The following is a 112928-nucleotide window of genomic DNA, read 5'->3' on the forward strand; positions in this document are numbered from 1 at the left end:
GTCTTTTGCAAAAGATGTGGTCAGCTGAAACAGGTCTAGGAACAAAACAACTCACCAGTTCACAGCTCCACTTTGAGAAACCACTCTTCTTTCTCTTGTCTTTGCTTTCCAAAAGGTAGACCCTGCACCTGTTTTCCTGTACCCATGAATACTACTGAACAGAGTGTATTTTTATTGCCCTGGGCATTTGAAATAAGGCTTTCAAGGTACTTTTGTGCTTAAAACATATGGCTTGGTCCAAGCTTGTTGGTAACAAGCCCTGGGAAGCTAGAAGCAGCCATTTCAGGCTGTTGATGAGTTCTACACCTACTATATTGCTGCAGGTAGAAAAGCAATAGTTTTTCCAGTGTACCTTCCTCATAAACACAAAAGGGTGCAGAAAAAAAAAAAAGCCTACAGATAACAGATTCTCTTGACTCACTGACCTTTTAGATTAACATTGCCATTAAGGAGACTCCAGTAATCCCAGACTAACAAAAATACATTTTGTTTTTAGGTAATGCTTTTGTGAACCACAACTTTAAGTCAACCAGCTGTTCCTCTCAACAAGAGTATCCCCTGTTAATTCTTTCACTTTGCATGATGAGTCAGAGAAAGCTAATTCCCAAGTCCTCTCTTCGGTCTCCTGTCCCTCATCCCAAGTTGAACTTCCCGTCCTCAGACCCACCTGTGAAGAAAGAAGACCTACACCTTTCCAAAGACTCCTTGGAATCTGACTCAGAAAGCCTCGCTCAAGAGATGCACTCCCTTTCTGAACGGGAGTACCAAGTCCGGGACAACGACATGGAGCCTGACAGTTTAGAGGGAAGCCCTGGACCGGACAGCCTGAGTGAGACCCAGGAGGAAGCAAGCAGAAGAGCAGCCGAGGCGGCCGGGGAGGAGGACGGCCGTGCCTGGGACAGTGTTGTGAAGGACAGGTAATGAACTGGCTCGTGCAGGGTGGTACATCCGTACTGGGACCATTGCAGCTGAGAGAGAGGTGGCAGCCTGTGGTAGGCAGGTCTCCAGTGGCAAAGGACAGCTTGTTGCCTTTTTTGTTGTTGTTGTTGCTTTCTTTACATTTTTTAAAAAATGCAATGGTTATCATCAAGGGCCTTTGCATCGCCTATACTCCTTATATCCGTATTTCAAGGTCCCTCCTCTGCCATGACCTCACCTTGGAGAAGGTCCAGAACGCGTGTGTGTGTGCAGTCTGGTGGCCTTGATTTGGTCCAGGCACTACTGTTTGGTGATGATTTGGAATAAGTCACCCATCTCAGGATGCTCCCTCTGTCACATGTCTCACGGCCTAGCTGAGGATGTCAATAACGTACAAATAATGAGAGACTCCTGTCTGGCCCCTTGTGTCAGAACTAGTAGAAGTCTACCTCCCCGGCCTTGTGTGATCAAAGAGGCTGGTGTTGTGGCATACTGGGTAAGCTACCACCTGCAACACTGTGTCCTGTACGAGTGCTGGTTCGAGTCCCAGCTGTTCCACTTCCGATCCAGCTCCCTAATGCACCTGGGAAGCCAGCAGAAGATGCCCCAAGTGCTTAGGGCCCTGCCACCCACTTGGGAGACCCAGATGGAGTTCTGGGCTCTTGGCTTTGACCTGGCCCAGACCCAGCCATTGTTGCCACTTGGGAAGTAAACCAGGTGGAAGACCTCTCTGTCTCTCCCTCTCTCTCTCTGCTTTTCAAATAAATAAGTCAATTTTTTTTTTGGACAGGCAGAGTGGACAGTGAGAGAGAGAGACAGAGAGAAAGGTCTTCCTTTGCCGTTGGTTCACCCTCCAATGGCCGCTGCGGCTGGCGCATCTCGCTGATCTGAAGCCAGGAGCCAGGTGCTTCTCCTGGTCTCCCATGGGGTGCAGGGACCCAAGGACTTGGGCCATCCTCCACTGCCTTCCCGGGCCATAGCAGAGAGCTGGCCTGGAAGAGGGGCAACCGGGACAGGATCGGTGCCCCGACTGGGACTAGAACCCGGTGTGCCGGCGCCGCTAGGTGGAGGATTAGCCTGTTGAGCCACGGCGCCAGCCATAAGTCAATCTTTTTTAAAAAGGTTTAATCTAACAATCAGTGTGTATGGTAACTTTGAGTGGCCAAGAAATGTCAGGAAATATAAAATAATGTGGTAATATCACTGAATTTTTATGCTCAAATTTAAATTAATTTATTTTTAAATTGTATTTAAGTTTCATATATTTCATATATACATATTTACGAGCATAGTGGGACTTCCCCTCCCTCCCACCCACATTCCAGCCCTTCCTTCCTCCCTCTCGGATTCCCAGTCTTAATTTTTGCAATGATCTATTATCAGTATACTTAGTGACATATAGCTCACCCTACTCTAAGTAAAGGGGTTCAGTAAGTAGTATGAAGAAAAAGAAAACAAAACAAAATAAAACAAAGCTAAGCAAAAGATGAATCCTCAGTGGAAGAGACAAGAGCAATAAACAGTCATCCATTCTCAAAATGTCTATTTTGCTCCAATACATTACATTTCAGGTATTCTATTAGTTGCATCGGATCAGGGAAAATATGTGATATGTGTCCTTTTGGGACTGACTTATTTCACTAAGTATAACAGTTTACCGTTGTGATCATCTTGTTACAAAAGACAGGATTTCATTTTTTTTTCACAGTTGAGTAGTACTCCATAGTGTATATATACCATAATTTCTTTATCCAGTCATCAATTGATGGACATCTGGGTTGATTCCATATCTTAGCTATTGTGAATTATGCTACAATGAACATGGGGGTACAGATAACTGTTTCATATGCTGATTTCTTTTGGTTTGGGTAAATTCCCAAGAGTGGGATGGCTAGGTGATATCCCTGTCTTGATGAAGCGCTATATGATGCAATGCAGTACAGAGGTTAAAAGCTATTGATTAGAAGGGGGCTTTCAATGCAGTGGGAAGCAGACTGCTTGGGTTAAATACTAGTTCTACCATTTACCTTGTCCAAACCTAACTAATGTCTCTGTGCCTCAGTTTCCACATCAGTAAAAATGAGACCCTAATAATAATAATAATAATATTAATGGTACCTCATGGTGTTATTGTGAGGCTAAAATAATACATGTTTTAACAGCAACTAGCACAGACCGAGTTTGGAGTCTGATTACAGGGACCTGGAAGACTTGCCCATGGTACTGGAAGATGAATTTACAGATCATTGAGTGTAACCACTCATCCCACAGAGCTCAGCTGACTTGTCCCAGTGTGTGGCCCCCGCGAAGGCCATAAGTGAGAACCTGAGGTGGCGCCCGGTCCTTCGTCTTTTTCTTCCTTCCTTCTGCTCCTTCTTTCTTTCTTGAATCAAATCAAACTCCTGTGTGTCTTCAGGGGCCTGATCAGTGAGGTCACCGGGGTGGTGGGTGCAAGAGCACGCAGGTGGGTTTGAGAGAGCCAGACACCTTCGCCTGGACTGGGTGAGTCAGCCAGGAGGAGAGAAAACAGGCGCAGGGAGAGCAGTGAGATGAGGCGGAGCTTAGCGAAGGCTGTTCTGCAAGCTCGTGCCTTTTGAGTTACGGTGTCATCACGCAGTGGGCAAAGCCACCCCAATGCGGTAATGCCAATGACAAATGCTGGTGATGATATCAGTTCAAAGGTCAGTCTGTGGTTTCATGTAATTCTTTAATCAGCCCTGCAGGCAAGGCGCTGTTGTCTCCATTTTCAGATAAGGAAAATGAGGCTAACCAAGATGAATGTGGTCACCATGCTCTGAAGGGACATTGTTGTTTCAGTATTCTTTAATCATGAAAAAATTTTAACCTATGAAAAAGTACAGTGGAAAGGATGGTAGGGCTCTTATTGCCATATTTGTTGCAGGTATATTTTTTAAACTTATAACATATTACAGAAAAAGTTCCCTTTATTTATTTATTTATTTTTATTTTTATTTTTTGACAGGCAGAGTGGACAGTGAGAGAGAGAGATAGAGAGATAGAGAGAAAGGTCTTCCTTTGCCGTTGGTTCACCCTCCAATGGCCGCCGTGGTAGGCGCGCTGCTGCCGGCGCACTGCGCTGATCCGATGGCAGGAGCCAGGTGCTTCTCCTGGTCTCCCATGGGGTGCAGGGCCCAAGCACTTGGGCCATCCTCCACTGCACTTCCTGGCCACAGCAGAGAGCTGGCCTGGAAGAGGGGCAACAGGGACAGGATCGGTGCCCCGACCGGGACTAGAACCCGGTGTGCCGGCGCCGCAAGGTGGAGGATTAGCCTATTGAGCCGCGGCGCCGGCCTATTTATTATTTTTTTTGACAGGCGGAGTGGATAGTGAGAGAGAGAGACAGAGAGAAAGGTCTTCCTTTGCCGTTGGTTCACCCTCCAATGGCCGCTGCGGCCAGCGCATCTCGCTGATCTGAAGCCAGGAGCCAGGTGCTTCTCCTGGTCTCCCATGTGGGTGCAGGGCCCAAGGACTTGGGCCATCCTCCACTGCCTTCCCGGGCCATAGCAGATAGCTGGCCTGGAAGAAGGGCAACCGGGACAGAATCCGGCGCCCCAACCGGGACTAGAACCTGGTGTGCCGGCGCTGCAAGGCGGAGGATTAGCCTAGTAAGCCACGGCGCCGGCCCCTTTATTTATTTGAAAGTCAGAGTTACACAGAAGGAGAGGCAGAAAGAGACAGAGAGGTCTTCCCTTCCACCGCTAGTTCTCCTCCCAGATGGCCACAATGGCCAGAGCTGTGCCTATCTGAAGCCAGGAGCCAGGAGCCTCTTCCGGGTCTCCCACATGGGTGCAGTGGCCCAAAATCTTGGGCCATTTTCTACTACTTTCCCAAGCCATAGCACTCATGTGGATGTGCCTCTCCTTACCAATCTTTTGTTCATTTCTGTAGTGGGTAATCTGTAAGTAGTGAGTATGAGCGTGTGTGTATAGATTCATTAATTATACAACCACTAATATGTGTAGGAGAACCCTGCTTTGTTCAGGTAGAGGATTTTTTTTTTTTTTTGACATTTTACTACTATATTTTTAAATTAAGACAGATGGTCTTAGTTCATTCATTTTTAAAAATGTTATTGATTTGAGAGTGAGAGCGACAGCAAGAGAGAGGAGAGAGAGAGAAGCAGAGAAGGAGAGAGAGCGCTTCCATCTGCTGATTTAGTCCTATAAATCCCCTCTGCAGTCTGAGAGCCGAGAACGAATCCAGGTCTCCCTCGTGGTTGCCAGGAACCCAATGACTTGAGCCATCACTGCTGCCTCCCAGGGTCTGCATTAGCAGGAAGCTGGAGTCAGGAGCCGGAGCTGGGTATTGAACCCGGGTGCTCTGATATCAGACATGGACGACTTAGCTGCCAGGGCAAACGTGTGGCCCCATTTTTAATTACTGTGTAAGTTCCGTTATATGTACAGTTTATCCACTTTCCTATTGATAGCATTTAGGTTGTTTGCAGTTTTTGTTACTCAGCAGGTGCTCAGTGCACATCCTGTGTGTCCCTCCAGGCATGTGCCAAAGTTTCTGTAGGACACATGTATTCACAGGTGAATGTCTTCAACTTTGCCCACCTCGCCTGCAAGTTCCCAATCCGCACAATCCCCCAGTCTCTTTAATTTTTGACATTCTGACAGGTTATAAAATCCTATCACTTTATAAATTTGCTTTTCTCTGATGACTTGTGAGCTTGAGTATCTTTGCTTAAAAGATCTATATATTTGAAAGGCAGAGCAACATTGAGAGAGCGAGAGATACAGAGAAATCTTCTGTCCACTGATTCACTCCCCAAGTGGCTGCAATAGCCAGGGCTGAGCCAGGGCAAATCCAGGAGCCAGGAACTCTCTCCTGGCCTCCCACATGGGCGGCAGGGATCCAAGTACCTGGGCCAGCTTCCGCTGGGCAGGAAGCTGGATTGGAAGCAGAGCAGCCAGGACTTGAACTGGTGTTCTGATACGGGATGCAGACGTTGTAAGCAGTGGCTTAATCCACTGCTCTAGAGCACTGGTTCCTTTAATATAATTTTGCATGTTTTTAGCCAGAGATCAAGTCAGATATACTCTTTGGTATCTGGTCATTTTCATTTAATAAAATATCATCAGTATCTTGGGTATCTTTCTTTATTTGTATTTATAGATGTACCTCATGCTGCATAATAGTCCATGATACATTTATTCATTTGCTAGCAGATGGACATTGGGATGTCCCAATTGTGTTTTTTTTTTTAAGATTTATTTATTTATTTGAAAGGCAGAGTTACAGAGAGAGAGAGAGAGGTCTTCCACACACTGGTTCACTACAGCAATGACTGGAGCTGCACCTATCCGCAGCCAGGAGTCAGGAGCTTCTTTCTGGTCTCCTACACAATTGCAGGGGCCCAAGGACTTGCGCCATCTTCTACTGCTTTCCCAGGCCATAGCAGAGAGCTGGATCGGAAGTAGAGCAGCCGGGACTTGAACCTGTGCCCATATGGGATACCAGCACTGCAGGCGGCGGCTTTACCCACTATGCCACAGTGCCACCTTCCCGATTTGTGGTTTTTTTGTAACACTTTAATTGAAATTTTTTATCTATATAGTTTATATATGTATGTGTGTGTAGTATATATACATATATATGTATATATATATATGTAGGTACTAAAATTTTGTGAAAAAATAAAGTATGAACTTATTTTGGTGCAAAGACAATATTTGGTGCAAATTTTTTCATAATATATGGAAAATGTTTACTATGGAAAAAACTATACATTGATTTCAAAACTTATTTTACACCCAAATAAACTCATATTTTTAATTCCATTTTTCCACAAGCTTATTGAATTTCTCTTGTATGTGAAAGAATTGACAGAGCTTGGTGGCAGATCAGATATGAGAAGTAAAGGGAGAAGAAAAGCCACAGGTTGCTTTAAGGATTTCATCACAGTAGCTGGAAATTTTAGAATGCTTATGGTGGGCTAGACATTTTGCCTGTACTATCATTTAATCCTTATGACGTCTCAGGTAGGCAGTTATTGTGACGATCCCATTTTAAGGGTGCGAATGAAGTAGAGGGTTTATGTTCCACCCATTCCCTGTGTCTAGTGAGCGGTGTTGCGAAAGCTCAGGTGTCTGAATTGCTGCTGTCACCATGTTTTTATCCTGGCTCTCCTCTGAACGCTGTGTAGTCTCCTGGGCAGTCAGTGGCAGTAGTTCTTATTTACAGAAATGGCGGCATTGGAAGGAGAGACCTCTAGCAATAGCAGGGTGTTCTCGAGGTGAAGAATTTAAGGCAGGGATCCACTAGGTGGCCTCATTTCTTCCTTTTGTCCAGCACTGAGGGACCTGACTTTAACCCCTGCTCCTCACCAAAGGACAACTTAAATACTGTTTAATATATTTCAAAGTAAACAGTGATGCCCACACAAATCAAAATGGGAGTTTTGAAGAACTAAGGCTGTTGTCTTCCGATGCAGAGGCCCTTCAGTATTGCTGTCTCCCCCGGGTGGATTCGCCTTGGAAGCATTTAATGACTGCCAACCCCGGGATTAGAGTGGGTGACAACCCCATTTAATTGTTTGGCTGCACAGTGCATTGATCAACCAGAGGCCCACTTCCCTGCTACAAAAGAAAACAGGACTGAAGCCTTTAGCCAAAGAATGCCTCAAGAATATGATTTGGGTGAGTGTGTAGTTCCTGATTTCTCTGCCCTGCCTCACTTGAGTCTCGGAAACCTTTCCCGGGTGCATTAGTGCTTGGATCTGAGTATCTCAGGAGGCACGAAATTTACAGATGAATTGATCTCAGCTTCTCAATACGACATTCAAGTAGGCTTTCAATTCTGCAAGGTAGAAAGCATTCTGGGAATTGTAGTTCAAAATAATTAGTCAAAGCCTTGCCTTAAAACCAAGGAGAAATCTCTTTCTTCTTGCTTTTATAAGCAATAATTGTGAAAGCTGCCCGGCAGATCACTTAGCCCTACTCGTGTGTTTTGATGTTACTAGAACCTCCTCAAAGCAATTACTCCCTTGTATCTACCAAAGTCAAGCCATGGTTCAATGTTTATGGATTAGAGAAAACCTTTTACTTAATAGAAATTGGAGCCGTATTGACTGTAGTGAATGAGTCGTGAGTGGAGAGAGGAGCTTCATGTGATAATCCTTAAACCCCACTCCAGAACAAGCCTTGTGACACTCGGTGCGCACAAAGAGATCAATGTAATTCCTAGAGCATCAGAAATAACCTCTTCAGTCCTGGAGCCTTCTGCAACCTTGCATATTAAGGAAGAAAAAGCAGCAACAGAATACTTCATACATGTGTTTAATAAGGTCTTCTTTAGCAGAATACTTACATAATTAACTACAATTTCCTTATAAGAGCCTCTTAGATGGGTATGATTTTCCCAGTTTTGCAGAGAAGGGACCAAGGCTGTGAAGTCTGTGGAGGTGTACAGACTCACTGAGTGGCACAACCAGAAATTTACCTGAACTCTCCCAACTCAAAAGCATGAGCTGGGGCCTGCGCCGTGGTGCAGTGGGTTAAAGCCCCGGCCTGCAGCGCCGGCATCCCATATGGGCACCGGTTCGCGTACCGGCTGCTCTTCTTCTGATGCAGCTCTCTGCTATGGCCTGGGAAAGCAGTAGAAGATGGCCCAAATCCTTGCACCCCTGCACCTGCGTGGGAGACCTGGAAGAAACTCATGGCTCCTGGCTTTGGATCAGCTCAGCTCTGGCTGTTGCAGTCATTTGGGGAGTGAACCAGTGGAGTGGAAGACCTCTCTCTCTGGCTCTACCTCTCTCTGTAACTCGGTCTTTCAAATAAATAAAATAATTCTTAAAAATAATAAAAAAAAAAGCATGAGTCCCTAGGGCCGGCATTGTGGCACAGCAGGGTGAGCTGCCACCTGAAATGCTGGCGCCCATGTTGGAGTGCCAGTTTGAGTCCCAGCTGCACCATTTCTGATCCAACAGGTGATGGCCCAAGCACATGGGTCCCTGCAACCCACATGGTAGATACAGATGGAGTTTGTGGCTCTTGGCTTTGACCTGGCCCATCCCTGGCTGTTGTAGGCATTTAGGGGAGTGAACCATGGAATGAAAGAGCTCTCTCTCTCTCCTTCTTTCTCTCTTTCTCTCTCTCTCTATCTCAGTCTTTCTCTGTCACCCTGCCTTTTGAATGAATGAATGAATAAATAAATGAACTTTTTTTTATAAAGCCTGAGCCTCTAGTAATAAATATCAAGATAGGTCATCAAAGACTGATCTGATGAAAGATCCCAGTTCATTGTGTAGTGAAAGGTAAGATACCACAGTTTCAATATGGAGGGGCCGGCACTGTGGCGTAGTGGGTAAAGCTGCTGCCTGCAGCGTCAGCATCCCCTATGGGCACAGGTTTGAGTTCCAAATGCTCCACTTTCTTTCTTTTTTTTTTTTTATTTTTTGACAGGCAGAGTGGACAGTGAGAGAGAGAGAGAGACAGAGAGAAAGGTCTTCCTTTGCCGTTGGTTCACCCCCCAATGGCCGCTGCAGCCGGCACACCATGCTGATCCGAAGCCAGGAGCCAGGTGCTTCTCCTGGTCTCCCATGCGGGTGCAGGGCCCAAGGACTTGGGCCATCCTCCACTACACTCCCGGGCCACAGCAGAGAGCTGCAAGAGGAGCGACTGGGACAGAATCCGGCGCCCCGACTGGGACTAGAACCGGTGTGTCGGCGCCACAGGCGGAGGATTAGCCTAGTGAGCTGCGGCGCCAGCCCAAATGCTCCACTTTCTATCCAGCTCTCTGCTGTGGCCTGGGAAAGCAGTAGAAAATGGCCCAAGTCCTTGGGTCCCTGCACCCGCATAGGAGACTCGGAAAAAGCTCATGGCTCCCGGCCTAAGATGGGCACAACTCTGGCCATTGCAGCCATCTGGGGAGTGAACCAGCAGACGGAAGACCTCTCTCTCTCTCTCTCTCTCTCTCTCTGCCTCTGCCTCTGCCTCTGCCTCTCTGTAACTCTGCCTTTCAAATAAATAAATAAATCTTTTTAAAAATATGGAGTAAACCGAAGCTAGAGTAAATATGCATATAAAATTATAAGTTTTAGGAAAATCATAAAAATTTGAAAGACTGCCGTATCCTTGGATTTCACTTCGGGCGGTGAGGTCATAATAAGCCTCATTCTTCAGCACCGCTCCTGGGAAACAGGTGCTTTCCTTTCTTATCACCTGGAAACACAGCCTCCACAAAGCAGTAAGCAGCTGCGTTAGAAAGTAATGGGAGGGAGATGGGAACAATGAGGGATTAACAGTTCAGTTGAATATTCAGAATTATCCGGAAGTTAAAAAGGAACTCAGTAATAGCACTCTGCATTTGCATTTTTTATTGTTGTGATTTATCATGTTTCCCTCCAATGCTTTCATGGGTTGTTTCTGATTGATACAACGCTCAGGTGAGTGGTGGCTTCCAGGGCCTGAAGGATGTTTCACAGACCCTAAACAGAGACATCCTGAGCAGAGACAGACTCAGGGAGGCCAAGGCTCAGGATTTTCATGTCCCCCCAGATTTCCAAGTCTGTTCTTATAGAATACATTGGAAATATTTAAGCTGAGGTTAGGCTACAGTCTCTTAAAGGTATAGTAGCAATGTTTTCGCATTGGTGGGGAGAGTAAACAAGGCTTATAAGGCTGGTTCTAATACTCTGAGATTATTGAGAACATTGTAAGAGCTTCCAGGGTCAACGTTTGCTCCTGTTGCTTTCTAGAACGTCATCCTTGTTGCTACATGTTGTCTTGGAGTAGATCGGTTTTCACTGTGAGTCCACTGGTTGGCCAGTCTCCTCAAATACGTCCCACTACATCCGCGTTCCAGGGGGTTTCCACACAGCCTTTGGGAAATCCTTAGGAGCGTGTTCTTTCTGCTAGATCAGAGAAGTGACTTTGAGCCGTCTCTAGGTTATTAGTCATTTTGTTTTGTGTTCCTTCATCTCCTTACAAACTGTGCTTTAGTTAAACCCCGACGCGCTCGTCAGAGCAGGCATGGTGCCACTGTAACAGATGAGCAGCCGTGGGAGTCAGGTGTGCGTGGGCATGAGTCGCGTCTATTAGGGCCAAAGTCCCCGCCAGAAATGCTAAAGCCCCCGGAGACAGTCACTCCTTCCTTTCCAGTTTAGTTCAAGAGCTGGGATGTGTTGTCCTGTTAAAATAAGTAAATACACAGCCAGTTCGAAACGTCACAAAGAGTAATCTAAGGGTACATCACCTACAATCCCGTGAGTCTGTCAAGAGGATCAAGGGGCTGGTAACAAAGTTGCTAAAGGGAAGGTCTAGTTCATGGACTGCACATTCTTGTTTATTTCCACTTTCTGACAAGTTTGGAAATATAAACAATTTTGATTAGTATAGTTTTTTACTGGATTGAATTCAAATTAAATAATTTTCCCAGCACTTGCTTACCCTGCTGGCTTTTGCATCAGAGGCCCCCAGTCCAACTAAGAAAACAACAGATTGTTAGAGCGGTGGGCATTGCTAACGGTCATCCTGTTGGCCTGTTGCACAAAGGAAGACCTCAAGGCCCAGAGAGGGGAAGAGACTCATCCACTTCTTGTGCCTGGTCAGTGGCAACCTGGACTACACCCCAGGGTCCAGGGCCTGGACTTTGCTTCCCCCAGGGTCTCACAGCTGTCTTGTGATTCAAATGCTCCTAATCTGGTATTTAAAATGTAAGAAACTCTATCTAAGGAAAGCATAATCCCCTGGAGATCGTATACATCGACATCCCTTCCTGCCTGTCAGCCGCGGTTTTGGGGAATGAAGAGAACACACAAGCCTTTCATGGCAAATGTCTGGCATTAGCATTGTAAACTCACTGAACGAAGGGAATTATGTTTCCAAACACTGTGTCAGACAGCATCTCCCTTGTGAAGGCACCGCCTCGGTTTCACATCACATAGTCTTAATAGAAGTGAGGTACTAGAATTTTACATTGCAATTACTCACATGTCCTCTTTAGATAATTTGTTTTCGTTTAGCTCAGAGATTGTCCTTGAATCAAGACTGGTAATAATAAGGATCGGAGACAGCTATGTGGGTGTTTTGCAGCCTCAAATCTGTTTTAAAGAAAAAAAAGAGGGGGGGGGGACTTTGGAATCATCCAAAGTATATAATTGCTGTAAATAAAATTCACTGGGTAGCTATTCAGCCCCTTCTCTTTATTGTTTCTGTCAGTCTTTGGCCTTCAGTTTGTAGACCATCCTTTTTCTATTAAAATGTTAAATTTCTTCAGCAGAGTGGCTATCTGCATTAAATGAAGTTTTCTGGGTTTCAAATAACCTCCAGAGAACATTTCAGTATACTTGTGGAACCATTTTATGTAATACTTGCAAGAGTGAATTTTTAATCTTTTGGATGTATTTCATTTTATTTACTTAAAAGCCATTGATAAGAAGATTAAGATGAGCATAGAATTCAGAAATCCTTGGAAACCATTGTCAGCTTTATAGTTCTTTAAAGAAGCATTAAAAACTTTACACTTAAACAAAAATTGAATTTGCTGCTCATATGCATAAAAGATTTAATGGCATATAAATTGGGAATAATTGTTCTGTTTAAAAGGATTAAATTAAACCTAAATCAATAATGACATGTGCAGTTTCAATTTAACTGCCTACTTAAAATAAAGTGGCAAATAAATAACAGCTAAATGATTAATAGCAATGCTTTTATTCACCTCCTCAACAGGCAAAATGGCCAGTTATTGCATATTTTATTGTGAGTGCACAGGATGTTAATTGTACTAGAAACATGCTCTAATTTTAGTAATTTTTTGATTGAATACAGTACTGAATGTGAGGCTCATCATTACATGGAGATTTGATTTTATTTTGTTTGAAGTTATCACAGTAAGTACTCAAATAGGTTCCATTAAAGCCAGCAAATATCATGGCCTATGCATGTGAGACAACTCCCACCCCTCCCCTCAGCGCTTGGGTCTCTAACCTAGGATCTGAAGAGGAGCCCCCAGCATCTGTTGTCTGAATGGCAACAAAAGAGTTGTGTGCTCATTGTCTGTGTAACCTTTCTATCCAACAGGGAGGGGAAGAGGTGCATGTTGTGTGCACAGATGATTACTTATGAAAGGACACTTCAGGCTCATTTTGTCCCGGTGTGTTGACCTGGACCATAAAACACAATGGAGCTTCTTAGCACACAAGCCCAGAACAATGGGATTCTCTAATATCATGTTCTGTCCTAACCGTTAGGTTTGTTTCTGTGAAGTGTTCCAGCTTTCCACGCTCATGATTTTGCAAAGCACAACCTCCCATTTGTTTCATCATAGGTTCTTGCATCGAGCAAGGGGATGACAGGCGTGGCAGGTATAAATGGTACAGTTTCGTGAAAGCTCTTAGGAGAGCCACAGTTTCAGACTCTACCCTCCTCTGGATGCATTCTGGGAGTTTCTCTCCAAACAGTTGGTTCAAAAACATGTTTCCCAGCCTCAACAACTTGTTTTTTCTGGTTTGTTTCTGGCTTGCCCAGGTTACATTTAAACATCAATCTTTGCTATAGTATATGATATTTCTTCTAAGAGTGGAAATTTGTCACAGTTAGAAAATACCGCTTTTTTATAGGTCTAAAATGATTTCATTCTCCCAGTTTTATCTCCCTCATTATCTTTCAGCAGATGTTAAAAATAAGTTTATCATGTGGAAGCACTGACATTTCTTAATCCTGTTTCCTAAGTTGTTGTTCAGACGTAATCCACAGTGTTAATTCTTCACTACCACTTATTGCATCCCAAGATAATGTTGTACCCTGGAAACATTTTTCCAAACTTAAGCCCTGGAGAGAGAAGAATCACTTTGAGAGCCATCAGCAGGAAGTACGGTGCACAACAACACTGTTATGTCACGGGGACCACACATAACCCTCAGCAAGCCAAGACCAGCCTCCCTAGCTAGCCCTCACCGAACCCTTACTCTTTTCCAGAAGCACAGTTCTGTGCGTTTGTATATACTAATTTGCTTAATCCTCTCAACACTAAGAGGAAGGTACTGCTATCACCCCTGTTTTACTTGTAGGGAGGCTGATGCACAGAAGGTAAACTGTTTGCCTATGTTCACATAGGAATGGCTGGTATCAGGAACCAAATCCAGAAACATGGTGACCAGCTGGAGTGCACCAGTTCTCTTAGTGTCACAGCAGATGATGAAATCAGGGAATCCACTCCCCTCTGTCATTGAAGATCACTGATAAAAAAGTAATCCTGGGCATTGCTCAGTTAGTGATTCTTTTATGAGTCTATCACAGGCTTAGAGAAAAGTGGAGTTGGAGTGGACTTTGACATATCATCTAACAACTGAATCTAGACATAAGAGGGTAACATATTTCCAGTGATAGGCAAGGTTGGGTCCTCCTTTCTGAGTACCCATAGCATCCTATATTTCTTTATTTCTTTATGCACCTAATTAATCAGTACAGTTGGTACCTAAAGCCTATCCTCCCCACTAGAGGGCAAGATCTATCAGTCTGCTTCTGTTTTGCTCCGTGCTGTGTCCTCTGTGCCTGATAGTCTGCCTGTACCCAGGTGGGTACTCAGTACATCATATGCTGACTGACTGACAGATCAGTAACTCACATAAGGCAGAGTCTGCAACACACTTGCTTGATTACCACCTGTCAGAGTGACACAATACAACTCACTGGATGGGAGTCAGGTTCCAGCGCTGACTGCCAGGGCCTCTCTTCTGGTTCCTGCACTTCTAAGCTCTGTGACCTTGGGAGACTGACTTAAGCCCCGTAACCCTCAGCTCTCTCGAGCACTAAATGAGAATAATAATAGTCCTTCCCTCAGAGTTACTGTAAGGATCAAACTGAAGAGTCACTGCAAGCATCCCTTGGATCAGCATACAATAAATAATGCACACAAGATCCCTGGTGTTGTCACCTAACAAAGGTGGCCAGCCCGCTCCACACAACACAAAGTAGAGGACCACCTTTCTTTCCAAAAAAGATTTTATTGCTTCTGTTCATAATCTCTCCCAGAAACTCACCACTTCTACTATCCAGAAATATCCATTACAACCCTTTGCTCTCTGATTAAACTCTCGGCCCAGACGCCTTCACGGAGTTTACAAAGTCCTTCAGGATCTGACCTCTGCTTAACCTTGACCTCTACCCCTCAGGTTTCCCCTGTTTTATCCATACAAAGCTGATCTTTGGAGGGACCATATTCCCTCCACCCTGTTCCTCTTTACATGCCATCCTGCCAGCCTGGGATGCACCTCCTGCCCGTTTTGGCCTTAGGTCTCAACTGTGCCATCAGTTCTACCAGAAGCCTTTCTCCCATCTACCAGGACAAGATTGGATGTCCCACACAAGTCCTGATAGCTCGTGCTTGTTGGCTCATCACTCCAAACTGTTCACAGCTTGCAGCTTGCACCCTTGTCTGTACCCCTAGTAGGCTGCCAATCCAATGTTGTACCATTTGCTACTATGACCCCTAAGCTTAGTAAATGCTCAGTAATTACTTTATTAATTAGTGAAAAGTGAAAGTTAAATTCAGTTTTTGCAACAGCATAGCATGGGTGTGGGAAAACATGCTTTCTTCATTAAACACACACACACACACACAAAGCATTCATTTACATGAAGATAGTTCGTGAGCTTTCTCTTCCTACTAAACAATCACACTCAAACCTTAGGTTTAACTTAGTACAGGATAAGCCCTAAATTCATTCACTAATTCGGTTCAATGCAAAAAGCTTCTGTGTGTTTAGATCCTAATTTAAATCTAAAGCTATCTATGTGTTGACTAAAGTCAACAGTTGTTAATCTATAAACATTTTCCTTTTTTAAGATTTATTTTTATTTATTTGGAAAGCAGAGTTACAGAGAAAGGAAAGAGAGATCTTCCATCTGCTGGTTTATACCCCAACATGGCCCCAGTGGCCAGGCAGATCTAGGCAAGGCTGAAGCCAGGAACCTAGAATTCCATCCAGGTCTCTCACCTGATTGCAGGGGCCCAAGGACTTGGGCCATATTCTGCTGCTTTTCCAGGTGCATTAGCAGGGAGCTGGATCAGAAGTGAAGCAACCAGGTCTCAAACCAGCACACAGATGGGGTGGCTGGCTTAACCTGCTACACCACAATGCTGGCCCATAGATGCATTTTTTTTTCACTTGTGCATCCACAGTACAGTGTTCTAGGGCAGACGTGGGGAGCTTATGAAGGCAGAACCCAGGAGCTTGTAAAGGCAAGGAGACAAATTTACCATTGTGAGAAGCCCAGTGAGCACAGTGATAGAGCATTTGTGCAGCCCTGTGAAATAAACACAATATATATGAGTGATCCCTATTTATAGATGTGAGACACTGTCTTGGAGGTGACACAATTTGCAATGGACACATAACTGGGAGAGAGAGACCCCGGATATGGGCCCAGGTCTGTCTGGTTCACATCTAGATTATGCCCTGCTGGACCACATCATGTCTTGTGTACGTGCCAGTGACTTCAGAGCCAAGTGAAAGGCCAGGCAGAGAGGGCCTGTGTGCTCCTAAGACGGGACAGTCCCCAGGTGAATGCTCATCAGGTCCCAGGGCCAGGTCGCCCTGCAGGGCTCAGGGCGTGGCGAGACCCGTATCCTGACAAGTGCGATCTGTGCCCATCTGGGCACTGCGCTGGAGGAGACTAGAGCTTGTCCTGTGTTGGCAAAGGAAGAGCAGCCTGTTTTCAAGAAGTTTCTTCTCTTAATATGTGAACTAAAAAATTCAAAATGACAATTTAGCAAGGCATGGGAGTTTTGGCTTTTTGCTCTGGTTTTTTGCTTTCCATCAAATCAAAGAAATCTAGGTCCACATTAAGAAGAGTAAATTAGCATTAAGGGGACCATTAGTTTGTTTACCCAGCATAAAATTATGTTCTCTGTAAACGGGAATATCAAATAGCATAAAAAGCCCAGGTGATTTACATTTTCTTTTTGATTAGAGGATTGCATCCACTGTACTCAAGGAAGGAAAATCTCTCCCATTTAGCTTTTGAAGATCAAAGGGGCCATTAAATATGCCATATTACTGGCATTTTTTTTTCTTTTTTGGTTAAGACTAGGGGGTGCTTTACAAATTGAGATTGTCATGAGGAAAGGGAGGACTTCATTTGGGGTCAGGTGCACTGACTGTGGACTCTTCACTCGCCCAAGGAGGACCACATGCTTGACTTTCTATTCAAATAGGGCTGCCCTACACTGTGAGCACACCCTGACCTGTCTGCTGGGCTCTCATGCAAATGCCATGAACCTTTCAGGGAGACACAGTCTGATTCTGAGGCTTGGGGAGGTTTCTTAGTTCCCTTGATAAAATAACAACAACAAAATGCCCTGAAAAGCAAAGTCACTGAAAAGAAAAATGATCTTCTGTGGGTATTTCATCAGGGTAAAATCTGGCTTTGCTTCCCACAGGGGCAGGCAGAGGCAAATGTTATCTAGGTGACCATCTGAGTTTCTCCTCCCAAATATATAGCCAGATGTGGATATCACCAGCTAGAATGACGATTTTATCTTCGCCATCTAAATACTGAGTCGTTGTTGCTGTGCCCAGCACCCTTTGAGCTACGGTGGTTCATGATTTAACCTAGTGGCCTTCATTTTCTCGGTCGTTCTGACATTTAGCATTGAACTATCTTCTAATTTTATTTTGGATTTCAATGAACTTGGATAATTAAGACCTTTTTGCCCTTATGTGTGTGGGGGGTGGGGGAAGGGATCTAATCTGCGCTGAGCTATGTCTAACATGCAGATAGTGAAAGTATAGAAGGAAGAAAGGTGGAGATTGATTTAGAATAAAATGATCAAGGGACTGTAACTAGTGAACTTGTTTTGATTGAGGACTTGCCATTTCTTTTCTGCTTTGGGCAGCCAACAACCAATGAAAGATAAATATTCAGACCTCCAATATGACCCAAACTGGAATAAGAAACAGGAAAGGCAGCTGTCAGCTTTGGAAGGGCTGTCGGAGTCTGGAGAGAGCTCTCTGGAAAACCTGCCTCTGGATCCACTTCAGCCTTCCCAGGAGACATCGGCAGAGCTCTCAGCGGGGAAAGACGGCCAGCAGAGTCCACAGAGTGCAGCCTCCTTACTTGGGAGTGAATTTTTAAGCACACCCTATGAGCACAGCACTCTTAGCAGTGAGCCGTTTTCCGAGCTGAGCGACAGCGACCTGGAGGAGGAGTCCAGCAACCTCTCGCAGTACGTGAAGAGTTCAAGTTCACATAATGAAGTTTTCCTGTCGGAATCCCGCGGCCGTCGGCGAAAGAAGCCCAAACAATATTTTGTAGAGAAAAATAAGCTGACCTTGGGATTGCCCAGTCCTAAAACAGCCTCTTATCTTCAACTTCACAATAAAAGAAGGGGGGAAACTCACCTGCAGCAGGTAAGTAGAGGGTTCCTAACTATCTCTTCCGAAACACTAAATGGGAACTTGCTTTTGTTTTGAGATGACTGGATAGCTCTTCCTTTGGGGCAATGGTGTCACTGTAACTACCTGGCATTGTGGAAAAGATGCTTCCATCCTAGGCCCTGTGTGCTGCCCCTTCTTGTAGAATGAGAATTGTTCCTCAGATCCTTAACAGCAATAATAAAAGCCATCGATGGTTTGCAGTGCTGTGGCTGCTAATCCAATTATTGTATCCGAAATATCTCTATTAGAAGAATTAGAGAATTTTTAAACATTGTGTATCCCGATAGATTTAGGATCGAGTATTTGATTCCCTACGATGACTGCCTTTGTTTCCACCGTAGCATGGTTTTTCAAGACTATTAAGTGCCCCAACACAAGGGAGGTGATGTGACGGACTCACATCAATAGCTACAGCTCCCGTGCAGAAGTGGTTCTTCACTCAGATTCTGTATTTATATAGGGTGATCGTGGCAGTGGGGGTGCGGGAGGGGACAGGGTACAGCATGATCTTTTTAAAAATTATTCAAATGATTCTATTACCTTTGCCACAGTCATTGATAATCACTACATCATACTTTGTGGACCTGCTTAAATGATATGATACTGCTAAACCTTGGTCTCTCCATCTATAAAACTAGGGACAGGTGTTGTGGCAGAGCAGAGAAGCCTGCATCCCATGTCACAGTGCCTGGTTAGGTCCTGGCTACCACACTTCCAATCCAGCTGCTTGCTAATGAACACCCTGGGAGGCAGCAGATGACAACTCCAGGACTTGCGTCCTGCCACCTACATGGGAGACCTGGACTGAGTTCCTGGCTTTGGCCTGGCCCAACCCCAGCTAGCTCCAACTATTACAGGCAATTGCAGGAGTGAACCAGCAGATGGAAAATATCTTTTATTCGTTCTCTCTCTCTCTCTCTCTCTTTCATATTGCCTTTCAAAATAAATCAATAAACCTTAAAAAAATTAGAAAATATTAAATGCCCTCTCTTCTTCATCTGGTTGTTTTGAGTGTAAATTCAATGCCAAATGATTGATCCCACACTGTTGGAGGCAGCGAATTTGGTTCTGTTCCATGGGAGCACATAAAGACCTTATCAGCCCACCTCCTGGGGGATGCTTCCATGGACCAGACAGGAGAGGCTGGATCAGCAGAATCCACCACCCTCTTTAGAGAATGGCTTGAAATTCATGACCTACTAACATGGGACCCTTTCCAGACATGAAGGAGAGATTGTTAAATTTAATGTGGATGCCCTCAACTCTGCTCTAGATCCTAGCTGGAATTATTTAAAGTACTCCAACCTGTTCTGGCCTCTAAGCATTTCCTGATGGACAATATGGCTGAAATGATGTACACTCATGGATTCTTTGATTCAGACTTTCTTTATCATGTTATTGGATTGTGTGACACCTTTGCCATTGTAACATTAAAATAAAGGAATGGATGTCATTGATTTAGCTGAATATCAAAAAAAATTCTTAAGCAGCTTTCAACATAATTTACTCAATTTTAGTTTCAAGGTTGTCTTATAAAAGCCATGTAAAATTTTTAATTGTTCATTTAAAAATATAAATTCATCTGTCCAATATCTGTGAAAAATATTCACAGCTAGTAATTTCTCCCAGACCAGGACAATAGTTTTTCATTACTTTAAAAAATGTTCTTGGGGCCAGTATTGTGGAAAAGTGGGTTAAGCCACAACTTGCAAAACCAGCATCCCATATGGGCACCAGTTAGAGTCCTGGTTGCTCCATTTCTGATCAGGCTCCCTGCTAATGCACCTGGGAAAGCAGTGGAAAATGACTTAAGTCCTTGAGCCCTGAACCCACGTGAGAGACCCAGATGGAATTCTGGGCCCCTAGGTTTGGCTTGGCCCAGCCTGGGCCATTGCAGGCATTTGGGAGGTGAATCAGCAAATGGAAGAATTCTTCCCTGTCTCTTCCTCTCATTCTGTCCCTCTGCCTTTCAAATAAATAAATAAATCTGCTTTAAAAATGGCCGCTGCTCCCATGTGGGAGACCCGGAAGAAGCTCCTGGCTCCTGGCTTCAGATCAGCGTAGCTCTGGCCATTGTGGCCATCTGGAGGGTGAACCAGCAGATGGAAGACCTGTCTGTCTGTCTGAATCTACCTCTCTGTAACTCTTTCAAATAAATAAAATAAATCTTTTTTTAAAAAATTCTCAAAAGAAGCTAATCTAAAAGGAGAAGCAGATCATGAGACCAGAAGAAAGAGTTATATTTTCAATAGTAAGAGGGAAAAATATTTATTATAAACTCTTTAGTTGCTGATTTCTTGATTGCTGATTTTGTCAATAGTTACAAGTTAACTTTAAAAATTTTGGGGTAAGCTAATTGTCAGTGATTCCGTAGCCTGATTTTCTTTGTGTTACACCACAGAGAAAACTAAATCATTTTAGCCTTGCTCAGTCCTTAAACTCTTGAATAGTCTTTGACATTTTCTACCACTTTCTCCAGGTTCAAATGACTAATGGTTTACTGCTAATAATTTTCGAAGTTATTTATTTAGCATTTGTCTAGCATATATTTCCTTACTCTTATTCCTAGTTAAAGTTTTTTTAAATTTTTTTAAAAATTCATTTATTCAAGAGGCAGAGAGAGTTTCCATCCACTACTTCAATCCCCAAATGCTGGTGACAGTTGGGACTAGGCCAGGGCTGAGCTGGAACTGAAACCAGACACTAGGAACTCAATCCAGGTGTCCCATGTGAGAAGCAGAAACCCCATCACTTGGGTCATCACTGTCTCCCAGGATCCATACTAGCAGGAAGCTGGAAACAGGAGCCAGAGCTAAGACTTGAACCCAAGCACTCTGATGTCATAACCACCAGGCCAAACAGCTGCTCCATCATTTTTTTGTTTTAAGGATAGAAATGAATTTGACCTAACAGTAACATAATGGTATGTGTAACTTGTTTTATATAATTATAGCCAATAATATAAAGTGATGTATTTCTTTTGAATTACTACTTATAAATGCATGCAGGTCTTTCTGCAGATAGAGAGAAATATGTTCCCCATGGGCGGGAACTGTAGTTTGTATTTACTTTTAATCTTCACAGTAAGTAGCTTAACATACTGGAAGGGCTCAGAGAATATATGGAGACTAAAAAATATATCTCTTCCTTTCCCCCAAACTGTACTGGCTTTAGTATGACTTCTAGTGTATGTAGGGGAAAATGGTGTTTCTGGAGCACTGGTTCAGTCACCTACAAAGCTTATAAAACAGTGTCTCTTGCTGCACCAGACCAGCTTAAATCTCTAAGTTAAGAACCTGAGATTCAGTTTTGCTTTTTCTTTAATGCGCTTAGGGTAATTCTAGCCTGAAGCCAGGTTTGAGAACTGTTGTTCCAAATTAGAGGAGTGGTTCTCAGTCTTGGCTTCACATTGGAATCACTGGGGAATTTGAAAAATACCGATACCTTGACTGAACTACTGAAATTCTTTTTTTTTTTTAATCATTTTTTTTATTTTTATTTTTTTTATTTTTGACAGGCAGAGTGGACAGTGAGAGAGAGAGAGACAGAGAGAAAGGTCTTCCTTTGCCGTTGGTTCACCCTCCAATGGCCGCCGCGGTAGCACGCTGCAGCCGGCGCACCGCGCTGTTCCGATGGCAGGAGCCAGGTGCTTCTCCTGGTCTCCCATGGGGTGCAGAGCCCAAACACTTGGGCCATCCTCCACTGCACTCCCTGGCCACAGCAGAGAGCTGGCCTGGAAGAGGGGCAACTGGGACAGGATCGGTGCCCCGACCGGGACTAGAACCCGGTGTGCCGGCGCCGCTAGGTGGAGGATTAGCCTGTTGAGCCACGGCGCTGGCCTGAAATTCTGATTTCCAGGCTGCGCGATCAGCATGGGGAGTAGTACGCACTCCCCAGGTGGTTTTAATAATGTTAGCCAAGGTTGAGAATCCCTGATTTAGAGCGGTGGTTTCCAAACTTTAGTGTGCATCAGGATCTTCTGGAAACTGTTCAAACAGATTGCTGGGCCTGCTGCCCCAAATTCCCTGAGTGTACGGGGTGGGGGTGGGGGTAGGGTTGGAGGACCAAGAATCTGAATTTTCTACATGGTTCCAGGTGATGCCGCTGCTGCTACAGGTCCTATGCGTTGAGACTCACTTAGGCCTTGCTTCTCAAACTTTGAAGTGCTTATGAACCTGCTCAGTATCTCATTGAAGTACAGATTCTGGTCCCGTAGGCCAGTGGGGAGACACAAGCTCTCAGATGCAAGGCTGCTGCTCTACAGATCACACTGTGACAGCAAGGGCGCGAGTCAGGAGCCTGCAGGTGTTACCAGAGAGCTAACAGTCTAAGTCGGTGGAAGGCAGTACCGAGAGAGCATTTATCTTTTCTACCACCGATAGGCTCATTCAGTTGATTTGTGGTAGGCGGTGAGAAGGTAGGAGCAGCAGATTTGGAGGTTATTGTTTTAAATTAAGCAGCATCCACCTGGAAGCTTTTTACATTGGATATCAGTTTTCCTGGGAATTCTTGAGAGAGATGACAAATGTCTTCCAAGGAGGACTATTGCAAGGCTAAATGGCACTTATTGTTGATTGAATGCACGAATGTTGATTATCATTCCACAGCCAGAAAATTCAGGTTTAAGTACATCCTTTTGTTGCAAACACCCATGCCTGGATGAATCAGACAGGGCCTGAGGGTAGTGCACTGTATTTGGGAAGATTTTTCAAAGTTAGTCTAAGTTTGCAGCATCCCAATAAATATGTCAGTAGATTTTCTTCAAAAGGAAGGTTGAAGAGTTGATTATTAAGTTTGAATGAAGAATAGGAAAGAATAATAAAGAAAATTCTGGAAACAAAAGAGTAATGAAAGGATCTAGCCCTACTAGATAATATGACTTCAATGATTAAATAATGGAGTGATATTTAATGCCTATGCGACAGAAAAATGGAATATACAGAATAAAAAGCCCAAACATGAAACCAAATTACACATGGGAATATATTATATAATGATATGATTTGAAAAAGGCAGCATCTGAAATCAGAGAGAAAATGATGGCTGGTCAACAAAACAGCTGGGCAGCCCTCAGGAAAATAGTAAAACTAGATCCATCTCTCATGGATACAACAAGATAAATTTCAAGAGGATCAAAGATTTAATTTTTAAAAATACTGGGAAAAATAAGAAATTCACCCACAATCCTGAAATATTTCAGAATTCAGAATATATAAATGATTAATTGGAGACTGGGTGTTCAGCATAGTGGTTAAGAAGCCTGCATCCCTCATCAGAGTGACCACATTCAGTTTCCATTTCTGACTCCTGACTGCAGCTCCATGCCAATGTAGACCCTGGAAGGTAGTGACTCAAGAAATTGGGTTCCTGTCACCCATGTGGGAGACTTGATTTGTGTTCCTGACTCCTGGCCCTGACCATGGCCCAGCTGCAGCTGTTGTGAGCATTTGGGGAGTGAACCAGTGGATGGGATAACTGTCTCTCTCTCTCTCTCTCTCTCTCTCTCTCTCTCTCTCTGTGTGTGTATGTGTGTGTACCTGTCAAATATAATTTAAAATAATTTTTTAAATATTTATTTATTTGAAAGGCAGAGTTACAGAGAGGGAGAGTATTTATTTATTTGAAAGGCAGAGCAATGGAGAGGGAGACACAGAGAGAGACAGAGATCTTCCATCCACTGGTTTACTCTCCATGTGGCCACAATGGCCAGGGCTGGGCCATGGCAAAACAAAGAGTCTAGATCTCCATCCAGTTTCCCATGTGGTGGCAGGGACCTAAGCACTTGAGCCATCATCCACTGCCTTCCCAGGTACATTAACAGGGAGCTTAATCTGAAGTGGAGCAGTCAGAACTCAAATCAGTGCTGTGATATGGGTTGCAGCTTAACCTACTGTACTACAATGCCACTACCTGCCCTCCCCAAAGTTTTTCCTAAAATATTGATAAGTTTGATTTTATAAATATCAAAAACTTCTTAATAAACAAGCAAAGCTAAAATCTAAAGAACAATTGGGGAAAATATTTCTAATTCATATCACAGGCAAAACATTACTATGTGCAATATACAAAGAATGCCTAGAAATCAGTGAGAAAAAGACCAAGATCCTAATAGAAAAATGCACAAAATATATGAATAGATAATTCATAGAAGAATTGATACATATGGCTGCTGACCACATGAGAAGATACTCAGCATAAGAGAAATGCAGATTCATACTATGTTGATATTCTATTTTTCATCTGTAATTGAATCATCAAAATTCCAAAAGCTTGATGATCCTGTGGGCAAAAAATAGTAAGTCAAGCTGGCAAGAAAATAAATGGGTATAGCCAGTATGGAGGATAGGTTGTTAGTATCTGTTCAAAATGCAAATTCCCTCCTTGAGAAAGAGACATAGTGACTAAGAGGGTAGACTTGGAGCCAGGTTGGTTGACACTTCGATCTATCAACTACGGTTTGTCTGACTCTGCACAGGTTACTAAACCTTTCCATCCCTCAGTTTCCTTGTATTTATCTTTTTTTTTTTTCTTTTTGACAGGCAGAGTGGACAGTGAGAGAGAGAGAGACAGGGAGAAAGGTCTTCCTTTGCCGTTGGTTCACCCCCCAATGGCAGCTGCGGCTGGCGCACCACGCTGATCCGAAGCCAGGAGCCAGGTGCTTCTCCTGGTCTCCCATGGGGTGCAGGGCCCAAGCACTTGGGCCATCCTCCACTGCACTCCCGGGCCATAGCAGAGAGCTGGCCTGGAAGAGGGGCAACCAGGACAGAATCCGGCGCCCCGGCCGGGACTAGAACCCGGTGTGCCGGCGCTGCTGGCGGAGGATTAGCCTATTGAGCTGCGGCACCGGCCCATCCCTCAGTTTCCTTAAAATGAAAATGACAATAGAATTTTACTCATAAAATTATGAAAAAGATTGAATAAATGGGTTAATATATGAGAGTGCTTATACTAACACCTGATTCATAGCAAGCACCACACAAATATTCACGATTACTATTTTTATTTGACCCCAATGCATTCCATTCCTAGAAACTTTTCCTGGATGTATGTGTGCAGTTTTCCATATTTGTGATAGTAATATTTGGAGTCCCCCAAATGTCTGTCATTTGGGGGATGAATAAGTTATGGTATATCCATACAGTAGAGTATACTGCAGCTGTTAAACAAGCGAAGATGTTCTCCAAGAACACTACGGATGGCTTACCAGCATCTATTATTAGGCAAAAACTTCTAGGTAGCAGTACATGCAGTATTTAAATAGTGGGAAGGGTGACAGACACCTAGCCTTGTGGTCAAGACACCTACATCCCATATTGAGTACCTGGCTTCAATTCCTGGCTCCAGCTTCTGACTCCAGCTTCCTGTCAAGGCAGACCCTAAGAGGCAATGGTGATGATGGCTCAAGTAATTGGATTCCTGCCAGCCTTGTGGGAGACCTGGATTGAGTTGCTGGCTCCCTACTTTGGCCCAGCCTGCTCTGACCATTGCAGACTTTTAGGGAGTGAACCTACAGATAGGATCTGTACCTTTGTGTCTGTCTCTCTCTGCCTCTCAAATAAATTTTTAAAAATGTAAGTGGAGAGGAAGAAAAATATGTATCAATGTGGAAGACCACATAGGTGGTTAATTGTAAGAGGAAGAGGGGGAATGGGTAGGAACACAACTTTTCATTTTGCACTTTTTAAATTATTTTAATAATAATTCTTATTTTAAAACATTTTTCATATGTTCATTTGAAACTTGTAAAGGTAAGAGAGATGGGCAGGGAAGAAGATAGAGACAGAGACAGAGTCAGACACATAAGAGATCTCCCATCCTCTGGTTCCTTCCCGAAATGCCTGCAATAGCCAGGGATCGGCCAGTCCAGAACCAGGAGCTGAGAACTCAGTTCAGGGCTCCCATGTGGGTTGAAGGGACCCAACAACTTGAGGCGTCATTGCTGCCTCCCAGTGTGTGTAGCAGCAGGAAACTGTGATGGAGAGTAAAACTGAGACTCAAATCCAGACACGCCACATGGGATGAAGATGTCCCAGGCAGTGAGTGGCCTAACTACCTCACCAAACACCTGACCCATAGCTCTTATTTCTGAACCATACCTATATGTTGCCTTCTTAAAATGTAGATTGAAAGCTAGCAGCAAAACCAGGGAGGAGACAATATACATAGTGTAGTTACCTGTATAAGTTCATATCCCTTGATTGACAGAGTAGCCTAAATTGTACTTTTTGCTTGTAAATAGTGGCTCAGAGTAGAACCACTGATTTTTAAAAAATATTTATTTATTTATTTATTTGAGAGGTAAAGTTACAGACAGTGAGAGAAAGAGACAGAGAGGGAGGTCTTCCATCCGCTGGTTCACTCCTCAAATGGCCACAACAGTTGCAGCTGTGCTGATCCGAAGCCAGGAGCCAGGAGCTTCTTCGGGGTCTCCCACGTGGGTGCAGGGGCTCAAGGACTTGGGCCATCTTCTACTGCTTTCCCAGGCCATAGCGGAGAGCTGGATCAGAAGTGGAGCAGCCAGGACTAGAACCGGCGCCCAGAACCACTGATTTTTAAATTCAGATTTTCCTTTTAGCCATGTTTCACAGATCTTTTGATCGGCCATTCGAATGCGCTTTGAATATGTAAGCTCTTAATCACATGATGTGAGAAGCAAGGAACTGATGTGAAAACCAGCACACACTAGAGGGCACCTGAGTATCACGGCCCAACAGTAACTTTGCTGGCAATGAACACCATGCTTTTATTCATCATTTGTTCCGGAGCCAAGAAGTATTTCTCTGCAACTCATTAGAGCTTGGGTCAATTTCTGATCTACCGTGAAAGGAAATTGTGTTTTGAAAAATGAACTTTCTATCTCGATTCTAATATGACTTTGAAGACAGATGAAGGTGAAATTTACAATGGTTTCAGAAAGGAGCTATAAGTGCTTTATGCATGTTATTTGGCTCTCTCCTTGTAATTTCTTGGAAAGATTTTTACAAATGTGAATGTAGAGGGTTGTTCAATTGCGTGCAGTCATCAAGACAATAAGAAGCCACAAACGGAGTGCACTATCCACTCTACAGATTGGCCCACCTCTGGAACTCTTTCTCAGATAGCACATGCTAGGTTCTCTTCTTCTCAGTGCTAGGCTCTGGACATCTAGTGCCCCTGTCTTTCAGGAGTTCACATGTCAGTCCTATGACAAGGACAAGAAACATGCAACAAAATATTTTCAGTACTGACCAGCACCTTAAAGGAGAGAGAATAAGCTTTATTTAATAAAGTAGTGAGGAGTAAAGGACCTCAAAAAGTTTGTGAAAAATGGAATTAACTGGTGTCCTGGTGTGTTGGGTTAAGCTGCCACTTGCAAGATTCTGGCATCATGTGTCATAGTACCATTTTGAGTCCCAGCTGCCCCACTTTCAATCCAGCTTCTTGTTAATGTGCCTGGGAAGGCAGCAGATGATGGTCTAAGCCCTTGGGCCCCTGACACCCATTTGGGAGACTAGCATGGAGTTCTGGGATTCTGCCTCAACCTGTATGAGCTATTCTTCAGGACAGGGAACTTGGAATTGACATTGGATCATAAACAGCGTTCAGTTCTTGAAGTACAGTTGATCCTAACAGAATGCTGCTACTGTGGCTCCCTGTCATCTTCAAAGCAGAATTCAAAGTCTCAGAGTAGCATGAGAGGCCCTCGGTGATCTGGACCCTTCCTGCCTTCAGCCGTATTCCTCACCACTCCCACTGGCATCCGGAGCCCCAGCCCCAGCCCCAGCCTCGGAGCAGTTCCTAGGTCCAGCATCTCCTCTGGGCCTCTCTGTTCAAGCTCGTGACCCACTGGCCCCTGGCTCATCTATTCAGAAAAACCTGACCCTCTTTTTGAGACCGAGGTTATTCTCTGAATATGCTTTCTCCCACTCTCTCCTCATCCTAGAACCCAGAAGGCCACATAACACTATTTTGCTCCTGTGTCTCTGTTTTTTTTTTTTTTTAACTTGTAAGATCCTTAAGGTTATGAGCTGAAAATGTAATTTTAAAGTTTCTTTGTTCTAAAATTGCATGGTTTTTAAAATGACACCCCCCCTCAACTAACGTGAACTACTGTGCTGTTGACTTAAATACTGGAATTCACAATCAAAACATCTGGTTTAAGCCCCATTGTTATCGCAGCCATTTCCAACCTTGGGCTTCTAAATGTTTGCCTTCCACCACGGAACCAGGATTACTGGGATAATCAAATGACACAGCGTATGCACAAGCTCTTTAGAGTCATAAATCCCCATATAAAAGTGTTGTATTTATTTTGTTATATGTATCGCTGGATGTGTGGTTTGAATTTACCATCTCCTACTGGATAAGATTACCATATAAGTGATCTATTGCTCTTCTTTTCCTTTGTTTTGAATTTAGTTACACTTTTGGTTGTCTAAAAGAAGACCTTTATTGAAATTATGTTTTAACAATTACCCCATTTGATTCGAAACAATTTTTATATAGAATTCTTCCTGTCTGGTGGTGCTTTTGAGTCTCCACCTCTCCCATTATCCTTGTAAAAATTACTCTTCTATGGATAAAAACTCTGTAGATGTTCATTGATTGATGGATTTTCTTCTTTTTGCCCTGTGCTAGCACCACAAGAGCACTTACTTACGACAGCATAATTTCAATTGAATGTGATGGCTTTTTCAATCCGAGACATTTCTGAAGCCACCTTTCTTGTGTGTGCTGCTCAGCACTCCGTAGTTAACTACCCATTTGTGTGATCCATAGAGTGACACTTCATTAACCCGACATTACTGTGGAGGGACCCACAGAAAGAAAACTTGCCACATCACCAAAGCATCCCCTTTCAGACTCCACAGATCTCATGTAATTAATCGTTTCTAAGGCTAGTTTCCAAAAACGAACCACGCAAACGGAGTCATCCTGTGCTGCCTTATGCAGGGCCCGTGGCACTGTTCTGTAGTGGTCAGAAGCTGGGGTCACGGTGAATAGTTCTCTGCCCGTTTGTCAGAGGACCCACACAGGGTCGGCAGTCATTTTACGCTGCTGTTGATGTGTCTGTTCTTGTAGAGCCTGCAGCCTAGTGGGAAGCAGACGCCCAAGCAAAAACTGCTATACAAAAACCCAAAATCTGAAGTGTCCAATGTCCAAAACTTTTTGTGATGCCAATGTGATGCCATGGGAAGATTCCACACCTGACTTCATGTGACAAGTCAAGACACAGGCACACTAACAATATTGTTTTAAAATTTCTCTGGGGCTATGTGTTTACCATGTGTATGAAAAAATGAATTCCATGTTTAGACTTAGGTCCCTTCCCTAACATATCTCATCGTGTGTATGCAAGTATTCAAAAATTGGGAAAATCCAAAATCTGGAACACTTCTGTTCCCAAGTGGATCAGATATGGTGTATGCAGCCTGGACTAGAAACATGTAAGATCAGAAAGGAACCCAGAATAAAATGTGCTGGAGTCTATCTGGGGAAACCAGAGAGGGCTTCACAGATGAGGTAAAATCATGAAATTATTTAAAAAAAGGTTGAGGAGCCGGCGTTGTGTAGCCAGTTAAGCCGCCAGCTGCAATGCCAGCATCCCATGTGGGCACGGTTCATGTCCCAGCTGCTCCACTTCCTATCCAGTTCACTGCTAATGCACCTGGGAAAGCAGTGGAAGATGGCCTAAGTGCCAAGGGGCCAAGCACCCACATGGGAGACCTGGAAGAAGCTCCTGGCTCCAGGCTTTGGCCTCGCCCCACCCTGGCCATTGCTGCCATTTGGGGACTGAACCAGTAGATAGAAGATCTCTCTCTCTTTCTCACTCCCTCTCTCTATGTCTGTAACTCTGCCTTTCAAATACATAAATCTTTCTTTAAAAAAAAAAAAGTAGAAGTTGACAGTGAGGTAGCAGTAAAGGTATTGTGTGCAAAGGGGACATGTGCAATGGCTTAGTACCCTGAAAGAACATTGTTTATGTAGAAAGTTGCCCACACAGTGGGAACCTCTAACTACTAAGTAGGAACTGCTAGTTGACCAATTAAATCAAATAAATTAGTTAAAGCAGACATGGAAAATGATATCTACATCCACTATTTGGTTTTCACTTAAAACATAGAATATATATTGATTCACTGATTTTTTTACCGAAGATCCAAGGCCTTTTCTGATACTGTGGATTGTATCATTCAGAGTTTTACATTGTTCTTGCATCAGTTTGAGGACACCTGTGATTGCCAGTTTTAAATTTTGTAAAATTTATTTCATTTTGAAAAGCATAATTACAGAGAGAGAGGTAGAGACAAAGAACTCTTCCATCTGCTGGGTCACTTTCCAAATGACAGCAAGAGCCAGGGCTGGGCCAGCCCAAAGCCAGGAACCCGGAGCTCCACCTGGGTCTTCCACAGAAGTGGGAGTGGACGGGCTCAGGCACTTGAACTGTCTTCCAGTCTTTCCCAGGTGCTTTTGCAGGGAACTGGAGTAGCAGGGAGCTGTACTGGAAGCAGAGCAGCTGCAACTGAAACCGACACGCCCATATAGGATGCTGGTGTTGCAATCATTGGCGTAAGTTGCTGCACCGCAAGGCTGGCTCCCGGTTTTCATTTCTGCCTTTCAAACAGATAGATAAAATCTATTTTTAAAAATCTCTGTTGTGGTGCCGGCGTCATGGCATAGCTGGTAAAGCTGTCACCTGCAGTGCCAGCATCCCATATTGGCACTGGTTTGAGTCCCGGCTACTCCATTCCTGATCCAGCTCTCTGCTGTGGCCTGGGAAAGCAGTGGAAGATGGCCCAAGTCCTTGGGCCCCTGCACCCACATGGGAGACCTGGAAGAAGGTCCAGGCTCCTGGCTTCAGGTTGGCACAGCTGCAGCTGTTGTGGCCATTTGGGGAGTGAACCAGCAGATGGAAGACATCTCTCTCTCTCTCTCTCTCTTTGCCTCTCCTTCTCTCTCTGTGTAACTCTGACTGTCAAATAAATAAATAAATCTTAAAAAAAAATTTTGTTAGAACAATCAGAGGTCACACATATTCCTAGTTTTTTTCTTTTTTTTAAAGAAAGTTCAAATTGCTGGGTAGTTTATCTTCCTCTAGGTTTCACAGAGTATTCCTAAAGATCTCTTGTGTATTCTAATTTTGAAAGACAGAGACAGAGAAAGAAAGAGAGAGCGAGAGAAAGATTGTCTCCTATCTGCTGGTTGATTCCTCAGATGCCCACAGTAGCTGGGACTGGACCAGTTTGAAGCCAGAAACCAAGAACTCAATCCAGATCTCCCCTGTGGGCGACAAGAACCCAACTACCCAAGCCATCACCTGCTGCCTCCCAGCGTGCACATTGGCAGGAAACTGTAATCAGCAGAGCCAGGACTTGGACTCCGGCTCCATGATGTGCGACCTGGGTGTCTTAAAGCACATCTTAACTGCAAGGCCAAATGCCCACTCTTCTGGTCTGTGTCCTTGAGAATATCCAATTACTTCATTAAGTCACCATTTCTTTATTAGGTGCTTAGAATGTATCAGGCATTGTCACAGGTGCCTGGGACATATCACTAAAGAAGACAGATTGAAAATCCCAGTGCTCATGAGGCTAACCTCTGTTAGGAGGAGACACTCAACAGACAAAACAGAGAAAGGGGTGCATGAGTAAATGGCAAGTGCTGGATGCTCATAGAGGAATTAAGGGGAGAAAACGAAGCAGAGAAGAGCTGGTAGGGACCACCAAGGTGCGTTTTAAACAGGTTGCGAGGTGAGAGAACGCCATGAAAATACATGGGGAAAGAGGATTCCTGGGAGAGGAGCTGCCAACGGCAAAGCTCAGTGACTGCAAGGCCAAGGGGACTGGGCCGAGTGAGCCTGGGGAGGAACGGGAGGTGAAGTCCAAGTGCCCACCTTATTCTATTAGCAGGTGGCTGCCTGGATTTACTAGAAACCACAAAGCTAACCCGATAAGCAAGTACATTATACAGTTCTCCCTGGTATCCATAGGGAATTGGTTCCAGAAACCCCTCAGGTACCAGAATCCCTGGGTGCTCATGCCCCTTCTGTCAGTGTCACGGTGTTTGTGTTTAACCTGTTCTCCTCCTCCCACTCACTTGAAGTCATCTCTGGATGACCTAGGATAGCTAATCCAGTGCAAATGCTATGTAAATGGTTGTTATAGTCTATCGTTTAGGGAATAATGGCAATACATTACAGTACAGATGCAATGTGGGTTTTTTTTTTTTCATCTTTGTTTTCATTGTTATTTGAAAGGCATAAAGAGAGAGAAAAAGAGACAGAACAAGATCTTCTATCCGCTGGCCCACTCCTCCAAATGCCCACAAAAGCCGGGGGTGGACCAGACTAAAGCCAGGATCCTAGAACTTCATCCACGTCTCCTAAATGTGGCAGGGACCCAAGTACTTGATCCAGATTCAGAGATAATGATAATGGCACATCAGCAGAACTGAAGATACCATAAGAGGAGGGTGAGAAGCCCCTTCATAAAGCTTTGGAGATTAAGGGCAGTGGGAAAGTTCTGAAAGGTTTTTAAGTAGGTGACTATTAGTTTGGGGGCTTATTTTATTTGTACTTTGTTTATTTGAGAGGCAGAGAAAAATGAGAGAAAGAGAGAGAAGAAGACACAGAGAGGGACATAGAGCTCCCATCTGTTGGTTCACTCCCCAAATGCCTATGATGACTGAGGCTTGGCTAGGACTGGAGCCAGAACTACGAACTCAGTTCAGGTCGTCCATGTGTGTGGCAGGGAACCAATTACTTGAGCCATTACCTGCTGCCTCCCAACTGCTACCTCTCATCAGTAGAAAACTGGGGTCAGGGACCAGAGCCAATTATGGAAACCAGGCACGCCCCTGTGGGACACAGGTGTCTTAACTGCTGTGCTAAAGGCTTGTGCTTCCAGTCTGGGGTTTTTAAATCTGCAGTGTAATAATAATATTCAAAGGTTTCAGTGTCATATGAGTACATGCTGACTACATTATGAGGGGTTCCATAGGAATGGAGAAAGTAGCCAACCGCAGAGCCAAACCATTTCATGTGTTTTGTCTCTAAACAGCTGAATAATACAGACCCTTGGACAATTGAAGCAGCTGTGCTGTGCCACTGCGGCAGCCTCGCGATGGCAGACCATTTGTGTTGCAAGGCTTCAGCCTCTGTGGGCCTCGTGTGAATACAGGCAGCAGTGGTGCTGGCATGAGCAGGCATAAACCAACACACCACAAAAACAGTATTAGAAATGGGACAGAAATAAATACTCCACGTCATGCATTAGCCAATAATAAAGAAGCACTCCCTGATTCTCGTGATTATGCCTGGAAGGAGGAATTAAATAACAGAAAGGCTGGAATGGTGGTTAGCAAATACAACCTTAAAAAAAAAACAGGCCCTTTGGCTCATTTCATTTGGAATGTGTGTGAGTTATCAGGACAATACCATCAGGGAATGAGAGTAAGAATCTAATAAATCAACATCTAAACATTAGGTCAGTAGTAAAAACAAAATATAAAGGGAAAAGCAGCAAAACCTCCAGTGTTTGTAGAACTTACTGGCAATATGTTTATCCAAGTACGTGTCAATGTGTGTCTATGCAGATGCGCTAATTCTTACCTGGCTGTCAGTGAGGCATCAACTTTTTTTTTTTTTTTGTGACACTGTCTGATTCTCTAAGAACCTGATGAGTTTCTTTGAGAGAGAAGTAGCAGCCCAATCTAGCTCAGCTGTACTCAATCTGAGTTGCTTTCCTACCTACAAACCCTCACTTCAAAGCAAGGAACATAATGTACAATTTTTTAATGGCTCTAGACCCAGGCACTCAGACTCTCTGCTCTGCGCCTTACCTCAGTGTAAACACCTAATCAAGATTGCCTTCGCTTCAACAATAGCAGCCAAATGCAATTCGAGAACCATAAGCCTTTGAAGTCTTCCCTGCAAAGGCCGGTTTTCTAGTCTGGGATAATGACGGGCCATGATTGCTTGTCTTTGTTGTATCTTTTCAGTAGAGAAGCAATTATAGGCCCCAATTTAACAGAATAGACATTACACAGCTTATGATGCTCAAAATGCAATTTCATTTGATCATTTTCTCGATTTGATTGGTATTAATAGAATGGCTCACAAAAAAAAAAAAAAAAATAGCTGGCAGAGGTTGTGTCCCATTCCACTTTCAAAGAGATAATGTAGAAGTATGCTTTACTTGCCCGGAGACTCTCACCGGGGTGATGCAGCCACCCCGTTCCACCAAAATAGCCTGTGGGTGGAAATATTGTACATTCTACATTCTCCGGGAAAGGAGGCATGAGACACTGTATTGTTAATTTGTAAACTTTTTACCTGGGCTGTATAGGAGAGTGTATCACTGTCATGGTATAAACTAGCTGAGCCGAGGTGTTTATTTCCTTCATTTCCTAGGTGTTTATCAAAGTCAGAGAATCCTCATGCCAGTGGCAGGTGTATGAAAGAGCTCAGCTTCACTGTCCCCCAGCCTCTGGACAACAGTGCCTCCACCACCTCGCCTCTCGGCGGCTTACGGGAGGATTATTTCCTTGCCTGCTTAGCCATCTTGGCTGTTTCACTCTCTTGATCTTCATGTCTTCCTCCAGGACAGAGTGTTTTGCTTTGAATGAGTTTGTGTTTAACATTATGGTAATTAGAGATCTATACCTTTTGCAACCACGGAGGCAGACGTCGTCAAACATGACACTTCGGTGGTGGCCTTGTGTTTCTGGAAGCAGAGAGGGACTGAGCCGTGATGGGGATGTGAGAGATGGTCCCGACCTTGGGCAGCAGTGCTGAGAGATGGCGATGTGAGAGATGGTTCCCGACCTTGGGCAGCAGTGCTGAGAGATGGCGGTGTGAGAGATGGTTCCCGACCTTGGGCAGCAGTGCTGAGAGATGGGGGTGTGAGAGATGGTTCCCGACCTTGGGCAGCAGTGCTGAGAGATGGGGGTGTGAGAGATGGTCCCGACCTTGGGCAGCAGTGCTGAGAGATGGCGATGTGAGAGATGGTCCCGACCTTGGGCAGCAGTGCTGAGAGATGGCGGTGTGAGAGATGGTCCCGACCTTGGGCAGCAGTGCTGAGAGATGGCGGTGTGAGAGATGGTCCCGACCTTGGGCAGCAGTGCTGAGAGATGGCGGTGTGAGAGATGGTCCCGACCTTGGGCAGCAGTGCTGAGAGATGGCGGTGTGAGAGATGGTCCCGACCTTGGGCAGCAGTGCTGAGAGATGGCGATGTGAGAGATGGTCCCGACCTTGGGCAGCAGTGCTGAGAGATGGCGATGTGAGAGATGGTCCCGACCTTGGGCAGCAGTGCTGAGAGATGGCGATGTGAGAGATGGCTCCCGACCTTGGGCAGCAGTGCTGAGAGATGGCGATGTGAGAGATGGTTCCCGACCTTGGGCAGCAGTGCTGAGAGTCTCAGCTTTCCTTACAGCACAGGTTCAGCTGTGTAAGGGCGTGAGGTTTTCCCATTTGCAGAGTGGGTGAGTCGCTCGAAGCTTGGTGATTACTGCCATCAATAATCAAAAGGATTCCAGAATCCCACAGGACAGTTTCGTTCCTTGTTTTAGGAGTGAAAATTCAGGCAAAAAGTTTATTTTCTTTTTTTTTTTTTTCCGATTTTCAGGTCAACTTTGAGGTGTTTAGAAGTCCACAGCATCTGTTCAGCTTGTTGACATGCACTGTGTGTGAGTGTGTGTGCGTGTGTGTGTGTTTGTACAGTAATCATGATCCCTACTTCAAGAGTAGAGGTAGTTAGTTCAGGTAGGCATAATGTTCCACCCAAAATAAACGAATGTCTCATTTGTGCTACGGAAGTCTCGCTGAGTGTCAAAGAATGAAATTAACCTCATTGACAAACATTTATTTGTCACTTAGTATTTTTTAATTAGAGGCAGAGAGACAGAGAAAGGTAGAGACAGATGGACGGAGAGAACTCCCCAAATGCCCACTAACAGCAAAGGCTCGGCTGAAGTCAGGAGCTGGGACGCAATCCAGGTCTCCCATAGGGGTGGCAGGGACCCCATTACTTGGGCCATCTCCACTGCCTTCCAGGGTGTGCATAAGGAAGAAGCTGGAATTGGGAGCCTGGACCAAGCACTGAACCTAGACGCTCTGATGTGGGGTGCTCACGTCCTAACTGGCATCTTAACCACTATGCTAAATACCTGCCCCATCCCTTCACGTTGAACACATATTTTTATCTCTTTCTGAAGTGAATATTAGTCCTCAGAGGTACGAAGCAAAAGTAGGCAGCAGAGGGAGAATGTGAACGCAATCATGACAGAGTCCAGACCCTGCGTTCTTTCTAGTCTTACACCCCACCCCTCGTCATACTGCACAGCCCACAGTAGAAAATCCTGAATCTAAATTTTAAACTAATTACATCAGTTCAGAAAGGGAGAGACATGACAGCATTCACAGGTGGTGAACCAGAGCGTGGAATGGTGAAGGAACACTGAGATGGCTCCTCTAAATCAGAGACGGCTTGGGAAAGACACCTCTGCCCGTGCAGCGCTGCGGTCAGAACGCAGAACTGACCTAATCTGTGATTGCAGAGGGCAGAGCAACAGAAAAGCAGAAAGGCGAATTCCTGTTGTGTAAGGAAGAGCCGTCTGGCATTGCGCTCCCATTGGCCTGATCACAAGTTACCCGCAGCATCTAGCTCCAACTACTGTTTTAAGTCTGGGTCCCTTGAGGGTGTATCAAGCATTTAAATGAAGTAGTCGTTTAACCTCCAAGCACCAGTTCTCCCTACACCTGCAAGAGAAAACATTGTTTATTCTCATCTTTTTGAGGGCCAGATCTGGGCCCTGAGAGCTGAAGACATGAGTCCTTGGGATGAAATACAAACAAAGCCCCGCCCTGCAGGACCTCTGTCTGGAATGCACAGACTTAACGCCCCATGGCTGTCAGACAAGAATGGATCCAGTTAACATGCTCTATGTGTTTTCCCCTCTTAGGTCTCCCACCCGGCCAGGGGAACGGACAAAACGCCTGTTCAAAACACCAAGGAGATTGAGCATGCTGCCATCGATCCCGAAGACAAATGGCATCAAAGAGCACAACAGCTAAAGGTCACCCGCTAAATTGCATTTTAAGTGTGTTGCAAGCAATACTGCTGAATATAAGTAATGTCCGTGACTGAGTTACTTAAGGGTTTATTTTTATGCCTAAGAACAGTTACCCAGCTTCCTGTGGCTAAGACTGGCCTCTGCCCAGAGGAGCCATTGCTTGCTTGGCCAGCCAACCCTGCCTGTTTTTCCGAAGGCCCTGTTTCCTAGAAGAATAGCATCATATCACACTTCAGACACACAAGTAACGTGGCTCACATGAGAGGAGAGTGCAGGAAGAGTCCCAGTTCCAGGATTGTCCAAATGTCCCAAGTCTGTTTCCTTTGTGGGTTGCCAGTTGTGTTATTATCCCAAGGAGACAGGGACATGACCCCAAAAAGTAGATGGGATACCCAGGGCCTCACTGAACCATCACTTGCAGGGTGTAAAAGATTACCAGTGGTCATTGGCATGATCACATTCGTTTGGGCCATAGGTTTACTACTTTGAAATCATAAATGTGATTTTAGGGAAGATTTTTTGGAAATTGTTCCTACTATTTTTCTTTTAAAAAAAAAAAAAAAGGAAAAAAGTGCTAGCAGCTGCTTTCTCCTTGAACCAGTGTGTGGAGTTCTGTAGAATCGCTCCTGGGCCTGGTTTTATCTGTGCTTGAGAAGGGATGCCCCTGTGACATCACTGAGTCTGGAGCCTGTTGACATCATCCGTTAAAGCCATGTGCAGAGGTAAACGTGTTAATAAAAGCCGTACAGTTCAGCCCCACCTAAGTGGGACAGCCCGGCTCTCGTGCTCGGTGGTGGCCTCCAGGCCACCCTCAGCATTGCCAAAAAGGGGAGGTGGTGAGGAGAAAGGAAGGAGTAAAAGCAGTCATTCAGCCAAAGCTTCCTGAAGGCTGATGCCAGAGAGGCCACCCCCAGAAACTGAGAGGAGGAGGACATCTCATGGCAGGGGGTATGGAGGACTGGATGTACTAGCAGAGAGAACCCCGGGGGCTCAGCCAACAGGATCCAGAGGACAAAGAAAACACTCTACAACCTGTTGTGCATTGTGGGCTGTGACTTTAATTTCTGGGCCTTGACCTGCCTTGTACTTGTTACCAGACTCAACCTCTTCTAAGTCGTAAGGTGGTCGTCCTCATCCTCTTCCTCTTCCTCCTCCTCCTCCTCTCCTCTCTTTATTCATTTGAAAGACAAGGCTACGAGGGAGAGACAGAGAGAGAGAGGTCTTCCATCTGCTTGTTCACTCCCCAAATGGCCACAGCAGCTGGAGCTAAGCCAATCCAAAGCCCGGAGCCGGGAGCTTCTTCCAGGTCTCCCAAGTGGGTGCAGGGGCCCAAGGATTTGAGCCATCCTTTGCTGCTTTCCCAGGCACATTAGCAGGGAGCTGGATCAGAAGTGGAGCAGCTGGGACTCCATCCGGCACCCATGTGGGATGCCGGCACTGCAGGCTGAGGCTTTAACCTGTTGCACCATAGATCCAGCCCCGGGTTCTCCCTTATTAAATGAAGAGCTGGCCTAAATGAACTTGCAGATCCATCCTGACTGTAAAGTACCATGATTCTATGATCACTTATTTCTAGTTATTTGGGTTATTATAGAAAGCACCTTTGAAGCATTGCTGCAACCAGTTGCTTTCATAATTGTCACTAAGGAAAATCATAGGTTGTCCAGCCAATGATAAAATAATCAGGGTAGGGGCTGGTGCTGTGGCACAGCAGGTTAATGCCTGAAGCGCTGGCATCCCATATGGGAGCCGGTTCTAGTCCCAGCTGCTCCACTTCTGATCCAGCTCTCTGCTATGGCCAGCTCTGCTATGGCCCGAGAAAGTAGTAGAAGATGCCCCAAGTCCTTGGGTCCCTGCACCCACGTGGGAGACCCGGAGGAAGCTCCTGGCTCCTGGCTTGGGATCAGTGCAGCTCCAGCCTTTGCAGCCATCTGGGGAGTGAACCATCAGATGGAAGACCTCTCTGTAACTCTGTCTTTCAAATAAATAAAATAAACCTTGAAAAAAATAATAATCAGGGCCGGCGCTGTGGCTCACTAGGATAATCCTCCGCCTGCGGCACTGGCACCCTGGGTTCTAGTACCGGTTAGAGCCCCGGATTCTGTCCCAGTTGCTCCTCTTCCAGTCCAGCTCTCTGCTATGGCCCGGGAAGACAATGGAGGATGGCCCAAGTGCTTGGGCCCTGCACCTGCATGGGAGACCAGGAAGAATCATCTGGCTCCTGGCTTTGGATCAGCGCAGCGCGCAGGCCGTAGCAGCCATTTTGGGGGTGTGAACCAATGGAAGGAAGGCCTTTCTCTCTGTCTCTCTCTCTCACTGTCTAACTCTGCCTGTCAAAAAAAAAAAATAATAATAATAATAATAATAATCAGGGTGAAATCACAGTGCTTGATTTATGCTGTTCCCTTAGAGGCAGTAAAAACTTCACACGGCCACAGATCAGGAGAAAGCCAATAGAGTGCTTTTTAGGTCTGTGTGTCCCGAGCACTCTGATTAGTGTGTTTATCACCCACTCCTGAGTGAAGCCAAAGTGGAAGAAGACTTGTAAAGATTGTGAGACCTGCAGTGACCAACGCACAGTGGCCAAGGCGGGGTCCCCTCTTTGTCTTCAGGCAGGATGTGTTCACAGCCCACATCCTAACGCTGGCTAAGCCCTGGGCCAACTGCAGGCTGTATTTCTTCTTCCACTTGCAGTAACCATAGTTGATGCTTTGTATTTGATCCCCCTCCCCCTCAAGTGTCACCTCCTGCAAGATTTCTTAGCCTTTCCCAATCCTTTTCTACACTCCTCTTTCAGCTGCTACTGTGTCTGGCATACCCCACCCACCCTGCCCTGTCTCAGTAGCTGCTGCCTGTGTTTCTTTTAAATCATCTACCCTAGAAGATTCTTAAAGGTTGGGATGGTATCTTTTTCCTACATCCCCTACCACAGTGCTTTGTCCACAGCTGGTGCTCAATGAATATTTACTCCAGGCAGGCATTTGGCACAGCAGGTGTGGCACCATTGGGGATGTCTGCATCCCTTCTTGGAGCGCCTAGTTCAAGACCTGGCTCCTCCACTTCCCATCCAGCTTCCTGCTAATGTGCACCCTGGGAAGTAGCAGATGATAGTCCAAGGGCTTGGGCCCCCGCCACCCATGTGGGAGACGTATATTGAGATCCAGACTCTCGGTTTTAGCCTGACCTAACCCTGACTGTTGCAGGCATTTGGGGAGCTAAGCAGCAGATGGAAGATCTCTCATCTCTCTGCTTTCAAAGAAAATGAAAATAATTTTTTAAAAATTTAGTAAATATATATCTACCCATTGACTAAAGAAACATTTGAAGGTCATTTAGTGCATGTCGAAGTGAAAGTGGACTGCATTTTCTTTTTTTAAATTTATTTTTATTTTTTATTTGACAGGTAGAGTTATAGACAGTGAGAGAGAGAGAGACAGAGAGAAAGGACTTCCTTCCGTTGGTTCACTCCCCAAATGGCCGCACAGCCGGTGCTGTGCCGATCTGAAGCCAGGAACCAGGTGCTTCTTCCCGGTCTCCCATGCGGGTGCAGGGACCCAAGCACTTGGGCCATCCTCCACTGCCTTCCCAGGCCACAGCAGAGAGCTGGCCTGAAAGAGGAGCAACCAGGACAGAATCGGTGCCCATATGGGATGCCGGCGCCACAGGCGGAGGATTAACCAAGTAAGCCATGCCCCCGGCTCCCCTCATTTTCTTGCAAGATGACTTTGAAAGAATGTACAGCTCCCTCAGCAAACCTATAATGACAAAAAGAGCTCCCTGATAGGAAATACCTTTAGTGAGATAAGAATAATCCACACAACAAGTGTTTATCGAGTACCTGCTAGATTCCAGGCACTGCATGGGAGGAGTCTGGCCTGAATGATGAACCAAAAAAAAAAAAAAAAAACAAAAGACCAGCCATCACAATAAAGATCTCTTCAGTAAAATAAATAAAACTCAAGGGAAAATAATTTTAAAGAACAAAAATGGTCCCTCCTCTCTAGGAGTTCAGAATTACTGCTGTATGGTCGCTAGGATGTGATGATAGGGAAGCCTCCACAAAACACAGTGGGACTAGAGGAGCACCCAGTACTGCCCTAGGAAGGCAGAGAACCCTGCCTGGGAGTGACGTCTTCAGAGCCAGCCCTGGAAGGCTGAATCGAAGGAGCCAAGCAGACAAAGGGGGCAGAAGCATGGCGAGAGGGTGAGGGAGTGGAGTAGGAGGAGGGGGCTGTACAGGATAGGTAGGAGCCAGAGTGTGGAAGGTTTTCTGTGCCAGGAAAAATATTCCAAATTCTGTCCTGTGGACAGGAGGGAGCCGCTGGCAGATTGTGAGCAGATTAGTGACATCATCAGGATTGCACATTAGAAAAATCCCTCTGCCCATGGCCCAAGGAGTAAGTCGGAAAGGAAGAAGACCGGAGGGACAGCAGAACCAGTATGGAGACACTTGTGATTTCTACAAGAGGGAGAGGGAGGAGTGGAATGGTGGCAGCACTGCTCCTGTCTGTCATGCACCCCACATGCCCAACTTTTTGGTCTGCTGGGTTTATCTTACTCCACCAACTGGGTGAAATCTGCAGGTCAGGACAGCAGCTGATGTCGCTCAGCCCTTGCACAGAGATGAATAGGCAGTGGCACAGCAGACCACTAAGAGGTTGGTGGTGGCCTGAGCAGAGCCATTCTAGAGGAGGGTGACAATGGATGCTCTCCCCCTACCCCTGCAGGGTGAGGAGGCCACAGTGAGGGATGGGCAGTGGGGCCCCGTGCAGCCCACATACTATCAAAATGCTTGGCAGGGAGTTGAGATACAGGTAGTGTTTAACCAGAAAATGGGACCAAGGGATGGTTTCTTTCATGTTTCCATAGGAAAGGCAAAAACAATTGCATGCTATATGGAATGAGAAACTAGACACAGGGCAAGGAAAGAAAAAGGTTTGGAAAGCAGACATGCTTTATTTCACAATAGGCATTTCCATGAACTTTCTAAAAAAAAACCCCTGGTATGCATGGATTTTGAGTTTTTGCACCAAAATAAACCTGTCTTTTAATTCCAGTTTCCCATGAACTTTTTGCAGTACCTTCCTAGGCCTAAGACGATCTAAGCCCGTGTATTTCCACCATATGAACTGCAAATAAGTCATCATCCCATCCTGTTTAAGAATCTTAGACATGCCTAAGACCTCTATGTCAGGACAATGAATCCCTTCTCATTTAATCTTTCCACCTAGGTCTCACTGTCCAGAATCCTTTTATGCTACCTCGTGAATTCCATAGGTTTTCCAAATCACATTTGAGTTGTGTGCCCAGACAGGACTCAGAGTGAGGGGGCAGCTCCCACTGGCAGGAGGAGCTTCCCAGGCGTCGTAGCCTGTGTGGGCCACTGCAACAAAGCAGTGCAGACAGGGTGGCTTATCAGGGACAGACCCTTTAGTCTTTTACTGTTCTAGAGGCTGGGAAGCCCAAGGTCAGGGGGCTTAGTGCCTGGGGAGAGCCTGCTTCCTGGTTCATAGATGGCACCTTTTCACTGCACCTTCCCAAGGTAGGAAGGAGGGAGGAAGTTCCCCTGGACGTGTTGTCTAAGGACGCCAACCCCAGGCCGGAAGGCTTTGCCCCATGGCCTGATCACCTCCCCTGAGGCCCCCACATTTTAACATCTTCACCTTGGAGTTAGGATTTAATACATCAACGAGAGGGCAGGATACAGTCAAACCATTGTACCCAGCAAGGCATATGTTGTCCATGGAAAAAAAAAAATGTGAAGTTCCCCAATGAAGTAAGGCTCCAAAAGGATGAAGTAAAATATTTCCTTTCCTTCCATTATAAAATAACTCTTGACTTTCCAGGAAAGGAAAAGCTAACAATAGTATGGAAGGGATGTGAGAGGGGCCGGAGCTATGGTGTAGTAGGCTAAGCCTCTGCCTGTGGCACCAACATCCCATATGGGCACCAGTTGGAGTCCTGGCTGCTCCTCTTCTGATCCAGCTCTCTGCTAATGGCCTGGGAAATCAGTGGAGGCTGGCCCAAGTGCTTGGGACCCTGAACCTGTGCAGGAGAACCCGGAAGAAGCTCTGGCTCCTGGCTTCAGATCGGCTCAGCTCCAGCTGTTGCGGCCATTTGGGGAGTGAACCAGCAGATGGAAGGTTTCTCTCTCTGTTTCTCCCCCTCTCTGTCTGTAACTCTACCTCTCTAATAAATAAAATCTTAAAATTAAAGAAAGGATGCATTAAAAAAGAAAATAAAGGGATGTGAGGCCAACTTTTACAAATTAACGCCCACGTCCTGACAATCACTTCCTAAGTAATCTTCCAAAGTACTATTAATTTGGTTTTGCCTCCAGCCCTACTAATAAATCCATGCTTCTTATATTCATCTGAACACAGAGTTCTTTCTTAGCACAGTGACATTTAGGACCAATTAATGTCGGTGCCCAAAATTTTCTTAATACTATCAGATGGCATCTGTAACCCAAACTCAAAGGACTTGTGCTTTATTGTTAATAAACAGGCAGAAAACCAGAGCACATCAGAAACGTCTCTATGCCACAGCTTATCAGGCGCAACTCTTGGGCCTCCAGGGTTGAGACAGGGTAGCTGAAAGCAAAGCGGCTTTTGTGTTAAGGCGGAGCTTTTCGGTTGAAATCAGAACAATCGTTCTCCCTCCTGCTTATGGGATGTAAACAGGAAAGCCATGAAAGGGAAGCAGCCAGCGACTGCCCTTCCCGGGGTTGGGGACACACTCCCCTTCATGCCACAGTGTGAATGAACATTGGTATCTAAGCATGAGGCATTAGGCCTGCGCTCACGCTCCATGTGTGACGTGAAAACCCGCTGCCATTAAGCAGTTACTCTGAGTGTAGTAGGGACCGATTGTGAGTGTTGGTAACAAAAGAACCCCAGTGAGAGCAGGATGAAATAGAGGATTTCAGTGCTGAAGGAGTTTAAATAGCCTGAGAATGGCTTTGTATATTAACTTCTGGGAACTCTGGGGTCTCGCCACCTGAAGAGTGACACCTGATGCCTCCATTGTAGAGTAATGCATCTCAAGTAAACCACAGATCTCAAGGAGGTGGCCTGGAAGGCGAGAGAAATCACATCAAGCTCCTAACTGTCTTCCTTTCTGGGGCCTGAAATGTCATCTCTGGGCACTTAACACCTTGCGTGAATAGCGGATTTAACACTTGAGACAATCGAAGTTTCATAAAGTGATGAGTCCTTGGCCTTGTTGACAAAGCGCCCCCGTGAGGAGTGACAATGGTGAGCTGAGTTGTCAGCAGCAAAGGCAACAACCTGATTAAAGTCAGTGGTAGCCCGGGATTTCAAGTCTGGTACCTGAGAAATCCCTCCTAGATGTTGTCTTTTTTTGGCGGGAATGAGGAGCAATCATTGGGCAAAGTACAGTCAGATGAAGGAAGACAGTTCCTGGTTGTTGATTTCTCTGGTGAGTCAAAGGCTGGACTGATATTGAGAAAAAGGACACGGTCATCACCAGTTAATATTTAGCAAGTGTGGTGAAGGGTTGGCTTTTTGGACCTCCGTGAACAGCAGTGATAGCCGTGAACAGAGCTGTCCGTTGTATTGCACAAAACACCTATAGAATTGTAAAGGAGCCGTTTTCTTCTGCGTCCACTGCAAGGAAGGATGCTCTTGTAGATTTACAGAGCCTTCTTAGCTCCGCCCCCCACCCTCACGCAGCTGAGTATATCGCAAGGGAGAAAGGAAGCTTCTCCTTATTATTTATTTTTTGGAGTACTGCAAGGAAAAATTTTAAGTTTAGAAGAGCTCATCAGAGCCTGGGAAATCCTCTAGAAATCTCCAGTTTTGAGAAGAGCATGCTATAAATCCCAAATTAGAAGCGTTTTTATTGAAAAATATGTAATAAGAAGCACTGCATGTTTCTATTTTAAAATTAATACTTTCCACTCTATCATTATAATGTCATTTCATTAGACATAGAACGACACTTAATAATATACAGGAATAAGCTGACTCTTAGCGACTGTATCAGAAAAGTGAAATAAAAGCCGAACTACCCCAATAGTGTGATTCTTCAGAACACACTAAAGCGAATGATTTGAGCAGGGGCTTGATTTTTTTTTTCACTTTACAATGTTTCTTCTCCAGTAACACCTAACCATAGCTTTTCAAAATTAACGCTGCACAGATACATTCCATACAGAGAGGTTTTTTTAAGCTATGTGTGTGTTTGTTCAGAAAGGGAGAAGTAAGTTGCAGTTGTGTAACACACGGATGCCTGTGGCCGTCTGGCTGCTCTCAGTAAGCATTTAATCACGCTTTGCAAAGGCCTCTTCACTCTGTGAGCTTCCCTCAAAATAAGGAGCGCTTCATTCCTTGGAAAATATTTCTGAATGGCTGTGGCACAATATAATTACGTAGTGTATCTATTCTACCAGGAGTACATTTTGTTGTTAGGAGACTCTGGAAAGCATGAAGACTGCTCTGAAATTGTCTTTCCCCAGATGTTGATTGCCTAAGGACAGGCTACATTAAGGAGTGGAAGGCAGACGAACCCTGCGGTTTCGCACAGGTCCTCTCACGGCTCAGCCTCCTTTACAAACCCCTGAATACAATGTCATTCGTTTCCTCTGGTAGAGAGGGCATTTCTGCCTTCTGACCCGCATGGGTGAAGTCTCATCATCGAACTGCAGTTCACGTTAAACTTGTACTTGGTTGGCAAAGCCAGTCGTCGATGTTTGCTGGCTAAGATTTTGTTGCAGTGCTCACTCAGCTAAAATAAGCTTGCCTATGGTGATGTAGATTTGCACCTTCTTTCCATACATGTCTTAGAGGTAAGGCCCCTGTTCCCTTTCTACACCTATCCTGCCCAATTGGTAACACTTCCCTTTACAAGATTTTAAGCCAGAGATTTATCCTTTTTTTTTTTTTAAGATTTATTTATTTGAAAGACAGAGTTACAGAGAGAGAGAGAAAGTGGGAGACAGAGAAAGAGATCTTCCATCTGCCAGTTCACTCCCCAAATGGCCACAATGGCTGGACCTGGACCTATGCAAAGCCAAGAGCCAGGGGCTTCTTCTGGGTCTCTTGGGGGGGGGGGGGCGCAAGCACTTGGGCCATCTTCTACTGCTTTTCCCAGGCCATTCATAGGGAGCTGGATCAGAAGTAGAGCAGCCAGGACTCAAACTGACGCCCAAATGGGATACCAGTTTTGCAGGCATTGGCTTTACTCACTATGCCACAGCATCAGCCCCAGGACTTATCCTTGGTATGAACCCATTCTAAGTGCTCCATGTCTCTCTGGCACATTGTCTAAAATTTCCAGGAGGAACCTCTTAGCTATTCAGTCTTCAATTGCTTGAAATTAGGAAATGACCCCTCTGTGGCCTTTGTCTACTGGATATCACTCAGCCCCAAACTCCATGGTCAACCTTTCTTGAAGTCTCAACCCCCAGTTTGAAAAACACTAACTTAAAACTTATGAAGAGTGTCAGCCATATCATTGTATACTAACCCAAAATATAATTTTAGAATTACCAGGAGCACTGTTCTGAATATGAGAGTACAAAGTCAAGCAATGTGCCACAAGGTCAGTCTTCTGAAACAGTGAGCAACCAGCAACCTTCTAGAAGACCAGCCAAAGCCAAGATTGGAAAACAGCTTGGCCACCAGAATGGCCTGAAGTCTTTCATGACCGAAGAAGTCACCATCAGTCAAGGAAACGAGAATAACACCTCCAGACAGCAGCAGAACCAAAATCAGCCTATTGATGCTTTCATAAGCCACCCATCAGTTGTGCTTGTGAACACCTCCAATGATAATTTACAAGGTTCAAGTGCACTTAGGAGACAGAATCCCAAAGTAACCTCCACCGCATCTGCCCCAGCCAAACAGGCTTTTGCCAAGGTGTTGTCTAAGAACTCTACTAGCTATCCCCCAGTGCTGACTGTGAGTAAAGGAAGCCGCAGAGACCAAAAAGAGAAAAGACTGTCACATCAGCAGCCACATCTCAGCACCCTTTCTAATATGGACTTGAACAACCTTGATGAATTTTCCAAGACACAAGTGCACCTCACCCAGAGAGGCCCTCAGTTTGTTTATAACATAAATGATCATGGATCGACCAAAAACAACAAGCAACCCAAACAGCCATATACGGAGACAAGATATAGGAACTTGGAAATATTATGGTAAGAATTCTCTTTTTTCAAATGGTTTTTAGAGAAGTGGGAGGCTGCTGGAGTAACCTGGAGAGGGAGAAGGGCAGATGAGTCCCTGGAGATAGTTGAAAGAGGTAATCCACTTAACAACTTCCTTGGCTCCAGTTCCTGCAAAAGATAGTCCACTTTTGATGCATTTTCTTTCTACTTTTTTGCCTTTCTCTACTTTTTCCACTGTAGTTAGACTAGAAATTAAGAGGGAATGAGGAAAGACATAGGGGCCCAATCTAAAAAAAATTCAGTATGTTTTTAAAGTTGTTTCTTATGTTTTTTGAGGAAACCTATCCTAAGAAAATAATCTAAAATGTAGGAAAATATGATGCACCCAAATATCATTATTCATAGAAATGACCTAAAAAGCCAGCCATAGGGAAATGTTTAGATAAGTTATATTTAATATCATGTGAACACTAAAATTATTACTATGAGGAAATCCTTTTTTTTTTAAAGATTTATTTATTTTACTTGAAAGGCAGAGTTACAGAGAGGCAGAGGCAGAGAGAGAGAAATCTTCTACCTGCTGGTTCACTCCCCAAATGGCAGCAATGGCCTGAGCTGAGCCAATTCAAAGCCAGGAGCCAGGAGCTTCTTCCAGGTCTCCCACGCCAGGGTAGGGGCCCATGGACTTAGGTCATCTTCCACTGCTTTTCCAGTTGCATTAGCAGGGAGCTGGATCAGAAGTGGAAGAGCCAGGACTTGAACCAGTGCCCAAAAGGGATATGGGCACTTCAGGTGGTGGCTTTACCTGCTATGCCACAACACCAGTGCAGATTACACTTTCTTTTACAAAAAAAAGTTTGTTTATTCTCATCTACTTGAAAGAGAGAGAGAGGTCTTCCATCCTCTGGTTCACTCCCCAGATACCCACTACTACAAAGACTGGCCCAGGCCATGAAGTCAGGAGCCCAGAACTCCATATGGTCCCATATGGGTTTTAATGGGGCCCAAGAACCTGGGCCATTCTCTGCTGCTTTCCCAGGTGCATTAACAGGGAGCTGGATCAGAAGTGGAGCAGCCAGGACTCAAACTGGCACCCATATGGGGATGCCGGTGCAACAGGTCATGGCTTTAACCACAGCTCTGGCCCCCAAACATATTTTGTATACACCTGACATATGCTGACTATAATGCTAAAATACTACAGGAAACACCAAAGAAGTATGGTTCATGGGGCTCCCTGAAGGAACTTTCTTACATTCAAAGTAGGGGGAAAATTTTACACATAAGGGTACTTCAAAAAATTCATGGAAAATGGACTTAGGCCTAAGTTTAATTTCATGCAAAACCTTTTTGAAATTTTATATACAAAGGGTCTTCAAAAGGGTCATGGAAGACATAATATTATGAGAAATGCGTGCATGGATTTCAAAATTTTTGCAGCAACATAACCTTATCCTTTAATTCCATTTTCCATGAATGTTTTGCAGTACTTTGCTGTGAATTGATCAGAAGACATTTAAGTGCTACACATGTTGGCATGGAGGGTTCAGAGTTAGCTTCCTGGAAAAGATAGTGAAAAACTGTAGGCACCATGTCTTTTTTTCCCACTCTAGAGGGGTTGATTCTAACATGTTTACCATTAAAATCATGTTTAATTTCTGTTGTATAAGGAAATAGGGAATTACTTCCTATTCCTGTTTGTCTTTGCAAAGAATTTTCTCATAAATTGGTATTTAACTTTGTCAAATTTTTGTCCATTCTTTAATGAGATAAAATACATTAATAGATTTTTTTAATGTTATACTCTCCTTTCATTCCTAGGTTAGCACAACTCGTCATAGTATTCTTCTGCTAAATTGCTTGAGTGGATTTTGTAGCATTTTATTTTGTATTTAATGTTCACATGCATGAAATGAAATTGGCTTATCATTTGCCTGTCTGCCACTGTCTTTGTCCGGATATGGTATCGAGATCATACCAGCCTTCTAAAATGAGTTGAGGACTTTCTCTCCTCTTGCGTCCTCTGGAACACTTTATTTACCATTGGAATTAGTTTGCTATTTAAAGACTTGATAGAGGCCGGCGCCGTGGCTCAACAGGCTAATCCTCTGCCTTGCGGCGCCGGCACACCGGGTTCTAGTCCCGGTCGGGGCACCGATCCTGTCCCGGTTGCCCCTCTTCCAGGCCAGCTCTCTGCTGTGGCCAGGGAGTGCAGTGGAGGATGGCCCAAGTGCTTGGGCTCTGCACCCCATGGGAGACCAGGATAAGCACCTGGCTCCTGCCATCGGAACAGCGCGGTGCGCCGGCCGCAGCGCGCTACCGCGGCGGCCATTGGAGGGTAAACCAACGGCAAAAGGAAGACCTTTCTCTCTGTCTCTCTCTCACTGTCCACTCTGCCTGTCAAAAATAAAAAAAAAAAAAAGACTTGATAGAATTTTCCTGTAAAGCTGTTTTGGCCGTGTATGTTTTATTTATTTTTTAAAGAATTATTTATTTATTTGAAAGAAAGAGTTACAGAGAGTATAGAAGAGAAAGTCAGAGACAGAGATCTTCCATCTGCTGGTTCACTCCTCAGATAACCACAACTGACTAGATCAGGCTGAAGCCAGAAGCTTCTTCCGGATCTTGGGTGGCAGGGACCCAAGCACTTGGGCCATCTTCCACTGCTTTCCCAGGTGCATTAGCAAGGAGCTAGATGGGAAGTGGAGCAGCCAGGACTTGAACCAGCACCCATATGGGATGCCAGCACTACAGGAGGCAGATTTACTTGCTGTGCCACAGCTCTGGTCCCCCATTTATGTTTTTTGTTGGACTTTGTTTTTGTTGGGAGATCTTTTTTTAAACTCCTGATTCATTTACTATAATGATTATAAATCTTTACAATCTTTCTACTTCCTCCTTAGTCAATTTGATAAATTAATCTTTTTTCTAAAGAAGATTTCCATTTTTGATCAGTTTAGACTGTACTATCATAAAACTTTTTATAGTATTTACCTAAATTGCACATTATTTAATTTCTACTATATCTGTCATCATGTTCTTCCTTTCATTTCTAATATTTTTGTCCTTTTTTATTTTATAAAATATTTATTAATTCATTTGTTTGAGAGGCAGAAAGAGAGAAAGATGGACAGATAGAGCTCTCATCCATTGGTTCACTGCTCACATGCCCACAGTGACCACAGTTGGGCCAAGGCAGAAGCCCAGAGTGGGGAACTCAATCCGGGTCTCCCATGCAGGCGGCAGGACCCGATTACTTGAGCCTTCCCGCTGCCTCCTATCAGGAAGCACTCTGATGTGAGACATCAGCATCCTAGCAGGCATCTTAACCAAATGTCCATCCCTTCTTTCTTATTTTTTAAATGAATCTCTCAACAATCTCTCATTCCCTCTGCCTGTCGAATACGATTTTTTAAAACTTTTTTTATATTTGTATCATATATTTCTCCCCCCACAGAAACCTTTTATTTAAGGACTACAAACTTTCATAAGTACAACTTTAGGAGCATGGTGATTCTTCCCACTATACAGTGGGAAGATTTTTTTTAATGCTAAGATTGGCGCAGCAGGTTAACGCCTTGGCCTGAAGCACCTGCACCCCGTATGGGTGCCGGTTCAAGTCCCGGCTGCTCCACTTCCAATCCAGCTCTCTGCTATGGCCTGGGAAAGCAGTAGAAGATGGCCCAAGTGCTTGGGTTCCTGCACCCATGTGGGAGACCCAGAAGAAGCTCCTGGCTCCTGGCTTTGGATCGGCGCAGCTCTGGCCGTTGCAGTCAATTGGGGAGTGAACCATCGGATGGAAGACCTCTCTCTCTCTCTCTCTCTCTCTCTCTGCCTCTCCTCTCTCTGTGTAACTCTGTCTTTCAAATAAATAAATAAATCTTTAAAAAAAATTGACTGTCAGCAACTGCTTTTCACTTCTTAAAAATCTTCTCCTATGGCACTTTCCACAATCTTAGTTATACTTACTTACTGCTGTGTTTTTGCTGCAATAATCTTAGATGTTTCTGGTGACTGCCCCTTAGAGTAGGTGAAAATTTGGCTTCCCTGTATCACCATACTTCCCCTCACCTATCCTCCAAAATGAGCTATGACACAATTTGGAGTGAAGCAAATATTCAGGTTTTTTTTTTTATTCCAGCACATTTATAATTCACATACTATTATTATGTTCCATTTTATTTTTTTCTTTTTCTAAAAATATTTATCTTATTTATTTGAAAGGTAGAGTAATAGAGAGAGAGGGAAAGACAAAGACAGAGATCTTCCATCTGCTGGTTCACTCCCCAAATGGCCACAGCAGCGGGAGCTGGGCCAGTTCCAAGCCAGGAGCCAGGAGCTTCAGGGTTTCCCACATGGGTGCAGGAACCCAAGCACTTGGGCCATCTTCTACTGCTTTCCCAGGCCATAGCAGAGAGCTGGATTGGAAGTGGAGCAGCTGGGATTCCGACCAGCACCCATATGGGATGCCAGTGCTGCAGACAGTGGCTTTACCAGCTATGCCATAGAGCCAGCCCCAACTTTTATTTTATCTAAAACTTGGGAATTATCTTGACCTTTTTCTTTTACCTATGTCTCTGTGTGGCCAGTGGGTCCCGCCCTTTCAGCACTGGCTCAGTACACGCCTACCCGGGGGCTAGTGTCAGGCTTGGTTCATCACAGGGGCTTCCTTCGCTCTTCTCGCTCTCTCACCCTCCTGTCCTTTCCACCCCCGTCTCTCTCTCTCTCTCTCTCTCTCTCTCTCTCTCTCTCTCTCTCTCTCTCTCTCTCTCTCTCTTTCTCTCTCTGGCATCACCTGCTGAGGAGGTGATGTTTTCAGACCTTGCATGGCTGGAATTCCCTTACTCTGCTCTCAGCCCTGATGAGAGAACGTGGCAGAGGTTTCGAGAATTCTGGATTGGAAACCATTTTCCCTCGGAACTGTCTTCCTGCTCCCGGTGTTGGTCATTTATACCTAACTTGTTATTTTTTTTTGCCTATGGAAGCTATAAGATTGTCTGCTTTTTTAAAGATTTTATTTATTTACTTATTTATTTGAGAGGTAGAGTTACAGACAGAAGGAGAGACAGAGAGAAAGGTCTTCTATCCACTGGTTACTCCCCAAGTGGCCACAATAGTCAGAGCTGGGCTGATCCAAAGCCAGGAGCCAGGAGCCTGGAGCTTCTTCCAGGTCTTCCATATGGGTACAAGGGCCCAAGAACTTCAGCCTTCTTCCACTGTTTTCTCGGGCCGTAACAGAGAGCCAGATTGGAAGAGAGGCAGCAGGGACAAAAACCAGGGCCCATATGGGATGCTAGCACCCCAATTGGTGGCTTAGCCTCCTACACCAGGGCACCAGCCCCTAGGGTATTTTCTTTTTCTCCAATGAAGTGAAATTTCCTAATACTACTCATTTGCCTTGCTTTTGGTCTGTTTTCATAGATTGTGCTGGAAACTTGTGGCCTTCAGTTCTGGGAAAAATCTGGAATCCTGAGCACTTTCTGTTTGCTCTTTCTAGAAACATCTGTTGTCAGATATCTCCTTCCAGGATTGCTCTTTACAATTTTCTCTTTCTCTTCCTTTTCATTCTTTGTAATTTTGCTGCACTTTTTTGAAGGGTTTGTTGGTTGTGGCTTCCAGCATTTCTATTGCTCTCTCGCTCGCTCACTCGCTCACTCTCTAATTTCCAAGAGTGTTTTCTCCTTCTGTGATTGTTTTCTGCTTGCTCCTTTTATTAGCTCCTCATCTTTTAAGCTCCCAGATGCAGCCTTATATCTTCTCAGCATCTTACACCTCTCAACAAGGCAAACGGGGAGTCCAGCCTTTGGGGCAGAATCGCTCGGTGTTTCTAATTCCACACTTAGTTTCTCTTTCCTCCATGTTTTTCTTGGCAATGCCTACTTTTCACCTGTTTTGCTACCTTCCACGTTAGGACTCATCTCGGGTGTCGGCTGGTGGTGATGAAGTGTGAGGGGGTAACAGGCTTCCTAGGAGCCCTGAGGGCCAGGGCAGGTGACTTGGAGCTGGTGTAGAATATTCTGTGTGGGCTGCATGATGGGAAGCATGCTGTCCGCATTAGGTCTTTTGTCCTGGTTGGTCAGATGCATTATCCATGTCTGACACAGGCAAGAGACTTCCAGCCAGTTCTCATGACAGTGACCCTCACGTGGACCTCCCCCACCCCCACCCCGGCTTACGGCTTAGGAGCCTTTTAAGGATTCCAGGGTGTGAGCAGTGTGGCTTCCCACGCTTCCCTGGCACTAACCAGGAGACCTGCTTTCCCGAGTCCACCGACAGTCGCCATTCAGGCATTCGTTTCCAGCTCCCAGAAGTTTTGCTCCTTCAGAAATTTCTTTATATATAATTTTCATTGGATTTGGGAGTTAAATTGTGTGTGTATGTGGTGTGTGTGTATAGGGTTTTTTTCCCCCTACTATCTTCTCATCTTGAAAATATTCAGAGGCTGGGGGCCGGCACCATGGCTTACTTGGTTAATCCTCCGCCTGTGGCGCCGTCGCCCATGTGGGATGCCGGTTCTGTCCCGGTTGCTCCTCTTCCAGTCCAGCTCTCTGCTGTGGCCCAGGAGGGCAGTGGAGGATGGCCCAAGTGCTTGGGCCCTTGCACCTGCATGGGAGACCGGGAAGAAGCACCTGGCTCCTGACTTTGGATCGGCGCAGTGCACCGACCCTAGCGGCCATTTGAGGGGTGAACCAACGGAAGGAAGATCTTTCTCTCTGTATCTCTCTCTCTTTCTCTCTCTCACTGTCTAACTCTGCCTGTCAAATGAAAAAAAATATTCAGGGGCTGGCGCTGTGTTGTAGCGGGAAAAGCCACTGCCTGCAGTGCCAGCATCCCATATGGGCATGCGTTCCAATCCCAGCTGTTCCTCTTCCGATCCAGCTCTCTGCCATGATCTGGGAAAGCAGTAGGAGATCAGCCAAGTACCTGGGCCCCTGCACCCATGAAGGAGACCTGGAAAAAGCTCCTGGCTCCTGGCTTCCAATCTGCCCAGCTCTGGCCTTTGCGGGCATCTGGGGAGTGAACCAGTGGATAGAAGACCTATCTCTGTCTCTTTCTCTCTCTCTGTAACTCTACCTCTCAAATAAATAAATAAATCTTAAAAAAAAAAAAAAGAAAGAAAATGTTCACACTTAGTAGAAGCTTGGGAGAAAAAAAATCTATAATGAATACCTTTAGACTTTGTATCTTTTAAACTTTATTATTTTACACCTTTTACTTTTGTGCTTTTTTTTTCTTTTTTTTTTAAAGATTTATTTATTTGAAAGACAGTTACAGAGAGAGGTAGAGATAGAGAGAGAGGTCTTTCATCTGCTGGTTCACTCCCCAGATGGCCACAATGGCCAGAGCTGTGCCAATCCAAAGCCAGGAACCAGGTGCTTCTTCTGAGTCTCCCACGCAGGTACAGGAGCCCAAGAACTTAGGCCATCTTCCACTGCTTTCTCAGGCCATAGCAGAGAGCTGGATCGGAAGTGGAGCAGCCAGGATTAGAACCGGCACCCATATGGGATGCCAGCGCTTCAGGCCAGGGTGTTAACCTGCTGTGCCACAGCGCCAGCCCCATCTCTGTGCTTCTAAGAAATTTCCTCAGATAAGTTTCCCAGTTCAGTAACTCTCTTTGGCTGTGTCCTTTGTGCTGTTTAATGTATCCGTTGAGTTTTAAATTTCAGCAGTGGTGTTTTTATGTCTCGGATTCCTATTTGATTGCAATTTAAAGCTCTGTGTTCTGAGGAGGGCCATTTGGTGCAGTGGTTAAGACACTGCTTGGGCCTCCTGCATCCCATACCAGAGTTCCTGGTTTCAGCCTTGTTTCCACTCCCCATCCCAGCTTCCTGCTGATGCACATCCTGGGAGGCAGCAGGTGCTGCTCGGGTACCATGTGAGAGAGCCAGGTTAGGTTCCAGGCTCCTGCTTTCATACTGGTCCAGCACCAGCTGCTGTGGGCATTTGAGGGGTGAATCAGTGTTAGAGACCCATCCTATTGTAGCCAACTGAGGAGTGAACCAGCAGATGGAAGATCTCTGTCTCCCCTTCTCTCTCTCTCCTTCTCTCTCTCTCCCCTTCTCTCTCTCTCCTTCTCTCTCTCTCCCCCTCTCTCTGTCTCCCCTTCTCTCTCCCCTTTCTCTCTCTCTAGCTCCTTCTCTCTCTTTCTCCCTCTCTCTGTCTCCCCTTCTCTCACTCCCTCTCTTCATTTCAAGTGAAACAAATAAATAAATATTAAGAAAACTTCTGTATTCTTTTTTACAATGTAATTTTTCAAAATATGTCTCAGGATTTTGGTTTCTCCTTTCAAATCTTTAATCATTTTAACACTTTTTATAAATGCTACCTAATATTCTGTTACTGGAAGTTACAAGTCTACTACTGCTGTTTGCGCGCATGTGCGTGTATGTTTGCTGGCTCTTGCGATTAGTAGATTATCTCTGCTCTTGTGCTGGGGTGCTGGACTGTGAACTTATGTTCAGCCACCTAGTCTGTAGAAACCTAGGCAAGGTTGGGAGGGGTTGTGTCCCTCCAGAAAACTTGTATTTGCTTCTGACAGATACTCTGTAAGTATCCCTCATTCAAGATCATTTTTATTTTCATTTCTTCATGTTGGATTTCCGTGATTATGTGGGTAAGGTAAATATGCACCCCAAATATTCCTTCATAGAAATTCACAGCTTTTTTTCTTTTCAATGAAGACTCCAGACCAAGACAATTAGTCTTGCTTCATTATTGCTTGTTGGATGGCAAACACATTTTTACATAATCCACCATTTTATTGAGGGTATAGCCCTTTAAATGTTATATTCTGTTTTTAAAAAATGTTTGTTTATTTGTTTATTTTGAAAGTCAGAGTTATATAGAAAGCAGGAGAGAGAGAGAGAGAGAAAGAGGTCTTCCATCTGCTGGGTCACTCCCCAGATGGCTACAATAACCAGCCTTAGGCCAGGCTAAAGTCAGGAGCCAGGATCTTCACCCAGGTCTCCCATGTGGGTAGCAGGGGCCCAAGGACTTGGCCATTGTCTGCTGCTTTTCCCAGGCCATCAGCAGGGAGCTGGACTGGAAGAAGAGCTTCCAGGGCAGGAATTGGTGCCCACATGGGATGCCAGCATTGCAGGCAACGACTTTACCCACTACGCCGTGAAGCCAGCCCCTAAAGGTTATAGTCTTTCTGCAGTAATATCAGTTCTGATCCTCTGTCTTACTGGGGCCAAGATCGCAGATGTCTTGTACCAGTGTTAGCTGTTAAAATTCAACTCACAGGCCAGCATTGTGGTGCAGCACGTTCAGCCACCACTTGTGATGCCGGCATCCCTTATCAGAGTACCAGTTTGGGTCCTGGCTGCTCTGTTCCAATCCAGCTCCCTGCTAGCACACCTGGAAAAACACCAAATGATGGCCCAAGTCCTTGGGCCCCTGCCACCCACATGGGAGACCCAGATGGAATTCCAGGCTGTTGGCTTCAGCCTGGCCCAACCTTGACCATTTGGGGAGTGAACCAACGGATAGAAGATATCTCTCTGTGTGTCCCTCCATCCCCTGTCCCTCTGTCATTCTGTTTTTCAAATAAACAAATCATTTTTAAAAACCACAGTCGTGGCCGGTGCTGTGGCCTAGAAGGTAAAGCTGCCGCCTGTAGTGCCAGCATCCCATTTGGATGCCGGTTCGAGTCCTGGCTGCTCCACTTCCAATCCAGCTCTCTGCCATGATCTGGGAAAGCAGCAGAAGATGGCCCAAGGTCTTGGGCCCCTACACCCATGTGGGAGACCTGGAAGAAGCTCCTGACTCCTGGGCTTCGGATTGGCACAGCTCTGGCTGTTGAGGCCATTTAAGGAGTGAACCAGTGGATGGAAGATCTCTCTCTCTCTCAATCTCTCTTTCTCTCTCTCTCTTTCTCTCTGCCTCTGCCTCTCTGTAACTCTGCCTTTCAAGTAAATAAATTAATATTTAAAAAATGCAATTTGAATCTCCCACAGAGGAGGCAATCTGATTTAGTTCTTGGACCTCCTTTTTTTGTTTGTTTGTTTTGGTACTTAGGATTCCCTGCCTCTCATACAAATTTAATCATGTATTCAAAGAATATTTGTTTATTTAATCCATCAATTTTAAGTGTTTTGTAATAAGAAAATCTTTGATTTTTTCAAAATGGTGTTTGGTCTGAATGCACTAAATGAAATTTCTAATTTAGTACTAGAATATCCTAAGGAAAAAAAAAAGTTTTTTTTTAAAGATGTATTTATTTAAAAGTCAGAGTTAGAGAGAGAAACAAAGAGATATCTTCCATCCACTGGTTCACTCCCCAAGTGGCTATAACACCCAGGGCTGAGCCAGGCAGAAGTCAGGAGTCAGGACTCCCACATGGGTGCAGGGGCCCAAGCAATCTTCCACTGCTTTCCCAGGCCATAGCAGAGAGCTGGATTGGAAGAGGAACAGCTGGGACAGGAACCAGTGCCAATATGGGATGCTGGTGTGGCTGCTGGAAGTTTTCCCCGCTATACCACAACAGCAGCCCCCAAAGAGGAAGATTTCAAGATAAGAAATCAACGTATCCCTTAAAAGACCGAGCTAAAGATCATTGATTTGGGGGATGATAAATACATGAAATTAGGGATTCATAAAGACTTTTCTACCAGAAGTCAAATGAAGGCAGGTTTTTTTTTTTTTTTAAGATTTATTTATTTACTTGAAAGTCAGAGTTACACAGAGAGAGAAGGAGAGGCAGAGAGAGAGAGAGAGAGAGAGAGAGAGGTCTTCCATCCGATGGTTCACTCTCTAGTTGGCCACAATGGCCGGAGCTATGCTGATTCAAAGCCAGGAACCAGGAGCTTCTTCCAGGTCTCCCATGCAGGTGCAGGGGCCCAAGGACTTGGGCCATCTTCCACTGCTTATCCAGGCCATAGCAGAGAGCTGGATTGGAAGTGGAGCAGCTGGGACTCGAACCAATGCCCATATGGGATGCCGGCACTGCAGACGGCTGCTTTACCCATTATGCCATGGTGCCGGCCCCGAAGGCAGGTTTTATTAACAGGTTTGTGGCTTTTTTTTTCTCCCTAAGGAAGTTCAGTTCCTCCTCTGACGGCCAACCTGTGAGAGCTTCTCCAGAATCCCAGCTCACGCACATAATGGAGCAGCATCAGCAAGCCCTGGTGCAGCTGACGGAGGTGCAGCCCCGCAACGGCGCCTTCCCCGGCACCACACTGCCCCCGATCTTGTCGAGGGTGGAGAGTGAATCCCAGCTCAGTGCAGAGAGAGGCCAGAGACAGCAAATGAAAATCAACCGTAGCAATTCTGAAGGCTACCTCTTCCAGCTGGAGAAGGAGAAAAGGCACAGGAAGAGAAGCAGCCTTAAGGTGAGGCAAGCACCCATTTCCATCACGCAGGGATGGGCCTTGACTTTCATGCCCTCCAGGTACAGCCCTCTGGTGGGCGAGGTCACGAGGCAGCTGCCGCCAGGACTGGATGGCCCAGGCCCTAAGGAGCCCCTGCTGCTCCCTGCAGTTTCTCTCCCCTGTCCCTCCGGAATGCCCACCTCCCCCTGCTTTCCAATCTTCCCTGGAAAGCGTCCACGCCCCTCCTGGCCCCTCCAGCTGCACTGAGTCTCCCCATGGACGCCCCTGTAACAGTAAAGAGCCGGTCGGGGCGAGTGAGCCAGGGAGCCTTGTTGCCTCTGGATTTTCCCCCGCCACCCAGCCTGGGCTCCTCAACTCCTGAGAGCCCCTCAGCCTCCGCGGTGCTGTCCCAGCCAGTGACGGAGCCTGCCTGCGGAAGCTGGCCAACCTTCACTGAGCTCTCTGTCTGCAGCAAGATTCACCAGCACCTGGGAGCACGTCAGTCCTTCCCCACAGGGACTGGCTTAGTAAGTGAAATCGGGGGCCCACAGTAGAATACTTTCAGGAAGCGATGAGGGCGCACAGGAAGGAGGCGCTTTATGTCCCGTGCATTTCTTCATGAGACGTAAAACCCGGCAGGAAAGGCCACTTCCCTCTAGGGTCAGACAGTCACAGGGCCGCAGGGATGGCCGGGTTGGAGACACCAGGCCTGTGGTGAGGCGGGTTCCCTGGGAACAGCCTCTGAGCTGCAGGTGTGAGTGCAGGAAGCACCCTTGGGACACTCCCTTGGGAAATGCCCTGTTCATGGGGAGTGGGGAGGCACAGCAGGGCAGAGGGACAGCAGGAACTGTGATACAGATGGGACAGAAGCCTCAACCAAGGCTTTGAGAGCTCTGAGGCCAGTACCCCTTCCAAGACAAGGGACCTGGATTTCTGATGCCCCACGACAGCCAGTCACTGGGATAGTGATTGCCCCTGGGGAGTGGCTGTGACTTTGGGTATAGCAGCTGCATCTGGCAGAGGGAGGTTCTAGGGAGGATTCAACCAGGAGCCATCAGCAGCTGGGGGAATGAGTGCCTCCGTCCAGAGAAACATCTGAAAGTCAGCATGGGAGGAGGTAAGCAGGTGGTCCCTTATTCAAAGTATAATGGTTGGATTCCTACTAGGAACCTGCTAGGTGTGGGACAGAAAGATGAATGAGCCAGGACCCCTCCCCGGAAGAACCTTAGGGCTACAGGGCTCTAGGGAGGACAGACGTGGAAATGGCTTCAGTATGATGTTGGGAGCAAAGCAACCATCCTCGTGTATGTGCAGGAGTGCAGAGGACACGCTTCCCAACCTGAGAGCCAAGCAGAGCGGCGGGAGACAACAGGGGCTGCGTCTTAAAGAGCTGGCAAAGGAAGGAACGTTGCAAGAGTGCTTCAGGCAGGGGGGCCGGCAGGAGCAGAGGTGCCGCCCCGCGGCAGCATGATGCACGCCAGGGCCGGGCGAACACTCCTGTCACTGCCACTGTAACCAGGGGGCACCGGCGTGGGGAGCAGCGGGTGAAGATTAGTGGGGGCCGAGTTTTAGAAGATCTTGCTTCTCATTCAGAGACAAAGGACTTTTGACTCTATAGGCCAGAGGACGACCGCTATGGCTTGGGCCCCAAAGTTCATGTGTTGAAATGTAATCTTCAGGTTCACGTTTGGATGGTATTTGGAGGCAGGGCCTTTGGGAGGTCGTCAGGGTTCCATGAGTTCATGAGGATGGAGCTCCTGCGATGGGGTCAGTGGATTATAAAGAGAAGAGACCTCAGCACCCCCACTTGCTCTTTCGCCATGTGATGACACAGCAGGAAGGCCCGGGGCGTGGCCAGCAGAACTGGGAGCTACATAAACCTCTATTCCTTATAAGGTGTCCAGACTTGGGTGTTCTGTGTGGCAATGCAGAATGGACTAAAAGAGAGGTCGCTGAAGAATTTTAAGCACGCTCACGTCTGCGTTTTAGACCTCTCTGGCTGCAGTGGACAGAGCAGGTGCAGGACATTCCGGGAAGTTACAGAGTTGCTAATAATTCAGTGGACCCTCCCGTGGGGCCCTCAGAGAAAAGGAAGTGGGCAGCATTGAGGAGGACGGGGAAGCTGGGCTAGGGCGGCCAGCGGTCATCTCACAGAGGAGGGAAGTCGGCTTGGGGCGGGGGTGAGCCCAAGCCCGCTCCTGCAGCTCCCATCTCAGGGCCCCTTGTGTGCCCCAGGTCTTCAGCTCGCTCACAGCCCTGCAGTCCTCACTCCGGCCCTCTCATGGACCTCAACCTGAGGGCTCTTTGAACTCCTTGTCCTAGCGCCATCCCTCCTATCTTCCATCCTGCTGAGGTGGGGGTAGGGGTCCCTGATCCCTGTACAGGCCCTGGAGACCACCGACTTGTGGCTGGGAAAAACCCCAGTTCCCCTGGAAATAAGGAAAAAGCATGTTTTGGGATCACAGGTAACTAGTTTTCCCACTGGAGCAGCATGGGAGTAGTCCCAGTCAGCAGCATGTGGTGGAGCTTAATCAGCCATTCCTAAGCTTGGAGCTCTGGCGTCTAAAATCCGTGTACTTGGGAAAGCGCCTCATTCACCCCTTTTTCCTCATGTGCACCATCAGAAGGGTTCTTTCTGCTGGAGATCTGGCGTGGTGTTCAATGAAATCATGTATCGCCTCAGCTTATTCCCTAGCAAAGATCCTACAGCTACAAATGTTCAGTTCCTTTTCCTCCCTCGGGTCTCTGTAATTTGCATTCACTTTTACTGGGGTCGGGGCGGGGGTGGGGTGGGGGGGATAGAGGAAGACCTCCCGGTGACCATACATCAGAAATCTAAGGGCCTAAGAGGGCAGGGGGGTTTCCAGTTGATGCCTCCCAAGCCCTGCTTCCCACTGGGACAAGCCCTCACTTCCTGCTTTGTCTCACACCGCCATTTCTCAGTCCCGCCCCTTCACCTGCGGCTGGCAAATCCACAGAAGCACTCTTTGTCCTTCGAGTTATTGCAGAGGCCGAAACGACTCAGAACTGAGCTATTTGTGTAGGGCAGCGGGTAGCCGGGGCGCCAGACAGAGGAAAGCATTATCCAGGTCATGCCCGTGGTTTCCAAGGGAAGCGCCCCGGATCACGTTAAACACGTGAGGATGTGGTAAAGCTAATAGGCCCCAGAACCCTCCCCTCCTCTCCTGGCAGTTGTGTCCTGATGGATCTGTGAACACCAGGCATCGTCCGTGCCGTGAGGTCCAGACATCACACAGTAAGAGATTAACACAGTGCACACGACGCCGAACAATGTAAGTGTGCACTTGTGGCGTCACACCCTGCAGAACGCCTGCCTTGGGAGCCCCCAACGGCTGGCTGTGCCGAGCCGAAGGAATTAGCTCACGGGCCTTGTCCCAGGCACTCTGGGTGCTGATGCTTGACTGCATCTAATAAGAGGTTTACTTGGATTAAGTTTAGCAACCACAGAGCAAATTTCCTTTGCTTGCTGCTCCCCAGTATTTGGGGCACTGTTTTGGTTTTTCTCGTTTCGGTTTTGTTTTTGTCCCTTTTCTCAGTGACTTTCTCACAGCTTACACAGCCGAGGAATTTTGTGGAGAATAGCTCTGCAGTGTCCACCCCAGCAGGGCACAACATGTCAGAGCTGAAATGAGCCCTCCACAGGACAGCCCGTGTCAGATTCAGTTCAGGCACCCTCTGTCGTAAGTCGACAATCAAAGTTACCCTTGTGACTTGAGAAGAACTGGGGTTCCGTACTGCTAGAAACCTCCCATCAGGAAAGTCCTGTGCCGTTGTCTGCCAAGGCAGCCGGCCATGAACACCAGGCCCCAGGGGCCGCTCTGCACTCAACAGTCTCACACGGTGCCAGCCCAGTGGGTCTTGTGCAAAGACCGATCTCGAATCCCATCGGGGATTTGTCTAAAGGATGCCCGTATTTTCCAGCCTGTTCCCTCTGTGTTTGGAGCCTCGACGGGACTATGCCTGTGGATTTAATGCGGCTTTGTCTTTTTGGAAGCATGCTTCTGTGACCTGTAGTCTTGGGAAAGTCAAGGAGAAGTAAAGCAAATCAAATTGTGGGGATTATTTCATTATATAAAAGACTTTTGTGGAGACAGAAAGTGGATTAGTGTTGTCTAGGGCTGGAGGCGGAGGGGGCTTAGGGAATGACCCCTAATGGGAACAGCGTCTCTTTTTAGGGAGACGAAAATGTTCTGAATTGGATTGTGGTAACGTTTAGACAGCTCAGTGAATACACTAACGACCACTGAATCGTCCATCCTAAACACGTGAGTTCTGCAGTGTGTGAATCATATCTCAATAAAGCTGTTAAACAGACTTTTGATGCAGCAAGATCAAACAAAACTGCAGCGCTGCGAACCAATCAAGATTACTTGCGCCAAAGTTAAGTAAATCCAGGATTTTCACTGCCAGTCACCCAGAACAAACTCCGTTAGGAGCCCTCCCTATCCCTGGAGCAATGTCCCTTTGCTCTAAGCACTTCATCTTGTAAAGGGATCAGCATCATTGGGAGGTGGCCCCTTTGGGCCACCTCTCTCCCTTCATATCCACAGGTAATGCCAGATGCTTGGCCCTGTTTTTCTGACAGCCAAGGCACTGTGTCTGCAGAGCAGTGAGCAATTACTCATGCCTCACAATGAGTCTTTTGTGAGTCAGTGGAATGATTATAAGTTAAGCTGCTTCGGACTAAGGATGTGATTTCTGGGCACTGATCATTTCTTTCTCATCATCTTTGGACAAATTGGATTTATGACTTGGTTACGAGCAGGGGTTTCTTCCCTTTTCATTATTGGTTTACTTTGGCAAGTGGATGATAATTTAGTGACTGCAAAACAATGGTATAGCCGGCATATGTGAGAAAAAGAACAAATCTGTGATCTCTGTGAGTTATCTTAGTTTACTCACCTATTAAACATTAGTAAGGGTTTCAACACGTGATTATACCTAGTATGAGAAAGGTTTGGAGAGAAAGGAATCTTCCTGCTTCTTCCTACTCCGTTGCTAATGGATAGTGTTCATTGATGGCATTAGACATACTCATTTGTCCAACTCTATTAATTCATCTCAAAGAAATAATCCAAGTAGGCCACAAAGAAGGCTCATCCATGGGCATCTTACATGTACAACATTTAGAGGAATAAACAGTTCAAGCCTAACTAGACAATAAAATGTTACTCTTTTGAAAAACATTTAGTGATAAGGAAATACTGTAATGCTACAGTGCTTAGAGAATAAAATGATTTGTAGTGTACAGATAATTTTATAAAAGGATGAAGATAGATAAAATGGACAGGAAACAACTACAGTGGTTTGCTAAGTGATACCTTCTGTTTTTTAAAAGAAATGTATTTTTATTTTTTAATTTTTATTTGTTTATCTGAGGGACAAAGAGATAGATGATAGACACATACATACATACATACCTGCCTTCGTACCTACTTACACAGGGCTTGTAGCCACTGATTCACTATCCATATGCCCTCAACAGCCTGAAGTCAGGAGCCAGGAACTCAATCAGGTATCCCATGTGGGTAACAAGAACTCAGTTAATTGAGCCATTACCCCTGGGTCTTCATAAGCAGGAAGTTGGAGTCAGCAGCCAGAGGTGGGTATTGAACCCAGGCACTCTGAAATGAGATTCACATGTCCTAATTAGCATCTTATCCACTAAGCCACAAACCCACCTCTGAGATTTATGTTTTTTAAGAGATCTTCAATAGGCAACATGAGGGTACTTAAAAATGTTCTTGGAAAGTGGAATTAAATGACAGTTTATTTTGGTTCAAAAAAATTTAAATCCACAGTGTTTTTATAACAGTCATTTTCCATGAAGTTTTTGAAGACACACATACATACATACACCCCATATTTCTTCTATCTACTTTGTTAAGTTTCATAATTTTATTCTAGAGGCTTCCTTAAGAAAGAATCTGGGGTCGGGCATTTGGTAGAGTGGTCTGGTTTAAGACATCCCACACGTGAGTGCCTGCAATTAAGTCCCGCCTCCATTTCTGATCCAACTTCCTGCCACTGCACAGTGGCATGGGTGTGCAGTGATGATGAACCAAGTACTTGGGTCCCTGCCACCCATGTGGGAGACCTCTATGGAGTTCTCAGCTCCTGGCTTCAGCCTGGCCCAGACCTGGCTGTTACACCCACTGGGGAGTGAATCAGCAACTGGAAGACCTCTGTCTCTCTCTCTCTCTCTGTCACTCTGCCTTTCAAAAAATTTTCTTAAAAGAATAATAAAGCACAGAAGAGGATTGCCTAGGTTATACAAGGCGCTTGAGCAGCTACAGATTGTGGTGTCCAAGGGATGTTTTGAAACCAATCCCCAGTAGGTTCCAGGGGATAACTGAATCAGCTTGTGAGCCTGTACGGTGTGAGGTGGTGATGAGAAGCTAATTGGAGTGACCTTTGGAGAGCCAGTAGACCACCGTGAGCAGGACACATCCTTGTAATGGTTGATTCATTGTGTTCATATTAGTTCAATCCTAAGATTGGGGAGTTTTTTGCAATTATAGCTAATATGATGAAATATTCTCTTTCATCCCAACTATCTCTACCAAATTCTATTTTTAAAAAAGACTCATTAGATATACATCTTATGACATAACAATTAACAGAAGCTTTCAAAATTTATAAAAAATGCTACACCTTGTCATTAACATATAGAAAGGGAGCAGTACCTACAGTGAACACGAAAGCACTGCCCTCTCAATAGGACTATCTTTTTCTCTACCATCAGCACAAACGTAGATGTAACCTAAAATAATATCATCATCCAAACCATCTCTTTGCTACCCCTTACCAAAAGAGAAACTAATTAACAAAGAGGAAAGGATTTGGTGTCCCCACTAGGGGCAGTAGCAAGTCTGAACCTCACCCTTTTTTGAGATTTATTTGTTTACCTCTTTGAAAGAGTGACAGAGAGAGGTCTTCCATCTGCTGGTTCACTCCTCAAATGGTCATAATAGGGGCCAGCGCTGTGGCACAGCGGGTTAATGTCTTGGCCTGAAGCACCAGCATACCATATGGGTGCCAGTTCGAGATCCGGCTGCTCCACTTCCAATCCAGCTCTCTGCTATGGCCTGGGAAAGCAGTAGTAGATGGTCCAAGTCCTTGGGCCCCTGCACCCACATGGGAGACCTGGAAGAAGCTCCTGGCTCCTGGCTTTGGATAGGTGCAGCTCTGGCTGTTGCGGCCAGTTGAGGGGTAAACCATAGATCGGATGGATCTCTGTCTGCCTCTTCTCTCTCTGTGTAACTCTGACTTTCAAATAAATAAATAAATCTTTTTAAAAAAAATGGCCATAATAGTCGGGGCTGGGCCAGGCCAAAACCAGGATCTAGGAACACCATGCTGGTCTCCCACATGGGGCGGCAGGGACTTAAGCGCTTGAGTCATCATCTGCTGCTTCCTGGGCTCATTAGCAGGGAGCTGGATTGGAAGTGGAACAACCCTGATTCCAACCAGCACTGCAGTGTGGGATGTGGGAGTCCTAAGTGTGTACTTAACCTGCTGCACCACAGCACTCACCCCTGAACTTCACATTTAATGTTGAAAGCTGTGGTGTGTGGAATATTTATTCTATCCTGTGGCCAGATCATTAGAATCTTTCCTGTCTACTATTGTGCTCAAGTGTCATAAAACAATAGTTAAATTGCCTTGCTCTATTGCTCTGTCATTTTAAGTGTGTAATACTAGTGAGAATTATCGTATAAAATTATGTGTGTCCTTCAAAATATCCAAAATCAGACTGGAGGGACAAAATAAGACAGTGTCATGAGTGGACTATAGTTGTTTGTTACTAAAACTTAGCTCTTTGTTTAAGATTTGTTCACTTGAAAGGCAGTGTTACAGAGAGAGAGGGGGAGAGACACAGAAAGAGCTCTTCCACCCACTGGAAGAGCTCCCCAAACTCTACAAGTTCACTCCCCCAAACGACTGCAAGGGCTGCTGCTGGGCCATGCTGAAGCCAGGAGCCTGGAACTCCATCCGGGTCTCCCACATGGGTGGTAGGGGCTCAAGTACTTGGGCCATCTTCCACTGCTTTTCCAGGCACATTAGCAGGGAGCTATAGAACAGCGGGGACTCAAACAGGCTCTCATATGGGATACAGGCACCACAGGCAGTGGTCTAATCCACCGTACCACAATGTAGGCCCCTCACTTTTTTTTTTCTTTTCAATAATCAATAGCAAAATTTCGAAGTTGTTACCTTCTTTGCTTTTCTTCTGTGGAGCTTCTAATGGACCATACTATCTCACCACTAGGCAGGTGCTCTCTCTTTCTGATGCATTGAGGATGCCTCTTCCAGGGAAGTCACTTGGTTTGGTGAGCTGCACTGGACTGAACATAACATCACAACAGCAGAGACATGCATGTGTTATGTAAAAAACATGGATAACTAAAGAGCCCATTAATGGCATGAAATTCTTTATAATTTTCATAATTTTAATTTTCTTTATTGCAGCAGTGGAAAAATCAAAACATGCTAGCTAACCAGCTACAAATTACTAAGGAGAGGACTACCAGTGACTACCATTAAAATGGAGGAATGTTCAGGGCATGCACCATTCTCCGACAGTCCTTATAGGCTTTGCCTTCTCATTTACCTTCCTCCCTTATTTGTCTATGACAACTTGGGGGAACAGGCAGGTCCTTACAAGACACTGCTTCTACCGGTTGTATTTGTAGAGTTCCAAGCTGAAAGGTTGTCAGAGCAGCAACCTGAATCTTGGAGGCCTCAGACCTGACTTTGAGTCCATCAGAGACAAAGTGAGTGCAAGGTGCAAACAGTACGTTCAGGCTTGACTCTACCTACCTATCTTTTAAGCAAAACTGAATAAAGGTGCCCCCGGGAATCAAGTCCTACTGCAGATGTCTTGCTGTGAATAGAGACCCTTCTAAAATAGCATTGGCAATAGGGACACAGCCACCCCTGCACCCCTCTTACCATAAAATGAAAATACTTAACCATGTTGTGCTAAGTGTCTGCCTTTCACACGAAAAAGCTGGACACGTGCACATGGACCGAGATATGCAAGCTGTGTGGTTGCCTTTTCTGATAGAGTCGTCTTGGTAATTCCCAAGAGGGGCTACAGAGAAGACACCTAGCCCAAGAGTTTCCCAATCCCTGCAAAGTGCAGCTACTTTATCCTGTTTCCTCTCGTGAAAGAAGATCTTCATTTAATGTGTTTTAATTGCAGTTGCACTCAAAGCATAAAAAGAGAATATAGTTCAAAGTTGGAAGCAAAAAATGAAAATAAATTGGGGAAATGCAACAAGGAAGGGGCTGAATGTGATTCAGCCACTGCCAAGGGAACACTGGGGCGCTACTGCAGGGGTCTTCCTGAGAGAGGCCGCCATGAGCAAGGACATCCACAGAACCAGTTCACTACTGCCACCCCACACAGGATAATCTCCTTCCTCTAGTGCGGCTGATACACGGTGCCCACTTAGTATCACTCCCACTAGCGTTACCTGAAAGTGCAGGGAGAGCTAGCAGGACCTGCACTGCCTCATCATTTTGTTTCTCTGAACAGATGCAAAAATTCACGCAGCAAAAGGAATATGCAAAGCAAGTGAAGGAGTACAACATGAAGACACTGTCCCTTTTGTCAAAACCACAGACAGCAAAAGCGGAAAGCAAACCTGCCATCCCTCGTCAGAAGGTAAGACGTTCTCACTAAGGCATTTACTTCTTCAGTCAGAACGAAAAGGAACATTTTGTTAACTCTTAAAGAATATTCTTCATCTCTTTGGAAGGTATTTTAACTACTGTCCTTCCTATAGCTACCCAGTACACAGACACACAGACACACACACTACTATAAAGTTAACTTGTTCCCCCTGATGTTCATCTCCACCTCTGCCAAGAATAGTTTGCTTGCCACACATAAAAATCAAACAAGAAAACAACTTCTGAGAAGAAACTAGCAATCTTGATTCACTATTGATTTCTTTCTCTATCAGTAAATAAGTTTCAAGGAAATTAGCGTCTTCTGGCTATTTGTATGTCAAAGAACAATGCTTCATTGTTTCTCGAAAACTCATCCCCCTTCGCCTTTCTGTGAGGTTCTTTTATTGGAGAAAACGGATTTCGTAAAATACAGAATGTTCTCCCTGCCCGTGTCTCCCAGTCAGAAGTGGTGATGTGAATGAATTACGTACCGTGGAGACACGGGGTTTTGCAGTGCAAGTCTACACTCGATCGATCTGTCCAATCGCAGTGCGGACAAAGGACCCCTTGCATGAGAGACAAGTGATGGCCTGGTGCCTTTAGGAATTTGTACTTCATATTCTCTTTCACTGAGCCTGATGTTTTCTATTTATTGCATTTCTTCCTCAGGCCCGGAAGACCTCAGCCCCTTCCGCTGAGCTTCCATGATGCCACTTTTTTCTTTTCCCTCCAATCCCCATTCGTTTTTCATGAAGAGTTCCAAAGAAACAGAACTGCAATTAGAAATTCCTCTAGAATCTACCTACTGAGAAGTCTGGATATTTTTCTATGTTTCAGACTTTTTTTTCCCTTTCCAGGACTGAAATATATCTTCCATTTCTATTTCACTTATCAATAGGTTCCAATTAAAATATATAACTGATGGAAAGACAGATTTAGAAATTCTGTTTGGTGAGTTCTGATTGCTATTGTAATGCAGCTTAGAATTGACACGTCTGGGGGAAAAGGCTGCCATATTTTCAGCGTCTGGATTTCCAGAGATATACTAAAGAAAGAAAAAATGCCAGCCTCAAACCACTACTGGAGTTGTAAGAACTAAGCAACAAGAACAGCTGCTGTAGCATTGGAGGTTCAGTTTTACATCAACTTCAGTGTTGTCTTTGGTCTCAAGCTATCCTCTTTGGATAGAAAGATCTGTTCACATCTCCTTAATAGAAGTTTGCTTTTAATGAAGCTTCTAGAAATCAAATAGGTCAAACACAAGAGAAATCTATTTCCAGGCACTTGAAGGAAACTCAGTATTATGAAGAAAGCATCCAAAGGACATAACTGTATTATATCATTCTTTGACTTTTTTTTATCCACAACATCTTGTTTTGCAGTTGATCTGTTCCATTTAAACTGTGCATTGTTACATTGTCTGCTTTTTCCATGCGATCTCCATTTCCACCCAGTAAGTTATTGCAGTAGCCACCATTCATGCCATAAATGTATAAAGATTTCCTAATTTAAGGAAGCTAGGACTCATTTCCCATTCCAAATAAAATTTTATCTTGTAACACATTTAGGCTTTGGAATATGCTAAGACCATCCCAAAACCCAAGCCATCAAATCTGACCGATCGAGCCTCAAAGGAGAAAAAAAAACCCAGCTACGCTGGAAAAGAAGAAAGTTTACCTGAAATCTCCCTGCTGGAAATGCTGCAGAACAGGCACGAAAGAGAGAAGCAGGCCGTGGCTGCCTTCAAAGTCCTGCACATCGTGTAGCCCCCGACACCTGGCAGGAGACCAGGCGTGGAGAAGCCCTACCACCTGTCTGCCTTGAACACGGAAGCCTGTCATTATCGCTCTAACTGCAGCCTGTATTTGCTTCATGCAGGATTTAAAATATGGGGCCCAGTCACATTATGGTGCCATATTTTACATCCTAGTGAGAAATTTCTTTTTAAATGATTGTCGAATCACTTAGAATTTGGACTAAAAGCTAGAGAATAAAGCCTTTGGTTTTGTAGTATATCTTTTGATTTCTTAATTTATCTTCTGATTTCTTAATTAATCTCTACCCTTTCTTAGCATAATGAAAATCTTGAAGTTACCCAGAAATAAATGTCTCCACGTGTGTTTCTCCCTTATCATCCTGGTTTGGGGGAGGGGAGATATAAACACTTCAGTTTTTCCACGAACTCAGTTGGGCTCACGACAGAACATTTTGAGATAACATTTCAAAAATATTACTAAAATGTTCAAGGTTAGCAAAGAGCTTATAAATAAAATTGAAAAAAAAAAAAGGTACATCTAGGTGGGCCTTCTCAAATACAACAGACCCAATGATGTTCTAACAGAGCATCAAGACATTATTAGAAATATTCCAACAAACCCAGAAATGGCCAACCCAGGCAATTCTAAGAGATGCCCTTTATCAAAGCTTCTAACTTCAGGCATAGAAATTTGTTGGGCATTTTTTTCATCACAAACATCTTAAAATATTGGTAAATGTGCATTTTCACACATGCAAAAATAACATTAGATAAGACAAAAGCATTCTATAGTGTGCTACTGGACTTAGAAATTAATAAATGTTTTTAATTTCTTATATTTTAAAGCATTGTAAAAATTCCCATCCTTAAAATAATTCCTGGAGAGGAGGATGCTGTAGTGCAGCAGGCCCAGTGGCTGCTGGACACCTGCATCCCCCATCCGCGTGCCACTCCCAGGACCTCTGCTTTCATCTCAACTTCAGGGTACTGCATCCTGGGAGGGAGCTTGTGACGCCCAAGTGTTTGGGCCCCACCACCCCCATGGGAGACCTGAATAGAGTTCTGAGCTCCTGGATTCACCCTGGCCCAGCCCTGGATGTTGTAGGCATTTGGGGAGTGAACCAGCAGATGAAAGATACCTCTCTGTAGCTCTGCCTTGCAAGTAGGTGAAAATAAACAAACATTTTTTAAAAGTACTGGAGTGTTTAGTATTTTACTTCCTGATATTAATTGGACTTTTCATTCTTAGGTGGGCATATCCAGAAATTGATCTTTTTTTTTTTTTTAGATTTATTCATTTATTTGCACTCACTGCAGAGTTACAGAGAGGCAGAGGCAGGAGAGAGGTCTTCCATCCACTGGTTCACTCCGCAGATGGCCGCAACGGCCGAAGCTGTACTGATCCAAAGCCAGGAACCAGGAGCTTCTTCCAGGTCTCCTACATGGGTGGGTGCAAGGGCCCTAAGACTTGGGCCATCTTCCACTGCTATCCCGAGCTATAGCAGAGAGCTGGATCAGAAGTGGAGCAGCCGGGACTAGAACTGGTGTCCATGTGGAATGCTGGCACTGCAGGCAGCGGCTTTACCCACTACGCCATAGCACCAGCCCCTGGAAATTGATCATTTTAACACCAACTTTGGGCAAACCTCTTTACCTCTACATGTGGCACAAGGACTAGCCGTGGAGATTTACTCCTGTGTTGTATGCATTTTATTCATACCATGAGGTATATACACATCGGCCTATACATAATTGTCTCAAAACTGGAAGCAGCTAGATTGAGAGCCTGGGAAAATTACAAGTATCTGAAGATAAGTAGAATGTTTTAGTAGTGTTTTGAAAATAATACCATATATGAGGAGTTAATTTAGGACACTTCACAGCCTAAACTGCTCCTAAAATGTACTTCTAAAGAAGGGGCCCCTTTAGAGTACATAGTGAAATTGTTTCTAGAAACCTGAGCTACAATGACAAACTTGTATTAATTTTTTTCCTAAATAGCCTTAAATGTGAACTCCCTCTGGAAGAGAAAAGAAAGCTTATAGAGACATTCTCACATCTTCATATTTAAAGGATGTGGCAAAACTTTTAAATCTTCCATTTCTAATAGAGAACTTAGAGCTTTGGAGAGAGTTGACCTTGTTCACCTGCCAATTTTTCGAAAGCGGAAATGGAGATGAAGGCAGAGTGAGTGATGCAAAAGTCCATGGGTCCTACTGAGAGCAACAGAAGCCCAGCCAGCTCTCAGTCTCTACCGTTCAACACCAAAGACAGTATGGTTTGATGATGTGTCTCTTGTCTGTCTGTGTGGGCAAAGAGCGTATTAGCTGCTATGAATTTCAACTTGGGGCCTGAATTTCCATTGAGTTCAATTTTTAGAAATATGCACTACCAGGGCCAGTGCTGTGGCGCAGCGGGTTAAAGCCCTGGCCTAAAGCGCCAGCATCCCATATGGGTGCTGGTTCTAGTCCTGGCTGCTCCTCTTCCAATCCAGCTCTCTGCTATGGCCTGGGATACCAGTAGAAGATGGCTCAAATCCTAGGGCCCGTGCACCCATGTGGGAGACCAGGAAGAAGCTCCTGGCTCCTGGCTTTGGATCAGCGGTTGTGGCCATGTGGGGAGTGAACCAGCAGATGGAAGACCTCTCTCTCTGTCTCTCCCTCTCTCTGTAACTCTGTCTTTCAAATAAATAAAAATATTTTTTAAAAAAAGAAATATGCATTACATACACCTGATAATTTTCAACACACACGATTTGGCAGCCTCCTTACCATACAGAGGAAGTTGTAATAAACATACAAAGCAACTCAACCTAGATCCAGACCAATACAAGAGGTGTAATTTCACATTTTTTCCCCAGGACATTGTCAGAATCTTCCCATAGCCTTTTCTGTTATCCTAAGCATTGCTAAACCCTTCAAACACTTTCACACATACTGTCCAGCACCCACACTCAGCTCAAGCAGGTGAAGTGATTTCAGTTCATGTCAAACAACTTGCCACAGAATCATTACCCTCAGAGAAAAGACTTTACCATCCAGTGCATAGGACACTAAAACATCAGTATTCTTTTATGTTGCCCATTGGCTTAAACAAAAAACTGTTTGCTAAAAGTTGGAATCGAAATCATGAATGGATCAAAGGGGCCCTTAGTGTGTCCCCAAGTCATACAGCAGAGTGCCACTCACTAAGCTACAGTGACACTAGGACAGGGGAACGATTCTGCAGAAACGGTGAATGACAAACACTTTTTTTGCCCCTCCTTTAAAGTACATTGTATCAGGGCCAGGGGTGTGGCATAGCAGGTAAAATTGCCACCTACAGTGCCGGCATCCCATATGAACACCAGTTCAAGTCCCACTGCTCCGCTTCCGATCCAGCTCTCTGTTATGGCCTGGGAAAGCAGTGGAAAATGGCCGAAGTCCTTTGGCCTCCATACCCGCATGGGAGACCCAGAAGAAGCTCCCGGCTCCTGGCTTCAGATTGACACAGCTCCGGCCATTCTGGCCATCTGGGGAGTGAACCAGCGGATGGATGACCTCTCTCTCTGCATCTGCCTCTGCCTCTCTGTAACTCTGCTTTTTAAATAAATGTTTGGGAAAAAATAAAGTACATTGTATTGATAACAGCAATATTGATCTTTTATAAACCAAAATGGATCAGTGATCCATAGCATTTCTGTTTCAGATATGCAAAAAGGAAAAAACAATGTACCTACTATTCAACAACGAACTTCAAACTTGAATGATTTAATAGTAGAGGGCCTGTATTTGACCAGATGTTATATATGTCATTGAAAGCAATAGTGTATTTCTGCCTAATCTCTATGGACTGATGCAAATAAAGGCCTTTAAATCATGTATTCTCTTTCATTACAGCCTCCTTTTTATGGTGTTTTTCCATCTTGAGTTTCCAACAAGAGCATCCTCTTAGAGAGAGCTTTTTTTTTTTACAAGTAGCTAAATTTAATGACAGCTGTCTTCTTGATATTGTTTTGTATAGTAAGGAGTCTCCTGGGAGTTATCCAGAAACCAAGTCAAGGAAAGACAATATTGAAGGACAAAATAAAAGGTAAGCCTAGAAAAAGGCACTGATGCCTAATGGTTCCAATTGGGGCCTTATTATTGGTTAATGAATCATTGTCGAAACATCACAGCAAGCATGAGCGTGCACAGTCTAGTCTATAGTGAGAAAATGACTCTTCATCCCAACAGTTATTAACAGGGAGTTGTTTGAAAACACGTCCAGTAATTATAACAACACTGGAGCTAATTGAGAACTTTGAGTTGATAGCAAATGGCCTACAATAGCAGGCTAGATCAACTCAAGGGGATTCATTTTAAATTACTTATAGAAAAATCGCAGAAAATGAACTGAATTTGGGTGATAGTCTGTAGATATCAGGATAAGTTTAGCTAATTATCTCCCAAGATGTGCTTAACAGTATTAAAAGTAGAATTTGAAAGCATAAAGTTCTTAAAAACAAATAAGGTTTGTCCTCGTAAATGGTTTTTAAGATTACTTTTTCCTCACTCAACAGAAATTCATGTTCAACAAAAGTAATGCCTGTAATATTTATAGTTTTGTTTATAATATCAATAAGATAGAAATAACACAAATGTCCATCAACAAAATAATACAAAAGCCCAAGTGAGTCAGGTTATTACTCCATGATGGAATGGTTATTCAGTTAGTACAACTCTGCTTGTGTTGTCATCATTTTTTTTAGCAACACCTGGAATGTTGCATATACATTCCCTATGTGTTTGTGTGTTTGTCTAGATTTTCTGTTTTATTCCACTGGTTTTTCTATTTGTGAACAAATACAGTATGGGGCCTTACAATATTACTTAAGAACTGGGTTCAATTATTAAATGTTCTTTTAAAAAAAGATTACCTTTTCCTATTAGAATTTCTTGATTAATACATATTTCATCCACCTCTCAAGTATTCATAGGATGAGTATAGGACTTTTCTCTGATGCTATGTTTTTTTTTTTTCCTAATTTATGTTTCCTAAGGGTAAAAACAGACAAAAAGATATGCAAAGACCCCTTTTGCTTCTTTTGTTTTTCTTCTAGTAGGAAAAGTATTTAAAACTATAGCCCAAAGTAAGGAGTTTGAATTACTGTGGGTTTTATCTATTTATGTTGTTCTCTTCCTCTGTATCAATAATTATAAGAAGTTGTCTATATTGTCAGACAAAATTATATTATTTCTATACTATCAGTGTAAAATATGCCTTCTAATAGAATTGCACTTAGTCACATATTCCACTTTTTAAAATATGTTGAAGTAGGGTCTCAGAGTAGCAGGAAAGCCTGACATTCAGAACTATCCGCTCACCTTGCTGCCTCCAGCCTGAGTACAGTGTTGGTTTCTGCTCACCCTCTGGCTTCAGGAAACAGATCACACCTGCTTCTCACAGAAGGACGGTGAAAGTTTAAGATGCCCCACCTTCCTAAGCAAACATCTAGCTGATAGAAAGCAAAAAATTTTGGATGGCAGATTTTCCATTCATTTATTCATCTCCCTAAATTCCTTCCCAGTCCGAAACATTCCCATTTTTCATGTTTGATTATTTAATTTGGACTCCATAAAATAACTGGAAAGTGGGGACTTTCCCAAAACATCACAAAAACAACATATAGAAAGAATGCAATATTGTAAGATGCAAAGTAAGTAAGTTTTCCAGCCCTCTCTACCCCCCAATACAGGGACTCTTAGGAAAATATAAGGAGAGGAAAAAACAATTTGGTTTTCTCCCTTGTTACCTCTCCATTGCCTTTTCATTCCCCCTTGCAAACCTGGGTAATAGAAGTAATTAATTTTCAATAAGCTGAATAAATGGTCTTCCGCTGTTAAATAGCTCTAACAGGTTGAGAGGATCGCAACGGTGTGAGCGTTCCAGGCAAATGTGCTCAATGAAGCTTTGGAAATTTCTGATAAGGTTTCATAAATACCTTTTATTGAATTGGCAGCTCGTCTAGACCAGCTTCGATGCTGGGATTGGTCCCCTGATTTCTCAGGGTACCCTCTGTTGCTAGGGCTCCAAGCTTTTGCAAGAGTAATTGAAGTAGTAGGGACTCCCTAGGGTACCAATGTGATAGCAGGGGAAATAACTATTAGAAATTTGAGATCCAGAAAGTATAATCTTTCAGGAAACTGCCCTCACACGGGAAGGAAGTCGAGAACGCATGGAAGGAAACCAGTGGAGGTCTCTAGCTAAATGGTTTGGCCCCACATGTACTCTTTCCTCAGTGGCAAATACATCTCCTGAGTTAATATTATACGTTCAATTTTTTCACCATCCATACAACTATCAAAATCAGTAACATGAAGCCAGACTGGCCCTCCCTCATATCCCTACTCTGTCACCTGGCAGGGAGGTCTTTTCCCATTTTTTCCTTGTTCCCTTACAATGGTGACACTTTGAAATAGTGCTGATGAGGTCCCTAAATTTGTTGTCTCTACTTAAAATTGATAATCTCCTATGATACAAATCTCAAGCACCTATTTTTTTTAATGAAAGCTTTAGATGAATATCAAAGAACTATTTAGCCATGTCTAATATTTTAATTAGATTATATTCTCAATTTAACCCATTAAACCTCCTTTGATGATCCCCATATTTAGTGTTTAGCCTCAGATGCATGAGGTAATGAATACTGGACCTTTTGATTTAATGAGAATTTCGGCTCTTGCAGCCTACACCCCTTTGTATACCTTTTATTTTGCTGGCTATAGAATTCAGTTAATTGAAGGAGTCTCTTACCATCACACATTAAGGAGTATAAATTAGCATCCCTATTTGGATTGGAAAAAGCAAGCGGACAGTTTTGCTTTGATGTGAGGCTTGAGCTAAAGGAGCCAGCAGCCCTCTGAAAATGAGCTGATGGCCTTGTTATCAGGACAAAATGCAGATGCGTCCATGTCGCAAAACACTTAATGTCTTAATTGATCACCTTCCAATTCTCTCTGTCCTGCATGTATCATCTATTGTAGGAGCTGTGTGTGTGTGCACGCACGCGCGTGTGCCTATCTCTAGCTTGCTTTCCTCTGTTTATCTTTTCTGTTTCTCCCATTTCCTCCATCAGTTAGGAAACTAGATTTTAAATTTATGTGAGACCAAGGAAATGAAATAAGATAAATCCCCAACCTTGAAATGTCTAAGAACACCCTGTAAAACTACTCAAGACCTTCCAGAGACAAAGGTCATTAGGGACTAGCTGTAATTCCCAATGCTGTCAACCCAGTAAATCCCAAGCTGTTGGCACTGCGTTGCTTCATGAGGCGGGAAGAACCCTTGGGTGCTTCCTTCCTTCGCTCGTCACAGAGGGTGGAACTAGTGAGAACACACAGTAAAAACCAATGTAGATCTCTGTGTTAAACCACTTGGGTCCCATAGCTACTCTCTCACCAGTGCCAAATGCATCTCCCAGATGAATCTTACACTAGCTTTTGCCATCCAAATGACAACTGTCAGAATCTGTCTTGAAGCCTGGCTGGCCCTGCCTGGCCTCCACCCTGCTACCTGACAGCAAGACCTTTCCCCGCGGTCCCTGTGTGTCATCTGTTCTATTGATAATGCAATTCTCCTGTGCCTCAACAAATTCAGCTACAGAAAAGAAAGATCAAGGTGAAAGATCAGCATTAAATCACATTAAATTCAAATTACAGGACTCCTGGACAAATAGGGTAGATGAACACATCTATTTCACTCCTATAACAAGACCCACAGAAATCACAATTATGCGTTTTTAAAAGGCATAAACATGTAAGGGAGAATAGGAGAAATGACAATTGTAACAAAATTTTGAAAACTGGAAAGCAGATAAATGAATGGCTTAAAAAAAATTGAAAGACTCCAAAAGTACCAAATTCACCAAGAGGAAAGCCAAGAATCTATCCGACTTACTCTATAAGATACCAAAAGTGCTCAGGAATTGATGGTATCAGTTACCTCTGGAAGTAGGGTGAATGGGAATGAGACAACTGGATGGAAGTCAGTTTAAGAACAGGTAGACCTGCAGGTCCGCCCCCCAGTTTCCAGGCAGCCAAGCTCTGCCCTTCCACTGCCTCAGTAGAGAGGATGGAATGGTGTCAGCTAGTGAGGGCTAACTGGCTGAGTCACAGGGACTTTAAATGTGTATTTAAAATATGGAGACCTCGGAGCCTCTTCCGTCTGGCTCCTAAAATCAGGAGTTTGGAAAAATCTTCTCTGGGGCATCTAACCAGCCTAATGAAAACACCTAAAAATCCTGACCTCCAAGGCCATTCAACTAAATAACTCAACCATGTTGTCCCACAGTACAGCTCACAACCAACGAGCTCTGCTCACGTGCCCTGAGTTCCCTATTGGCTTATTTAGTTTTTCATGCTTACAAATAAGTAGGCAACCAAGGATCTCCAAAAATCTAAGAGCTTTACACAGGATACCTTAAAAAAGAAGAAAGGGGATAGGAAAGAAATGAAACCTTTGGAATTAGAAATATAGTAGCAGAAATTAAAAATCAAAAGTAAAGTTAGATATTAACATCAAAGCATTTTCCTAGAAGTCAGAGTAAAAAGATAAAGGAACAGAAAATAGGAGAAAAAAGATAAGAAATTTACAGGATAAATGTAGGAGATAAGAATCCAAATAATATAAAGTTGCATTAAGAACAAACGTGAAAAAGGACTGAAGTTAAAGAATTTTATGCAGGCCATCCATAACTGAACAAAATGAATTTTCAGACTAAAAGAGCCTTTTGAATCACCAAAAAAAAAAAAAAAAAAAAGCAAGAAAAGCAAGGCACATAATTGTAAAATTTCAGTAAACTGGCTACAAACAGAATCATACCAGCTTTCAAAAAAGTAAAGTAAATAAATCAGTAAACATAAAGAATCAAGAATTAAAGTAACTTCAGACTTCAAAGTGGTAGCTTCAAGATGAAAAACTGATATATTCAAAAAAATTCAAAAATTATTTCTGTATTTAACCAAAATACTATTAAAGCATGAGACCAAACTAAAGATGATTTTAGACAAGGATGATCTCAAATACATATATCTCAGGAAACTATAGTAGAATGTGTGCCACTAAAATGTGGGAGTAAACCAAGAAGGAAGATACGGGAAACAAGAGGCTACCGTTGTGGCACTACAGGTTAAGCCACTGCCTGTGATGCTGGCGTCCCCTATGATTGCTGCTCCACTTCCAATCCAGCTCCCTGCTAAAGTACCTGAGAAAGCATCAGAACATGGACCAAGTGCTTGGGCCAATGCCACTCATTTGGGACACCCAAATGGAGCTCCAGGCTCCTGGCTTTGGCCTATCTCAGCTCCAGCAACTGCAGCCATTTGGGAAGTGAACCAGGGGGTGGAAGAGCTCCCTCCCTCTCTCTCTCTCTCTCTCTCTCTGTGTGTGTGTATGTGTGTGTGTATCTCCCTCTTTCTTTGTAACTCGGCCTTTCCAATCCTGTTGGTTATAGAAATATCTTCATAAACATCCCAGCAAGTGGTTATTCAACCCCTGGCTCAAATGAAGACAGGGTTAAGGGACTCTGTACCTCCCAGGAAAGCCCATTTGAATTTCAGATGGCTCTTAATCAGAAGTTTTCTCAAAAGTGGATCTAAGACTTTACTAGACGGACTGGCATTGTGGCACAGCGGGTTAAAATTTCATTTGTAACACTGTCATTCTATATCAGTGCTGGTTCAAGTCCCAGCTACTCCATATCCTCTATTAAAAAAAAAATTATTTATTTGAAAGAGTTACACAGAGAGAGGAGAGGCAGAGAGAGAGAGAGAGAGAGGGATCTTCCATCCAATGGTTTACTCCCCAATTGGCCACAATGGCCAGCCGATCCGAAGCCAGGAGCCTGGACCTTCTCCTGGGTCTCCCATGCGGGTGCAGGGGCCCAAGCACTTGGGCCATCTTCCACTGCCTTCCGAGGCCACAGCAGAAAGCTGGATCAGAAGAGGAGCAGCCGGGTCTCAAACCTGCACCCATATGGGATGCTGGTGCTTCAGGCCAGGGTGTTAACCTGCTGTGCCACAGTGCCAGCCCCCCAACTACTCCATATCTAATCCAGCTTCCTGCTAAAAGGCCTGGGAAGGGAGGCTTGGACCCCTGTTATTTATGTGGAAGACCAGGATGGAGACACTGGCTATGAAGATCTTCTCCTCCACATGTCACAATGACAATAGCCCCGCCATTAATTATTCATAACAATATGATCATTAAAATGGGCTTCTAGTCTGGGTTCTGCCATTGTTTTTGGCAAGGTACTTATTATGTCTGGCCATTATTTCTTTAATTTACACAATGAAGACCTTAGATTTTGTTAAATGTCTCTTCTGACACTGACAATTTTTCCTGACTGTTCTTTGTCCTTAAATTCATGGAACATCACTTTGCTCTCATTTACTTTCTAGAATTAGGTGTCAAAACTTTAAGGAATAAAAAATCCATTTCACTCTTAATTCTTCTAATTGCTACAGCTGTATTAAATTAGTGTATATGAGCTGAAGTCTTAGTGAGATGATAATTTTAATAATTTCAAACTTATAGTTCCTTTTAATTAAAATTTTAAAAAGATAGAATACCCTTATCTAATAAAAAGGACCATTCAGGATATCTGACCCAACCTCCCAATAATGGAGATTTCTCTAATAGAGAACCCTTTATATTTTATCTTCTAGCCTGTGCTTTAACTTTTCTTTAATAATAAAAAAAAAGACTATTTATTTGAAAGGCAGAGTTTCAGAGGGAGAGACAGAGAAGTGGTACAGCTGGGACTGAATCAGTGCCCATTTGGGCTGCTGGTGTTTCAGGTGGCAGCTTAACCTGCTGTGCCACACCACCAGTCCCTGCTTTAACTTCTCTACTGAAAAAGGGCTTAGTGCTTTGTATGTAGACTTAGCCTGTTCACAGTGTCTGGTCTATTAGAGGCACTCAAGTGTCCATAATCTCCTTCCCTAGACCCAGTCACTGGTTCTGGTTCTGACACCTTTAGCATACAGCATAGGTCTCCTTATACTAGGCAGCCCTGCAACCATACAAACCCAATTACCACAGCTAACTTCCTCACCCATTACCGCCCCCCAACTTTCCTCCTCCAAGTTCAAAAGCTCACACTCCCCAATTTGTTGTTTTGCATCCCCTTTGCTATCCAGGTTCCTGCATGCTGGATGAATGTTAAGTTTGTCATTTTCAAAATGTGATGTCAAGAACCTAACCTATACAATATTCCAATTAGCTTATCTTTTTGCACATATACTGAGCCAAATTTAGGAAAACCAGGGAGCCAAACTGCAACTGAACATGTATATTGCAGCATTCTCAGCTCAGAAAGCATGTGGCAAACTTGGTGCCCTCCCGTTTGCACCTTCCTGTCAAATACGTTGCTGAGAGCCAGTGCTCTGTCTTTTGAAGTGGTGTCAGGGATTCCAGTTAGAGCTTTCTTCGTGCCACTATTAGCTAATACTCAGTTGGGTGGTGTATTTTCAATTTCTTATCTTCTGTGTCACGTGAGCAGAAATATTATCATGTCTTTCTGAGAAACTATGAGGCATTCCATCAGAAACAAAGCATTAGGACAAATGTGGAACAAGTTGTTGATTCCACTGGAATTAGATGTGGGATCACTTGCTCATCTTGGCTATTTTAAAATTTTTATCCCTAAATAAGTAAATCTTTTAAAGTAAATAAATAAAAGGAGACAGCACTGTGTCATAGTGGGTACAGCTGCCACCTGTGGTGCCAGCATCCCATCAAACCATATGCCCACTAGTTCAAGTCCCAGCTGCTCCTCTTCTGATCCAGCTCCCTGCTAATGGCCTGGGAAAGCAATGGAAGATGGCTCAAGTGCTGGGGCCCCTGCACCTGTGTGCAAGGCCCAGAAGAAGCTCCTGGGTCCTGACTTCAGATTGGCCCAGCTCCAGCATTTGTGGCCATTTGGGGAATGAACCAGCAGGTGGAAGATTCTCTCTCTCTCTCTCTCTCTCTCTCTCTCTAACTCCACCTTTCAAATAAATAAATAAATCTTAAAAAAAAAGTTTTATCCCTTCACAATCAGACCTATGTGTGCCTTTAATATATCATAATGGACACAGTTTGATCAAGTCTTTACCACAAAGAGAAAGTAAGTTGAAGCAAAAGCCTGAGTAATTCAGAAAATAACATCTTTTCAGCCTATGGAAGCCATGGTCAGTATTGAAGTCCAAAACCAAAAACTGCCATCATGCTGCATTAAATTGAGACCAAATTGTGTCTATTCACTACCTTTATATTTAATTCCCTGTATTAAAAAAAAAAAAAAGCAGCAGCAAGGTAAACCCTGCTGTTGGATTGTTTGCCACCAATGTCAGGTAGTTTTTCGACCAGAAAACTGTGCCACAGTCAGTGTGGCTGGTACACAGTTCTGAGCTCTTCCCTCCTCACTGAGTCCAGCCGGGAATGGCCACAAAGGGAGGACCAGGATGAGAGGGGATGAGCACCTTCCCATGTTTAATGCTCATCAAGCTTAGGTCCAGGCACAGCTGTGTATATGCCAACAGTGTTTCCCCCATTCACCTGCTTTTTCATGACAAAAGGATATGGAATGCACCTAATCTGCTCCTCTTAGACCCGGAGTAAGCCCTGGCGTCTTGTGAAGGCAGGGGAAGACAGAAATGCCTGGTGCTTTGGGGTTTGTGTTCACACACATACACACACACACTCTCTCTCTCTCTTGCCCAGATACACAACATTTCTACTCATTTTAAGATTTTTCCCCAAATCCCGCTTAATAGTTGTTTTATTTTTGTTTTTCTTCCTGGCACCAGAAGAACTTGAGGTTTCCTGCTTAGCTCCCTGATCTCGTATCATAATATCCACCTTCCCTTTCAGGTTACCAGTAACATTCTCATCCACAAATCATGTTTTCTGGTTTTTGCAACCAAGTCTTTTAAGCATTTGCCATAAACTCCTGCCTCTTAATGGCCCTGCCATTATTGGATCAGAGAGGTGGGAGAGAGATCTCAGCTAAGATTTGCTGTCTGTAGCCACATCTGCACAACAGAATGGAATAGACTCATGTTCTTAAAGTGATGGAGACAAAAGGCCAACTGATGCATTGCTACCAGAAAAAAAAATAATAAAACTGCATGGGAAAAGAAGTAAACAGGGAGTTAGAAGGAATATTCAATCCTCCTTGGGCTGTTAGCAAAGCTTGAATCCACAGGTAAATCCTTCAGTCTTGCCCAGCCTCAATTTTCTCATCCACGAAAAGGAAAAATTATCCATGTCGATTGTGACTCACAAGCTCATTGGGCAGTTTGGAAAACCCAAAACAATGTACATTGCTTATGCTTTAGAAAACCAGTGGTTTTGTCTCCTACACGATGCAGCCTGGGTAAAGCTGACACTTTACTCTGCCTCTGGTAATCTTTCCCCAACAAGCCTATTGTAAAAACAAAACAAACAAAAAAAAATATTTAATTTAAAAAGCCGACTGGATGCTCACAGAATCCTGGAATTTAGACCTAGAAGGATCTTTAGAATTTATCCCCTTATTGGAGAAATGAGGAACTAAAAACACTGCTTATAACCCAAGCTCACACCAGTGTAATTATTCTAATGATTAGCACTCAGGGGTCGGGACTCCGCCCCGCATACTCTTGCCAGCCTTCCTGGGCTCACTCATCTAAATACACCACCGGAAATGGAAGGAAGACGGGGAGCTGAGGTCGCCTCTGGCATGATTGCTGTATGTGATAAGTGTCCGGGGTATACAGTGTCGCCACACACTTCGTTAAGGTAATTGCAAGCTGCAAATATCAAGAGATCTCTGTCCCTTCACCATGTCAGGGCCACACACACACACACACAATGTCGGTGACCTTTTCCAAGACCACAATTCTAATGATTAAAACCACAAAAACCGGAGTCGGGGAACGGGATCTGTTAGCGAAAGGTCCCTAGTAAGTTCATTTCCTACGGGGCATAGGACACCGCCTAGGGCGGAGGGGAGGAGACGGGCTCGGAGGAGTCTGCGGTGACAAGCAATTCCCGGAAACGTGCGTTCGTCCCCAGTTTTGCCCGGCAAGCCCTTTATTACCTAAAGAGACTGCAAACCCAGCAGGAGACCTCTTAAGGAAGAAGGAGGGCGGTAATGCGGCAGCCGGTCAGACCCCCGCCCCACCTATCAGATAGTCGCAAACAGGGGCACGCGCGCAACCCCTAGCCTTTAGGGCTGTTCGGAGCGTTCTCCTTTGCAACTTAACCTGGCTGAAACGTCGCATTCCCTGCGATGCACTGAGAACACCCGGAGGAGCACTCGCTGTTAAAAATCTCAGTAGCCGGCGGGACACGGAAGAGTTGCGGGATGCGAGCGCGACAAGTTCGGGAAGCAGAAATGGCCATCTGCGGGTTTCGCTGCCCGAGCCCGCCGCCCAGCTCGCGCGCCGCTCAGTACGCGGGAGGCAGGGAGGGCGTCGAGGGCGGCGGTGCGCGAGGCCCCCCAGCAAACTCAGCAAAGTGCCCGGGGTGCAGATCCGCTAGCGGCTGGGTGGGAAGAGGCTGGGGCCGGGGGAATGGAAGCGCCGCCCGGAGAAGGAGGGAGTTCTCTTAGTCGTTGAATTAGGCTGGGGGCGTGGGGTGCAGGGCCCCGGACGTTCGAAGCATCACGCCGTGGCTCTGCTGTGATCCGCGCAGAGCGCAAGGCCCCAGACACCCGGCCGCGTAGCTGCAGCCCCTCCGACTCCCCACGCGAGGGCAGAGGGTCCGAGTGGAGAGCCCGCGGGACCCGGGGAACAGAGCCGAGGGCAGGCGCAGGCGGCTGAGAGGCGAGGGAGGCGGGGGTCTGCGGTTGTGGCGGAGGAAAACGTCCCCCACAGGAGGAGAGAGCGGGGCCCTCGAGCCCAGGCTCCAGTTTGGGCCGCGGCACGAGGAGGATCCGCGGTGCGCAGAAGGAGCGCACGCACGCGCGACTCGCCGGTCGGGGATAGGGCGGGCCGCGCGCACTGGAGGCCCGGCCGGTGGGTTTGCGTCTTGCAGGAGCCGACTCCGAGCCCCGCCGCGAGCCGCAGTCCGAGTCTGGCCGCGTAGGGGAGCACTGCGCCGGGGCCCCGCGGTCTCCTCCCCCGCCTCCCCGTCCCAGCCCGGCGGCTCACAGCACGTGCGGCCCGGAGCTGAGCTCCCCTTCGTCCCCAATGTCCACCTCGTCCTCTGGCTCGGTCAGCACGAAGGGGCCGGCGGGCAGGCTCAGCCGGGCCTCGGCGGCGGCGGCGGCGGCGGCGGCGGCGGCCTCAGAGCCGCGAGGGCTGCCCTGCGGGCTCTCCGGTCCGTCCGGGGCTTTGGGTTCGTCTTGACTTTTCCTCAGCTGTTTTTTATGCTTCATCCGCCGGTTCTGGAACCACGTTTTCACCTGATTGCGAGCAGATAAAAATCAGAAAGCATGTCATTCCTCGGGATCCAGAGTTACCAAGATCCGAGTGACTGCTGGGTTTAGGGAAAGGCACCGCAACGCACCGACGAATTATCCTAGAGCTGTGGCTGCCTTGGGTGAAGCCACACCCGTACCCCTCTAAATAGCCGCCTTAGGCCCGATAGAGAAGGAAAACACCCCAAGGCTTCCGGGAGTACTTATCCCAAAACAAGGGTGGGGACCGGAATGGAGTGGTTGTCTAAGTCCTAAAAGTGTCACTCGTTAGAATCGCTGATAGCAAGTGCTGGCTGGAGTCCCCCTCACGCTCAATTTAGGCTCCTCTGATTGACGCATCCAAACATCTGGCCCGGCACGGGAGGGTGAGAACGGAACTCGCTGGCTCTCGTGGAGAAAATCGGACCCAGCCCGGCAGGGCTAAGGACTTCACAGCGAGTTGCGTTGTGGCGGACAGAGAACAGAAGAGACGGCGGCAGAAGGAGGAATTGCGCGACTGCAGGTGCAGCGGCCGGGAGAGAACAGGGGAACAGGCAGGGGACTCCGATTAATGCGGGCGTTGAGGAGCGGGGTGGTGCCTATGAAGATGCGGTTGTGAGAGGGATGGAAATCAAGAGGGAACGGTCCTCGGGTGCGCTTCTCTCGGGAAACGGACGCTCTAACCATCTTTCTACCTCTTCCCGGGCTCCAAGAGAGACTTGGAAACCAAGGTGTTCAAACCGGAGGCGGTCGCCGGAACCGCCAAGGAGCCTTGGCTTCCTCCCATCCAGAGCCCCCGGGGTTGTCTGCCCTGAGGTTGGGGTACCAGCACTTTACTGAAGGGTCTAGCGAAAGCTTAGAACAAGGGACCTGCGGGAGGAGGTCATTCCCATTCCTCAGTGCGTGCCGAAGGGGACGGAGGAGTGGAGCAGAGGCCGGCGCCTCGCTCTCCTCCTGCCCACCTGCGTCTCGGACAGGCTGAGGGCCGTGGCTAGCTCCACCCGCTCTGGCGTGGACAGGTAGCGCTGGATCTCGAACCTCTTCTCCAGGCCCGAGAGCTGCGAGTCAGAGAAAACCGTGCGAGCTTTTCGGCGGCGGCAGTGCTTCCCCGGCAGGTCCGCGTGCTGCGCGTGCGGGAACAGCGCGGGCACCGGCACCCCTGCGGAGAGAAGAGCGGTGGGTGTGCAGGGCCGGCGTCGCCAGGGAGCAACCTGCGCCCCGCTCAGCCCACAACCCCTGGGCCCTGCTCCTGCCTTGTGCCTCTTGCCCCCACCAGCCTCCGGCTCATCCCAAAGCTTCTGGGAGCCCTTCTCCCAGGAATCCCGGACCAGGGGTAAGGGTGGGAGAAAGCCAAGAGGATTGCGCTTGGAGATCGTTAACTGGAGGGCCATCTAGAAATACGAAAATAAAAATAAACGTAAGTAAAATCAAAAGGAAATTGAAAAGTAGATCCGGAGGCTTTTACAAAAAGATTTCTTGGAGCGACTTCCATAGGGTCTGCCAGCACCAAGTCGGCTGTTGGCACCTGGTGAAGTTTTCTTGGAAATGTCAGATGGTCCAGGAGCCTTCCCCATGTCCTCCCAGGCCCCTGACCACAATCAGAGCCCTTCTGGGGCTTGTAGGAGACTGGAAATGATCTTACCTCCCAGACACACTGAAAACACCCTTCCTTTTCCCAAGCCTCCCACATGGGCCCGCAGCCAAAGGGAACAGAGCAAAACTCTGTTATCCAGAGAGGCTCAGGGAGAGAACCGGGCTGGGGAGGCTGTTCTCTCTCCCACGTTCACTTGTCAGTTTCCAGGGTCCATCGGGAGACCCACTCTTTCCTCTGGTCCTCATTCTGTTTTCTCACTCCTTCCTTCCCTCCGACTCCAAGAAGAGCAAGAGACAGGTTGAAGCGCCTTTCCCTGGAGAGTCTGCTTGTTTTTCCTGGCCCTGGAAAAGCTTTACTCAGTATCTGAGAGGCCCCAGGCAGACAGAAGCTGCCACAGACTTCAGTATTGGCCAATCCCATAGGAAAAAAAAAAATCAAGCAGTCCCCCCATCCCAGGTTTTGACCACTGTTCTGTGGGAGGTCAGGTGGTGGATCCAATGCCTGGCTGCGACCTCCATGCCAGTGCCCCAGAGTCCTGGTGTTACCACTCCACAAACACTTTTACCTTTTCTTCCGAATTCTAGTGCCCACACTTCACCAACTGCCTCCTGTCTTCCCCCAACACCTGCCCAAACCATAGTTGTTTTCATTGCTGTTCTTAACACGGGGATTCAGTGTATTACTCTAATCTGACCTGAATGACAATGCTGGAGAAGAAAGCATGGATGTGGCCTCTAGGAGAGAGGATGGAAATGGCATTTTCCGCATCTCCCTGGCCCCACCAGACTTCACAAGATCCTGCCCCTCACCGGGCTGCAGAAATCAAAACACTTTAGCATCTTTCTCCAGCAACTCCAGCAACTGGGGCAGAGAAAGGTGGCCCAGCCCGAGAGTGTCAGTTAAATGCCAGGAGTGTGGGTGTGAAGATGGTTAAAGGGCTGCCTCCATTGCATCCCTCCCTTTATCTTACCCTTTCTCCCCTTATTCAGGACAACCCAAAGCGTTTGTCCTCCAAGCATCACAAACTCTCCTTCACTTCTATGCCCTCCATAGGATCTACCAACATTCAGCAAATGGGAGAAGACAGCTGCCCAGTAGCAGAAATTTCATCTTCAAAGCTGGAAAGTTGAGTCTCCCTCTGAGAAGGGAGAGGGACCAAAGTAGGCCAGAAAATTGCTCATCAGTAGAACTGAGCATCGTCCACCAAGTGTATTAACAAACCCATTCATCCCCAGCTGTCTCCGGGCCCTGTTTGTCTCCTCTGTTATTAAAAATATGGAATGAGCACGAATTATCTCCATGGGCTGACATCCCTCAAGGGAGCTCCATGGGCTCTAAGCCCCATCCCCAGCCTTCCTCTGTCACTTGGGAAGCAGGCTGCCCTGCCAGCCTAAGCCAGCTCTGGCATTTTCTTGGCTCTTACATAGGCTTAGGCTCTGTGATCGAAGACCTGATAGAAAACTTACTCTCTCGCTCCCCGAATCTTGAGGACCCTGTTAACTTACCCGAGGTGGTCAGGAAATAGGGGTGGTGGTGGTCTCCCTTATGCAGGGGGTGATGGGCATGAGGAGCCAGGAGGGTAGGTGTGGGCATGAGGGGGTAGCCATAGTCTAGCAGAGGCACCCGGGAGGCCAGAGAACTGGCGAAATGGTCGGGGGCCACCTCCCTCAGCGGCTTGGGCTTGTGCAGCAGGATGTCCTCGATGAAGAAGGATGTGGGCCTCTGAGAAGACGCAGGGTGGAGAGGAGAGGTGAAGTTGAGGTTCATCTCTGAGCCGAGCTCAGGACGAGGGCTGCGGACGAAATGTGGAAGCAGGCAGTGCTCAGCAAGAGGACAGCCACTCTCCGAGGCCCGAGGCTCGGATCTCCGCTGATCCCTCCTCGGCCTGGGCTACCCTGGGCGCTGCAGAAGCGAGAAGACAAGCTCCTGGGTAGGTTGGGTTTATGTGTTGGAGAATTGGCAGCTTGGAGAGGGGAGTCGGGAGAGCCAATGGCGAGGCTGCCAGAGGCAGAAGGGAGGGTGCGGCGGGCTCGGGGCGGGGCGGGGCGCTGTCCGCGGTGCTGAATGCTCCTGGCCAAGCCTGGGGAGAGCCGAGCCGACTGGATTCTTGTTCCGGCCAGGTTACCCGACTGCAAATTCTGCCCCGCCACAGCAAGAGCTACTTTGTTCCCAGTCATTTTTAAAGAAAGATAAAAGGAAAAAGTCTCTGCTGCCCGGCAAACTCCTCTTCAGAGAGAAGGCATTAAAAGGGCCCCCAAAGCGCAGGGGATAAGGCATTTATTTAGATTTGGGCCAGTGTTTTAAGAGTTTCACTCATTGATGGCAGAGGGAAAGGAGGAGAAGTGAGGAGAAAGAGCACCCACTACTTTTAAGTTGCTGGACTCAGTTGAAGTCGATAACTGAGGGATGCCCAGAAGGGTAAATAAAGAAAATCATAATGACGATCTGGTGTTACCTCACTTAGAGGAAATGGGTGGGATGGGATTGTATCTATCTACATTACTCAAGTGGTTTGATCTATGTGTCAGCGTGTCCAGAGCTATCTCTTACTTCTCTCCCCTGAATCCTCTCAAACTTCCATCTCGTTTCACTCACACAGCTTGCATCTCTGCTATATTTCTCCTTTCAATCCTAGCCTCCCAAAATAACTGTACTATGTTTTTGTCTCTGGTTCCTTTTCCCAAGCTCTTTCCTTTCATTTTCCTTCCCTCCCAATCTTTTGTTTTTCTGTTTGTCTTTTTTCTAATACGTCATATTTATTTCCCTGGAGTCAATTTGTTAAAATTAAGGTGATCATCCACAACACAGCAGGGTAATTTCGGCTCGCATCTCCGAAAATTGCTCTAATTATTGATGTTAAACTCAGGGAAATTAAAAGAAGCCACTTCTCTTCCATCTCCCCATTTTTAAGCTCTAATTTGCTGAAATCTAGTCATCATCACAATTCCAATCACTACTGCTAATAGTAAAAGTGTTTTAATAGAGACTGAGTCCGCACAACCCATGCTATTAGATAATTAGGGGAGGTGTTAGAAAGCCAAGTGCTAATCCTTGGGTGTGCGGGTAGAATTTCCATCTGATCTAGCAGGTAGAACAAATTAATTACCAGAATCAATTAGGCTGCAAACTGCGGTGGTCCAGGAAGTGGAAGCGTCCTATTCCATACGGATGAACTGGTAACTGGTACATGGGTGAGGAGAAAAAAGGGGAAGGATGAGGTCTGGGGGCTTTAAAATAAGATCTTGGCAAGTAAGCATGTTAATGAACACTTTGTCCTGGAGTCTGAAGTGTGTGTGTGTGTGTGTGTGTTTAATGGTAAGAACCGAAGACCCAGGAGCAGATGGTGACAGAGGGGAGATAACAGACTTTCCAGAAGTCATTCTCTATCCCTTACCCCAGCAGAGTCATCGCAGGGCTAATGAAGATGGAGGAGACTGGGTGAAGAGGTGCTGGGGTGAGGGGGCCACCCCTTCCCAATGTCAGTTTATTTCCTATTCAGTGAGTGGAAAGCCCCTAATACCCTCAAGGCTTCGTGGCTATTGAGGGCTGGATGAGTGTACACCCAGGTTTAGGCCACCCAGAGAGACAGATTTGCACCCAGCCTTGGGGGCGGGATTTCAGCTTTATTCTGGGGCGGGGACTAACTTCTGCCACAGAAGTGAAGAGATTAATGAATGTCTCTTTAAGAGCTGGGACAGTGAAAACCTCCTCGGGTGGCCTTTGAGCCTGGGCACTGCATACCCTCCCCCCAGAACTTAGCCTTACACATCTCCCAAAGCTCTGGAGGCGTGGCGAGAGGGAAGGGGAAGGGGAGCTGGCCTCCTCCATTCTCATTCTGCGCCCCCCCCCGTGGCGCAGGCTCTCTCCCCCGGCCCTGGTCCCCGGCGGAGAAACACGGGCGGGCGGCCCTCACGAGCCCCTTTTCACTTGCGCCGCTCGTGCTAGCCTTTCTGGGAGCCACGCGAGCTCGGGAGTCCGGCTGCCCAATCTTGGCTAGGCCCTAGTGGGAACCTACAGAGCGAGAGGCGGAGAGGGGAAACTGCACCGACCCAGGAAGGGGCGATTTCTTCCCCTGCCCCTTTCCCCTTTGCGCGACGCTGGCGAACAAAGCTCCGTGGCTGTGAACAAACCCAGCCGCCGGGACCAAAGCGGGTCCCGGGGAGCTCGGCGCCGGCGGGAGGAGGCATCGCCCTTGTGTGTGAGGGCGACCCCGGGCGCGCTGTGCACTCGGGTTTCGGACCTCAAGCTCCCTTTAGAGCGACGTCCCGGGCCCTCGGGGAAAATCGTGAGGCTGGGAAAGCCGGCGTGTTTTCCGGGCTCCCGGGCAGAGCCGTGCGGGGAACGCTAGGATTTCCAGAACCAGTTTTCTGCTCCCCGCCTGTCCGGGCCTACCCTTCTCCCGCGGTGCAGGGAAGGGAGCCCCAAGTGTCCTGGCCCCTCCCGAGATGCAGTCCTGGAGGGTCTTGCGGTTGGTAGAAGCGTCCCAAAGCCAGCAGTCGCCTTTCCTCACCGCCCGGTCCCCGGACAGGCCCCATGCAGCCCAGATGTGTTTGTGGCGGGGGTGGGGGATGTAACTGTTCATTTTTGTACCTCTCGCAAAGACTGTGACACGGGAAGGGCGTGAAGAACTTTTTTTTTTCTCATTTAAAAGCGAAGATGTTTCATTGCCCGATTTCTCTCTCTCAAGTCCAGACCAACGCTGACTGATACAAATATAATGGGAACTATATAGGTAATTTAAAATTTTCTGTTGGTCAAATTTAAAAGTAGGAAGATCAAGGTGAAAGATTAATGTATTTAATGTAAACCTAGTGTCAATACTAGCACTACTCAACATTAATCCAAAGAAAGCATTATTAGAGTTTCTGCATTCACACTAAGTCTTCAAAATCCAGGGTGCTTTTTAGTTACTGCACATGTCAGTTCAGACCTGCATGTTTCAGGTGACCGTGGGCACATCTGGCTAGTGGCTATTGTATTGCATGGCGTATGTGTAATTGCTATAGTCCCAATTGCTCCTCTCCAACACAGATAGATACACAGGGGAAATGGAAAACAGTTACTGAAACCAGCCTAGCACAATCTCAACACTTGCCCTTCACCCACCCAATATCCAATTATTCCCAGCATTCATTGAGCATCTACTATACACCAGATTCCTTGCCTCACACCTTCCTGAGTTTCCCCCAAACCTTAGGAGATTAAATGCGCTCACATGACATGACATATAATTTTGACTCTCATTTAACTAAAATCCATCACCCAGGGCCAGCAGGCTGTAGCTGTCTGCAAAGCTGACAAATAAAGCCAGATCCTGCACACTGTCCAGAGTAAAATAAAAAATAAACATCAAATGAATTACCTCCCTAGTCCACCCAAAAGACCAGATAGCACTCGTGCTTGTGTTTTCAACTGAAGAATTATTAATTTGAAGAGAAAAAAGATGTGCTTTTCAAGCAGCTAATAATTAAACAGTCCCTCTCTCTTTCATGTCAGCCTCAGCAAAAACTGTCATCTGAGCTGGGACTTGGTTTCCCAAAATAGAAAATAGAAAACCCTATTGATGATCAAAGGGAGAGACTAGTTCCATTAGCCAAGTTCCCTATACCGTAGCCTTCAAAATAAAGAGAGAAATGTATTTTAGAAGGATCTGAGTAACACACTTTACTCATAACATTTTGTATTATATTGCTTGTTGTCTGTTTCAACTTACCTTCTATCTGAGTACTTTATTTTAAGCACTACCAAAGTGGATGACATGCCTACAAAAAGAACAAGAGTTGTTGGCTGCTTCCAGCAAATGCATCTTCAGAAATAATGCTTTTGCACTGAAAATGGGCATGTGAACCCACAGGAGAATGCATTCAAGGATGCAATATTCAAATCACAGTGTTCCTAATGTAAAGAGGACCAAATCTCTCCAATTTTCTCATTCAGAACTAGGTCAGCCTGTAGGGTCAAAAACTATCATTTCAATTCACTCTTGAAGTTGTCTATGCTGCCTTTAGCATCTCAATTCAAAATATGCTTCATAAAGTGATGGAGAGACAGAAAGACCTAAAATAGGGAATTAGAGATTTGAAAAATAAGAGATCCTCTGCCATTTCTTAATCCTGTGAATGATATGTAGAGAGATGAGGATGATATTTAAGCAGTCTCTTATTTGTATTCCACCATTTTCCCCATCCAATCCCACAAGCATATACAAATATATTGCTAGAGAAAAAGCCAATAAGCTTATGAAATAACTGCTAAATATCCTTTTCCTTCCTTCTAAACCATCCAAATTCTATGATTAGATTTAAAATGTAGCACCCACAGCAAACTTCAAATAATAATACCAAATTAGTATGCATAGCTTTGAAAGGGCTACCACTGTTACACGTTGTGAGATTCTGGTGATGGAACCTGTAAGATCATTTCAATTTCTGCTAAGGTACATAGATAAACTTGTAAACATTTTTCAAAAAGACTTTGTGTATGGAGCTAAATATTTGGTATATTTTTGTTAAATGCTGAATTGTTTATATTTTGTTTGAAGATATTGTTCATGAAGCCAAATTGATGTGTATTATTCTTCCTTTTTCTTTTTTTAAAGATGTATTTTATTTATTTGAAAGACAGAGTTACAGAGAAAGGTTTCCATCCACTGGTTCACTCCCCAGATGGCTGCAACGGCTGGAGCTGTGCCAATCTAAGCCAGGAGCCAGGAGCTTTTTCTGGGTCTCCCACATGGGTGCAGGGGCCCAAGGACTTGGGCCATCTTCTACTGCTTCCCCAGGCCATAGCAGAGAGCTGGATTGGAAGAGGAGCAGCCGGGACTAGAATTGGCGCCTATATGGGATGCCAGCGCTTCAGGCCAGGGTGTTAACCCACTGGGCCATAGAACTGGCCCCTATTCTTCCTTTTTTAAAAGATTTATTTATTTATTTATTTGAAAGGCAGAATTACAAAGAGGCAGAGGCAGAGAGAGAGAGAGAAATCTTTCATCCACTGATTCACTCCCTAAATGGCTGCAACAGCAGGAGCTGGGCGGATCCGAAACCAGAAGCTAGGAGCTTCTTCTGGGTCTCCCACGTGGGTGCAGGGCCCATCTTCTGCTGCTGTTCCAGGCACTTATCAGAGAACTGGATTGGAAGTAGAGCATCCAGGACTTGAACCAGCAACCATATGGGATGCCAGTGCTGCAGTTGGCAGCTTTGCCTACTATGCCACAGCACTGTCCCCTGATTTGTATTCTTATAATACCCACTGATAATGTAATCAGTCTAATAGACAAAAGCAGGAAGGTACAAATATTGTCACAGTAAAAGGATAATATTGAATTTGTCTTACAACAACGGAGATGATAAACCCTATTAAAAGTAGACAGAAAAAATACTGGGAAAATATTCTTAAATAAAGTTAAAATAGGAAAGACCTCTTTGTATATAGCATAAAAATTTAGAAGCCATGAAAAAAACAAATATCTTAATTTTTGAACATTCTGTATCATAGTTATCAAATTATGAGCATTCTCTATGCCAATTATCAAATTATGAACAAAAAGCAAAACTGGGAGAAAGTATTTGCAACTTATCATGGACATAAGGTAACTTATTATATGTAAAAAGTTTCTAAAAATCAACAAGACAAAAGATGAAGAACACAACTTAAAAATGGACAAAGGGTAGGAAGAAATAGTCCACCAAAAAAGGAATAAGTGAGTCTGAGACATTTGAAATATAGACTAAGACTAGCATCTTTCATCCATCAAATTAAAAACAAAATCTAATGATTGACTCCTGGTAAATCTGTGGGAAAATCACTGTCATTCGTGATGCAAAGAGTATACATTTGGCTTTTAAGAAGAGCAATTGATATCAATCCAATTATAAATGCACATTGAAATTTGTTGAACAAGTATGATTTCTACATCCTGGTTAAATTATACAAACTCCTAAAAGAGGGAGTTCTAAGTTATATTGTTAAGTTAAAAGGGTAAAGTTCCAAAGACCAACATTTGTTTTAGAGAAGGAAAGCAACAGAAAACCATTTGATTAGGTATATGATGCTTGCCTCTGTCAAGTTACACAATAAACTCACAATGTCACTTGCTTGTAGATAGTCAGGTGCTGGAGACTTACAAAAAGGAGAATTTTTCGCCTGTATATCCTCTTGTGCTTTTTGAGTTGAATCAATAAATGTAATATTTATTCAACATAAACAGTATTAAGATTTCAAAAATTAAATAAAGGAAAAATGCCTTTTTCTACTTCAACAAAAACTGTCCAAATCAAAATTCAATACAGTTTTGTAAAGGTTTATTTATGTATTTGAGAGGCAGAGTTACACAGAGAGAGGGAGAGCAGAGAGAGAAGTCTTCCATCCACTGGTTCACTCTCCAGATGGCCGCAGTGGCTGGAGCTGAGCCGATCCAAAGCCAAGAGCCAGGAGCTTCTTCTGGGTCGTCCACAGGGGAACAAGGGCCCAGCATTTGGGCCATCCTCCACTGCTTTCCCAGGCAACAGCAGAGAACTGGATTGGAAGTAGAGCAGCCAGGACTCAAACTGGTACCCATATGGGATGCCAGCACTGCAAGTGGCAGCTCTACCTGCTATGCCACAGCACCGGCCTCAGAATATATATATTTTTTAATTTTCTTAATTTACGTGACAGATAGAGTTAGACAGTGAGAGAGAGAGAGACAGAGAGAAAGGTTTTCCTTCCATTGGTTCACCCTCCAAATGGCCACTACGGCCAGCGTGCTGCACCGATCCAAAGCCAGGAGCCAGGTGCTTCCTCCTGGTCTCCCACGTGGGTGCAGGGGCCCAAGCACTTGGTCCATCCTCCACTGCCTTCCCAGGCCACAGCAGAGAGCTGGACTGGAAGAGGAGCAACCAGGACTAGAACCCGGCGCCCATATGGGATGCCAGCGCCGCAAAGTGGAGGATTAACCAAGTGAGCCACGGCGCCGGCCCCAAGAATACATTTTTAAATTGAGCTTTGAGAAACTAAGACCCCAGAGTGCCAAGTTGAGGCCGTGTTTTAGTACAGTTTTGCAAAGGTTCCCCACAATTCGCCAGCCAAAACACTAACATAGTGGTGCCACCACATCCCAAGTATTTACTCACCTTCAGCCATTCAGGAGGGATCTGGCATCCAGCACTAAATTACTCTTTAACCAGGAACTGTCAAATGATATTACAATTAGTCATAGAAGTATTTGTGGGTCAATTTTGAGAGAGTGCAATATTGTACATTGGAAAATATTAGAGTCATAATAGAAATTAAATCCTTGGCCTAAAAATAGAAACAAAATATATACTTGTAAGAAAAGGTCTACAGGGCCGGCACTGTGGCATAGTGGGTGAAGCCGCAACCTGCAGTGCCAGCATCCCATATGGACGCCAGTTTGAGTCCCGGCTGCTCTACTTCTGATCCAACTCTCTGCTATGGCCTGGGAAAGCAGTGGAAGATGGCTCATGTTCTAGAGTCCCTGCACCCACGTGGGAGACTGGGACGAAGTTTCTGGCTCCTGGCTTCGGATAGGTGCAACTCCAGCTGTTGCAGCCAACTGGGGAGTGAACCAGTGGATGGAAGACCTCTCTCTCTCTCTCTCTCTCTCTGCCTGTGCCTCTCTATAACTCTGCCTTTCAAACAAACGAATAAATCTGAAAGAAAGAAAGAGAGAAAGGAAGGAAGGAAGAAAGAAAGAAGAAAAGAAAGAAAGAAAGAAAGAAAGAAAGAAAGGAAGGAAGGAAGGAAGGAAGGAAGGAAGGAAGGAAGGAAGGAAGGAAGGAAGGAAGGAAGGAAGGAAGAGTCTGCAAAAGCATACTCACCTTTTTGCAAAGGTAAGAAGGCACATGTTCAATGAGTGTATAAATCACAGAGCTCTTGGGTTCAATCTCTGAATACTATTTCCTACAGGAATCACAAAGACAACTCAGGCCTCATCCCCTTAATGATGAAATTCTTTTACTAATTAAGGAACATGCAGAGTAAAGCCCTTTGTTTTTGTATGCTTCTTTGTTCATATTGCTTTATTTTGGTTTCATGTCTTCAGAAGTGTGTGTATGTGCTCATACCTGAGATAGATGTGAGGCTTGTAGTAGTGTTACTTATTGAGCATGGCTATGGGCCAGGCATTGAGAAAAATACATACATATAATAAATATGTACATACTTACATACAATACTTCAGTTACTCCTCAAAACTATCCTATGAGGTAGGTAATATTATCACCTCTATTTTACACATGAGGACAATAATAGGGCTTAAGCAACTTATTTCCTTACCTGTAAAAGGAAAAAAGGAGAGTTGTGATATTTAAACAAACAGGTACAAGTGCAAGAAATATACCTCAAAGAATTATCACTGTAATAGTAAAAAAGGCATTCTTTATATATAAAAAAAGATGAATTTATTTATTTGAAAGGCAGACTTACAGAGAGAGAGAGGAAGAAACAGAAAGAGATCTCCTATCCACTGATTCACTCCCCAGATGGCCACAATGGCCAGGGCTGGACCAGGCAGAAGTCAGGAGCTTGGAACTCCATCTGGGTCTCCCACGTGGGTGGCTGGGGCCATCGTCTGCTGATTTCCCAGGTGCATTAGCAGGGAGCTGGATCAGGAGCAGAGCAGAAAGGACTCGGACCAAGATCATACAGGATGGCAGCTTCACAAGCACTGGCTCAACAGTGCCACAGGGCTGGTCCCTAAAAGCATTCTTTAAAGACTCATCTTCAGATGATTAATACACACTATCCCTCCTTCCTGGCTGGAGGAGGAGTGTTAACTTTTTTTAAGATTTATTTTTTGGGCCGGTGCTGCGGCTCAATAGGCTAATCCTCCGCCTGCGTCGATGGCACCCCGGGGGTTCTAGTCCTGGTCGGGGCACTGGATTCTGTCCCGGTTGCTCCTCTTCCAGGCCAGCTCTCTGCTGTGGCCCGGGAGTGCAGTGGAGGATGGCCCAAATGCTTGGGCCCTACACCCCATGGGAGACCAGGAGAAGCACCTGGCTCCTGGCTTCGGATCAGCTCGGTGCCCCAGCCCGCAGTGGCCATTGGAGGGTGAACCAACGGCAAAGGAAGACCTTTCTCCCTGTCTCTTTCTCTCACTGTCCACTCTGCCTGTCAAAAAAAAATTATTTTTTATTTTATCTGAAAGGCAGAATTGGGGCCGGTGCTATAGCGCAGTGGGTTAAAGCCCTGACCTGAAGCGCCAGCATCCCATATGGATGCCGGTTCTAGTCCCAGTTGCTCCTCTTCCAGTCCAGCTCTCTGCTGTGGTCTGGGAAGGCAGTGGAGGATGGCCCAAGTCCTTGTGCCCCTGCACTCATGTTGGAGACCTGGAAGAAGCTCCTAGCTCCTGGCTTCAGATCAGCTCAGCTCCAGCTGTGGTGGCCATCTGGGGAGTGAACCCGCGGATGAAAGACCTCTCTCTCTGTCTTTACCTCTCTCTGTAACTCTTTCAAATAAATAAAATAAACCTTTAAAAAGAAGAAAGAAGAAAGGCAGAGTTACAGAGAGGTAGAGACAGAGAGAGAGGTCTTCTATCTGCTGGTTCACTCCCCAGATGACTGCAATAGCCGGAGTTGCGCCAATTTGAAGCCAGGAGCCAGGAGCTTCTTCCAGGTCTTCCTTGATGCAGGGGCCCAAGGACTTGGGCCATCTTCTACTGCTTTCCCAGGCCACAGCAGAGAGCTGGATCAGAAGAGGAGCAGCTGGGATGCCGACCCTGCAAGCAGCAGCTTTACCCGCTACGCCACAGCACTGGCCCCGAGTGTTAACTTTTTGAAACTATATATAATTTATATGAAACTGAAAAGTTGCATAGCCTTTACTAATGAATGAATTTAATGTCCTTTATAGACAAATGTTAATTAAATACAGCTATGTATAAGTTTGGGTCAAATAACTCAAGAAGAAGAGCCAAACTCATAATAAAGAATAGTAAATATTGATTTGGGTTGAAGTAAAATAATTCCTTTTGTGCTTTAATTTTTGAAACTCTACTATTACTTATTTTTTAATATATTTTACATCTACATGATTTGTACTCAAAAGGTACAAAAGGATATATAAGGAACAAACCTCCTTCTTACCCAGTCCGCAGTACTTCAATCCCTAAGGCAACTAATGTGAGTTTCCTGTGTAACATTCCATTGCATACATAGTCAAATCTGCCCAGTTTTCTCCTCCTCCCCTCCATCCTTAAGGCCAGTGCTGTGGTATAGCAGGTAAAGCCACTGCCTGCAGCTCAAGACTCGGCTGCTCCACTTCTGATCCATCTCCCTGCTAATGCGCCTGGGAAAGCAGCAGAAGGTGTCCCAAGTCCTTGGGCCCCTGCCACCCACATGGGTGACCCGGATGAAGCTCCTGGCTTCTGACTCAAGGCTTCTGTCTGGCCCAGCCCTTGCCATTGTGGCACTTTGAGGAGTGAACCAGCAAATGGATGATCTCTCTCTCTCTCTCTCCCTCTCTCCCTCTGCCTCCCCTTCTGTGTAACTTTGCCTTTGAAATAAATAAATAAAACTTTAAAAACAAAAAAGAAGCAAATATCAGCATTCTGTACTTAGCTGTTTTCACTTGACTATCTGTCTCGGTGCACCTGTCTTTCTGGGTCTGTATAATACAACCATGATTAAAAGTCGCTTCTGTCTTCTTTCTGAAAGGATCTTCCTATCATCTCTCCATCTATATAAGCTCCATCCAAATCTAACTCTAGTTAATTTCTTTCTTCCCCCTAAAACCACTTCTCCTTGCAGTAGTCAGCATCTTGTTAACAGATGTACAACCACTGGGCTTTGGATATGAGCTAAGTAACTGCATTGATAGGTTTATCTTTTTTTTTTTATTATCAGCTTCTGTTTTCCCAACTACATTAGATGAATGTGCATTATTTTATCTTTAGGTAATAAATCTAAATAATTCAAAATTCAAAAGTTCTAAAAAGTTGTGAAGTGAAAAGTCTCCCACTTTCCCTGTCTTCCTGGTACCCAAAACTCTGGAAGCAACCACTGTCATTAGCTTCTTGGTATTCTTCCAAAGATAGCTTAAGCACATACATGCCTATCCTTTCTCCCTCCTTCTATATAAAGGGTTGCATACTACATGTCCGTATGCACCTTGATTTTTTTTTCCCCACTTAGCAACTTTTTAAGTGAATATACTGTAATTATTTAGCCAATTCCCTACTGATGACAATAAGGTATCTAGAATGTTTCAAATCTTTTGCTACTACAAAAAATTACTGCCATAAATTAATGCAGTAAATAATCACACATATACATAATTTTGCACATGAGCAAGAATATCTTTAGGAATTCTTAGATTAATTGCTGGGTCAAATTAGTAATTTTGAAAGGCTGTGCCAAATTGTTCTCCATAGAGGTAGCATCAACTTATACTCCTATCTGTAGCATCCTAGGAAGTTTCAGGGGATGCTCATCTAAATGATTTATGGACAATATCTGTTTTTCAGTAGGTCGCTTAAACCTTGTAAGACTTAGAATGTATGAGATGGAATTATCTGCACAATGGGGTTAATGTCACCTACCTCAGAAACCTGTTGTAAGGACAATTTTGTGATAAAGTATGCAAAAGAGCTTTGAAAGCTGTCCAGCAAGAAGAAAATGTTAGTCATTATTAAGAATAACAGCTCCTGGGGCTGGCACTGTGGTGCAGTAGGTTAATCCTCTGCCTGTGGCACCAGCATCCCATGTGGGCACTGGTTCTAGTCCCAGCTGCTCCTCTCCCAATCCAGCTCTCTGCTGTGGCCTAGGAAAGCAGTTGAAGATGGCTCAAGTATTTGGACCCCTGCACCCGTAGGGGAGACCTGGAAGGAGCACCTGGCTCCTGGCTTTGGATCAGCGCAGCTCCGGCCGTTGAGGCTGTCTGGGGAGGGAACCAACAGAAGGAAGACCTTTCTGTCTGTCTCTCCCTCTCGCTGTCTGTAACTCTACCTCTCAAATAAATAAATAAAAAATCTTAAAGGAAGGAAGGAAGGAAGGAAGGAAGAAACAAACAAACAAACAAACAAACTGGGTAGTGGAATGGAATTGGGGCTGTCCCAGCTAAGGAGAAAAGCATGAGTGCTCAAAGGTGGGGTAGAACATGGTGTATTTGCAGGAGACTAAAGTTAGCATACCCAGAGCAGAGATGTCAACAGCATTTGCAAGTGTGACCAAGATCTTATTAGTGAGTACTTCGAAAGGTAATCAGAAGATTGTTCATAATTTTGTGTACAATAGGTGGCGGGTGTAGGGGTAGGGGAGAAGACACCAAAAAAAGTTCTCTGAGTGAAGCTGTAACCAAAAATGGTAATATTTTAGGACATTTATCTCTATGCATGAGGAATTAGAGGAAAGGTACTGGAAAAATCAGAAAGTAAACAATTAGTGCTTCTAGACGTAAGACCATTCAGGCAAGAAATAATACATTTGCTCAACAAGTAGGTATTAGTCACTTTCTGTGCATGTCAGCCATGGTAGTGCTCGCTTAGAAATATAAATATAAATACAATATCTTCCTGACTTTTATGGCTTTTAAACCTCATGACAATGCACCCTCTTAGTGGTTGACAGTCTCTCTGTTCTTTTCTTGCTACTCCCTCCAATCCTTTCTTGCCCAGCCAGAGGGATCATTCAAAAATGAAAATGCAATTAGATTAGCCCATGCTTAAAATCCTTTGGCAGGAGCTGATGTTGTACCCAGTAGGTTAACCCTTTCCTTGTGAAGCCAGCATCCGATATCAGAGCACTTGTCTGAGTCCTGGCTGTTCTGCTTCCAACCCAACTGCCTACTAATGTGCCTGGAAAAGCAGTCAAAGATGGCCCAAGTATTTGGAAGACCCAAAGGGAGTTCATAGCTTCAATAGCAACCATTTGAGGAGTGATTCAGCAGACAGAAGATCTCTTTCTGTGTCTCTCCTTCTCTCTCTACCATTTACCCTTTCAAATAATTTTTTTTAAAGATTCATTTTTTATTTATTTGAAAGGCAGAGTGGCAGAGAGAGACACGGAGAGAGAGAGAGAGATCTCCCATCTGCTAGTTCACTCCCTAGCTGTCTGCAATGGCTGGGGCTGGGCCAAGCTAAAGCCAGGACCCAGAAGCTTCAATTAGGTCTCCCACATGGGTGCAGGGGCCCAAGCACTTGGGCCACATTTTGCTGCTTTCCCAAGTACATTTGTAGGGAACTGGATAAGAAGTGGAGCAGCTGGGACTTGAACTAGTGCCGATATGGGATGCTAGCATTGCAACCATTTGCTGTGCCACAGTACTAGCCCCAAATCAATATTTTTTAAAATCATTTGGTGGAATGTTATACCACAGCAATAAGTTAAAAAAAAAAAAAAACCCTTTTTGGGAACCGGCACTGTGGTGCAGCAGGTTAAAGCCCCAGCCTGAAGCACCAACATCCCATATGGGCACTGGTTTGAGTCCCAGCTGCTCCACTTCTGATCCAGCTCTCTGCTAACATGCCTGGGAAGGCAGTGGAGGATGGCCCAAGTGCTTAGGTCCCTGCACTCACATGGGAGACCTGGAGGAAACTCCTGGCTCTTGCCTTCAGATCGTTGCGGCCACTTGGGGAGTGAACCAGCAAATGGAAGCCCTCTCTCTCTGTCTCTACCTCTTTCTGTAATTTTGTCTTTCAAATAAATAAAATAAATCTAAAAAAAAATAAACCTCTGTGGTTGGTTTCCCAATGCTGTAACTCTTTAGCATGCCATATTCTCTCTCACCTGTAAGTCTTAGTATATGCCACCCTTCTACCATGAACATTTATTGTTCTAGAGATCTCTCACTGCAACATTGGCTTCCTCCTACACAATTCTCAGCTAAAGCATAACTTAAAAAAAGAAAATCCTGTCTTCCCAGAAGCCTTCTTTGCCCCTTTTTCTTCCTAGAAGCACCAGTGGAGTGAGGTACCCTTTTCTACACTACCACATACTTCAGAGATCATCAGAATTTTTTTTTTGGCCTTCCAAATAAGTAAATAAAACTTTAAAAAAATATAACGGCTTGAAGGTTAATGGTCACATTTCCAATTTATCATTGAGTGGGACAGAGATGCTGGTTGGCTGGGGCCAGCACTGTCACAGTGGGTTAATCCTTCACCTGTAGCACCAACAACCCATATGGGTGCCAGTTCTAGTACTAGCTACTCCTCGTCCAATCTAGCTCTCTGCTATGGCCTAGGAAAGCAACAGAAGATGGCCTAAGCATTTGGGCCCCTGCAGCTGCTTGGGAGACCTAGAAGAAGCTCCTGGCTCCCAACTCTGGATCAGCCCAGCTCTGGCTGTTGCAGCCATTTGGCGAGTGAACCAGCAGATGGAAGACTTCTCTCTGTATCTCCCTCTCATTGTCTGTAATTCTACTTCTCAAATAAATAAATGAAACCTTTAAAAAGAGAGAGAGAGAGAGAAACAGAGAGAGAGAGAGAAAGAGAGATGTTGGTTGGTTATGGATTTGGAATAACTGGTTATTGCACAACAAACTGTAGGAAGAGTGGTTGCCATAACAACCTTTAAGCTTATTAAATACCACAAGGCTATAGTGCACAGGAAAAACCCAGATTCAAGTAGGTTTAAGGTCTGCAGGCTCCAACTATTTTGGTTTATAAAGCTCTATGTATTTAGAATCCAAGGATGCCTAGGCTGGTAGAATCTTAGGTATGTTGCTTTTTCTATTTCTTGTGCACACATAAGCTCCAGAGAAGGTATGTGATCTGTCCAAAGTCACACAGCAAGTAAGTAACAAATCAGAAAATAAAAAGCCTGAGTTTTTCCACATCCAGTGAAATGCTAGCATTTCATGACTCCCAGGACCCTTTCCCAAATGTGCCAGTAGCAGGTTTGCAGCATTTTTCTTTCTTTTTTTTTTTAAGATTTATTTATTTTATTTGAAAGCCAGAGTTATACAGAGAGAGGAGCGGCAGAGAGGGAGAGAGAGGTCTTCCATCAATAGTCATTCCCCAATTGGCCGCAGTGGCCAGAGCTGCGCCAATCCGAAGCCAGGAGCCAGGAGCTTCTTCCAGATCTCCCACATGGGTGCAGGGGCCCAAAAACTTGGGCCATCTTCTACTGCTTTCCCAGGCCACAGCAGAGAGCTGGATCAGAAGAGGAGCAGCCAGGACTCAAATCGGAGCCCATATGGGATGCTGGCACTTCAGACCAGGGTGTTAACCCACTGCGCCACAATACCGGCCCCTGCAGCATTTTTCATTATGTTCTTTTTAAAAGATAATCACTAAAAATATTATGTATTCATTTTTTTTATTCATTGACCCTTCACTCAGTATTTACTGAATGTTACCACATACCTTTTTTTTTTAAGATTTTATTTATTTATTTGACAGGTAGAGTTACAGACAGTGAGAGGGAGAGACAGAGAGAAAGGTCTTCCATCTGCTGGTTCACTCCCCAAATGGCCACAATGGCCAGAGCTGGGCCGATCCGACCGATCCGAAACTAGGAACCAGGAGCTTCTTCTGGGTCTCCCCTATGGGTGCAGGGGTCCAAATACTTGAACCATCTTCAACTGCCTTCCTAGGCCATAGCAGAGAGCTGGATTGGAAGAGGAGCAGCTGGGACTGGAACCAGCGTCCATATGGAATGTCGGCACCGAAGACAGAGGATTAACCTGCGCCACAGCACCAGCCCACCACATATCTTGTACTACTAGGTTCTACAGAAATAGAAAACTTTCTAATGCAAGATCCATGGTCTTCACTTGATCTTGGCCATGAAATGGGAGAAACTGGATTTTGGCATGATGCAAAGTACCGCTCTCCAGACCACTTGCTGTTTATTAGAAAGAATGTCATTTTATAAGATCATCCTGCCACCACTTCAATCCAATGATCAATTTTAGCTGCCCTAATGGTGGACAACCAGACAGTGCACTTGCCTACATGATAATGCTACCCGAAATACCTACAAAGTATTTGTAACAAGATGTTGAATCAGGCTTAGGCCTAGGTTCAAGCTACAGAACACACAAAGGCTCAAAAAGCAAGCTCAGCTGTGTTGCATGGAAGCAGTCAGACAAATCCAGAAGATCCTCATTCCATGAGGCCTTTCTTCATTTCCTTCAACAAGGCGATGTCACAAGAAAAGCAAGAATAAAGCGACAACTGGAGACTTAAGAGACAAAATCTAACTCCATCAATCTCTTCACTGGATCCTGCTCTGAACAAACCACCCATAAAAGATACTTTTGAGAAATGGAGAGACTTGGATATGGAGTAGGTATTAAATGATATTAGGGAGTCTTTGTTAATTTTCTGAGATATAACCATGGCATTGTGGTTATATAGGGAAAACATCCTTTTACAAAAAAAGATGCATTAAGGTAATTAGGGTGAAACTTCAAGATGTCCAAATTTATTTTAGATAAACCTAGGGGGAAAGATGACATAAATATGATAAAGGTTAATAACCATGAAATGTTAGTGATAGATACCTGGGTTGTTTTTTTTCCTATTTGTCAGATGTTTCCATTATAAAAAGAAGAAGGGGGAGGGCAGGAAAGTACTATTCAACTGCAGAAAGAAAGTTAAACAATGCTAAAACTGATGCCTGCTCAGTGCCCAGTACCGAGAAAGCAACAGAGACCAAGAGAAATCAGACCTTGTGGCTTGAGGTGGGCAAGGAATACTTCCTGGAGGAGGTGGGGCTTGGATGAATGAAGGAGAAACATGCATTGGCAGAGCTGAAGACGGTAACCATAGCAAAGTCAAGACAGTTGTCCGTTGAAAACACACTGCCTTCCCACGTGGGCTGCAGGAAAGGGGCTGGCGGGTCTAACCCTCAGAGATGCCAGGCCTCACTGCCTAATTTGATGTTGAAAGTCTACTCATTATTGGTCTGTGCATGAACTCAGAGCCTGACCTCCTGCCGTGCACCACTATAAGCTCCCAGCCAAATAATCAAAGCTAATTACAAGCACAAAGGGATGCTCATTTGCAAAGAAATGACCCCCAACTACTTGTTGCACCATTCAGAGGTCAACACAGTCCAACCCAATTAGTACTTTCCCAAGAGATTCCTGTGACTCCTGCTCCCATCATAACTCAGACTCTAGCTCCAGCTCTGGCCAAAAAAACAAATAAAACAATACACCCAGAAGCCTCTGAAAGCCGGAGGGCCATGTTGTTTCGCAAGCGCAATGTTGGCCATTTTTTACCTAACCGTTAGGAACGAATTCAGCAAGTCCACATCAAACAAAACAACAGCCGAATGGAAGATGTTGCCATTTATATGCCCTGACTAATGCAGCTTCTGATTTCCCTTCCAAATTAAATGCATTTCGCTTGGTACATTTTCAACAGACGTTACTCATCTGCCCGATTAATGAGTTTGCTGTGAAAGCGTACTTTGGAGGCAATTTGAAACAAAAGCGCCTTAACGTGACTGCGGCTCTGCTTCCCCAGCCCTCTCCATCTTAGCCTCGCTGCCTCCCTCTCCCTCCCCAGAGCAAATGCATCACCGTTGCGGGGCCGGGGAAGCTGGAGCCGGCTGAGGATTCTCTTCTGTGTCACTACACTACATTAGGAATAAAACCTTCCACTTAAACACTTAAATGAAAACATCGAGAAACTAATTTACTATTTGCAATCACATGATTTAAGCCGAAGCTGCCTTAATTTCCTTCCCATTTTGCTTCATATTCAATGTGAGCACACACTAGATTGGTCTATGAAAAGGCTGTCTTCGAATCACAACACTTAAGACCTCTTTCATTTTCTTTTTGATTAAATAATTGAAATTCCTGTCAGGGCCTGTACTTTACTGCTGCTCCGGTTTGGTGTGTAAGGATAAAGACCCCCCCCCCTTTTTTTTTTTTGCTGCCCGGGTCTTAAAAGCCCCAAGCGTTACTTCATTGAGGGGCTGATCAAATGGAAGCATGCTATTCACCCATTTCGCAGAAATTTCCTGTGCCCATTAAGTGATTGTTTGAGGCAAATTATGGAAAACATGTCCCCTCTAAATTTAGCCATCCTCATTCATTGGGAGACTTCTGCCTCCTGAAAGGAGCTGCTCCAGTGCCAACTTCATCCATTAGGAAAACAAAACTGAAAACCCACATGCACCGGTCAATACAGACACAAACACACAAATGCCCAAGAACTCTTAAGTTGCAGAAAAATAAGTATCACTATGCCCCTAAATCTGTATATATCAAATACATGAAACTCACATAACTTTTTCTTTTAAAAAGTTGCAGGAAACTTTATTTGCTTAAAAACTGAAAAACCTGTGGTTCTTTACCTTCTCTGATGAGCCATGGAAAAGAAACTCCAGATGAATATCATTGCTCTATGTGTAGCCAGGCTGTCTGTAGCTGGAGTTAAGTGGGGGTGATTCCAAAGGAGGGATGAGGAGACCCCATCGTGGGACAAGCAACAGTGAGATGGCAGCTGGCCTCTTCAATATGTGTAGAGCCCTAGAATGTGTTTGTTTAAATACAGATTACACATCTTCTTTCACAAAGCTGGTCACACCCTCTTGGATATGTGTACCGACTCTTACCAAGCTGCATGCCCTGGGAACTTTCAGAGTTTTGGTCTTATCTGTAAAATGGGGCCATAGATAAAGGGCCTCTACCTCCTCACAGCATGGTTCAGAGCTTTCAATGAGATAATGCATGGAAAGTAGTTAGGGTGGCACTTGGCCCAGGGTGAGCGCTTAATGAAAAGTAGGCAATGCTGCTGGATGCTCATGACTCTTTATATGCCTCTTTACAACTGGACCCTGTTCATATTCTCCCAAACAGCTTACCTTCAGTGGATGGTCATGTACATCCTCCTCATTAAAAAGCAAACTAAAATCTGTTGTCAGATGCAGGAGTCATATGCTACACACACAAATATATATATATATATATATAGAGAGAGAGAGAGAGAGAGAGAGAGAGACAATTTTATAGCAGGAAGGAGCCTTATGGGGTGTCTGGTCCAACCTCTGCCTACAGGAGCCCTCCAATCAAAAACATCCAAGCCAGCTCAATGTCTTCCTCACATGAAGCCACAATTGCCCTTCATGCAACTTGTGCTACGAGTCCCTGCAAGTGAAAATTCAGTACCACGGACAGAGAAGCCTTTCCAAGATGAAAACAGAAACTAAACACACAACTGTCTTCTCTGAGTATTCTTATTCTCAAAATAAACATCCCAGAACCTGGAGTTGTTCCTCTTTATCCATTGTTTTAGCCCTCTCCGTAATATTGATCTCTGAACTTTAAAAGAGGACTTTCCTTAAACATAATACTCCAAATGTGGTCTGAATAATGCTAGGTAGAAATATGTATTGTATTCATTCCTTGATTAACTGATTAACCCAACAATTACTGACAGAAGAAACACAGCAAGTTACATACATGGACTACATGTGGAGTCGTGTTATAAATACTGCATATGAAAGATGACCCCTTGATTGTGTGTATGGAAGATTATCCATGGCAAAGACTTAATTCCAAGAAAGTTGCTCCCTTCCCAACCACTTTTCCTAGAATTCTTTATTGTGTTTTCCATTGTCACAAACTTTGAGGATGCCAATTAATTTTCTACCTCAGCGTAAATAAAAGGAAATACAGCTTCCACACCAAAGTTATTTCATACTTCTCAGTGTAAAAACAGAAAGATCTTGGTAGTAACCACTGTTTTGTACTATTGTGTAATCACCCTTCTTACATTAGCCCTAGTGACTAAGAAGGAACCCCATAGCTAATGAGGAAAGTTGTGAGAGTTATTAAGGTCACACTTGTGAACGTGTTGGGCAGCCCTGGGAGGTGAGTTGGAAGAACTCCTGTATAAGCAGGTGTTTAGATGGAGTTTGCACAGCACCAACAGTAAGAAGAGCACTGCCGAATGGCAGCTACCAGGAGTGGTGCAGACAGCTATGTGGGGAGGCTAAAAGAGAGACATGACGCCTTTGAATTATCCTGGTCGGGGACAGGCATTTGGTTCTGTGGGTTAAGACCCAGTTTGGGACACCCATGTCCTGGATCAGAGTGCCTGGGTTAGAGTCCCTGCTCCAGCTTCCTATTAATGTGCACTGAGAGGCAGTAGATGATGGCTAAACTCCTTGGGTAACTGCCACCCATTTGGGATTTCCATATTAAGTCCCTGGCTCCTGATTTCAGCCTGAACCAGTCCCAGCTGTTGGGGGCATTTGGGAAGTAAACCAGCAGATAGAAGATCTCTGTTTACCTTTTAGATAAAATAAAAATAAATAAATACATCCATTTTTCAAAAGATCCTAGTCATCCAGAATTCCTTTTCTCTACAGCAAACCTAACCATATTCATGGAGAGTAGGGAAAGCTGGGTATTTATTTTGCAATTGTTAAATTAGGGCAAGGATCTCGTTTCTACATTTGGGATTTTGGAATTTCCTGGAAGCTAGAACAGTCTTCTAGCTCAGACTTTCAAACTCATACCAGAGCCCTTGTTCTCTCATCTTGCCCATACTTCCTCCTTGTGCTCTTTTAGATATGATTCTCAGTGTTCTCACCCCCCTTTTTTTTTTCCTTTCCAAGCCTTCTGCCTCCCAGGCTTTGCTTCAGCTGGAAGCTAGGGTCAGGGGCTGGAGCTGGAAATCAAACCCAGGTACTCTGATGTGGGATGTGGGTATCCTAATCAGCACCTTAACCACTAAGTCAAACACCTGCCCCAGAGTATGTAATTCTTTTGAAAAAGTTTATTGATCTACAGGGCCAGCACTGTGCCATAGTGGGTAAAGCCACCACCTGCAGTTTCAGCATCCCATATCAGCATCTCACCACCTGCTCCCCTTCCAATCCAGCTCTCTGCTATGGCCTGGGAAAGCAGTAGAAGATGACCCAAGCGCTTGGCCCCCTGCACCAGGGTGGGAGACTTGGAAGAAGCTCCTGGCTCCTAGCTTCAGATGATCTGAGCTCCAGCCATGGTGGACATTTGGGGAATGAAGCAGTGGATGGAAGACTCTCTCTCTCTCTCTCTCTCTGCCTTTCAAATAAATAAACTTGTTTTTTAAAAAAAAAGTTTGTTGATCTCTAGTATGTGAGTTTTGAAATCTCTATACCGGCCAATCCATTAAAGACTACTCAGTTCTATGACTCCTCAGACACTGAGTGGGGAATGTATCCACTGCAGTCAAATCACGACAGGAATGTCTCCCCTCTGAAGTCTCAGATGCGGGGAGAGCAGGCTGTCAGCACTGGAAGCACATATCAGCCCTACAGCCATGAGCAAGTCACTACAGGCGTTTTCTCTCTGGTAGAGAGGGAATAATGCTGCCTCAAAGGACAGTGGTGGTCTTTCAAGAGGGAAAAAGATAGCAAAGCATGCGACATACAGGACAAGGAATGTTTTTTTCTTTGTTAATCCACAAACTTGGACCAGTTGCATTTCTTCTAGCACTATGAAGGAAAAACCTTGGAACGTGTCCCAGTGGCTGAGCTGTCTGAAGGTTTTATCAACCTTATTGAGAGAAAGATGTCCTCTTTTAGACTGCTGCCGGGATCCAAGAATCCCTTTAGTTACAACAAAAGCGAAATTTGCTTCTAAAGGGCCAGCATGAGAGAAAATCATCTAAAAGGTTGTTCATGTGTATATGTCTGTGGTATTAAAACTTTTTATTCTGTTATTAAATGATGATTGATTTTTCTTTTTTGCATTTTTTAAAGATTTGTTTATTTATTTGAAAGGCAGAGTTACAGAGAGGCAGAGGCATAGAGAGAGAGAGAGGCAGAAAGAGAGGTCTTCCATTCTCCGGCTCACTCCCCAAATGGCTGTAACAGCTGGAGCCAGGAGCTTCTACCAGGTCTCCCACATGGGTGGCAGGAGCCCAGGGACTTCAGCCATCTTTTGCTGCTTTTCCCAGCAGGGAGCTGGATTGGAAGTAGAGTACCCAGGACTCTGGCGCCCATATGGGATGTTGGCACTACAGGTGGCTGCTTAACCTACTGCATCACAGCACCAGCCCCGAATGTTTCGTTTTAAAATATGGAATTAATAAAGTTTAAAGTTTCCAAAATAAGGGGCCAGTGCTGTGGCGTAGCAGGTTAACCTGCCACGTGCAGTGCCGGCATCCCATATGGATGCCAGTTCTAGTCCTGGCTGCACCAATTCCAATCCAGCTCTCTGCTATGGCCTGGGAAAGCAGTAGAAGATGGCCCAAGTCCTTGGGTCCCTGCACCCGTGTGGGAGACCCAGAAGAAGCTCCTGGCTCCTGGCTTTGGATTGGCACAACTCCAGCCAGTGTGGCCAACTGGGGAGTGAACCAGCTGATGGAAGACCTCTCTCTCTCTCTCTCTCTCTCTCTCTCTTTCTGCCTTTCCATGTAACTCTGACTTTCAAATAAATCTTTAAAGTAAATCTTTAAAGTAAATTTTTCAAATCTTAAAAAAAAGAAATCAAATATTTTTTAAAAAGTTTCCAAAATAAAAAACTGAAAATCTATGCTATCCCTTCAAACTGACCTAAGACAACCTTGTACCATCCTTGGTTTCTTTTTTGATAGATATCAGTAACCTCTAACAGTTGAGACAAGAAAAGGATCTCAAGTTCTTCCCTCATAATTTCACCCTTGTGTCATATATTATAGTGAAAGAGGCACAGATTAAATTCATCTGCACACAGAAATGTCAGCAATTAGGTCTGAAAACAGCCATGCCACCAGCTCTGTGTGCTTGATAAAGTTGAAGCTCTCTGTCTTTTCCCAGGGTTTCAAAGTCTCAGCACTACTGATATTTTGGGGTGGGCCACTCTTTGTTGTAGGCTAGCATATACATTGTAAGATGTTTAGCAACATCTCTGACTTCTACTCACCAGATGCCAGTGGCAACACACACATACAAGCACAGGAGAGGTCTTCCAAAAGTTCATGTAAGGGGCTGGTGTTGTGGCACAATGAGTTAAGCCACAGCCTGCAATGCTGGCATCCCATAAGGGCACAGGTTTGAGTTCTGGCTGCTCCACTTCTGATCCAGCTCCTTGCTAATGGCCTGGGTAGCAGAAGAAGATGGCCCATGTGCTTGGGCCCCTGAAATCACATGGGAGATCTGGAAGAAGCTCCTGGCTGCAGCTTGGGCCCACCCCAGCCATTGCTGTAGATGGAAGATTCTCTCTCTGTCTCTCTCTCTCTCTCTCTCTCTCTCTCACTTTCACTCTCTTTCTCTCTTCCTCTCCCTCTCTCTCTGTAACTCTACCTTTCAGATAAATAAAATAAACCTTAAAAGAAAAAGTTCATCTAAAAGGCGTATTATGAAAAAAACTATGCATGGGTCTCAAAATTTTTGCAACAAAAGGAGCTTATTTTTTAAATTCCATTTCCCACAAACTTTTTGAAGTACTTTCTGTGAACACACATAGAACTGTGACAAGCAACAGTGTCTCCAGACATTGCAAATGCTCCTGGGAAGGTTGAGAGATGAGGAGCACATAATCGTCCCCAGTAGAGAACTGCTCACTCCAACAAACATCTTGGAAGCAAAGTTCATTCACAGTGGACTCAGGTTATTTCTCAATCAGAGCCTGGTAGCCAAATCCTGTATTAAATTCCTAAAACATACCAGGCAGTATTCTAGGTCTGAGGCACTGTTCTAAAGGGTTTAGGCTAAAGGACTTGCTTGAAATATGTTCCCTGTTCACTTGTGAGACGAAGTGTCTGGCCAACATTTCTAAGTAACCCATATATTTG

At 45.1% G+C, this 112928-nt stretch overlaps 2 protein-coding genes across 4 annotated transcripts; one reads left to right on the top strand and one right to left on the bottom strand.

The window, feature by feature from the left end:
- The first annotated feature begins 582 nt into the window (after nt 1-582).
- Nucleotides 583-70293, top strand: JHY (junctional cadherin complex regulator). Of its 3 annotated transcripts, XM_062198404.1 has the most exons (8): nt 583-917; nt 17788-18301; nt 37268-37381; nt 46885-47543; nt 58552-58846; nt 67543-67623; nt 68391-68519; nt 70096-70293. In XM_062198404.1, the coding sequence occupies exons 1-8, from the start codon at nt 583-585 to the stop codon at nt 70291-70293; spliced, it is 2325 nt and encodes a 774-aa protein (XP_062054388.1). The 3 variants fall into 3 exon arrangements, with proteins under 3 accessions (XP_062054388.1, XP_062054389.1, XP_062054390.1); XM_062198405.1 differs by lacking the exon at nt 67543-67623; XM_062198406.1 differs by lacking the exon at nt 37268-37381.
- A 15123-nt stretch (nt 70294-85416) lies between these two features.
- BSX (brain specific homeobox) lies at nt 85417-89029 on the bottom strand. The gene is made up of 3 exons (XM_062198407.1): nt 88768-89029; nt 86631-86827; nt 85417-85674 (listed from the first exon to the last, which is right to left on the bottom strand). Exons 1-3 carry the CDS (start codon nt 89027-89029, stop codon nt 85417-85419), a joined length of 717 nt encoding a protein of 238 aa, XP_062054391.1.
- Nucleotides 89030-112928: the final 23899 nt, after the last annotated feature.

This window comes from Lepus europaeus, chromosome 7, assembly GCF_033115175.1.
Source record: "Lepus europaeus isolate LE1 chromosome 7, mLepTim1.pri, whole genome shotgun sequence".
Taxonomy (NCBI): Eukaryota; Metazoa; Chordata; class Mammalia; order Lagomorpha; family Leporidae; genus Lepus; species Lepus europaeus.

What these genes read in the sequence shown, in the direction of transcription:
- JHY (XM_062198404.1), top strand. Translation starts at nt 583, where the DNA reads ATGAGTCAGAGAAAGCTAATTCCCAAGTCCTCTCTTCGGTCTCCTGTC. An exon ending in GGAAGAGAAGCAGCCTTAAG is followed by an intron (nt 58,847 to 67,542) that starts GTGAGGCAAGCA and finishes TTGTATTTGTAG; the next exon opens with AGTTCCAAGCTGAAAGGTTG. An exon ending in TTGAGTCCATCAGAGACAAA is followed by an intron (nt 67,624 to 68,390) that starts GTGAGTGCAAGG and finishes TTCTCTGAACAG; the next exon opens with ATGCAAAAATTCACGCAGCA.
- BSX (XM_062198407.1), bottom strand. Translation starts at nt 89,029, where the DNA reads ATGAACCTCAACTTCACCTCTCCTCTCCACCCTGCGTCTTCTCAGAGG. An exon ending in CTATTTCCTGACCACCTCGG is followed by an intron (nt 86,828 to 88,767) that starts GTAAGTTAACAG and finishes TTCTCTCCGCAG; the next exon opens with GGGTGCCGGTGCCCGCGCTG. An exon ending in TCAGCCTGTCCGAGACGCAG is followed by an intron (nt 85,675 to 86,630) that starts GTGGGCAGGAGG and finishes GCTCGCAATCAG; the next exon opens with GTGAAAACGTGGTTCCAGAA.